We start from the raw sequence: 113,909 nt of genomic DNA on the forward strand, positions 1-113,909 counted from the left end.
GTTTTCGGCCATAATCTTCTGGTATTCCTTTTCAATCTGGTCATTTCTTGTGTTCAATTTGCTTATCAGTTCATTTGGTTTCTGAGCCTCGCTTTCCAGTTGCAAGATTCTACCTTTTAAGCTGGTATTTTCTTGCCAGATCTCTTCCATTTTCCTCAGAATCTCAGATTTGAACTCTTCCATAGCTTGTGAGGAGTTTTCCTTATTTGGGGAGGGTCTGGATGGTTGTTTGTTCTCCTCCTCTGTTTGCTCGGTTGTCTGGATTTTCTCTGTGTAGAAGCTGTCGAGTGTTAAAGACTTCTTTTTTTTGTTATTATTCTTTCTCTTCTGAATTTCCTGTAACTGATTAGCCATCATTAGCCCAGCAGCTTCTCAGGTTTATCCTCGCTCTCTGTGTCTGTCTGAGATCTATTGGCTCCTGAGGTCTGAGTTCTAGTTTTTTCCAAGGTCAAGCCCCCTGGTGGATTCCCTTGCTTGATCCTCTGCAGGAGGTTTCTTTACAAGTCTCAGGGCGCTGCTTCCACAGTCGTATACCCGTCTGCACTGGTTCCCCACTTAGGCTTTAGTTCCTGGCTGTGTTTGCCTCCACCCACGCCTCTGCTCAGCCGGCCCCCACGCCTCTGCTCAGCGGGCGCGCGCCCAGCGTCCACTCTCTGCTCCCGTGCGCTCAGATTTCGCGTGCGTTCTTGACTTAATGGGGTCCTAAGTCTTGCTGCTCTCAGGAAAAGGTCCCGGAGCTGCCGATGACTCGATGGGTGCCCCAAACTTGCTCTATTTCTTTTTAGCTGGGTTCGGAGCTATAGGTGAGTGTGGAGGGGGTGGGGGTGGGGCGGTTGCTCAGCTTGCGATTGAGTGAGAGCCCTTTTTAGCCTGGAACTGTCTCGATTCCACGTACCTTCCACGCTGTGCCCTGTTGTGGGGTTCCTCCGTTCGTCTGGACTTGTTTTTATGTCCCCTTGAGGAGTTTTGTGTGTTTCGGTCAGGAGAGGTTAAGAGCTGCTTCTTACTCTGCCGCCATCTTAACCCGGAACTCCCTGAAAAGAGAATTTTGCCTCCCTCCACTCACCCATTTGCCTACCCCATGTCTGTCTTCCATCTGTCCTCCACCATTACCACTGTCCTTGACCAGTGTGACACCTCCTTCCCTCATCCAGTCTCCTTTCTGCCTCCCTTCTTCCCCTGGAATTTGTGGTTGACCATGGGTATTTGAAACTATGGAAAGAAAAGCTGACAATAAGGAAGGAGTGGGGCTACTGTCATTAAAAATTATATAAGCTTTGATACTAAGAGTTTAGTCACTTTTCTGAGCTCTGAACTTGTGCTAAAGAATCTGTGTGGTGATAATATAGCAGCAATTTATCTATAACCCTGGAAATATTTTTTTTGTCACATTAAAATTGGCCTGCTTGCATCTCCATCTCAACCTGTCTTTGCACTGACAATCTCCCCATGTCAATAATTCCGTCTTCCATCTCACCTCTTGAAATCCCTGGTTTTCTTCAAAACAGCCTAAGGGATGGTTACCTTCTGAAGAATCCCTTCTAGTTCCCCTTGTTTATAGTATTTATTTTTGCCTGTTTTTTTTCTGTTATAATGTATGCTCATTGAGGGCTAGAAGTGTTCCCCTTTTGTCTTTGTATCCCCTAGAGTTAGTATAATACCTGTCACAAAGATGACACTTAATAAATATTGTTTTCTTGTTACAATAGAAAATTCTCAGGGCAATGTGAAATGTAAAATACACAGATATGGATCTTTATGAATCTTTAGTAAATGAAATATATTTCCAATGGAATGGAAATTCCTATTTTTTGTTGTCTTGTGTAATGTTGATGTGTCGCCTTGAATTAAACTGCCATTTTTGTAAGGTTTCTGATATTACAGAACAATAAAATACAGAAACAAATATAATTTTTGTTCCTGAATGGAACTTGAAAAATTTCTCATTAATTTACATGAAGTTGTATTTTTTTTTGTGACCTTGAAATGATTGCCTAATGTCATTTTGCAAGATAGCTTGTACATTGTAGTTTGATTGGTTTTAGTCTCTCAGCAAACTGCTTACTTGTAGGTGTCCTTGCTAGTTTCAAGATCTACTTTGCATTTTCCTGGGGAAGATTAGAAGTAGCCATCTGGTTAGCAATATTCTGATACAATCTTGCCTGTATGAGGTTTAAGTGTAAGAAAATACAATGAGGTAGAAAGTTAGGCAGACAGGATACAAAAACAAATATGTAAATCAGAAGTAGAAACCTTAAATTCTGAAATAGAAAAATTATCACTAAGAAAGTCTTTTTTTTTTTTTCCCAAGCAATTCGTCCAGGAATAATGATTGAAAAGATAGGAGTTTGCTGTCTCTAAAGCTCAGTTCATTCACCTTTTTGGACTTCTAGAGCCAGAAGCTGAAGTAATGGAGAGAGCTGGGGAAATAGAAACATGAGGAGCTGCTGCCAAAAGGAATGGACAAGAATTTGCCAGCAGCTGGAACTTCTGATGGCAGGGTGCTATGGTAGAAGCATGCACAATTTATGTTTGAGATGAGATCTACAGTGCTAAAATCTGATATTTTTTTCCTTTCCCTTCTCCCCCAACCTCTTAAGGGTTGAATATATTCATTTGGGACCTGATGCTTCTAAGTTCTTACCCTTGTATATTTAAAAGTTTATTTTGTTTCATAAACTTTAAGCACATGATAGATAAAGCAGTCAGCCAATCAGATTGCTAACTGGCCTGTGCTAAGGTTTTAATGCAGCTTTAGGGGAGGAGTATATGAGAATGACCCTGGAAGAGACATTTAAAATTGTTGTATCTGCCCAAGTGAGGTTTCTAGCTGATGATCTGGAGTTAAAGGAGAGAGTTATTGATTTATTTTAACAGCATCCTAGAGTAGAGAGAATACATTCACAGTACTTTCTCTGGGCATCAAGAGACAGGAACAAAGTGAGATGTTAACTGGCTCAATGAATGAGGCATTCACCATTACCCTATCCCTTGTTCAAAAGGAAACCACTTACAACAGAGAGGGAAGGGGAGCTATGGAAGTGGTTATAGAGAAAGTCATATCCTAAGTGAGGGAGTAGTTCATACCACAAAAAGAAAATGCTCTTTCCAGAATTACCAATGATCCCTTAAATGCCAAATTTAATAAGCTTTTCTCACATCCCATCTTTATCTTCTCTTTAGCCTTTAATACTGTCAATCACATTCTTTTTTTATACTTTTTTCTCTCTAGGTTCTTGTGATAAAATTCTCTTATCTGCCTGAATGCCCCTTTGCTTGCTATACATGGGAGTCCCCTAAGGTTCTATCCTGGGCTCTCTTCTCTTCTTCCTTTATATTATTTCACTTGGTGATCTCATTCATTTCCATGGATTCAACTATCACCTTTATGCAGATGATTCTCAATTCTACTTATCTAACCTTAACCTGTCTTTTCACCTTCAGAATTACATCTCCAGTTGCCTATTAGCCATCTCAAAAGGGATGTCCTGTAGACATTTTAAACACAACATGTCCAAAATTTAACTTATCTTTCCTCTAACATCATTCCTCCTTCTACAACTCCCTGTTATTGTCAAAGGTACCAAAACTCCTTCTTCCTGTCACCCAGGTTTGCAAACTAGTTGTCATCCAGATCTCCTTATTCTCATACCCCATACTCAACTTATTGCTAGACATTGTCTTCAAAAATTCTCCAGATTGACTTGTTTCCCAGATTGTTCACAGGGAATTAAAACAAGACAAAGATTTAAATAACTATGAATTGGGTTTATTTCTTTCCCAAGGGTCTGAGTTTAAAGACAATAAATCTTTAAGTAACTAATCAACTCTCAAGTATTTGGGACTACTAGCTAATGCATCTTTCCCAAGCTTCTGGGACTTTGGCTATCCCTTCTAACCCAAGTTTCAGTAAATTCACATACCCTCAGAGCAAGTGCCCCCACACACAAATGGGGAGGGGCACAAAGGGGAGGGAAGTGCTTCCATTGGGCTGCTTGAAGGAGGGGTGGGAGAAGTGAGGAATGTCCTCAGCAAGTGTAGAGATATGGGGAGAGGAGTGGCCTGAGTGCTTTGCTTCCCTTCAGCTCTGCCACTTGTGAGTTGCCCACCTTACCCTCGTGAGCTCCCATTAGGCTGCTGGGCAGAGGGGTGGGGGATAGGAAAAAAATGTCTTCAGGCATAGTGGAGAGGGGGAAGGGAACAGCTCTGCTCAAGTCTTTCTAGTAACAAACTGAACTCTGCGGGGAAGGGTGGTTGAGTGCTCATAGAGAGCACCCTGTTTGCCATCTTTGACACCCATGCCACACATTTACTGACACTACTCTAGTCCCTTCTCAATTCAGCTGCTAAAGTAATCCTCTTAAAGTGCAGGTCTGATCATGTCAGTCTCCCTTCCCAATAAACTCATTGCTCTTTATCAACTCTAAAATTAAATATAAAATCTTATTTGGCATTCATTATAACCTGTTCCCCTTCCTTTTCTAGTCTTACACCTTACAGCTGACAGACCTTAGCCCCACTTCCCTCAACACCTACTGAAACTAATAGCACCCCCCCCCCCCCATACCTATCCCAGAAACACCTGGCAGAACACCAGAACTTCCTGTACATGTACCTTCTTCATGGCTGAACACCATGCCTGGGAACCAACCCCACCCTCCAAGGACTGAGATTCCCCACCTTCTCAGCATCATACAATGAACTGAACCCAAGTAGCTCACCTTGCTCAGAGATAGCCAATAGCGGCAATCCAGGTTACCTCATTCCTGACAACCCCCTATTTCCTCCTACCCTATAAGAGGTTAAACCCATATCCACTTAGGTGGGGATTCAGCAGTCATCTTTATTGGCATCAATCTCCCTTCTGCCTTTCCTCCCCACCCCCACTCCATTGCTGCCTCTACTAGTGCCAGGATCCCCCTTGCTGCCCCTTTCTTCCAATAAAGCTTTGACATACCATCTCACTGCTCATTTGTCTCAAGGGTCAAACCACTGTCAGTTGGACTAACAATAGCCTGTTACCTCTTTATATTCTTTGATCCAGTGACACTAGCATCCTTACTGATTCTTTAAAAAGACACTCCCATCTTCCAGCTTTGGACATTTTTATTGGTTTTCTTGCATGTCTAGAATGCCCTCCCATCTCCACTTCCTGGCTTCCTTCATGTCCCAGTTAAAATATTTCCTTTTAACAGAAGCTTTTCCTGATCTTTCCTTAACTAGTTCCCTCCTCTGCTGATTATTTCCATTTTATCATATATATGCCTTATTTGTACTGTCAACCTGGAAAAATACAGAAGCACTAAAGTATTAAAAAGAACAAGTCTTTCATTAGGATAAGGGAGACAGAGTTCTTATGACTACCACACAGAGTCAAGCTCTGGGACTCTGGGCACAATGTCTCCAGGAAAATGCACCACGAATGGGAATGTCCTCCATGGGAATTTTTCCCATTGTGTGGAAGATATGGATGGCACCAGGGATGTTAAAATATAATCTAAATGATTGCGGGTACACTCACTGGGCTGTAGGAGAGACGGGGGAGATCAGAGATCACAGCTAAGCTGCTGCTAACTGACAAGAATGTCACCAACTGTCACCAGCTCACCACTAGGCCTGAGTATTTGGAACCAACATGCAAGGTAAAAGGTTTTAACAGGTTTAATTATGTTTAACTAAAATAAAGGTGGGATTGGGAATTCTACACTAAAACCTAATGGGCAAAACCACAGGGTAAGGGGGAGGACTTAACTTCTCTAATACTAATTGACCTAGGCCAGGCTGGGCATAAAAGAGCTGTTCTGGATTCTCTGGGGCCTGCTTCAAACCTGGTTCCAGCCAGGCTTGACCAGCACAGCTAAAGGGTCTGTAGGTAGCTTTGAGGGTTTCTCACGGTAATCCACAGATGATCTCAGGATGCCAAAAGCCAAGGTGGTCCAAAGTATCCAAGTAGAGAGGGTGTGCTTGAGATGCTGTCTACCAGATCCCAAACTCCTCCTTCCCTTGGTGCTGCTCTGTAGTTTTTGTCCCCTTGCTAGATGCCACCACCACACAGGATCCCAGGGAAAACAGGTTGCAGGGTGTCCTTAACTCTGAGATCTCCCAGGGCTAACAACAGTTTGTGCCAACCCCTAATGGAGTCTCTCTCAGAGCACAAGCACCTACTTCCTGCTCCTTCATTCCATCTTGGAATGCTCCAGTCCTTCCTGCTAGGTCAACCTTAATACTTAATTACTAACTAATCTTCCTCACAACAATTGAAACTAAGCAATTTAGGGGTTTTATACTTTAGGGAATATAACCAGAGAAACAACTGACTAGTTTCATAGGGGCTTGGGAAAGAAGTTGTAGCTTGAGACTTGAGTATCTGGGAGAGGCCCAAATACAATAAGAGAAACCAAGAAACCAAAAAGGGTCCTAAAGACTTAAGCATCTCTATCACTCCTATTAGGGATGCTTAATGGGTGCTTGATAGCTTATTCAATTTTTTTTTTAACCCTTACTTTCTGTTTTGGAGTCAATACTGTGTATTGGCTCCAAGGCAGAGTGGTAGGGGTAGGCAATGGGGGTTAAGTGACTTGCCCAGGGTCACACAGCTGGGAAGTGTCTGAAGCCAGATTTGAACCTAGGACCTCTTGTCTCTAGGCCTGGCTCTCAGTCCACTGAGCTACCAGCTGCCCAGATAGCTTATTGTTTAGTCTGGGACAAGGGTCAGTTTGGGAGTTCCTTGAAGGTAAGTTCTTGTGGGGCAAAGGAAAATTTTGGGTTTTATAAAATTTGTCAGCACATAGTTGTTTTCATGTTGTCTTTCTCCTAAGATTGAGCTTCTTGAGAGCAGGAACTGTCTTTTTCCACTTTTTTCCTGTTAGTGCTTAGCACGATGCCTGGCACATAGTAGGCACTTAATGCTTACTATCTGATGCAGGTCTGACCCTATCAGATCAACTCTATGGTCCCTTTTTTCCTCTAGGACTAAATATAAAATCCTATTTGTTTTTTAAAAGCTCTGTATATTCTGGTTCCTTTACACCTTTTCAGTTTTCTTACATCTTATTACTTTCCATGTATTCTAAAATCTATTGACACTAGCTAGCCTTCTTGCTATATATAGGATTCTACTCATATAGGATTCTACTTCCAACTCAGGACATTTTCACTGGTTGTTTCCCATTCCTGGAACTCTTCCTCTTCACACTTTTGCCTTATATCTTCCTTCACACATTAGCTAGTCCTACCTTTTTCAAGAAGCCTTTCCCTGGCCTTAATCTTAGTACTTTAGCTCTGAGATTATCTCCAGTTTACCCAGTATATATCTCCTTTATATAGAGTTGTTTTCATTGTATTCCCTATTAGTGTGAGTTCCCTGACAGCAGGAACTAAGTTTTGTTTTTGAGGTTGGTCTTTCTTTGTATCTCTAGTGCTCAGCACTGTGCTTAGCATATATAGTAGGCTCTTAGTTGCCTGACTTTTGACAAGTATTTTTTTAAAGGTCTATTATGGGGTAGGCCAGTAACAGGGAACCTTTTAGAGATGGAGTGCCAGGCTCTGCTCCCCATCTCACCCCCCAGACTGAGTGCTGTTACCTTCCCCCAGAGACCATATGCCATGCTCCCCTCCTCCCCCAGCACCCCCTTATGCCATGGGGAGGGAGGAAGTGCTCTATTGAGCTGCTGGGTGAAGTGAGGAATGTCTTCATATAGTATAGAGATGGGGAGAGGAGCAGCCTGAGTGCTTTGCTACCCTCCAGCTCTGCCACCTGTGAGTTTCCCATCTTTCTAGTAATAAACTCTGGGTGGGGAAGGCAGGCCATCTTTGGCAGTAGTGCCATAGGTTTGCCATCCCTAGGCTAGGCATTACATGCTACTGGGGGAACAATTCATATGCCTATAGATACCCCCTGCCCCTCAAATTGCAAGCAAAGTAAATACATGACAATTTGTGTCTGTGAGGTCATGATTTACTAGCAAATGGGTGGGGGAGGAGAACAAAGGAAGGTCTCCTCTAAACTGATACTTAACCTCAAAATCTTTGAAAGGTCCCTCAGTTAACCTTCCTTCTACTGATTGCACCACAACCAGTCTACCCTCAGGATCTCTGGAATGAAAGATTGCAAGCTCAATTAAAGGCAGGGGTATCAGGAAATGGCCTACTTACAATAGATATTAAAAGGGTACATGATACAAAGGGTAGCTAAGCATTTGATTAAGTCTAAATAGGGTACTTAGCATTTAAGACTGCCAGCCCCACCTAAGCTAGGATTATCCATTACTTTATGGTCTATTATTCAGTCTGAAATGGCTAAATCTGAGACCTCCCTCCAGACGAAATCTCAAGGACTGGGGCAAACTTTGGGTCTCCGTATTTCAAGTTGACAATTGACAAGTGCTTAGCGCGGTGCTTGGCATCATTATAGACACCATTGTGGATGCTTAATAAATGCTTATTTTAAAGAAAAAAAAGTGGGGTTGGGGAGGATAAACAGCATTATATGCTCTTGTTAGTATACCTCTCCTCAGAGAAAGTGCTGGCTGCCCGGTCAGAGAAGTAGGAAATTTAAAAGCGGGTATATCAAGGAAGATAGGTAGCAGTTTCATGGCAAGAGAAAAGAAGTAAAAAAAACCCGCACTCTAACCACTAGTCAGTCATCCACAAAACATACAGGTGGTGTATGGGTGTGGTGGGGGAAAGGGAAGGAGGCACGTACTTTTGGCAGCTGCAAAGGCTCCCCACCCCAAGGCAAAAGGCCATAAAGCCACATTGGTGACGCTTGGGCCCAAGGGCTGGAGCTAGGCAGTGTCCAAGGAGATGGGTGTCGGGAAGCCTCTCCAGGTCCGGCTGGAAGGGATAACCATCTCAAGAATCAATTTGCGAGAACAAAAGCTGTGCTGGACCCGAAAAAGTCCTTTCCTGGGGGCTAGGATATCCGGCACAGTCCTAGACTCCCCTCCTTTGCCATCCCCTCCGGTCCCTTCCCCAGTCCCGGAACTGTCCTCCATTTCTTCCGTGCAGCCAAAGAGGGCGCGAGGAACCCGGAGCGAGTCCAAGACAGCGAGCTGCAGGCGCTGTTGTTCCTTCTACACATGCGCAGACTGTAGTCCGACTTGGCCGGCTAGAAGGGAACCAAAGTGCGACCTCCCGCTGCTTTCCGGGTCTTCCCTTTTCCCCGGGTGTTCTCTTCCGGGTCATAGCTTGCTTCCGAGTGTGTCTAACAAGGCCTGTCTCCGTTTCCGTAGTTTTCAGTTCCACCCGTCCGCGGCCTCTTCTCGGACCTCCGCCCCCTCCTTTTGTGTGTTTCCAGCTTTCTCCTTTTCCACTTCTTTGCTCTCGAATCTCGTTACTTCTCGGAACAAGAAGGATTGGTGCTCTCCGCTGATCTCCCGGCAGATCAAGAGAACCTCTGTGGCTGGCACCGCGGCCCTACTGCCCCGGGTGGACCTGGGACCCCGCCCGCCGCCGCGTCCTCCACCGCCACAGTCACCTCAGTCTCATCTTATTCCACCTCCGCCGCCTCTCCCCCTGCTGCCGTCGTCTCGGCTTCGGCCCTCGAGGGTCCCGGGGCGATTGGTGACGGTGACAGTTCACTTCCCTGAGGACTACTGTGAGTGTCCGGGAAGGGCGGGCCCGGGCCCAGCCGCGCTGTTTCCCGGGCCGGTCTCGTGGGATTCTACGGCTTCAGGGACTTTCCGCCCCCCCCCCGTCTGGCTTGTCAGGCACCGTTGGCCTGAGCTTCTTCGCCATCTCTCTCTCTCCTCCTCCTGCGGGGTTAGAAAGCAAATGCAAGCACGTATTGTGGAAGGTTGAGGCAGTCAATGCTTGTTGTGGAGAGTTGCACTTTAAAATTGAGGGAAAGGTGGAGGGCTAGCTTGCAGTTTTTATGTTGTGTGTTTCTGTGCAAGATTTAGCCCAACTGTTATCTGCTCGCGCTAGGCGGACGGCTGGCAACTAATTAAGGATGCGGACCTCCCACTTATCTTACTTAGCACGAGAAATGGGATTCTTGTCCTAACCCAGTTGGTCGGCACTTCTCTTTTTTTGGGCCCTTTGCTAGAAGGGTGGGGCTTGTGTTTGATTGTTTTGCTTCTTTAATTTACTCTTTTCCCCCTCCTCCAATCGCTTCCATCCTTTTCTTTGTTTTTGAGAGTGTTATGGGCTAGAGTATTGAGTATAAAATGACTCAGTACTTTTGAGGCGTTTTGAGTATGAAGTGACTAAAGGGTTCTTTTACTCAGCAAAATGAAGGAAATCGAAACTTAAAGATCCCAGTGTAATGTCCTTACACCTAGTATTGTGAAACCACATTTTCCAAGTATTAGGCTTAAAACAGGGAAATAAATTCTTGTTCTAGATTTAGTTAAAAATTTTCATCGGTCATTTTACCTTTCTTCCCCCCCCCCAGTCGCCTTTCCTAACCACTCTAAAAGAAAAATGGAGTTGAAATTTGTGGATTGTTTTTATTTTAAGTTCTTTTGTTACGATTAGCTTGAGATGCCTTTTTTGAAGTTACTTATAGTAGACTAGAGTTGGATATTATTGCTCTATTGCCCTGGACTTGATGCTTCATTTGTTTCCCAAAGCTTGTCTGGAGGATCAGAGAGCTTTCCAGAATTTTCCTGTGTTTTCAAATGGGCTGCACTAATAATGCCTTCATTAAAATGCAATGGTGGCTATGGAATTAGTCAGCCATCTTGGAATTTTCTTGTACTTGGGATTGTCTGAAACTGGGTAATTAATTTTTTTAGTGTAACTTCAGTAACAGAACATCTCTTGAACCCTTTTCAGCTTTGAACTTCTGGACTGGTTTGAAGAGAGGTAAGATGAAGTTTGGGTCAGGTGGTTTGGTACAGAAAAAAGAACTCTGAATTTGGAGTCAGAGGGCCTTGATTCCACTTCTCTGGTCCATCGTTCAAATGAGGAAATTATATTACATTTATTGAAATTTATTATGCCAGGTACTTTGCCAAGCTCTTTTACCTCAAGAAACAAGAGGGGAGAACAACATATAAACATGTAAATAAAATCTAGAAAGTGATTTCTGTGGTGAAGAGGGTGCAGGTCTAATGAGAAAGGCAGTGTGTTAACAATAAAAGGAATTTCAGAGTGTATGGAAGGATAGAGAAGAATGGGACAGGGACACCATAAGGATAGGGTTGAGCATGGATAAGGGACTACGGAGTGATGATTAAGGAAGGAAGCTTGTATCTAGGAATCTTACATTCAATCTATTTTAAGAAGAGCCATTGGAGAATAGATTAGATAGTCACTAACTTCATAGGAAAATGCTGAAGATGATTTGTTTATATCATTTGCTGAGAAAGAACTGGAGGATGGGAGAATGGGATAGGATATGGGGATAGAGCTCAATTCCTGATACTGCCTAGCTATTCAGAGCAAGCCTTTGGGAGTGGGGGTGGGAAAGGGGTGTCTTGGAACCTAGATTGTTATAGAGGGGTGAAGCATATTTGGCAGTCAGGTCAGCTTTGCTCCAACACTGATGCTAATGTTGAGGCTCTTCTAGCTGTAAATCCAATAATGTAAGACTTTGCTGTAGGTCTATATAAGATGTTAGAGTGTTTTGTGATTGCTGACATGAGCTCTGAAGAAAAAACAAAGCATATCATGTATAGTTACATCTAAGATATGTGTACAAATTTAGTGGAGAGAAATTAAAAGACTTGCAGAATTCAAATCCATAGCATTTCTAGATAGATAAAGAGTGCTTTTGTTGCAACAGAATTGTCTGTGATGTATAATTCATTATCTCTGAATCCTTTCTGGTTGTTTACCATCAACCAGAAGTTTTATTTTATGGGACATATGTAACCTCAGTATTGATAATGGATAACAATGACTTGCAAGGGTGTACCTGTAGCCAGAATCTCTTGGAATTTCATCTAGTTTGCACCACCTATCCATTCTTTGCTGATGCAGCAGGGCACAAAAATTCTAGGGCTCAAGAGACAGCAGAGGTGAGTGTACTGAATCCTGACTATTAGAGTAAGAAACCAGGCTTCTCAGCTTTACTTCTCTTGGTTAAGCTAGATGACTAACTCCTTTTCTTGGAGTTAGTGCCGTGATGCTTCCTTTCTGCAATGGAAGTGGCCCAGGTACCTGGGATATAATGAGGATGAGACATTGCATTCCTTATAATAGAGTACTACATAGAACTGTGAACCTTGAACTATGCCTGATAACATAGTTTCATGGTATTGAAATATTGAGGGAAAAAAGATAAAAGTAGTTTATATGCATTATTAAGATATTGAGGGGAGCTTCTCATTTTCATAACCCATACTATATTGAATCCTTGATTTCATAGATTCTATAAGATTATAATTTACATTAGATATAGATATAAAAATAGATTGAATAAAGATTATTAATATTTCAAATGTTTATTCTAGATTTTATATGGTAAAATTCAGTTTTCTCAAATAATTTGAGCTAATGATTATATCATACAAATTTAAATCTGTTTAATATCATACTTTGGTATGTGATTCATCTAGATCAGTATTAATACTAAAATGGACTTCTGATCTCATAGTGGGTTCACTACAATGGTTCAGGTCATAGCTACACCTTATATATGTGATGCCTATTCATATTACTGTTAAATCCTTCACTAAGGATTTGGCCAGTATGTTAGAGATGTGCCTTTATGCTTTTTATGTTCTGTGGGTAGCATAGTGATTATCCTGCTATCCCTTACCTTCTACATCTCTGGGCAACCTACTTTTTTGATGTAATTTGGTAATTTAGGATTGAGACCCAATAATCAATAATGACTAAAGCATGCAAATTATATTTGGAAGACACTGGATATTTAGTTTAGCTGTCAAAGCATTTTTAAATTGACTATATCGGGCTATGTACCATAAGGTTTATGTATTATATAATAATGTTTTTTAAAAATCTGACTAGTGGACAGAAGAGAAAATTATAATATTTTCTTTTTGTATTAATCTAGGTAACAAAATACATGTTCACGTAAAGTGAACAAGAGCATGTTCCCAAACTCCTCAAACTTGGGTCGTCCACCCTTCCATCCAAAGTATCAACAGCCCAGTAACTTCTTCAAACTTCCCCTCAACCTATCCCCAACTCTTTCTCACCAGCAGATTGTTGATGCCCAGTTCAGCTGTCAAAATGTAGAGTAAGTATAATAGCTTTTTGATTTTGACCCCAAAACCTTTTGGGCTATGGTGTTGTTAAAAAGTGTTGCCTTATTTTGCCCTGGTCAGACCTTATTTGGAGTCTTATGTTCAGTTCTGGGAGCAACGTTTTGGCAAAGTCAATTTATAAGCTAAAGAAAACTAGGAGAAAGCAATCTGGGTTGAGATCATATGAGGATTCTTTGAAGGGATTGGGGATATTTAATCTGAAGAAGAAAGAGTTGAGAGAAAGAGATAACTGTCTTCCAGTATTTGAAGAAGCCATGGGTGAAAGTTAAAAAGAACCAGATTTAGGCTGGTTATAAGGGGAAAACTTCCAACAGGTAGAGCAATCTACAAGTAAAATGGTCTACTTTTGGAGGTAATGAGTCCCTTATTAGAGAGCTTGTATTAGCAAAGATTGGAAGACTACTTTTGGGGTATGTTGTAGAGAAGATTCTAATTTAATTATTATAAATTACACTAGATGGCCTCTGATATTCTGTTTAATTTTGAGATTCCATGGAATTAAGCAATAGATTTGTTTTTTCCTTTGGAATGTCTATTGTTCCTCTGAATTTTTTTCTTTAAAAGGAATATATGGGGGCAGCTGGGTAGCTCAGTGGATTGAGAGACAGGCCTAGAGACGGGAGGTCCTCAGTTCAAATCTGGCCTTAGAAAATAGCTAGCTGTGGGACCCTGGGCAACTTACTTCACCTTCATTGCCTAGCCCTTACCATTCTTCTGCCTGGGAACCAATACATAGCATTGATTCTAAGGTGGAAAATAAGAGTTTAAAAGAAAAAAAAAGGAATATATCATTCATCATTATCCTGTGAACATTTATTTCTTTTAAATAGTCTACCAAGAACTCTCTTAAGTGGGAACCTTTCACCTATCCCAACACAGTCGTTATCTTATGGAAATGGAAGTCCAATCCGAACATCAACTTCAACTTCTCCAGTATTCCGAGGAAGGAAGTAAGCAATTACTTAAAATTATTAAAAATAATTCTTCTGAAAGTTAATAAAGACCATCCATGGATAATGGTATTTCTAATTATTTTCCGAGTCTGTCAGTGAGTTGAGGACTAAATTTTGCATTGGCGACAGCCATCAGAACAAGTTAATTGGACAAAGGTATAAGAGGTAAAATGGTATAGAAATCTATATGGTTTAGAATCAGAGGATTAGATGAAAATATTGGTTTAGAATGGTAAATGGGCTGGATAGAGAAATAGTAGTATTTTACTATATCTAATACTTTGGCTTTGCTTAGAAACTTAGAATTTTTGTGTTGAGAGGAAGGGTTAGGCATTCTTTAGCCTATCCCTTTTCCATTCTCTACCTCCTCAGTTTTTTACAGCTAAGGAAACTGAGGCCCAGAGAAATTGAGTTTTGCTTGAGGTTCCACAATTAATTAGTTACATAGCTAGAACTAGAACTTAACTCTTGGTCAGTGTTTTGCCACTATATCATGCTGCTTTTAAAATTATTGGATATTGTACTTAATTAGTAGTCCTTGAGACATAAGTATAGTTCTAATTCTTTGGTTTATTATAATTTTTGTAGAATTAAGAAATTCCTCTGGTTGTCAAAAGGGAGATATTGTGGTAATCATGTTACATACCTGAGAATTTAATATTTCTTCTATTTCTAAAATAAAATCTAGAGTCTAGTGCAGTGATGGTGAAACTATGGCACATGCCAAAAGATGGCACGCAGAGTGCTCTGTCAGCATGTGACCTCCCCTCCCACCCTCCACTTTGTTACTAGAAATGTAAAGGGACTCAGTTGGAGCTATCGATGTGTCCTTCCCTCCTCCCCATACCTCATGACATTTTTTTCACATCTCCTGCCCCTTTGCACAGCACCTTAATGGGAGCACTTTCTCCCTCCCCTGTGTGGGGTAAAGGGGTAGGAGGCATTGCATGTAGTCTCCAAAAGGTTTGATCTAGTATAATCACTTCATTTTGCAAATGAAACACAGGCCCAGAAAGGCTAAGTTTCCTGTTGAAGATCACATTATAAGTTAGTGATTTTGGTTCATATAATTTGGGAGACCAGAAAAAGAAAATGATTTTTTAAAGAAATTAAAGCAATAATATATTGAAGTTATAGTTACACAAATCTTTAAAGTGATCTTGTCAATTTTATCTTTTTTCTAAATTAAATGTTTCTGGTTCATCTGACTATTCCTCAAATACATTGTTTGATTATTTGAAAGTAAGGCATGAAATTTATGTAACCAGTTGATAAAAATATAATAATTCATAAAAAGTTAGCTATAAACTTAAGCATAAAATTTTAAATATTGAATGGTTTTATGATAAAGGATTTTTTTCAAGTTTCTCAGTTTTATCAGATTTTCTCTTGAGAAGGAATTGTTAGACAGATACCCACACAGTTATACGTGCATGTGTGAACATGTAAGTTTTTGTCTATATAAACTCCAATGTATTATAAAAATATTCTTTGGACAGTATATCAGATTTTTTAAAAAGGTCATGGCTGGTACTTTAACAAGATTATTGTTATTTAACTCCTTGTAGATTTGTTATGTTCCTAGGTGGATAATTATGTTTTTCTCCATTTTTTTATGTAATACTTCTACGTTCATTATTAATACTCATTATCTTTAACTGTGGAATAGTGTTGTTCTCTATTGCAAATGAAAGTATACTCTTCTTACCTCTTACTTTTTTCATTTGGGATTTGACTCCATATAAAACATAATAATAACTATACTGAAAGTTTTAACAGTTGGACTTTAGTCTTTATTTTGTTTTTTTTTTTCTATTACATTTTTTATTTAAAATTTATTTAAAATTATAAATAAATAAAATAAAATAAAAATAAATTATATTGAATTTATTTTAAAAAATTTTCCATGATTCTGTGATTCATATGTTATATCACTCAAACCCATTTCCATATTATTTATTTTTGTAAAAGATTAATCCTTTGGGGGCAGCTGGGTAGCTTAGTGGAGATTGAGAGCCAGACCTAGAGACCGGAGGTGCTCGGTTCAAATCCGGCCTCAGACACTTCCCAGCTGTGTAACCCTGGGCAAGTCACTTGACCCCATTGCCCACCCTTACCACTCTTCTGCCTTGGAGCCAATACACAGAAGTAAAGGGTTTAAAAAAAAAAAAAGATTAATCCTTTAAAGCCAAAACACCAAATCACATATCCATATAAAGAAGTGATAAATCATGTTTTCTTCTGTATTTCTACTCCCACAGTTCTTTCTCTAGATGTGGATAGCATTCTTTCTCCTAAGTCCCACAGAATTGTCCTGGATCATTGCATTGCTATTAGTAGGGCTTTAGTCTTTAGTCTTTAAGCAGTTTATTAGTAGATATCAACATAGTAAATCTTAATGAGAATTTTTTTTTTTTTGCAGGAGATTAAGCAATGAACAAAATGTTTCCCTTGATGTTAAAAGGCAGCGGTTTCATTCACCTTATCACGATTCAACAGTAGCTAACCAAACAGTGCCTTTACCAGATGAAAGAAGATACTCAGCACCAGGATCAGTTACTCCACCATTGTTGCATGTGAATTATGCACCAGATTTAGTCAGATCTGTTCCACCCTTTCGAGAGGCACCATTTTTGGAACCTAGAGAAATTACACTTCCAGTGGCCAAAGATAAGGTAATATGGATGAGTATTTCAGTTTTGTCTTTCAGCAGTTTTTTCTTTGAACCTTTCCTTGAATAAAACCTTATGTGTACTAAATGTTTAATAAATGTCCATAATAATGTATTAGAAGAAATCTTCATGATATCAGAAAAATCAACTACTGTTCTATGAGAAGTAAATGTGTTTTTTGACATTTCTTCAAGTCTTTATGTGCCTTAAGGAAACAGGTTTTATAATTTTAGCTATTCTACTCTGAATGTCTTTGTACCTTTATAATTTTCTTGAGGTTCATAGATAGAAGATTAGAACTCAGAGTAAGTCATTCCCTAATCTATTTTTAATTATTTGAGCTTGAATCTTAGGTTTTAGACCTAAGAGAAGTTTAAAGTAGCTTTAATTGATTTTTGTAATATAAAGTCAGGGGCAGCTAGGTGGCTTAGGTGGATTGAGAGCTCAAGTCTGGAGATAAGTGGTCCTGGGTTCATATCTGGCCTCTAGTACTTATTAGCTGTGTGACCTGGGCAAGTCACTTGACTCCAGTTGCCTAGCCCAGCATGGGCAAACCTTTTAGAGATTGTGTGCCCAAACTGCACCTTCAAGCCACCTGTGATTTACCCCAGATAGCTTAGGGAGGAAATGCTTGCATTGGGCTGCTGGGCAGAGAGGCGGGGCACGTGAACATTGTCCCCAGGGGAATGGTGCAGACCCATGCAGGGACTCTTATGCCACATCTTTGCCAACACTGGCCTAGGCCTTACCACTCTTCTTCTGCTTTGGAATCAATACTCACTCAGTATTGATTCTAAGATGAAAGGTAAGGGTTTGAAAAAAAAAATTTTTATGAAGTTACCTAGTATTGGTTCCAAGTCAGAAAAGTGGTAAGGAATAGACAGTAAGGGTTCTGGGACTTGCTCAGGATCACACAGGTAGGAAGTATTAGAGGGAAGGTTTGAACTCAGGACCTCCTGACTCCAGGCCTGGATCTCAATCCACTTGAGCTACCTAGCAGCCTCTAAAGTTTCTTACTTTGGATGCAATTGTTTTATCAAAGGACTCATTCTGAGTGACAAAACTCAAATTGGGAAAAAAATGGGATTTATTTAAAATGTTATTTGCCAAATAACATTTTAGATGAAAAGGACCTATTTAAATTAGTATTCTTGGAAAATATCTCCATCAGCATGGAGGAATGTGTTATTTTTTAAGCATCCAAATTTAGAAGCATATGTACATGTTCCATATTCAGTTAAACTTTAAAAATACCAAGCAATCAGGAAGAAAATTCATTATATAAGTTTCTTTATTTCTTGGCCTGTTGTGGACTTACATTTAATTTTTATTTAGTTTTGAATGTGCCCCAGTTCTTAACTGAGATTCTTGAAATTATTGTGTCCTCTTCCCTCTCTGATTTCTCTGCTTGCCAGGAAAATTAGGACAAAAAAAAAGGGGGCAGCTGTGGGTAGCTCAGTGGATTGAGAGCCAGGCCTAGAGACAGGAGGTCCTAGGTTCAAATCTGGCCTCAGACACTTCCCAGCTGTGTGACCCTGGGCAAGTCACTTGACCCCCATTGCCTACCCTTACCATTCTTCTGCCTTAGAGCCAATACACAGTATTGACTTCAAGATGGAAGGTAAGGGTTTAAAAAAAAAAATTAGGACAAAAAACAATGAGAAAGAAACTCAAATTAGAAATGACAAATTTGAGATAGTATAAAAGGACTTCCTTTGTTCTTCCTTCTTGATATTTCTTCACCTTTTTAAGAGAAAGATTTTTAATGGTGATAAAGAAGTTGGTACATTGTATAAACTAGTTTTTTGCTTTGGTGGATGGTAAGTTGTTGTGAAGAGTATATTGTGTAACTCTAAATGCATTTTATTATATGAAATTGATTTGAATTTCTTTTTTATATAAGGTTTCTAATGTATAATTGTTATTTATAAGCCTTAGTTATGCATCCAAAGTAAACATTTTTTTGTATTGACCCTAAATTCAAGAACAAATAATTGATGTTAGTTATTTATATACTCTTAATAGCTTTTCTTTGACTTTTTAGCATAGAAGAAAATTCTCCTATACCCTAGACGTTAGAGATCGGGATATTTAACTGAAAAAGAGTGGGAAATGGGATAGCACAACTTTTCTCTGTCCTTTATTATCAGCATATCTAACAATCTAAGAATCAAGAACAATGAGATTTATTTTCTAATGTGTGATACCCCTAGGAACATAATTTCTTTACTACTTTTAGGATCCATTTTGTCTATAAAATAACTTCAAAAAAGGGTTAGTTCTAAGGTCAGTTCACTGATATCTTTGAATTTATTTCTTGATTATGAAACTTATTATTTCAATATAGCAATATATTAGTAAATACTTACCCTTACTTGCAAAATAGAGTTACTTCAATACTTTGGTGGATTCATTTTTTTCACTGATTTGTGCACTGTTTCCAAAATAATAGATTATAATTCCACTAGACTTTGAGAAGGTCACTTAACTTTTTTAGGTCTGGTTCCTCAACTATAAAATGAGAGAGTGGTTCTCAGTGATTTCCAAGGTTCCATTTAGCTCTAAATATATGAACTATAAATCCTTCATAGAAGATGTACCCTGTATGCTGGTATACCATTCTCCTTCTCTACATGAGTGGGCCATGTAATTTTCTGATCACACGTCTTCTGTAAAGTTTTTGCACTTCCCACATATCTTTTCATTGATCTTTGGCTTTTTTTGTAATTTTAATTCCTCTGAGATTATAGTATTTTGGTATTTATGGCTATATAAAATAAATGGGAAAATAATGTTAGACAAAGGTTGTTGGATTAGTATTCTGTTTGGAATCATTGAATTCACTGCCCTCTTTCTCAAATGCCATCCAGGCAGAACTCTTTCTGCTTGTTATTTCTGGGCCCAGGAGTTCCTTAATTCCATAATTTTATATTTTCCTGTGTATACATAGAAGTATGGTGGACATTCTTTAATGGTACTACATCTGTCATGTCTCTTGAAAAAAAATTGTGTTCTCTTATCACGTTGTTAATCACACTTCTAGTAATAGAAGATTATTTGACTTACTTTTACCTTATCAAAAATGTTATTTGCATTGACATAACAAAATCTCATTAATTAAGACATTTTTATTATTCTGAAATTAGAAAGAGATTTACAATTGCATGGTCTATAAAAATGGCTTTCATTAATGATGTGAGGTTGTAGGAAGATTTTTCAAACTTCTAAAATGAACAAATATTTTGTAGTTATTATCAGGGATTGTAGGGACCCATTTATAGTACTATCAATATAACAATTACAAGCAATTGTTTTTATTAAAATAGATTCCCCTCCTAAAGAGGAAATCATTGTTGATATAGTTTGTTATACATTTTAAAGTAATAAAATTTCATTTATTTAAATATATACTCAGTCCATCCAATGTTTAGTAAGTACCCATGTGCAGAACTCTGCATTAGTTACCAGAGATGATAAATTTATTGGTTAGATAGATATTCTCTTTTCTTTTTGAATTGAGAGTTTATTAGTAAGAGGATATTAGTTTTAGGCTCTAAGACACACAAAAATAATTATGATATACACTAATGTATAGTACATGTATTAGAGAATTACAGCATCAAGTGCAGTGTTAGGTCCAAGGGCAGATTCATGGAGGAAATGACTATTGAATTGAATTTTAAGCAGTGATTGAAAGAAGACAAAAGGATAAGTGGGAGGGAATACAAGAAAAGTATACTAAAAAAAAACTAAAAGCCTGTTGTCTAAAGTAGGCCAAATGAGCAACATTTTCTTATATTTTGATAAAATGGAAAAATTAAACATCATTTTCTACAGTGTTACATTATTTCAGACATCAGTACTATCTTAGCCTGTTAATTTGCTTATTAGTTTGCTTATTTGAGAAAGAAACAAGTTAATTCTCAAAAGGTTTTGTTTTCTTTGAAAATTTTTATCAGTATTTCCCATGTGTACATTGAATCTGATAGCAATGAGAAAACTGGAATAAATGCCAATTTATTTTGAAATTCATAATTGACTTAGAAAACCAGTTTCTTGAATTCCAATTTCTCTTATTCCTAGTTTGGATTTGTGGCCCCTTGCTGGATTCATAGAATCTTAAAGATGCAATATGTTAGAGATCAACAATTCTAACTCTCTAATTGAACTTCCAATCCTATGCTCTTTCTACAACAGTGCTAATTTGCATGGCTCACATCTGTACCTTTAAAGCTAGCAGGTAACATTCTGCAGAAAACTTGCTACTGTTTTTCATATAGTTTCAGATCTTGTTTGGCCTTCCCATCTGAAAAACACCTCTTTCCCTACCCCTTCCCCCAAATATATTTTACTCAGGAAACCATCTCAGAGCTGACAGATGGAGAATGTGTACTGAGAACAGCATGTAAAAGTTATCCCCTTCAGCTTTACACTTGTCAAGATATTCACAGATTTTCCAGAAGAATGCAAAAAAGTAGAAGCCTTAAAATATATTCACTGTTCCTTACAATGAAATATACTTGCTCTAGCAGTAGCTTTATTGCTAATTTTATTTTTAAATGGCTTTGGGAATAGTAAGTTGGACAGTGTATACTTAGATGAAAAATCAATTTTTAATTTTCCAAATTTTCTTTTTAAATGCATTTTCTCTTTTTGGGCATAAGTAACTCAACTGCAATGCAAAATTACTTGCTCCTATAATTAATTTTAAATGAAAAAAGGTAATTAGACTTTGATGAGAGCCCAAAAAGGTGTTCTGTATAATTCTTTTTGTACATGGAAGAATAGAGAAATTTTTAGAAATAAAAATAATGCTTAGAAATGAAAACTTATCTACCTAAATCATTAGCAATTAAAATTTTCTTTGGAAAAACATTGATACCCACATAGATAAGTATAATCTCTATCACCTAAGTACCTAACACTACTTGTTCACTTTGGAATTCTTATCATTCATTTAACTAGAAATATGAACTTTGAGCTATTTCTTGAAATATTTCTTTGCATCTGGCAACAGCACATGCATCTGTCTGAATTTTATCCCATCATAACTCACCACTTTCTATGTTTGCTTGATAACAAAGAATAAATAAAGCACCAAACCTAACAAAAACAATGAGGATTCCTAAGAGAACAGCTAGCTACTGAAGACGCTCTCTTTTCTTGCAAGTGATTCCCTTTAGCACTTTTTGGGAGGGGAGAATTATTCCTATTCATAGTGACCAAGATCGAAAAAGGAGGCAAGAAAAGGTAGAATTTTAGAATCCCCAAATAATTTAATTTTAATTCAATAAATATTTATTTATTAAGCACCTACAAGCACACTGGAGATACAAGGACAACAATGGAACCAGCCCTATCTTACATGAAGTCTTTATTTTGCTGATCTGTCATTGATAAATATAAAACAAAGGAAATAAAGGATGGAGAAAAAACTAATAATTGGGAGCAGTTAAATGGCTAAGTGGAAAAAGAGCCAGGTCTGGAGTTGAGAGGACCTGTATTCAAATCTAGACTCCTACATATTTCTAGCTGTATGACCTTAGGCAAGTCACTTAACTCCAATTGCCAAGCCCTTAACCTGCAGTTAAGACAGAAAGTAAGAATTTAAAGAAACAAACAAATTAAAAAAATACTGAGAGTATCCCAGAAATGTCTCTAGAGGATGTGGTACCTGAATGGAGCCTTGAAAGGAAGGTAAAAGATTCTAAGCAGCAAGGATAAGGATATAATACATTTCAGATATAGGGGGAATAGCTTGTTTAAGGAGATGGTATATTTGGTTTAGAAAAGAATTAATTTTGTTTGACTGGAATATAGGAGATCATTGTGAAATATGGCCAGAAAATTGGTAAGAGAAACTGTTGGAAGCCTTAAATTTCAGACTTAATTATTTGGATTTCATGTGAGTAACAATGGAGAGCCACTGTGCCTTAGGAACATTAGTTTGAGAGCTTTATGGAAGATGCGTTGGAGAGAAGAGAGTCTAGAAGCAAGGACATAAATTAGAAAGCTGTTATAGTAGTCCAAGTAAGTGATGATGAAGGCTTGAACTTGAATGTAGTTGCTATGTAAGTGACTGGAAGAGGATGGATTTGAGTGGTATTATGGAGAGAACTGATAAAATACTTGGCAACTGATAGGATGTGGAGATTGATGGAAAGGGAAGGGTAAAGGACAACTCTGAGGTAACTCTGGGGAGCAAGAAGCTGCTACTTTAAACAGAAATACATGAATTTGTAAGCGGGGTAGGCTTAGAGAGAAAGATAATTCTTTTTTTGGGAGTAAGGTGAGTTTGAGATGCCTGTGGATCATCCAGAAGGAGATGAATAACAAGCAGAAGATATTTAGTAAGTTCAGAAGAGAAGTTGTAAATATTATTCAATCTGTTTACAAAATCACTAGAATGTAGACTAGAAATGCTTATGCTACTTCCTACATAAATTAGAATGTGAACTCCTTTATAGCAGGGATTGTTTTTGCTCCTCTATATTGCCTGGCACTATGCCTGGTACATGATAAACAGCTTAATAAATAATTATTGAATGATTGATTGATCTCTTAAACCACCATGCACTTTTATTTTGCTGTTAAAGTGTTACCTAGGAGCCTATTCTTATTTTACATACTATTCTAATAACTTGAGCTTCAACCCTTGAGCACTTTGCAGGTAGGAGATTAATTATTAGCCCAGCTCCAAGTAATTCATGTTCCAAAACAGTGATCTCCAAAGTTAGGGGCAAGGCTTGACTTTAGGGGAGGGAGTATGATACTCATTAAAGGGAAGGAAACGGGCCACATTTCATATCTCTTGCCCCCTGAGACACAGCCTCAGACAAATCACTTCATCTCTTTGCCTTAAGTTTCTTTATCTGTATAGTGGGGATAATAATAGCACCTACCACCAGGGTTATTTGAAGATAAAATGAGATAATGGTAAAGAGCTTCATATGTGGCACATAGGAAGTGCTATATAGATGTTGGTTATTATTACTATTAACTGTAGTCATTTGTTGATTTGTCTCTAATTTGTCATCTTCATGTCACCCCCTTTAATATTCTCCTACACTTCCCTCTCCTACAACTGACCTCCCATGTGGCTTAACTGGTGTGAACCTCTCAGGGGGGTTATTATCTTACCAGAACCAGACTCTCAGCAGCTGCAAAGACAAAACTTCCTAACCTTTTCTCCTTCAGTTTACCCATACCCTGAACTCTCTTCCTCATTACCACAGAAACAAGCTTTGTGCTAAGATTTTTAAAAATAGAGTTTTCTTTCTTTCGCCTCTCTTTCTTATTTACCTTTTCATGTTTCTCTTGGTTTTTGTGGTTGGATATCAGACTTTCCATTTAGTCCTGGTCTTTTCTGTGCAAATACTTGGAAATCTTCTATCTTGTTGAATGCCCACACTTTCCCTTGGAAGTATATAGTCAGTTTTGATGGGTAGGTGATCCTTGCTTGTAGACCCAATTCTCTTGCCTTTCTGAATATCGTGTTCCAAGCCTTGCGGTCTCATAGTGTGGAGGCTGCCAGATCCTATGTGATCCTGATTGGTGCTCCTTGATATCTGAATTATTTCTTTCTGGCTTCTTGTAATATTTTTTTCTTTAACTTGGAAGCTCTTGAATTTGTAAATTATATTCCTGGGGGTTGTCTTTTGAGGGTTTAGTGTAGAGGGTGATCTATGGATCCTTTCAATGTCTATTTTGCCCTCTTGTTGAAGAACATCAAGGGCAGTTTACTTGGATAATTTCTTGTAATATGGTGTCCAGGTTTCTATTAATTTCTGTTTTTTCAGGAAGACCCATGATTCTCAAATTGTCTCTTCGAGATCTGTTTTCTTGATCTATTATCTTCTCATTGAGATATTTCATGTTTCCTTCTATTTTTTCAGTCTTTTGACTTTACTTTATTAATTCTTGCTGTCTTGTGAGATCATTGGCTTCTACTTGCCCAATTCTACCCTTTAAAGACTGGTTTTTGGCTATAATCTTTTGGTTTTCTTTTTCTGTCTGGTCTTTCTGGCTCTTCATGGCTTCCAGCTGGTCATTTCTGTTCTTCAGTTTGCTTATCATTTCATTTGATTTCTGAATTTCAATTTCTAATTGTGAAATTCTGCCTTTTAAACTGTTATTTTCTTTTTGAACTATTTCCCACTTTTCTTGCCAGATCTCTTCCATCTTTCTTACGATCTCAGATTTGAACTCTTCAAAAACTTGTGACCAATTTTCATTTTTTTGGGAAGGTTTGGATGTCTTTAATTGTTTGTCCTCCTAAGTTTTCTGTTTTTTTTTTTTTTTTCTGTGCAGAAGTTATCAAGTGTTAGAGCTTTTTTCTTGGTCTTTTTGGTGTTTATTTCTTGGGCCTTGCTTGGCATCATTATGCTTTCTCAGCCAGAAGTCTGATTCTCTTTGTATATAGCTGAGGAGCAATTTTTGCCTGAGTCTACTTTACAAGTCTCCTGGCTTCCATTGTCTCCTAGGCCTCTGCTATCTGGGGTCCCTCTCAGCCTCACTCCTGTACCCAAGGTCTACGCTCTCCAGCCTCCTGGGGTCTCTGGTCTAGCTGTTTTCAGGCTTAAGCCTCTGTGGTCCTAGTTGGCTGCCCAGAGCCTGGAGATTGGCCCATGCTTGCCCCTCCACCTGAGGTTTCCCCCTCGAGTCTCAGCACGCTGAGAGCTGCTTCCACTGTCCGCTGCCTCTCTCAGCCCCGCCCAGGGTCTGTGCTTTCCAGACTCTTGGGGGTCTCAAGTTTTGCTGCTCTCAGGGGCAAGATTCTAGTGGTGCCATTTAGCTGCCAAGGAGTTAGATTTTGCGCCTCCACTTGCCCTAACTCTGGTGCGCAGCCTCTTGACTCGTGTACTGTGGGTGGGGTGATCCTCTGGCGTTTTGATGGGAGCTATTTCCCCTCCTTATAACGTGGAAGTGCCAAATCCCATGTACCTTTGATACTGCACCCTGCTGTGGGGTACCTTCTTTCATCTGGATTTTTTTTTTTTTTTTTTTTTTTTTTGTCCTTTGGAGGTATGCTGGTTGGTTGGTAGTGAGGAGAGTAAAAGCACCCTGCTTCTACTCTGCAGCCATCTTACCCCGGAAGTCAAGCTTTGTGCTAAGAGGTAGAGAGATTTTTTTTTGGTGGGGGGAATTGTGGGGTGGCAGTTTGTATGAGTTGAATGGTAATTAAGGTCATAAAAGCCCCTCACTATTCATTTTTTGGGGGTAAAGATTGAATAGTGCAGGTATTAGCAGGCATGAATGGATTTCTATTTCATTACTTCTACCTCTGAACAGACTTCATATTTCTGTCTATAGCACTTCTAACTTTCTAGTCACTCAGGTTTACAACCTAGGTATTACACTTGACCCCTCGCTTTCACTTGGCCTACTCCCCAGGCCCCCCCATATCCAGTCAATTACCAAGTCTTGCCATTTCTACCTCCACAGCATAATCCATTGCTCTTCATACAGGGTCTCTTCACCCTAGTTCAGCATCTCAGCACCACTTACCTTTACTTGGACTATTTTCCTGGTTTCCTTGCTTCCAGGTTTATCCCTCTCCTATCTTCCACATTAATGCTGAAATGATTTCCTAGAGCATAGATCCGAACATGTCACTCTTTACTTATTAAATTATTGACTCTGTTGACTTTAGGATTTATCTCAAATTTTAATTTCCATTTTGTGTATTTTTGTAACAATTATTAATAAAGTAGGACTTATTTTGACAATCTGTTAACAGATTGATGATGACAGAACTCTAGGGGTTTTTTCTGGTCTGAGCTTAAATTTCTAGGATTAGATGAATCCATTTTATTTTTTTATTTTTTTCATTTAATAATTTTTATTTTTTTAGAAAAGCTAACATGGTTACATGATTCATGCTCTTACTTTCCCCTTCACCCCCCTAACTTCCCCCGACCTCCCATAGCTGATGCACATTTCCACTGGTTTTATAATGTGTTATTGATCAAGACCTATTTCCAAATTGTTGATAGTTGCATTGGAGTGGTAGTTTCGAGTCTACATACACAATCATGTCCGTCTCAACCCATGTGTTCAAGCAGTTGCTTTTCTTCTGTGTTTCCTCTCCTGCAGTTCTTCCTCTGAATGTGGGTAGTGTTCTTTACCATAAGTCCCTCAGAACTGTCCTGGGTCATTGCATTGCTGCTAGTACAGAAGTCCATTACATTCTATTTTATCACAGTGTATTGGTCTCTGTGTACAATGTTCTTCTGGCTCAGTTCCTTTCGTTCTGCATTTATTTTGTATCCTGCAACTTTGTTAAAGTTGTTGATTATTTCTACAAGCTTCTTAGTTGATTCTCTAGGATTTTTTAAATAGATCATCATATCATCTGCAAAGAGTGATAGCTTAGTCTCCTCCTTGCCTATTTTGATACCTTCAATTTCTTTTTCTTCTCTAATTACAACTGCTAGTGTTTCTAGTACAATGTTAAATAATAGAGGTGATAATGGGCATCCTTGTTTCACTCCTGATCTTATTGGGAAGGCTTCTAATTTATCCCCATTGCATATTATGCTTGTTGATGGTTTTAGATATATACTTTTTATTACTTTTAGGAAAGGTCCTTCTATTCCTATACTTTCCAGTGTTTTCAATAGGAATGGATATTGTATTTTGTTAAAGGCTTTTTCAATATCTATTGAGATAATCATGTGATTTTTGTTTGTTAGATTGTTGATATGGTCAATTATGTGGATGATTTTCCTATTGTTGAACCATCCTTGCATTCCTGGTATAAATCCCACCTGATCATGGTGGATAATCCTCTTGATCACTTGCTGGAGTCTCTTTGCTAGTATTCTATTTAAGATTTTTGCTTTTATGTCCATTAGGGAAATTGGTCTGTAGTTTTCTTTCTCTGTTTTTGATATACCTGGCTTTGAAATCAGTACCATATTTGTGTCATAAAAGGAATTTGGGCAGGACTCCTTCTTTGCTTATTATATGAAATAATTTGTATAGTATTGGGATTAGTTGTTCTTTGAATGTTTGATAGAATTCACTTGTGAATCCATTTGGCCCTGGTGATTTTTTTCTTAGGGACTTCTTTGATGGCTTGTTCAGTTTTTTTTTTTTCTGATATTATTCTGATATATCTGGCATTATTCAGGTATTCTATTTCTTCTGCTATTAATCTGGGCATTTAACATTTTTGTAAATATTCATCCATATCACCTAGATTGCTATATTTATTGCCATGTAATTGGGCAAAATAGTTTTTAATGATTGCCTTAATTTTCTCTTTCTTAGAGGTAAGGTCTCCCTTTTCATCTTTGATACTGTCAGTTTGATTTTCTTCTTTCCTTTTTTTTCATTAGATTGACTAATACTTTGTCTATTTTATCTGTTTTCTCAAAATACCAGCTTCTAGTCCTTTTTATTAATTCAATAATTGTTTTACTTTCAATTTTATTAATTTCTCCCTTGATTTTTAGTATTTCTAATTTAGTTTTTATCTGGGGATTTTTAATTTGCTAGCTTTCTAATTTTTTAAGTGGCATGCCCAATTCATTAATCTCTGCCCTCCCTATTAATATATGCATTCAAGTATATAAATTTCCCCCTGAGTACTGCCTTAGCTGCATCCCACAAGAGTTTGGTGGGATGTCTCATAATTGTCATTCTCTTTAATGAAATTGTTGATTGTTTCTATGATTTCTTCTTTGACTAACTGGTTTTGGAGAATCCTATTATTTAATTTCCAATTAGTTTTTGATTTACCTGTCCAGGTTCCCTTACTAATTATTATTTTTATTGCGTTATGATCTGAGAAGGTTACATTCATTATTTCTGCTTTTTTGCATTTGTTTGCAATGTTTCTGTGCCCTATTACACAGTCAATCTTTGTGAATGTACCATGTGCAGCTGAAAAGGTGGTGTATTCCTTTTTGTCCCTATTTATTTTTCTCCACATATCAATTAAATCTAATTTTTCTAGGATTTCATTCACTTCTCTTACCTCTTTCTTATTTATTTTTTGGTTTGATTTATCTAGATCTGAAAGAGGAATATTTAGATCTCCCTCTATTATGGTTTTACTATCTATTTCCTTCTTGAGCTCTGCCAGTTTCTCCTTTAGGAATTTGGATGCTATGCCATTTGTTGCATACATATTGAACACTGTTATATCCTAATTGTCTATACTGCCTTTTATCATTATGTAATTACCTTCCCTGTCTTTTTTAATCATATTTATTTTTGCTTTGGCTTTGTCAGAACTCATGATCGCCACTCCTGCCTTTTTCTCATTTGAAGATCAAAAGATTTTGCTCAAGCCCTTTACCTTAAACCTGTGTATGTCCACCCACCTCATATGTGTATCCTGTAGACAACATATGGTATGATTTTGGTTTCTAATCCACTATGCTGTTTGCTTCTGTTTTATGGGCGAGTTCATCCCATTCACATTCAGAATTATAATTATCATTTGTGTGTTCCCCAACATTTTGGTATCCTCTCCTAGTTCTACCCCTTCTTCTTACACTATTTCCTTTTAAACCAGTGGTTTGCTTTAAGCCAGTAACCTTTTTCCCCTCCCTTGATTAACTTCCCTTTCTACTCCCTCCCTTATTATTCCCCTCTTTTTTATTTTTAAGGCCTAATGAATTCCTTCCTCCTTCTTCTCCCCTCCCTTTTTTGACCTCCCCATTCCCCCGCCCCCTTGGTTTATCCCTTCTGATTTTCTCAGTAGGGTTAGATATAGTTCTATATCCCAATGGATATAGCTACTCTTCCCTCTCAGGGTTAATTCCACTGAGGGTAAGGTTTAAATATTACCTCTTAATGCTCTCTTCCTCTCCTTCTTATAATAGTATTCATTCCCTCCCCTTCCCATGCCTTCTTTGTGTGTAATATAATATCCTATTTTTCTTATTCATTCAAGTTTCTCTTGGTGTCCTCTACTATTCACCCCCCTCTTTCCCACCTGCCCCATATTATCTTAGACCATATAGTACTCCAACCTCTCCCTATGAATAATTCTTCTAATTACTATAATAGTGAAAACTATAGTAGTGATTAGAGTTCACTACAGAGAATTACACAATATTTCTCCACATAGGAATACAAATAATTAGATCTTATTGAAGCCCTTAAAGAGGCAAATTTAAAAAATAAGTTTTCTTTCTTTCCTCTCTGTTTCTTATTTACCTTTTCATGTTTCTCTTGATTTTTGTGTTTGGATATCGAACTTTCCATTTAGTCCTGGTCTTTTCTGTGCAAATACTTGGAAATCTTCTATCTTGTTGAATGCCCATACTTTCCAGTGGAAGTATATAGTCAGTTTTGATGGGTAGTTGATCCTTGGTTGTAGACCCAATTCTCTTGCCTTTCTGAATATCATATTCCAAGTCTTGTGGTCTTTTAGCATGATGGCTGCCAGATCCTGTGTGATCCTGATTGGTGCTCTTTGATATCTGAATTATTTCTTTCTGGCTTCTTGTAAAATATTTTCTTTTACTTGGAAGCTCTTGAATTTGGCTATTATATTCCTGGGGGTTGGCTTTTCAGGGTTTAGTGTAGAGGGTGATCTATGGATCCTTCCAATGTCTATATTGCCCTCTTGTTGTAGAACTTCAGGGCAATTTTGCTGAATAGTTACTTCTAATTGCTCAGTTCTAGCCTTTAGGGACTGGTTTTCGGTTATAATCTTTTGGTTTTCCTTTTCAATCTGGTCGTTTCTGGTCTTCAGTTACTTGCCTCACTTTCCAATTGAGAAATTAAGCCTTTTAAACTGTTATTTTCTTGCCTGATTTTGGTTTCCATTTTGCTTACCATTTCATTTTATTTTTAGGCATCTTTCTCCAATTGGGAGTTTCTGTCTTATAACCTGTTAATTTCCTTTTGAGCTATTTCCCACTTCTCTCGCCAAATCTCTTCCATCTTTCTCATCATCTCAGATTTGAACTCTTCAAGAGATTGTGACCAGTTTTCATTATTTTGGGAAGGTTTGGATGTTATTGCTTGTTTGTTCTCTGCTGTTTGCTCTGTTGTCTGGATTTTCTCTGTGTAAAAGTTGTCAAATGTTAAAGATTTCTTCTTGTTGATCTTTCTCTTCTGGGGTACCTGATTCTGGCTTGCCATTGTTAGCCCAGTGCCTTCTCAGCTTTTTCCTCACACTCAGGGTCTGTTTGCGCTCTCTAGGCTCCTGAGTCTAGTTGTTCTCAGGATCAAGCCCTCCTGGTGGTCCCCTTGCTTGATCCTCTGCTCGAAACTCCTTTAACAGTCTCAGGGTGCTGCTTCCACAGTTGTGCACCCGTCTGCACTCCCCACTCAAGGTCCAAGCCTGAGCTCAGGATTCTTGTTCCGCACCTGTGTCCACACCTTCACCTGCGGCTGCCCTCAATGTCTGCGTTCAAAGTCCGCAGGTTCTTTAGCCTCTTGGGGTCTTAAGTCTTGCTGCTCTCAGGAACAGACCCTGGTGACCCCAGATAGCTGCCAAGGACTTAATGGGTGCCCCAAATTTGCTCTAACTCTTGTGAGCTGGCTTTGGCCCTGTAGGTGGTGTGGAGGGAGGGAGGGGTTGCTCAGTTCGTGTTTTAGTGAGAGCTGTTTCACCCCTTTATAGCATGGAAATGCCCCGATTCCACATACCTTCAATGCTGAGCCCTGATGTGAGGTCCCTTTGTTCGTCTGGATTTGTTTTTCTGTCCCCTTGAGTAGTCCTATATGTTTCGGTTAGGAGAGATTGAACTGCTGCTTTTTACTCTGCCACCATCTTAACCTGGAACTGAATCCATTTTAATTCAATAAGCATTGAGAACCTACTATGTTGAAACCACAGTAATCAGGGGCTGGGGGTACAAATACAAAAGCAGAGCCATTTTTGTCCTCAAGTACTTGCTCCAGAAGAGAGACAATATATACACAACTATTTATAGTACATGGAAAACTGAGGAGGGAGAGAACAGTACTCAGTCAATCAAAGAAAGCTTCAGGGAGGATGTGGAAATTGAACTGAGCCTTAAAGAAGAAAGAGAACCTGAGGGGAATCCATTCTAGAAATAGGTGACAGCTACCTTGTGCAGGTACACAGATTGGAATATTGAGTTCAGGGAACAGCTTGAACCCATCCTGATTTATTTTTTGTAGTGTTTGACATAATTGATCACCTCTTTCTTGGCTATTCTCCCTTCTCCAGGTGTTTGTAACATTGTTCTCTTCTGGTTCTTTTTCTGTCTATTCAACCCTTCTCCTTGGTCTCCTTTCCTGGTTCTTTATTCCTGGCACATCTACTAACTGTGAATGTCCCCTAAAATTCTGACCTCAGCCTTCTTCTCTTCTTCCTTTAATATTAATAATAACAGCAACATTTTTCAATAACAATAATAGCTAATATATAGATAATGCCTGTTATTTACCCACCTGTTGTGTGTAAATTAGCTCATTTATTTTATATTATCTCATTTGATCCTCACAACAACCTTGGGAGATAAATGCTCTATACTATTTCATTTGACGATCTTATTGGTATCCATGGATTTAATTTTCATCTCTATGTAGATGATGGTCAGCTCTATATATTCAACCCTAATCTTTTCTTCTGAACTGCCCATTACCCAAGCCTGTGGTGTCACTTTCGACCACTCATTGTACTTTATCTCACATAGTCTGTGGTAGAATCTTGTTATTTTACTTCATAGCATCTCATATGGCATAGCCACCTCTTGCCTAGGCTTTTGCCATATCTTAACTGGTCTTCCCGTCTCAAATCTGTCTCTAGTCCATCCTCTGCCTATCTAACAAGGTAATTTTCCTAAAGAAATAAGTCTGATTCCTACTCAGTAATCTCCTTATTGCCTCCAGGGTCAAATATAAATTCTGTTTGCCATTTACAGTTCTTTATACCTTTCCAATCTTCTTTCTTTTTGCTCCCATTCATTTAGTCTATGATCAAGATACTGTAGCCGATAGCAGCTTGTGAATAGTACATCCTATTCCCTGTTTCTCCCTTTGTACTGGCTATTCCCTGCTTCTGGAATGTTCTGCCTCCTCATCCCCACCTCTTAGTTTCTTTTGCTTCCTTTAAGAATCAGATTATTCCCTACCTTCTGCAGTTGGCCTCACCTCTTAAACTCTCTCCACTCCCCAGCTACTTAGACCTTCTCCCTTATTATGCCTCCTGTCCACTCTGTATGTGACTTGTCTGTCTGTAGTTTTTTAGACGCCATCTCCTTTTGCCTTTCTTTATACTCACAGAGCTTAGAATCATGCCTGTCATGTAGTAATTGCTTAAGAATATTTGTTGACTGATTGACAGATAATTTGAAACTGAATGGAGTAGTCCAGTTGAAAATATAGAGATGTAGTGATGGGAAATAATGTTAAGTAAGGTGAACCAGAACCAGATTACCATTTAAATTATTTTAAAATTTTATAAATTTTATTTTAAAAAACTTAATGCAGTCAAGACATTCTTCCTCATGCATTTCTCAAATTACTGAAGCTGTCATTGAAGCGCCCATTTCTTTCTATATCCTCAGAGATGAAGAACAAGGAATTGACATCTTATGTAACCTGCTGTACTTTAAGATTAATGTTCAATCATTTCAGCCTTATTTTTCCTTCTTAAATAGGAATATTTTCTTTTGTCTTTTTATTGGGTTGTATTCTTCATCTTTTTAAACTACTATTCCAACCTTTTTCCAAATAATCCATATTTTATTGTACCATAATTCTAATTGAGGTCCTTGTTAATGCTAATTGCTCTCTATAGATCTTAACTATTAGAGTAGTTTCTCTTGTATTTTAAAAATATTTTCACTAACTTCTCCCTACTTTTTTAGAGATGTTTATCAGAGATCCTGCTTCTTGATTTAACACAGATATATAGGAATATTATACGTAAAATTGGGACAGGAAGAGATGTTAGTGTATAGCAGGGGACTGTCTTGCAGTGGATGTCTTAATAGCAAAGTGGAGATCAGGTTGTAGTAGGCTAGATACATAATTCTATATGTGTCCAGATGATTAGAATTTATTCTGTCGGTGGAAGCAGGATCTGAATTCTTACTTGGCTATTATTGGTGATGTGTATTTGTGTATTATTAACTTTGGCTATTGATTCCTAAGATGGAGGACACTTTAACTTTAAATTATTTAAATTATTTAATTTTTTATTTAATTTAAATGATTAAATTTAAATTTAATCATAATTAATATATAATTATTCATAATTAATATTTAATAACAAAATTAAACAGTTACATTTAAATAATAGATTAAATAAAGTATTTAAATTATTGATATATTTGAATTATTTAAATTAAATTATTGATATATTTGTCCTCTCTAAATGACTTCATATTTACTTTGTCTCTATTTTGTATTTACTTTTCTGTGTAAATATTTCCATCTAGGGAGAAGTAAGCTCCTTGAAGACAGGAACTATCTAGCTTTTACATTTGTATTTTCAGCACCTAGCTTAGTAGTACTCATAGGTGCTTAATAAATATCTGTTCAATTGAATCGAATTATGAACTTTTTATTGATTACATACCGAAAAAGTGACACATGCTTTACTAGTAAATTTATGTTAACATCTGCAGTCTTCTTTCAACCTTTTACCTTCCCCTTTTACTTCCCCTCTTAAGGAAGGAATTATAGTTTGTAAAGGGGCCCATTCTATTCATGCAAGTGAGAGAATGGTTATAGAGATAAATATATATACATTTCTTTGGGTTTTAAGAACAATAAATAGACTTTTTGAGAATAGTAAGATGAAGGCAGCTAAAATTTTATTGACAAAATTTGTTAACTAATAATTGAATAATAGATTTGTCAAAATTTTGATGAGGAGTTTTTTAAAAAATTTCTGAAACTACTGAATTTATAAAGTTTTTTTTGGGGGGGTATAAAGTTGAGTCAGCAGGTTTTGGACTTATTTCAAGTGTGTCAGCAGCAATCGTGTGATTTGAAGAAGAAAGAACTCTGTCGAACACAATTGCAGAGAGAAATTCAACTGATATTTCCACGTATGTTTTCTTTATGTATCCTTAATCAAGTATATATTTCAAATTTTAATACTATTTGATAATTAAATTATTTTATAATTTCATGGCTTTGCCTTTTTTTTTTTTTTTTTTTTTTTTTAGATAGCAGGCTCTTCTTGGTTGGATCCTCATTGAATGGGTTTGGTACAAGGAGCAGTGATGGTGATTTGTGCCTGGTTGTTAAGGAGGAGCCAGTAAGTAGCTAAAATTTTTTTTAAAATTTCTGTATCAAGGTCAGTCATACAAAAATATAAATTTTAACTAATTTATGCTATAATGATCTCATATTAATAACTTATTTTCTTGCTTGCATGTAACTTAAGAGAGTTGCAATAATTCTGTCTCTCTTAAGGCACATTTAGGAGGACTATATCAGGAGTTATAGAACTACCAATATTACATAAGATTTTGGGGTCAGAAAATGGTAGTTACTTTTGTGCATTTTCCTGAGACAGCTTCTGTTTTGAAAGGTCATTGAACAGTGCTATAATTTATAGGAAAGAAAAGAGCATTAGATAAAAAAATGTGCTTTTTCCTCCAAATTTAGACTTTTGAGTAATGGCATATTATAAATATTTATTTTCTTTGACACTCAAAAATACTTTCTCATTATTTGGGGGAATAAAAACATTTGAATAATGAGAATTTTCTCTCATAATTTCCATGATTCACCTGACAATAATGACGTCTGGTAACTGCAAGTCAGAAAAATGTCTTGTTTCAGAAAATAATTGATATTTCTTGAGTATTTAGAATTGTATAAAAAGTGAGAAAATACCTTTGGAATGTTTAAAAATGAGAGATTTGCAGAAAGCTCAATTAAGACCGCATTATCACACTGGGCAAGTCACTTAAACTTTTTGCCTAACCCTTATTATTCTTTTACCTTGGAATCAATATGCAGTATTGATTATAAGATGGAAGGTAAAGGTTTAAAAAAACATAAAAAAGAATGCATTACAAGCAGCTAGATGGCTCAGTGGATTGAGAGTCAGGCTTAGAGGCAGGAGGTTCTGGGTTCAAATGTGACCTCGGATACTTTACTTTATAGTTTTGATCCTGAGCAAGTCCCTTAAGTCCAGTTGCCTAGCCCTTACTGCTTTTCTACTTTGGTGATTCTAAGACAGAACAGTATGGGTTTAAAAAAAAAAGAATTACAATTCTTAGAATTGATATTACGTATTGGTTCCACTGAGGAAGGGGCTAGGTAATTGGGGTTAAGTGAATCTTTGAATCTCTTGGCCTGGCTCTCTATCCCATAGCTCTCTGTTCCCTGCTAACCTACCTCTTTAATAAAAAAAAAATTGATATGTTTTTCCTTATAAGTTTTGCCATAAGTTATTCTCTTTATTTTCTTTGCACAGACTAGTGTATCAGGCATCCTTTTAAGTAGAACATTCTCTTAACAAACATTCTTGTTGATCTACAATGCAATAATAATTGATGCTCTTTTTTTTTAAAACCCTCACCTTCCATCTTAGAATCAATACTATGTGTTGGTTTCAAGGTCGAAAGTAGTAAGGGCTAGGCAATGGGGGTTAAGTGACTTGCCCAGGGTCACACAGCTAGGAGGTGTCTGAGGTCACATTTGAACCCAGGATCTCTCATCGTTGGGCCTGGCTCTCAATCCACTGAACCATCCAACTGCCTCCAACTGATTTTTTAATGATAACCTAGAGGCACTATAACAGTGATGTTGAACCTATGGAATCGGTGCCAAAGATGGCATACCAAGGGTTCTTTGTGGGCATCTCTTCCTCCCCCCAACCCCCTTGCCTCCAGAGTTTGTTATTAGAAAGGCAGAGTGACTTGGGCAGAACTGCTCCTCTCCAAGAGCCTGATGACATTTTTTCACATACACCACCCCTCTGTCCAGCAGCCCAATGGGAGAATACAAGGGGTAAAGTGGGTGGCTCACAGGTGGCAGAACTGAGAGCAGAGTGCTTGGGCCACTCCCCTTCCCCTCTCCATGTGCCTGAGAACATTCCTCATTTCTACTGCCCCTCCACCCAGAAGCCCAATGGGAGAGCTTCCTCCCTCCCCGTTTGAGAAAGTTGGGGGGGGCATGACATGCATTTTCAGGGGTCTGGGGGGTTGGGCACTCAGTTTGGGTGGGGAAGTTGAATGGGGGAATCTGTCTCTAAAAGGTTCATCATCACTGCACCATTAGAATCTGAGATCTTTTCCTATATCACCAAGTAAGGATTGCATTAAAATCAATATGCTTTAATCATATTTTTTTTCTTGAAAGTTGGTAATCCATAGTATAACTCTGTTGACTAGAATTGTGGATTAAAGATGAATTCTCTAGTTGCAATAGATTGTGATTTTTAATTCCTGGAGGCATTTAAGGAAAACTTATTTACTCTTTAAGCTTTAACTTGTTATTAGTGTTTCTCATTGAATTTTATGGTCACTAATACATTAATAACTTAGACAATATACAGTAGTATTCTGTTTTGTTGGAGATATGGTTGCCTTTCATAATTTTATTAGGTGGAAGGAACTATATGATTGTTTTTCAGGGTACACCTTCAAATTCAAATTTAGATAGAAAATTTAAGATGTGATCTAGAAAATTTTCAGATTTAAAGGATTTAGGTATGTTTATAAAAACTTGAAAAATAAAAACTCACTTCTGTTACATTCTTTCTTTAAAAATTTATGCTCCCTTTAAAGACTAGGTATGGAGAATGAGAGGGTGTGGAAAAATGCATTTACAACTTTTCAATATTTATTTCAGGTAAATCAGAAGACTGAAGCAAGGCATATACTCAGCTTAGTCCAAAAACATTTCTGTACTAGACTTTGTAAGTCCCAGATGCTTTGAATTCATATAATGCCTAATATCTCCATGATGTTGTAAAGAATATGTATTCCAGTAAAGCTAATTCTATTTTTTCATTGAATTCCAACATAATTTTATATGTGAAAAGTGATGATACATTTAACATATGTATTTAACTCCTTGTACTCTGGGGGACATACCTATATATATTATATTTCTGATGTTAACAACAATAATACTGACCTGCATTTATAGGGCACTTTAAATTTTGTAATACAGTCTCTATATATATACTACATGTATTTCATTTGACAGTTACTATATTGTCTAGTAGAGGAGATAATATATACATAAAGAGCTATAAAAAATAGGTGACAAGATATCTCTCATGGTACACAGATGCTATAGTAGCTTACATGGTACAAATACATAACTGTAATTCCACCTAGGGTGATTAAGAAAGACCTAAGGCTTTATTTTGGGGATGGACTGTCTTCTCTTACTTTCTCTATACTTTCAAGTGGTGGCCATATCATCTATGGTTTTAATTGCCTCTGTGTAGACTACTTTGTGATTTTTCAGTTTAGCTAATCTTTCTCCTGAAGTCTAGTTCCATATCACTGACTACCCATTGGACATTTTGATCTGGATGTCTGGTTGAAGTTTCTGACTCAACATGTCAGAAACATGTCTCATATTTGAAACAGAATTTATCTTTGTCTTAAAACTCATTCACTTCCCAACATCCCCTATTTGAGTTGTGGTGCCACTCTTTACAACTCTTTACTCTCTCCCAGTCCATGGTCTCATTTAATTGCCAAGACTTCTTGATCCTATTTCCACAGCAGCTCTTTTATTCAGTTTCCTTCTCACACAGCTGTCAACCTAGTTCTGGCTCTCTTCACTTTCACCTTGATTATTGCAGTAGCTTTCTAATTGGTCATCTTGCCTCAGTTCTCTTCTCTATAAGCCCTTCCATTCTCCACACAGTGATTTTCCTAAAGCATGGATCTGACTGTTCTTATTAAACTCTTATGGCTTCATCTTCCCATTAGGATAAAATGCAAGCTCCTGTTTGGCATTTCAGAAGCTGGCCTCAGCTGCTTTTCCAGACTAATTATAAAGTTCTCACTGTTGTCTGTTTTTTAATCCAAACAAACTGTCTTTCTTGCTTTTTTCTGTACTCTACATTCTGTTACTATACCCTGGCTTTTCCCCATGCCTGGAATTCTACTCTTTCCTCACCTTTTGCTTTTGCAGTACTTAGTTTCTCTCAAGACTTATTGCAAGTGCAGCTTTCTTATTGAAACCTTTCGTGATTTCCTGAGCTGCCTTTCCTCTTAAAAATTACCTTGTGATAGCTGTTGTTTTGCTCATTAGAATTTACATTCCTTGGGGTCAGTCTGTTTTAGTTTTGGTTTTGTGTCTCTAGAACCTTGCATAGTCCCTGGAATGTAGTATTTGACTTTATAAATGTTTGTTGGTTGATTGATTGAGAAGGTAGTATTTGATTTGTTTTTAAAAATTAAAAACCATTGTGCAAGAAAGGGGTTGTAAAAATCAGGTTGTGGCTGCATTTTGTCCATGGGGCAGTAGTTTACAGACTCCTGCATTAGTAGGAGGGCTGGCCTTAGAGTCAGTATTCAGGTTCCCATCTCATTTCATCCACTTACTTGCATGACAATGGCAGCTGGGTAGCAAGGGTAGCTAGATAGCAAAATGTATAGAGTTCCCAGGTCTGAAGTTAGGAAGACTCATCTTCCTGAGTTCAGATCTGGCCTCAGACACTTACTGTGTGAACCCTAGGCAAGTCATTTATCCCTGTTTGCCTCACTTCCTCATTTGTAAAGTAAGCTGGAAAAGGAAACGGCAAACCACACTCCAGTATCTCTATCAAGAAAGCCCCAGATGGGATCGTGAACAGTTGGACACAATTAAAACAACTTAAAAACAAAAAACTTAGGTGACATTGGACAAATCATTTAAACTTTCTGGCCTCACTTTCCTTGAATGGTGAAAGGGTTGGACTAGATTGATAAATCAATAAGTGTTTATTAAGTGCCTACATACTTCTAAGGTCTTTTTCAGTTCTAAATTGTTTATCCCATTCAGTACCTGTTTTCTGCAAGGTATAGGGGCAGTGATATAGTCATGGATATTTTCTTCAGAACAATGTAAGCTCTTTGTGAGTAGGGATTGTTTAATGTTTCATATTTGCATCTCCATTAACTAAAATGATGTCTAGCATCTATTATATGTTTGCTTAAATGCTTTTTGATTAACACACCATAGACTCTTATTGCAAATTTTTAATCAGATGGAAAGAATACAAGCACTTATAATAAATAAGACAGGGACAAGTGAAATATGCACAAAGGCAAAGTGCCATGAGAAATTTTTAGAAAGGAGAAATACTTTTTGTTAGTGGGTGGGAATGAGAGTTTTTATGGATGAGATAATGTGAGAATTGGATCTCAAGAAGAGTATGAGGGAATGCAGTGTATAAGAGATGGTAATGGGGAGAAGGAGGAAGTCATTTGACCAAAGGGATAGAGACAGAAGAAATACAGAGGGAAATTATAATTTCTTTGGAATGTGGTCTTACATATAGAGGAGTAGTGTGAGATAATGCCACATAGGTAGGTCAAAGCCAAAGACAGTGACCTCCAGGCCCTGGAAAACTTGGGAGTAAAGGAAAACCTTTAAATTATTGGCTTGCTCACTGTATAATGGACATTGTAATGCTGAAATTATTCTAAAACCTCAGAATTTTCCCAGCAATATCTTGCTTTCTTAATCAGCTTCCACTCTACTATTTTTCATATTGTAGGAACTTTTCTTTCAATCAGAATTCTTTCAATCAGATATCTTGTTCTTTTTAAACTCTTCTGGTTCTCCTACTTCTCTGCTCCTTATCCAGCAATCAACAAGCATTTCAAAAGGGTCTGTTATGTTTTAGACACTGCTCATTAGGCTAGAGACACAAATGTTTCAGACACAATGTTTTCAATCCCTCTCCTTAGGTAGGCCACATTCTACTAAAGGTATGTAATATGGTCACAGATGATTAAATACAGGATGGACACATGCATATGCACACGCATGTGCTTGCTCACAATTTGGAGGATGACACTGAAAACCTGGGGAATAAGGGAAAGGTTTTTGAAAGAGTTGATACTCAGAACTAACTAAACCATGAAGAGTTTGTGAGGTGGGGAGTAAGTATAATCATCCTGAGAAAAGAGTGGGAAGGCAGATTGTGAAGGACTTTCTCTAGTACTGCAGAATCACCTGACTCTGAGTTCTTGGCTTCTATTTAATTCTCTTTTTTCTCCTTTTGCCATACACCACTTAAAATTAGACTATAACAATTATTAGACTTTAATTAATTAATTAATTAATTAATAGGATGAATTGAGTATATAGGATTATATATAATAGAATTAGTAGACTATAATAATTATAATAATTAAGTTCTAGGCTGTAAGTTTTGTGTAAGGAAATTAAACTATTGTTGCAATATAGAACGTGGAAATTTAAGCGTTGGAAAATAATATCTATAACAGACCAAGAGCTGGGTGGGACCTCAGGGACTTCTAGTCTAATTTTATTTTTTATAAATTTGGTCCAGCCTCTTTATTTTACAGATAAGTGAATGAGGCCCAGTTAATTTTGAAGGTGAAAAATACTGTACTATGAATTTCCTTAATGCACTTGAAAGAACTTAAAGGATGAAACTGAATATGGGAAAATAGTTTGCCTTTTCTCCCTGCTCAGTTTTCTTTGTACCAGTCTTATTTATGTACATACTATATCTCTCTAGTAGAATGTAAGCTTGAGAGCAGGGATAATTTTCATAGTTTCTGTATCACAGTTGGCTAGCATAATGGCTTGCACATAACAGGCATTTAATAAGTGCATATTGAATTTAATTAGAAATTCGAGTTTTTGATTAAATTCTTTTTGAAATCTGTCATTGTTTTCTATTTAATTTTGCTTTAATGTAACTAAATAAAGGCTGACAAAATATCAATTTGCACTGCCCATTTTGTAGAATTGGGCATTTTTGTTTAGAAAGTTTTTTTGGGAGGGGGTAATAATTTCTTTTCAGAATAAACATGGATTTAATGTTAATTTTTTTGGAATTGAATGGCACTGTTTCAACTCAATTCTCCCTGATTCTCAGCTGAATTTTTATTTAGCTATTTTGGAAATGGCATTAATCCAGTGAAAATTATTTAATTCATGTGGTTTAAAAAAAAATGCTTTTGAAATACAGACTCTCAGGGTAGACTGGTTGTCTTAGAATTGGTGCTACTGATTGCTATTTGATTGGTGTGACTTACTGTTGTTTAATAAATGAGGGTTCTACTGTTAATTCAGCTAACATTCATTAAATGTTTATTATGTGCTAGGCACTGTTAACCTCTAACAGAACAAATGCAGATAAAAGAAAAGGTAGTCCTTGCCCTCAAAAAATCTTGCATTGTCTTGGCTGAAGATAGTTCATAAAAATCAGCTGAAAGGCAGGTGAAGATACAGATGAAAGATTAGGCAAAAGTTGTTTCAGAGACAAGAGTCCTAAACGGAATAAACTCTGCTGTCTTTCGTATAACCTGTTTGTTCACTCTCTCTTTCTTACTTTCATCTGTAAAATGAGTGTGTTGAACTAAATCTCTTTAGGCCTTTTCTAGTTTTGAGAGTTAATATGATGAAATTTACCAAATATTGTGGATATACGTGTATATCACTTGGCCTTGGCAGCCAGATGCTTGAATAATTACTACTTCTCTTTTAGAATGAAGTTAGAAGAAGTTAGTGAGCATGGTAGAGGGATATTATATGAGTAAAACCATTTCACAATGAAATAACACTTGAGTAAGTTTTTCCTTAGTCATGTTAGGGTGATCATTACACATAGAGTCAAAATGCTTAGTGGAATGAACAGGTATCTGATATCTCATATCCGATATAAAGAAAGTACAAAAAAGAGTTTTCAGGCAAAGTGCTAATTGACTTCTGAGGAAGGAGCTGTTGCTATCATCTAGGATTGTGGTTTGGTCCCCTTAACTTTCAGGATTCCTTTTAGAATTAGTCATTTAGAAAATAAGGTTTCAGCATAGAAAATAATTGAATTGTATGCAAGGAAATTCTAGTACTAAGAACTATAATAAGGTTTTAAAAATATTCACTATTTTTTTCTTACTTCTTCAGCAGGCTACATTGAGAGACCTCAGCTGATTCGAGCAAAAGTGCCAATTGTGAAATTCAGGGATAAAGTCAGGCAAGTAGTTAGTAAACATTGTCTTTTCATTTGTTTTAAGTCATTTGTGGATGTCTTGCTACATTGTAATTTTTATTTACTATTGGTGAGTAGCTTTGTCTTATGAGTTTTCAGAATTTCCTTTTATTGAATCATGTACTTCTTTTTATGGAATATCTGAATACAGAGTACAGTATTTTTGTTTCTAGGATGTTGTGTTCTTCTCATCAGTGTTTTATGAATTAGATAACTTTTATCAATTTGAAAAAATGTCCACATAAACTAAATTCATATTTTGACTTGTTAAATGATCTAGAACCTTTGAAATATCCAGCATTACATCGCATATTTTTATTAAGAACAGAAATTTGAAGAGAAAAATTTTAGTTTACAAATATAAGCATCCTTTCCTAACTGAATGTATTTACATAAGTTGTAAATGCAGGTCTAGGTTGAAAATCCAGAATGATATACTGAATTTTGGGTTATGTGATGCCTTTCACTAAAAAGCTTTATTTTCTAGAATTATTTAGCCTTTTCTAGTAATAAGTAGTCTCTTTATGTGATTTACTAGACTATGACACTAAGAAGGTAAAGTTGTAGGTATGAATTTGCCTCCTGTACTATATACCTAGTCCCAGTTCTATCTTTGGTTACGTGCTATAGTCACAATAAAATTTAGTAAGACTAAAAAAAAGATGGATCATTGCAAATTCATTATCACTAATGAAAATAGAAGTCCAAAAGCATCTTCTTAATTCTTGTATACAGAAGGAAGTTTATTAGTTGGTACCAGGAAATTCTTTGGAGAGGTTTTTTGAGAATATTTCAGTGCTTATAATGTGCTGATTGGTATGAATTATGACTTCATTAAGATTATTTTTTTCCTTCCATGATGTCCACACACAGTTTTCAGTGTTGGAGGGAAAAAAATGAAAAAAAAAATTAATTTTCATCTGCAGTATTTAAGTAGGATAGGAGGCCAAAAGTTGAATTTTATATTTTGGAGCATATATATATATATATCCTATACTTTTTGAAATTATGCTTTGTTTTTTGCTACCATGGGATTGATTGAGTTTTCATAGCTAGTATATGTACTTTTGTATCTTATTGCAAAGTATGAGATGAAATTATTGCTAAGTGAAAATAAATAAAAGATTGTAAGCCATGGTTATGTAGCATAAAAACATTAAGAATAGTAAGAAGCTATCTTGGAATATAACTGCCTTTTATGTCAAAATGGAACTTTTATTTGCTTTGATTTAACTCATACTTTGCCCACTCCTTACATATTTCATATATAATAGTTTGTTGACACTGCAGGATTTAGTCATTTAATCTTGGATCATGATAAGGAATACATTTAATGAAACCATTTCAATCATCTTCATAAGTAGCCATGCCTAAATGGTACAGAAGTGTTCAGAATTGGTTTCTGTTTTCTATTTTGAGTTTGACACCCCTGCTTTAATAGACCAGATTCCGTCATTGGAAGAGTTTCGTCTTGGATCAGACTTAAAGCATTAATATTTTATGCCTTAATTTTTAGGATATCATCAGTATACTATTTAATAGACTGCCACAGTAATTATTTATTAATACTATTGGCCTAAAAAAGTTAGTACACTTATGAAGTGTAGTACCAGGAAAGCAGGATTTAACTAGTTTATGAACCATGATTACTTTTCTTATCGGCTTCTTAGAAATCAAGTTTTTTGGGGGGCTGGGGCAGTGAAGTAGGGTGGGGTTAAAGTAATCTTCAAGATTGTGATTAACTCGAGTCCAGCTTATTGTGTCATTCAAGAGTAAGCTAACTTTCAAACAGTTTAGATTAAATGTATTTGTAATTTAACATATTCTCTTACCTGAAAATGAAGCCTATAGATAGCCTTAGATAATAAAAGATAATAAAATTAAAGAAAGTTAATCATCATTACGTTGTGTCACAATACTAAAGTAGTTAAGTAATATTTCAAGAGTTCCATATGGTATATAATATATGAAACACAATGAGATTATTTACTCAGAAATTATTTAATGCAAATCATAAAATCCTTGGTCTAATATTAGTTTACATGGAAAAAAGCTGCAAGATTTTAAAACTACTTTAGAGTACAGCTTTCTAGTTGTGACCTATAATCCCACAATTCCCAGCAGATACTCATTTGGAGATGATTTTTATTTAAATTCAGACTAAATCTTACTGTTGTGGAAAATATTGTTACAAAAAAAACCTATAATAGCTAGATTTGTAACTCAATTTATTTCTCCTAAGAATGATTAATTATGAAAAATATTAAATCTCAGCATTAATACTTACTTTGGAGTTATTTAGATTTGAAAAACTAAATATTTTATAAAGAACTTGACATTGAATAATAAAGATAATTAAACTTGTTTTAGTAAATATTTGACCTTAAAATATTAATTTCAATCATAAAGAAGGAGTTCTTAAACTAAGGTACACAGAAAACACTCTGTTCCCAGGAGTTTGTGGTTAGATTTCAGGGGGTCCATGAACCGGTTTGGAGAGAAAATATATATCTTTTTTTCTTATAAACTTCCAACTGAAATTTAGCATTTCTTTCAATTATAAATGTAGTTGACAAATACTATTCTGAGAAAAAGGGGTTTATGATACAAAAATATTTTGAAAAAAAAAAAAACAACACTAAACAGGTTTTTAGTCACTCCCATGAAAACTTTATTATAGAGAGGAAGGTTCTAAGTTCATATCTAGCCTCAGACAGTTCCTATCTGTGTGACCCTGGGCAAGTCATTTAACCCCCATTGTCTAACTCTTACTGCTCTTCTGCCTTGGAACCATACACAGTATTTATTGTAAGGTGGAAGATAAGGATTAAAAAAAAAGAATTATAGTTCTTTGTCCATTAATTCTTATTCATTTTCCACATATGGTATGTTAGTGTGTACTATTCTTCTAGTTATGTTTTATTTGCATTATTTTGTAAGTCCTTCAATTTTTCTCTATCCTTCATATTTGTTACTCTGGATTTTTCAATAATATTCCATTATATCAATGCACTACTGTTTAGGAGGCTGTTTTCATATTTTTGTACTTATATATAATCCTTTTGGAGCATTCATTGAAAAGCTTGCTCTTATTTATTTTTTATAATCTTTAAACATATATTCCCAACAATGAAATGATTGAATGCCAAGGTACAATTATTCTTGTGATTTTTGTATTATCAGAATCTTTTAAAAAAGATTCTACCAGTTTACAGCTTCATCAATAATGAATGAACATTCCTGTTACTCTCTAACTTGCCACCATTAATTTTCATTGGTTTTAATTGCTTTTTGGCAGTCTTATGAGTGAGAATCTTAGATTTGTTTTAATTCTCTTTTTGATTATTAGTTAACCTGAGCATTTTTAAAGAAGTTATTAATAACATGTTTCTTCCTTTGAAAATGATCTGATCATATCTTTTAACCATTTAGTGAGTCCATTGAAATAATAACCAATATAATCAAATTTTAGTCAAGCAATAAAATGCATTATAAACCAACTTCCTTTATGTGAGTTTCACCTGTTAAGATTTTTGTAAAATATTTGTATTCTTAATAATGATGACTCATTTCTGTAACTGAGATTTTTAAACACTTTATTTACAACCACCTTGTGAAGAAGATAATGCAAATATTACTTTCCTGATTTCACAGATGGGGAAAGTAAAACTTAGAGAAGTAAATGATTGACTCACGTCACGAAGCTAGGAAGTGCTAGGCCTAGAGCCCAGTCTGTGCCCTCTGGACTTTGTGAAGTGTTCCATGTCCTTCCTCCCTCCCCCCCAACTATGCCATACTACTTTCACTGTAATAGAGAAGGTAGAAATGTCAGTTAAAAATTTAAAAACTGATGTGTCCAATTTTTATTGTTTCCTTATCTTTGATCTTAAAATTATAGCTCTAGGAACTTTGTTTTCCTACTCTTTTACATTGTTAAGTATTAACTTAGTCACTAGGGAGTTAATATTTTAAAGTTGTAATTTTGATTTTTTGATTATCTTTTTTCCCCTTTAGTTGTGTGGAGTTTGACTTGAATGTAAACAATATTGTGGGAATAAGAAACACATTCCTCCTCAGAACCTATGCATATCGTAAGTTTTTCTCATTTTATTTCTAGCTATTTACAAATTTGTTTTTCTTTAATCTTTAAAATCTAAATAATCCCGAGCAAAAGTTTTTCTGATAAATTCTGATATATACGTATTCTAGAAAACATAATTTATTTGGTTATATATTTTATCCTGTATTATCATTTTCCTATTTGCATATTAGTTTGCTATTCTGAAATTGTTTGCTTCAAAAGTTTAGGTAGACAAAGCAAATATTTTATTAGACTGATTTTCTAAGGGGGTATATTGTTAAATTTGAGAATCAGTTGTAGGATATGTTTATAAGTACAGTTTTTAAGTTTAGGTGACAGTGCATGATGAAATATGAAATTTCCTATCAGACTGCAATTAAAAGTTACTTAAACATTCAAAGTAATTTCATCATTTTTTTCTTTCACTATTTTTAAGTCTTAATTTTGCTTACAGTTGAAAGTCGAGTTCGTCCCTTAGTACTGGTGGTTAAGAAGTGGGCAAGTCACCATGAGATAAATGATGCCAGTCGTGGCACGTTAAACAGCTATAGTCTTGTATTGATGGTTTTGCACTATTTACAAAGTAAGTACAATGGGCTTTTCCCCCTCTAGTTTGTTGAAACTAAAATGCAGTTAAACTTCATCATGTTGTCCTCTGCATTGACTTTGAGAACACATTAGAGACATTTTGCAAGGCTCCATTTAAAGTCAACAAAAATATTTTACTTATCTTATATTGCAGTGAATTTATTGCAAAAAATAACTTTGGAAAACATAAGGAAGTTTGACTGTGTTTTTATTCGTTCACAGTTTTTCTCACTAGTAGCCTCTTTTGCATTAGCGGCACTGTTACATGTTAGAAAGAATTTTTTCCCAGTGTATCTGTTGTGGATTCATTACCTTGAGGCAAATGAATGCTCAGGAGGCCCATTAAATATGCTCAAGCTCCAGTCATCTTAGTTCTTTTCATGGTAGGCAAGAGCTAGATAATGTTTCTGTGAACCTACTGAGGAATTTTACCCCAAGAAAGGTTAGAAGTCATTAATGTTCTTTGATTCAGTTGTTGGCTGAGATCTCTTTTGGGGCTCTAATGTTCTATGATCTTGTGAGTATCATTAGGCTAATTTATTTTAAGGCTTTGGGTGAGATCAAAAAGAAAAGTCCAGTTATCCTGCTTCTTGTTTTTTGGGTGATTCTGACACAAATCATTACTTTTGGCTCAGTTACAGCAGAAACAACATCTGGCTAAAGTGACAAGTAATAACATGAGTGTGCTTTACATTATTAGTCTAATGAAAATTTTAACTTGTTTTGAAAACTTTTTAAAGTAGGTTAGTCTGATGAACAGATAAAGATGGGAACTTTTACTTTAGCATGACTACACCCAGCCTTAGAAACAGTTAGCACTTAAGCTAGCCTTAGGAATATTTTCATTTGGTAATAATAATTTTTGTTTGGTCATTTGGATACAGTACTTATTTCACTTCTGTTCTTTATTGTTGTGCCTTACTTTTTTCCATCTTAAAAACCCTTACCTTCACTCTTAAGAGTCAGTACTGTGTATTGTTTCCAAGGCAGAAGAGTGGTAAGGATTAGGCAATCAGAGTTAAATGACTTGCCCAGGGTTGCATGTACCTTCCTTTTGAAGAACAGAGTAGTTTAAAGCTAAGTTTAGTCTGTTCTTGTGTTTATTGATTAGGCTAATTTGAGCTAAGGTGAATTACTGGTGTGTTGAATGAGAAAAAAACTGAATAAAATTATTTTACATATGTCCTTTTTAAAAAAAATTAGAAATGCCTACTGCATTTATATATTCTTTTGTACTTAAAAAAGGAAAGATGTTTGTGTCTTCATTTAACCTTTTGGGGCTAAGATGGTTAGTCTTTTAATTTTTAAAAATCTTTTCCATTTAACTTGGTAAAATGTATTAGTTAAATTCCTGCATTGAATGGGAGATTGGACTAATTGACATCCAAAGTCCTTTGTCCCATGAGACTAGCTCTAAATTCTATTCTTCTCTGATGTTTTAGGACTATTTTAGTAGAAACTTTTATAAATATTGAGTTGTTGAATTTAAATTTGATTTGAGAGGTGGTAGAAAGTGATTGTAGGAGAAAATATGAAGAAAAGTTTCATGAATGTGTTCTAACAATAGTGTACAGAAGACACTTAAAATTTGGGGATGTGTGCCTTAACTCATCTTTCATACTAGAGTGTAAGCTCCCTGAGGGCAGGATTATTTTTGTATCTCTCATCATGCCTACCTTTATATCTTGCTTATTACCAAGAAAGCACTCAGCAAATTGTTGGATGAATGAGAGAGAAATGATGAGAGAGAGAGGTAGGTAAGGGAGTTAGTTGAAAAGCTGTTTCAGTAGTAGAAGTATGAAATGATGAAGACTAGGACAATAATGGTGACTGTAGAAATGAAGATGAAGAAATTAATTTGAGATGTTGCAGAAGAAACTCCAGTGGCAATAATGGAGAAGTCTGAATAAGGTTCTGAGTTTTGTGGGAAGGGTATCATAATTAGTGGAGTACTGGATATTCAAAGTTTATGTGCTCTGCAGGCATCTGAATGATACAAAGAAATAGATCATAGCTCAAAATGAAAATTTGGTGGGATTTAATCTCTATAGAGTTTTGATAATAGACAAATTCTCCATAGTGAGTATTGATTAAAAAAAAAGTAGGGGATTAAGAATTGAGCCATGGCAGATCCACATATTAAAGGTAGAGAAGAAGAGGTGTCACCAAACAAAACAGAAAGAATCGTTAGGTGTAGGAGAAATCAGAAAGGCATCTTAGAAACCATGATGTATATAAAGGAGATCAATGGCAAATGTAGAATGAGAACTGAGAAGAAACCATTGAATTTAATAGACATTTATGTCATTTGACATTAAAGAGAGATTTAAGAATGGAGAGATTTTAGAAACCTAGCCATTTATGGCACTCTTCTTTACATATAACCAAAACATTCATAAGATTTAAGTGACTTTTTAGTGAACTATTTGATATTTGTTAGCATTGATGATTTTACTTCATTAGATGGGAAAAGATATTTCTGATTATGCATTATGAATATACTGTTATAATTCCATAATCAATTTAGAGATTTAGAAATGTATTTCTGATATTAAGTTTAAATATGTGTTAGATTAAATACCAAATCAAATGTGTGATCCCAAATTCAATAATCCATGAATATCTAAAGTGATGGGTAGTTTATTGATTAACAAATTGGTCTATTCACTTCACTTGACCTAAAAACATTTTGGATTTGGTTACCATTGGTCAGATTTCCACCATTTAACAAAAGTTCTTTTTGAAAATTCTTAGAATATCACCCTGATTTGTGAGGCATACTTTTCCCCTCTCCCACCAGGTAATCAATTATTTACTACAGGTAGTCTTTATTTTAGCAAGTTAGAGTCCTAGAAAGTCCAGGTTATGATTAGCTGATTTTGGAAGGTATTTTGCTGCCTGTTAGTAATTTCCATTATAGTGACTTTGGAAGTTTGGAATTAGTTGTGTCAGTGAAAGTCTTAAAAAGATAGTCACTAGCTTTCTTCTTTCAAATTGAATTATAAACATAATTTTTTTTTCTCTTGGTATGTATCAATTATGCTGTTAAAGAAAAATACTGGGAAACAATCTTCTGAGCCAAACTAACTTTATTGTTAGATGTATATCACAGAGTTACTGTCTAGACAAGTTGGTTTGAGATTCTAAGCCCTGTAGCTGACCTACTTTATGTAAGAGTCAGATTACACAAACTTCCCTCAGAATTGTGGTTGGTCAGCTATATCTTTCTTTTCAGGGGGATAACCACAATATCATCTTCTAGAAGGTCTCACCTTCAAGGTCAGTTTTTTTTCCTTCTTATAGGTATGCATATTACTTAGCCACTTGTTCTGCATATAGTAAAAATAAAAGTGGCCAAAGTTCTTCTATAGTTTCAAAGACAAATGAGATTCTTTAGCCTCAGGAAATCTGGATATATTCCTGGACACTAAAGGCATGTGCAAACTTCTTAGCAAAGGTATTTTGCAAGGCACAAAGAGAATTTCCCTTAGCTTTACTCACAATATAATTATCGATTACTGATTCAAATATAGTTACTCAATAAATTAGTAACTACAATTGTTCTTTATTATTCTATTATAATTATAACTTATCATTATAATGCTGGTTCTCTAATAGGATTCCAGGAAGAGGATATAAAAGTTCTCTTTAGGCATAAAACAATGAATATAAACTGATTAAAATGGCTTAATTATCTTTTATAATATTTTGGTATTATAAAGTGTTCCCCCAAAGCTAAGGCATTTTCCGTCATTCCAAATCTCCCCCACTGCCTCAGCTGACGTTAAAGATTGTATTTGGTGAAACTCTTTTAATCAGGTCTTCTTTAAGGTAGCACTGCTTCTGGTAACTTTGAGATTAGAAAAAATAATAGCCAATGTAGAGTGATTTGTCTAGGCACTAGATGTGTAGATTTCATTTGTTTAAGGAACTCTTGGATGAGGAAACTCCATATGTAGATGGGGGACTGTACTAAAGTCTTCTGGCTTAGTTGTCTAGAGCCAGTGGCTTCAAATACACTGCTCCCTTAACTTCTCAGTGGGCCAGAACCAAATTAAAATGTAATTGGGAAATGCTTAAGAGTAAAAATAAAATACTACATAGCTGAGGTGAATCTGTTTTTTTTTTTTTTTTTAATTATATGCAGCCTTCAGATTCCTTTTCTATTTGAGCCTGATACCACTGACCTAGAGCACTGAGGTTAAGTGAGCTGCCTAATAGTCAGTATATTTCAGAGGTGGGGCCTGAACCAAACTTTCTGGCTTTAAAGTCAGCTCTTTATATGCACTCCAGCTGCCTCTCAATTGAGTTAGATGTATGTGACTCTTTAGATGTATGTGACTCTTAATAACCCTGGGGGGGGTTTGTGTCTGAGATACTGGTTTGCCATTTCCCTCCTCATCTCATTTTCTGGATGAGGAAACTGAGGCAAACAGGGTCAAGTGACTTTCCCAGGGTCGCAAAGCTAAAAAGTGTCTTGAGGCCAAATTTCAGAAAGATGAGTCTTCCTCACTCCAAGTCCAGCCCTCTATCTACTGCTCTGCTTAGTTGTCCTACATCTTATAATAGCCAACAATAACAATGATGACAGTATTAAAAATAATAGCTAGAATTTATGTAGCGCTTTAAAGATTGCAAAGTAACTTGCTCAGATTACACAGCTAATTGTGAGGTTGGAGTTGAACTCAGGTCTTTGAAAAGTAGCTCAAAACTTTTGTTTCAACTTTTTTTCAGAATATTCCTGTTCTGTTCTCTGGAAATGGAACCCTATTCCCATATGCTCTGTTTTCAGAGTTGTGTTGTTATTACATCACAGTCATTTCTCATTAACCATCCATTTCCTCCAAGTCTTTGAACCCTTATTTGTAGCCATCACCACCACAACAAACGAACAAGTAAGGAAATCCTTTAATTGAGGCTGATTAAATACTGTCTTTAAAGCTAATGCTTTACTTTTATGTGCAAATTAAACCAACCTCAATTAGAGAAAGCTGTGAGGTTACAGAAACTACTTCCTCTGTGTGGAAACTGACTTGGGGCCAACAGTATTGTTTTATTGTATAGTAGAAAAAATGTCACTGAAAGTCTTGTATGCCTATTAGTGGGAATTTGGATTGGTGGTTAGAATATAGGTTGTCTCCAACTTTGTCATTTGATAGCTTGTCTGTCTATATAATACTCTGGAAATACAAAGAAAGGCAAATGACAGTCCTGGCAGAGATAACATGAAAACAACAGTGTACAAACAACCTATACACAGGAAATTTTGAGATAATAGAGGGAAGACACTATCAATAAGGGAAATAATTAATACCTTTAAATTGTTTAACTTTTGTGGTTCAGTTTCTTTGTGAAATGAGGAATTGGACTAAATAATCTCTGTAAGATCTTTTAGCTCTAAATTTCTAAGCAGCAACTTTGAATACAAAAAAGAGATTCAAACTAAAATATTCCTTGTAATTATTTTAAGCAATTTGACAGGGTGCAATAGAAGCATATGATTTAAGATAACTGTCCCCATCAGCCTGTTGGGATCCAAACCACAGGATCAGGAAAAGCCAAGACAGTCTTTTGACTTAAAATTTAAGATGAAAAGTTAGTTGATAATGGGAAAGTTAAGAATATACCAAAATGTAGCTCAAATATTTCTTTAAATACTGTTCTAAGGTGATTATTTAAATTCTAGCAATGTTTAATAGTGTTTTAAGCAAAATTATGTTTTTATGTAGTGTGGAAAATTAATGGACATAAATCTGTGGGGACTTGAGCATAGAGCTCTATCTGAATCTTGGGAATGTGCCCTCCTTGCATTTCTGACCCAACCACTATCCTGAAACCTTGCAAGTTCAGCCTTTTTCAGAGAAGAAAGGTTGAATTTGCAAATGTAGTTATAAAGTGACAGCAGATGTCAGAACCAGATTCCTTTTATTATGTATGCTAGTTAACTTGGAAATGTTAGGTATTTTTGGAAGTATTTAGCTCTTTTTAGGCTACTACTAAAGAGCTATTAATAAATTACTACAGCAGTGCACTAAATGCAACCACCTTACCCCCATTATGGTTTAATAGGTAAATTACTATGTAGTACCCAACTAAAAATAATTAAAATATTGTTAAAAAATGTGGGCTTTATGGGGGCAGCTGGGTAGCTCAGTGGAGTGAGAATCAGGCCAAGAGACAGGAGGTCCTAGGTTCAAACCCGGCCTCAGCCACTTCCCAGCTGTGTGACCCTGGGCAAGTCACTTGACCCCCATTGCCCACCCTTACCACTCTTCCACCTATGAGACAATACACCGAAGTACAAGGGTTAAAAAAAAATGTGGGCTTTAATACTAGAAAGTGGTGGTGATTAAATAGTTGTAAGAAATTCATTTTTCTAAAATGTATTATCTTATTTACAGAAAAATATTTTGGGCTTAAAGGACTGTCATGAACTGAACAGATGACTTGGAGTCAGGAGTCCAGAGTTTTTGTTCCTCTTGTGACATTGATTTTGTGAACCTGAGCAAATTAATGAGCTTCTCTTTAACTGTTTTCCTCCTATAAAATGGAATTATATATACTCTTAGCTGGTAGGTTCTGAAAACACATGAGATAACAGGAAATAAAAATATTTTGGATTTTAATTTGTCAGAATCCTCAGAGATGATAATGGACATTTTATGTCATAGCAAAGAAATTTTTTATGGCTCATGTAATAAAATGGCCCACAGAAGTGGAAGGAGATATATAGTGTCCAAATGTCAGATGTGATGATAGAAGAGGACTAATTTTTATGGGATTCATTGCCCTTCATATATAAACACACACACACACACTCTCTCTCTCTCTCTCTCTCTCTCTCTCTCTCTCTCTCTCTCTCTCTCTCTCCCTGGGGTTTTGGTTAATATCTAGTCAGAGACATTCTTGATTTTTAAAGAATTTCTATTCATCTTATACATATATATATATATATAGTTTATATATGTGTATAACTCTTGGTCTGTCCTTGGAAGAAGTCTATGCCTTAAAAAATTTAATTCTTTAAATTTCTCCTTTTTAGTTGATATATTATTAATAAAATTTAATTTTAACAGTATAGAAAAGATTCATATACAGATATAGGTTATTTTCCAGTAAGATTTCTTGAATTATATTATTTTTTCAATAGTATAACCATAATTTTTAGGTATGGTTTTTATTTTTGTTTTTTGGTACTAATGTACAAACTTTTAGAACTGAAGTGAATGGGCTTGAGTTTATTTGTAGGGCCCTCTAGAATCTTGAGCATTTTGCATGCCTCCCACCCTTCAAAAAACAAAAACAAAAAACAGACATGCCCTTATTTCTGTTATGCTAAGGAAATTAGAAATTAGTTGACAAAATTGGAAAATAATTTTTTTTTCTGCTAGTTTTTCCCAGTCATGTATTCTGAACACATTTGGTCTTTGCTTGCTAAATTTATCCCATGAAAATGAGAAAGGACTTTCAAATTCTCATATTTTCACAAATCCACAAAATATGAATATAGGGAAACTAAAGTCAAACATCTTCTGCAGTATACTAGAGAATTTTATATATATTATTCCATCACAGGTAAATTTCTTTTCTAGGAGTTGTTTTTTAAGAGAAATATTGCCCAAAGCCAGATTAAAACAATGGATCAGCAACATTTACAAAGTTATATTATGATTATTTGGTTTTGCGTTGATAAAGAGCTATGTTATATATAACTGAGAATTGGAATATTGTATTCCCTAGTTTATATGAAATTTATTGATATCAAGGAAATCTTGAAAATTCAAAAACTTTGACTTTAGAGTGCTTAAATATTTAATTTGTCAGTTGTTTTGTCTTGGGAATACTGGGTGCCAGCCTTTCACAAGGATGTGACATTAGTTTCAGTGCTTCTGATGAGGATGAAGTTGGGTAAAGCTGCTGAAGATTGACTTTAAAATGTAATGCTATCTTGGAAGGAAATTCTATTTAGTTATTATAGCTCATTTTTGGTAAATGTCTTTTTTTACCTTCCTCTAACACTGTCTTTAAAATTTGTTATTGAAGTTAATAATTTTTAAGATGATTTTTCAATGGATAATTTATACTTTTAGCATAATTTTTGTTGTGCTAATTTTGGTTTTATTCTGTAGCACCAGTTAAATATCAAGAGGCAATATCATTCAGGAACTTGGGTTGTATACATTTAAAATTATTTTTGGTGGCATAATGGTGCATATGGTTGATTTTAGAAATTCATACAGAATTTGTAATATACTACACTGTAGCACTCTTAAAGTTTTTTTATGCCTTATTTTGACCAATATACATGTATCCTTTCAAATTTTTAGAAGAAAAGAAATCTACTCATAATGAGTTGGTATTCTAAGACAAGTTACATTTACTTATGGAATTACTTATTCTTTGAATAAGAAATAACCTTTTAATAAGTAAATATTTAGTTGCCGTTGGAGGTGACTTTCAAATTGAAATTTAAAAACCCAAATTAATTTCACAAAATATATGTAAAGGGGGCACCTAGGTGGCTCAGTATATTGAGAACCACGCCTAGAGACTGGAGGTCCTGAGTTCAAATTTGGCCTCAGACACTTCCCAGCTGTGTGACCCTGGGCAAGTCACATAACCCCATTGCCTAGCCCTTACCACACTTCTGCCTTAGTACCAATACACAGTATTGATTCTCAGACAGAAGGTAAGAATTAAAAAAAATATGAAAACTGGTGAATTTTAGCATAAACAATTACAATAGACTTTATCAGTCTCACACCTTTGGTGTAGATGACAAAATCTTGCTTTTTTAATGTAATTATGTGAATCACAGAAGCTTTAAACTTTTTTTTTTATAGCCCTACCTGAACCCATCCTTCCATCCCTCCAAAAAAATTACCCAGTAAGTGTTTCTTATAAATTATTATGATTCATAGAATGTCAAATGTATATAAAAACTAATTATATACAGGGTAAGTGTGAATATAAAAGTTATAATATTTACCTTTTAAGTAAAGTAGATTGTAATATAGAGGCTGTTGAAATGACTAACTAGAACACTTTAAAACATGATTCCATGTGGAAACATTTTTGGCAGATTCTCATAATTCTGTATTTTTTTATTGGCCCGACAAATTTTCTAGTAAATCAGTAGTAGAGTTATCAACGTGATGCATAAAATGATCAATAATAGAGTATTTAAACATAATTGATAAAGACCCCTCTTTAGCCCTATCCTTTACTTTATCCAAGTTTTCTTTGTATTAATTTTGAATATAGTTTTTCAGTATAATATGCTAATCATTCAAATTTTTATTTTTTCAGTTCTAATATAGTTGTAATTTGATGAAAGCAAGAAAAAAGTTATGATGTAGAAAAACTGAATGGTTACTCATAGCCTTCATTTAATCACACTACTTTATAGTTTAGAAGAAATAAATATTTCATACTTGTATATATTGTATTGAGAGTTTTCATTGGACTTAATTGGAAACTCTTTAGGAATGAGGAACATATATCTCCTGAAATCCTTTAAATAGACATTAAATAATTAGGAATAAAAAGAAGTTAATCTGTTCATTTTCTACATGCATCTTCTTTTTACTCCTTTTCCTCCATTTCCCCCCCCCCCCCATACCTTCTTTCCTTCTAATTTTATAGCCTCATTCTTTTTTTTTTTTTTTTTTTTTTTTTTTTTTTTGTAATCCTATGCTGTTCTTTATTTGATTGGTCATGGTATTAGGTCATATATGTTCAACAAGTACTTGGGAAAGCTACAACTAAAATTTTCATATATCACATGCAGTTAGGTGTCTCATGCATAGAGAATTTTGCCTGGAGATGTCAGGTCCTGGATTCAAATATGGGCTTAGGCTGTCTTAGCTGTGTGACTCTGGGCAAATCACTTAACCCCAATTTCCTATGCCTTCCCACTCACTCTTCTGCCTTAGAACCAATACTTAGTATCATTTACAAGACAATAAGGATTTTAAAAAAACATGTTGATTAGAAGAGCTTTTTCCTAACTAATAGTACATTTAATATGGCCGTACTTTTAGTGATATACTTCTAGCAAGATGAAATTTTAGGTTGCATGATTTACATTTTATTGGTATTGCACTGACCCTGTTTATAGGTAATAATTTATGATAAAACATACTTTTATTTTGAGATTAAATTTTACTGTTTGTTTATAAATGTAGTCATCTTGTTCAGAAGTAATACTTTTTAAGTTTCCTGTTTATTATAACTTCAGGGCTGAAATGCTTTTGGTTTGAGTTATAATATTAAAGAAATAATTTGATATGTGACATTTCTTCAGAATGTTTAAAACAAAGTGTAGTAAATTTTCTATTTTCTCACAGTGTATAAAAGTTTTCAGAGACTCGGAATGTGTTGAAATGCACCTCATTTTTGCATATAATTTGAGCTTTCTTGGTAATTCAGAATGCCCTTCAAGTTCTTGCTATTCTTTTGGGTCATTGTGAATAGCAGTTATTGTCATGGTCATGTATCCATGTGAGTATTTGTTGATAGAGTTTAGATTAATAGTTGTACAATGGGAGAGGGTTCACTACTTCAGTTCACACTGTGAGATCATTTGCTGTAATCAAGTGCTTGATGACCTAAAGTAACAAGTTACATTTCATAGGTATTTATTTGTAGTATTTTAGTGAGGTTCTTGGGGAACTCTACTAAGAGACTCTTCTTCCTTAGTAACATATGCCTTAAAGTTTCATCTTAAGTTAGGAAGAGTACCTCTAAAAAAGTTGTTTGTCATATTTGCCTATTTATTTGAAACATTTTCTCACAGTTTTGACAGTTTGATTGCTTTTTGATATTTCTTCATATGGCTGACACTTAATGAGTATAACTCAAATACATTGCAGTAGTTAAACATAGGACCGCAAGTCTAGAAACCAAGGTTCTAAACTGTGTGGAGTGGAATTCTGGGAAGGCTCATTCCCCAATGAATCACTCTAATGAGCAGACAGGTGACTTGATAAAATGCTAGCAGAGCTCATATGGCTTTATTTAGGGGTGGGAGGGCAGTGGGGATGCTATCTCCTCTTTCCCACCATCTGAGTGTTACATAATAACATTTGTATGTTATATTTCTTTATCTTGTTCTATTCTCCTTAAGTTTTCCCAACGCTTCCCAGCCTATGGGAACATTCCTTAAGTTTGCAGTATTCTCAGTTAAGTTAAAATTTAGACCTTCAAGGTTTTTCAGATTGCAGCATTTCTCAGGCTGCAACATTTAGGACATGTAGTCAAGATTATAACTTGTAAGTTTTGAGATTTCTCTCATGGGAATTAGGACACCCAGACTTCTTCCCATGGGAAAAAAAAGAAGGGGAGGGTCTCTTAGCCACATTTGAAAAGAGTATATTAAAGGCTTATATTTATGTATTAATATATATGTGAAGCTGCTTGGGGAGGGGGATTTCTCTATTCTGCATAAGGAGAGATTGATATCTCCCTAGTGAAGGGCACCTAACTTTCACTAATTTTCTATAGGAAGTTGCCAGTCTATGATTACTAATACTAAGTGTATATACTCAGTGTATATTAGGGAATAATTTCATCCCATACAATCCTACCAATTTTCACTTCAAAGTTTGCATTATTCTCCCTCTCAAGGGCCTTTTTTCCCAAAGAGCCAAAGCATTGTGTCTGTTTCAGCATCCTTCTTATTCTCATCTTTCATTTTCTGCTTTCTTAAAATCGTCATATTAGGAACCCTCTGGTCAGGGTGGGGTTTTTGAACTACAACATGCATATTTTTTACAGTTCTCTGAATCAGAATATTAAGACAGGGTACCAAACAAGGTATAAATATAAGAATACAGACAATAATAATTATGGCTGGAACAACCTATATCCAACATCTATCAAACATTGAATCCCACTACTTACTCCATAGAGCAGTATTTACCCCTGAATTTCTCTTTGATTCTTCTGAGAGAGAACACTTAGCTCTCTAAGTGCTCTTGTGACAGATCCAACTGGGGATGTATTATTAGGTATATAGATGTACAGCAAGATCTTCCTATCATAACACAAACTCCTCTTTCTGTTCCAGGTTGCTTGCAGAATCTGGGGGCGGGGGGAGCAGGGTCCTCCTAACAAAAATTCTTTTGCAAAGCAAACATTTTGTGAAATAAATTCTTCTACCTCAGTTTCTATAGGAGATACAGAAATTCCTGGGTCATAATCTTTAGTATAAAGTTTAGCTTCTCATAACTACTTCTACTCATTTCTATGGAAAATCAATTACAGATTATAAAATAATCACTTAATCAATTCTAACTTCTTCTACTAGACAGCTTGCTTATTTGAAAAATGGAAACTTTACATCTTACAATTTGTATCCTGCACTGATCATCGGAATTTGTCACAAAAGAAAGGCAGGGAAAATGATCTTTAACTGTCCTTTATAGTTCTTTCAAGGACACAGAATGAGTAAGTAGGTGAATACTGTCTGACTTCATGTAAAGGTCAGAGCTATCGTTGGTGCATACCATTTTTACTCAGGGACCATCAGAATCCGGTGTGCCTTACCAAGTCAGAGGGATCCTATCTCAGTTTCAGACTGAGAGTGTCCTCTCGACTTCCTATCAGGATTTTCACTTGTCCTTTGAATATCTTCTTCTCAACAGTATCAATGATGGATCAGTTATCAGACAATCATACTTGAATTCCAAGTTCACAGTAATATTAGGTTTGATTCCCATAACCCTTTTGTCTTAACTGGCAAAAATCCTACTCCTTACATTTGAGAGAAAATATTTTCTCTTAGTGTTCCAATCTCATTCTTTTCCCATAATTTCAAACAAGTTTCCTACTTACTTGCTTACTTACTCTAACAGTTTCAAAAATTCTTACTTCAAATTTATCTAAAATACATGCTCTTCTCTTTTAACTTCTTCATACAGTAAATGCCAATTCTGTATCTCTTTATTCTATACCTTAGTTGTGTTTGCCTTACCATGGTCTTCAAAAGACTTTCTCTTACTGTATCCACTTAAACTTCCTCAATCTCTAAACATTCACTTTTCCCCCTCAAGACTTCTGCTTCAAGCAGAATCACATTCATTATTCCTCTTCTTATGCCTTCACATGCCTACATACATTGGTCCTATAACAAGGCTGTCTTCTGGCTCTCATAAAGAGACACCCTGTATTCTATTAAAGTCTCCATGCATAAAATATCTTATGTCTTTCATATGCTTATGCCACAGTTCTTCTCTCACCTTTTTTTTTTAAAGATCTTTATTTGATTAATTCATTTAGAACATTTTTCCATGGTTATAGGATTCATGTTCTATCCCTCCCCTCTTCCCACCCTCTCCCATAGCTGATGCACAATTCTACTGGGTTTTACAAAATGTGTCATTGATCAAGAGCTATTTCTATATTATTGATATTTTCACTAGGGTGCTCATTTTGAGTCAATATCCCAAATTATATCCCCATCCTCCCATATGATCAGGCAGTTGTTTATCTTCTGTGCTTCTACTCCCACAGTTCTTCCTCTGAATGTGAATAGCATTCTTTCTCATAGGTTCTTCATAGTTGTTCAGGATCATTGCATTGCTGCTAGTAGAGAAGTCCATTACATACGATTTTTACCACAGTGTATCTATCTCTGGGTATAAGGTTCTCTTGGTTCTGCTCCTTTCACTCTGCATCAATTCCTGGAGGTCATTCCAGTTCACATGGAATTCCTCCAGTTCATTATTCCTTTCAGCACAATAGTATTCCATCACCAACAGATACCACAATTTTTTCAGCCATTCCCCAATTGAAGAGCATACCCTTGTTTTCCAGTTTTTTGCCACCACAAAGAGTGAGGCTATAAATATTTTTGCACAAGTCTTTTTCCTTATTATCTCTTTGGAGTATAACCCCAGCAGTGGTATGGATGGATCAAAGGGCAGCCTTGCCTCTCTCTTACCTTCTTTGGCTTACTTTTGCCATCACTCAACTTAATTTTGACTAGGTATTCTGTCACCTGCTATTAGTGGCTCAGAAGAGCCCTGATTATCATTCTTCTTATCAGTTGCATCATTCACATACATAATTTACATTTCATATCTTTACATATTGTTTTATCCAAATTCACCTCAGAAATTAGTTTTCTTCATAGTACAAATTAAATCCTTTGTGTTTACCCAAAATTTACATTCTACAGGCAAATAGATTACATTTAAATTCATACTTACATTTAGTAATAATATTGTTTTTTAACCCAAGGCAGATATTTTGACAACAGTTCACATATCCCAACAAATGTTTACAAATTCAGAAATGCTTTTTGTAATATTCCAAACTCTTAATACATTTCAAATTTCCAATATTCATTACTGTTTCACATTCTCTTTTGTCATCCAAAATTTAGGTCATACAGAATCTTCACCATATTACATTACATCTTCTTACAAGCTGGTACTAAATTCTTATACACTTTACACCAGTGATGGGCATACTTTTTAAAGAGGGGGCCAAAGGAAATGCTTATCTGTCAGTCTGTTTCTAAGGCCACTCTTTCGAAGTTTCATTGTATTGTATTCTACTCATTGTATTTGTCAGATTAGGAATAATGTCCCACTGCCTGGATAGAACATTTCAGGGGGCCATAGTTTGCCCATCACTGCTTTACACTCATTTTATTAAACCTTTAAGCAGCCAGCACAGCAGTTATCAGGAGTTTGCTTCTCATCTGCTTCTTTAAAGTAAAAATCTCCTTCTGCATCAGGCTGATTATTAATTACATTCAGTCAATTCTTAAATTCTGTTTAACAAACATTTTAGGTATGTCCAAACATTCAGATCTCTAACCATTGTTCATTTCTAATCTCAGTGAGAACTAACAGTTCTCTCATCGTTAAGTCCAGAATCAATCTTACCTGGAATCTTATGCAACTGATCGACAATTTTCAACACTGAATCACTTCCAGTCATTTCATGCAATTCCATAAGATACGTTTCATAATCATTTGCGATTTTTCAAAATTGTATACATCAGTCTTAAAAATTAATAAAATCCAATCAAATTGTGGGATCAAACTTCCCTTCTCTTGTTCTAATCTCCCCTTTTACCTCACCTTGGTGGTTAGCCGAAAAAGGGGACAAGGAAAGATATTGAACAGATCTTTTTGCCTTTGTTCTCTATTAAAAGTTGAGGGCAAAGTTTCTTTTTCTCTTACTCTTAAAGTTCAAGAGGTCTAAAAATTCACATTTCTTTTTTAATCTCTCAAACACATTCTCTGGTCTGTTTGCTCTCCCATTTCCCCTGAATGATGAGGGACAGAGAAACAGATTTGTCTCAAAATCATTTTGAGGTTTCTTTTCCTAACTCTCCTTTTTGTACACACATGACAATACAGGGTCACAAACAACAAAAACAGATAACAAACAGTTAACATAAACTTTGAAAGCATGCTTCATCAATGATCCTGAAAACAGGAGTCCCAATAGCCCCATTCAGCTGTTCTCTCACGTTAGTTGTGTCTTCAGGCATAGGAGTACAGCCTCTTGTCTCTCAATGCTTTGTCCTTATCTTCAGTGAGGCCAAAAGAAGACATTTGGTCCATGGTGACTGAGTTTCCACTATCAGCTTGGTAAACTGTTTTCTAAGCTCTTTTATTTTATTAATTTTTATTTTTTGAAAAATTTTATTTAATTGCTTTAGAATATTTTTCCATGGTTACATGATTCATGTTCTTTCCCTTCCCTTTCTCCCCTCTCCCTTCAATAGCCAACAAGTAATTCCACTGGGTTTTACATATGTCATTGATCAAGACCTATTTCCATATTATCAATATTTGCATTAGGGTGATTGCTTAGAGTCTACATTCCCAATCATGTCCCCATTGACCCATGTGATCAAGCAGTTGTTTTTCTTCTGTGTTTCTGCTCCCACAGTTCTTTCTCTGGATGTGGATAGTGTTCTTTCTCAGAAGTCCCTCAGAATTGTCCTGGATTATTGTATTGCTGCTAGTAGAGAAGTCGCATTACAATTGATTTTGCTGCAGTGTATCCATCTCTGTGTGTAAGGTTCTTCTGGTTCTGCTCCTTTCACTCTGCATCAATTCCTGGGAGGTTCCAGTTCACATGGAATTCCTCCAGTTCATTATTCCTTTCAGCATAATGGTATTCCATCACCAATAGATACCACAGTTTGTTCAGTCATTCCCCAGTCGAAGGACATCCCCTCTTTTTCCAATTTTTTGCCACCACAAAGAGTGTGACTGTAAATATTTTTGTACAAGTCTTTTTCCTTATTATCTCTTTGGGGTATAACCCCAGCAGTTGTATGGCTGGATCTAAAGGCAGACAGTCTTTTAAAGCCCCTTTGAGCTCCAAATTGCCATCCAGAATGGCTGGATCAATTCTGTTATGGATGAAATCCTATAACCATGTTTTCATGGGTTGCAAGCTGGCAGTTGCCAGTATAGAACACAGAACCTGGCAGAGGACCCAGGCCGGGTGCCAGTTGAAGTGAGGGCATAAAAAAAGGGGTTTACTTCTGGCTCTGATCTTCAGGGTTAGCGGAGGAAAAGGGTGATCTGGGTGGTTCTGGGTAGATTCTCTAGGTAGGTGGTTCTGGGTAGATTCTCTAGGAAACAACCACCATACCTAGCCATTTCAACAGCTCACTGGCAGACCCAACAACCCTTATTATTATAAACAAGTGACAAATTTTACCATCAAGACATCAATCACCATCTGGCCCAGGGCTTGGTAGCCCTGGGTCAGCAACCAAAAGTATCAGAGTTGAGATTGCCCTCAAGGCATTCTTATACTACTACGCCTAAGAAGACCTTTCTGTATTTCCTAAAGTAGTTTAGTGAAATTATTTATTCAAGATCTTAGCTTACCTCACCCACTTTCCAATTCCCCTTTACCTGATCCAAATTATTACCTATAAATCCATTTAACCTCAAGGTTAAAGATCTTTGAAGTCATTGCCAAAGGCCAAGTAACATCAGCAGTCAGATCAGACTATTAGATCCAGTTGGCAAACTTTATTAAACAGTTAGGTTCAGGAGGTGCCAGCCTCCTTCTGGTGACTACACCAACTGTCCAATAGAATTGTTTCCATCTCCCAGGGGCAGAGGCACAGAATCCTTATCTTAAAGGGGTCTTGGCTTTACTAGTGAGAAAGTTTCATCTGCCTGTCATTCAGCTTAGGTGTAGGACCCCCGTTACACATACCAACTTCTATTCATGCCTAACGGCCCCTTGGGCTGGCCTAAACCATCCACCACTCTTCCCCCTGCATTGCAGCAAGCTCCCTTGCATTACAGTTCACAACTCCACCAGCAATGTATTAATGTCCCAATTTTGCCACATCCACTCCAACATTTATTACTTTCCTTTGCTGTCATTTTGGCCAATTTCCTTGGTGTAAGGTGGTACCTCAGAGTTGTTTTGATTTGCATTTCTCTAATTATAAGAGATTTAGATGTGTTCTAAACTCTTGATTCATTCTCCCCACCTTCAGCCTAGGAAGGAGGATGCCATGAGATACGCAAATCCCAGTCAGTATCTAAGCACTTGCTAATCCTAGCAACATCTTGGATGTAAAATGAATCTTATTCTAAGAATCAGTATTCTTGATGAGTCCATATCTTGGCACAAGGTGCTCAGATAGAATTCTGGTCACTGACTGAGTAAGTTGGCTGGCTTCTGCCAAGTCTTCTGACTTCAGCAAGTTCTTTGGCACTTGATTTAGTAATTCCATATAAACTAATTCTTTCCCTTTGCTAGAAATCAGGCCTCTCTCTTTTAGCATCTTCAAAGCCTGGTTGAATACATGTAATTCACAGGTATGGGCTGACTTGGCCTCTGGAGGGTGGCCTCTATCCATTAGACCCTCTTCTCTTTCCTTAGTTACAGCATATTTATTCCTTCCTTTTTCATCTAAGACTCTTGAGGATCCATCTATCAATAAGTTCACTTTCCCAGGTAGAGGAGACTCTTGCAAATTCTTCCTCACTTTAGTCTGGTCCATCACTTCCATCTCTATTTCCTTTTGCTCTTCATGATTTTCTTTCCCACAAAAAACTTTTTTTTTTCCCACAGTTTCTTTCCCACAAAAAACTTTTTTTTCCCCAGTTTCCCACAAAAACTTTTCAAGGTCCAAATTGTAATTTGATATCAGAACTAGTTCATCTTTCTCTAACAAGATGGCCTCATACTTCAGTATCCTTGAGCCTTCAGTCTCTGTGAGAGAGAGAATCTCCTGCTCTCTCTCTTGTTTAGAACAGTTCTCTTTCAAGTGGTCTATTTTTCCATAGCTATATCACATATCGCCTCTGGAAGCCTTCCAAATCGTTTACTCCATCCTTTCTCCTCTCTGAGAGCCCTAATGAAGGTTTTGGCTCTGTTTCTATTTTCTTCTTCTCTCCTGGTATATACTAGCTGGGCTTGCTGGAAAAATTCAAGAAGTTTCATTATCCATTCTTCTATCTTATTAAGTTTCTTCCATATATTTGGCCACAAATTTATGACAAAGTAGCTCTTTAAGAGATTTTGTCCACCAGGCTCAGTCAGGTCTAGTCCAGAATATTTACTAATTGCCTTTCTTAATATATATATATAAACTCAGTTGGAGTCTCATCTTTTCTCTGTTTTGTCTCATAAATCTTATACATATTCTGACTTTGAGGAACTGCTATCCTTATCCCTTGGATAATCATCTTTCGAAGATATTTGTTTGATGGGCAGGTTCATTGTTATGTCCCAGTGGGGATCTCTTATAGGGTATTTTGCCTTGCCATTGGGACTTCTTTCCTCCTCTCGGTGTTCCCAGTCCCACACTCCTCTAATCTGGTCTCTTTCTTCTTCAGTGAATAATTGCTTCAAAATTGCCATCATCTCTGGCCATGAATATAAATTTGGTCCTAAAAATTCATCAACTTGATCAGCAACACCCACAGGTTCTTCTAACAGAACTTTCATGTCTCTTTTAAAGTTCCAAACCTCAGAGGCTCTGAGAGGGGTGCTAACATATCCTAGCCTCTGTCCTATTGATACTTCTCTGAGTGGATACTGCTTAGCATGTCCTCCAAAAGAGAAATTCATCTTTTCCTCTAATAACCTTTTAACTTCTCTATTCACCTTTTCAGAGAGGTCTGGCAGATGAGTAGCTGCTGCTTCTGCTGCTGTTTGGAGTTTTGGCAGTGGGAGAGCTGATGGAACTATAGGTGCCACAGGAGGCACTGGTATTGGTTCTGCCTCTATTTGGGGTGCCAGTGTTGGCACAGGGGGCATAGGAAGAGAATAAGTGGCACTTGGGGAGCAGGAGGAATCAGAGAGACTAATGGATCTCAAGTCTTCTTTATCTCTTCCTGTGATTCCTTTTCCTTCTTTGCTACAGTAATTGTTACAGCCAATGCTCTGTTTCTTTCTGCTCTTTCTTTTATCACCAAAGTTTCTACATCTGGCTGCCATAATGCAGCATATGCTATCTCCATATCATTTTTAAATTTTCTCTTATTAACAGTTGTATTTAGGTTCTCACAAACTATATAATCACTGGATCCAAATTTTGGCCATAGGGTATGGATCTGTGTGTCAATCTCTAGACCTCCCTACTTGAAAACAGCAAAATTCAATGAGCATTCCTGGATCAAGGTGCTCATATTGAAGGGAATTTTTTCAAGCTTTCAATTTAGCCCCTAAAGGACTATCCCCAGGAATTGGGTTTACTTCTCGCCTGTGTAGATCAATGTCTACTGTGGACTTCTTCCTCTGGGCTGATGCTTTCTGCCCCATGTTTCTGTCTTCAGATTTCTAATCTTGCTTTCTTTTCAGGCACAGCTTAATTTGGCAATCTGCCTAAGACTGCTCTGTACCTTGCCGTTTCTCTTGCGACTTGTCTTCAATTTTCGACTTGTCTTCAAAAAGGGTTTTTACTTTTCATTTGTCTGGCTCCCTGGCTACCTCTATTTGCTTATTACTTAGGACCTCTTCCCAAGCATCTTAGAACGAATAGGCTCTGTGTTTATAACAAAGCTTACCTCTGCGGCACCTCCTACCTTGCTGATTAATTCAGATTCAGTTATTTGCTGCTCTATCAGCTCAGATCAGTATTCCTCTCTGCATCACAACCCCACTAATCAACTCGGGTGCAGCTTTAAGCTATCTTGTACCTTTACAGGAAACTGGGGACTACTTCAGTTTTCTACCCTGAAAACTTCTCTTCAGCGCAACCATACACAGGCCTCTGACAAGATCTCCAGCTCAGATAACCTAATCATACTTGCTGAATCTTTCTACCTGGCATTCGAAGCTGAAGGATTTTCCCCTTTGGAAGCACAACTTTATTCCCTTATCCCACCTAGCTTTATCATTCCAGTTTCAGCTTCAAACTTCCTTAATTAGAAATTTCCTTTCTCCTTTTTCCATCTCTTTCTTTGAAGCTCCATATACACATACAAGCCCTTTGTCCAGTTCTCAGCTGTTCCCCTTGAGGAGAATAAGAACTGTGATAATAAGGACACTCACTCTCTTTGCTTGGTCTTAAAAAGCCTCCTGGACTCTGCCAGTCAGCTATTCAAGTCCATTGTGTGTCCATTCACACACAAGCTTAGAGAGAGAGAACACTTCCCTTTCCCCAGGTTGGCTGTTCATACTCATGCAAAATGAACTGTCTTCACATTAGGGTCTCTTCTCTTGCAGCTGTCATTCCCTGTCTGCTCTCTTGCCCAGATGGTTAAACTGAGGCACTACTGTTGTTCAAGAATCCTGGGTGGGCTCCCATCTGTGTGGAGTGGAATTCTGGGGATGCTCTTTCCCCCTTGACTCATTTTAATGAGCAGGCAGGAGACTTGATAAGATGCTGGCAGAGCTCATGTGGCTTTATTCAGGGGTGGAGGTGGGTAATGGGGGGATAGAGTGAGGGAGCTCTATCTGGAGAGGCATCTCAGAAGTAGTGTCGGGGGGTTGGGGGGGAGAGACAGAGAGATATAGACCAATGTCTGGAGAGACCTCTCAGAAACAGTAGACCTTGATGCTCAAATCTACTCAGAATTTTTAGGGATCCAATATAGTGCTGTCTCCTTTTTCCCACCATCTGAGTGTTACATAATGCATTTGTATGTTATATTTCTTTATCTTGTTCTATCTTCCTTAAGTTTTCCCAGTGCTTCCAAGCCTATGGGAACATTCCTTAAGTTTGAAATTTTCTCAGTTGAAATTTAGGCCTGTCTAAGGTTTTTCAGGTTGTAAGGTTTCTCAGGCTACAACATTTATTATATGTAGTCAAGATTATAACTTGTAAGTTTTGAGATTTCTCCCATGGGAATTAGGATACCCAAACGTCCTCCCATGGGGAAAAAAAAGAACGGGGAGGGGGAAGGGTGTCTCTTAGCCACATTTGAAAAGAGTATATTAAAGGCTTATATTTATGTATTAATATATATGTGAAGCTGCTTGGGGAGGGGGATTTCTCTACTATTCATAAGGAGAGTTTGATATTCTTAGTGAAGGGCACTTAACTTTCACTAATTCCATAGGAAGTTGCCAATCTATGATTACTAATACTAATCAGTGTATATTGGGGAATAATGCACAATTTCATACCATTCATAAACTTACCTATATGCTATTTGTTAACTTTGTGCCCTTAAGTTTGTGCATTGTCTTCTAGGTCTTATTTCCCTCCTATGTAAAAGAGAAATTTAGACTAATTGGAACAAGATGTCCTCAACTTTGTATGCTGGATAAAACGTGTACTGGGTATAACAAAGTTTAATTGTGGAGGAGAAAAAGCATGTAGTTTATGACATGCAGTAGAATATACCAGTAATTCCATTTAGTCTATATGTTAAAAACAAAGTCCTTTTTTCCCCCCTCAAGAAATATTATAAAAATTATTGTCTGCTATAGAAATGGACTAATTTGTATGAGAAAGTAGCTATTGTATAACATATCTGTTTCTTAGAATTCGTTATAATTGATTCAGAAGTTGTCATCTATTGGCCCAGTTCTTGTAAAACTCTTATTATAATAACATCTATTAAATTGGGGTGTTACATGTATAGCATTTGCTGTTATCTGGGTATATTTCAGTTTATTCTTAAAGAACTATATCTCACTTTAATATAAAATTTGGCCTTACAAACCAAATAGAGTAGCTTTTCCACTTTGCAGAAAAGTTCAAAGTGGAATTCCTTTAAATGTCTTCTTTTTCATTTATAAATTATTGATTTTCTTTTAAAAATTCAATTTAGATAGTACTTTTTTTTTAAACCCTTGTACTTCGGTGTATTGTCTCATAGGTGGAAGATTGGTAAGGGTGGGCAATGGGGGTCAAGTGACTTGCCCAGGGTCACACAGCTGGGAAGTGGCTGAGGCCGGGTTTGAACCTAGGACCTCCTGTCTCTAGGCCTGACTCTCACTCCACTGAGCTACCCAGCTGCCCTAGATAGTACTTTTTAATAACACTGTTACATACATTTTTTCTGAATTTGCCATATATTTTTCTCAGAAATAATTGGGCATTATTTATTCTTTTATTCTTGTAATTTATAGTAAGATGTGAAATATTCACCAAAAACATAATTGGCACACTCACTAAATCTATAAGAGAAATGGCAGTAAACTGTAAAGTGTCAAATGTGACAGTGTAGCAGTTTTGTACTTCTTTACATCATCTTCACATTGTTCTGAAAATTTAGTGCTACAATGAAAAAGCAATTTGTTAATAGGAAAGCAAATTAAATCAGTGAAAAGATTATGCATACAAATATTTAGATGACTAATGCAATTTTTTAGTGTCTTAATACCCTTTGTTAGTTAATAAGATATCTAGTATTTTTTTAACTTTGGAATGATTCTAGAATTTCCCTTATTGCTATAATATTAGCAATTAGCTTCATAGAAAGTCATTTGTGCTGATATAAAATGAAAGTAAGATGTCATAGAAATTTGTAGACATTATAGACAACAAAATAATAAAGACTAGCATTTATATAAAAGTCATTAGTGAAATCCCATGCAAGTTCAAAAGCCTTATCTTCCTTGAATTCTGTTATGTTTGACACTCATGAAAAATTTCCTCCCCCATGAAATTTTCTCAAGGGACTCACTCCCAAAATAAAAATAGTTCACATTTGTGGAGTACTCTTAAAGTTAGCAAATTGCTTTGCATACAATGGCACTATATAATATTGTCTCCATTTTATAGATGAAGAAACCAAGGCTCAGAGAGAGGTTGACTGACTATTTTTAAGTAGTGACATGTATTGGAAACAATATTCTGACCTGGGTCTTTTCTGTTTGCAGATGTAGCACTCTTTTTACCATATTTCATTTAATTTCAACAATTAGATTGGTTAGCAATTAGATAAAGCTAATCTTGAGAAAATAATATTGGAGTATTCCATGAATTTCCTCATCTCTTGCCTGGGCTGTCACAGGAGCCTTCCATTCGGTGTTCCTACCCAATGTCTCTTCTGTCTCCATGCATCATTTGACTGCCAACAAGGCTTTTCTAAAGCCCAGAATTGGACATTCTTTGTCATTTAAAGTTCTTTACAACTTTTCCTTTTCCTTCTTTGCCAACGTTCTTGCATCTTATTTCTCCTCCATTGTCTCTGCAATCCATCTACACAAGTCTGTTTTTAGTCCTTTGAATATACCACTACATATCCTGTCTCTTGTCTTCTCAATTGAGAGAACATGCATTCCTTATGAGCAGGGACAGTTTATACCTTTTTTTTTTTTGTATCTTAAGTGCCTGGTATTGTAAGCTCTTAATAAATTTTTCATAACTGATGGACTGGCAAAAGTATTGTAAATATTATAAGATTATTTGTGGATACTTTTAGTTTGCAAATACAAATAAAATGAACTCAACAAGCATGTAATGCTTTTGATGAAAAACTCAGGCCCACCTAAGCTATGCAGTTGATTTAAATATGAATTTTAAATATTTTTTAATGTTCAAAGTTATTTTAAAAAATTAACAAAAACACATTTTAAGTAATTAATACTTAACTAGAAAAAAATCTCTGACAAGCTTTTTAAATAACTTTGATGATTATAGATGTCATAAATATTGTATAGCAAAGATTAATTTTTAAATGAAACATAATATATAGTATTTTTTTGATAGAGTGTCATAGTAAAGCATCATGCATTGGGGGCAGCAGGGTAGCTCAGTGGATTGAGAGCCAGGCCTAGAGACGGGAGGTCCTAGGTTCAAATCTGACCTCTGACACTTCACAGCTGTGTGACCCTGGGCAAGTCACTTGACCCCCATTGTCTACCCTTACCTCTCTTCTGCCTTGGAGCCACACAGTATTGACTCCAAGACGGAAGGTAAGGGTTTAAAAAAAATAAATAAATAAAAGCATCATGTATTTCAAAGGATTATCTAATCTACTCTGGTCCTCTGTTGTCTCTATATTAGACAAATACTTCTAAAAAAACGAATTGTCTTTTTAATAAACATTAACTTAGATCATATTACTAAGCTTAGAAGGTACCTAATTACTCAAATAGCAAACTTTTAGGCTATAACTATTTATTTTTACAAAAATGTTAGGATCTGTTGAAAGGCTTTTTATTTTAATTTTTTTGGGGGGTGTGGGTTAAGTACAATTATTAGAAGTATGGGAATATAATTAGGTTGCATTATGGAAAGGGATTTATGCTGTTACAAAACAGGAGAAAATAAATATATTTTAAATGGTCTTAGTTATATAGTAATAAAAAATTTAAAGGCAATAACGTTAAATTTCTTAAGTGGATATGTAGAAACCTTTCAAAATTGCTAGTTGTTATATCATTTAGCATGGAAGTTTTCAGGGAGAAAAACAAAGACTAATTCATTTTAGATTCAGGAATTACTGAGCAAATTGTTCATTGACCTTCAATTGGGTTGGGTTTTCATGTTCATAGTGTAAAAGGTGACCTTGTTTGAGCACGACATGAAATGATTTATTCAGTATGTGGAAGAAAGAGTCTATGAAGAAAACCAGGGCTTCCTGGCCATGGAGAAGAAGTCATTTTTCTCTGATTCTCACAATTTCTTCTACTTTTCCAAAAAGAAAAAAAGAATTATGCACAAGAAATAAAGCAACTTCAGAATTTAGTTGTTTCAGGTAGGCAAAGACTGGTATAAAATTCTTCTACCAGGGGCAGCTGGGTAGCTCAGTGGAATGAGAGTCAGGCCTAGAGACAGGAGGTCCTAGGTTCAAACCCGGCCTCAGCCACTTCCCAACTGTGTGTTAAAGCAGGTTTGGGGCACCCATTAAGTCATTGGCAGCTCCAGGGCCTGCTGCTGAGAGCAAGACTTAGGACCCCAAGAGGCTAAAGAGAACACGGACTTTGAAAACAGACCTTGAGTGCTGGCGCGAAAGTAGGCACGGCCAAGGATCTTAAGTGCAGGCTTGGACCTCTAGTGGGGACTCTGTGCAGATGGGTGCATAGCTGTGGAAGCAGTGCCCTGACACTGTTGAAGGAGCCTCAGGCAGAGGGGCAGGTGGGGGGATCACCAGGACGGTTGACCCCGAGAACAACGAGACCTAAGACCTCGGGAGCCTAGAGAGCGCAGACAGACCCTGAGTGTGAGGATAAAGCTGAGAAGGCTTAGGGCTAACAATGGCAAGCCAAAATCGGGAACCCCAGAAGAGAAAGATCATCAAGAAGAAATCTTTAACACTCGACAACTTTTTCACAGAGAAAATCCAGACAACAGAGCAAACAGCAGAGGAGAACAAACAAGTAATCATATCCAAACCTTCCCAAAATAATGAAAACTAGTCACAAGCCATTGAAGGGTTCAAATCTGAGATGATGAGAAAGATGGAAGAGATCTGGCAAGAAAATAACAGTTTAAAAGGCAGAATTTTGCAATTGGAAAGTGAGACTCAGAAATCAAATGAACTGATAAACAAATTGAACACCAGAAATGACGAGATTGAAAAGGAAAACCAAAAAAGATTATAGCCGAAAACCAGTCCCTAAAGGCTAGAATTGAGCAATTAGAAGCTACTGATGTCTCAAGACAGCAAGAACAAATAAAACAAAGTCAAAAGACTGATAAAAATAGAAGGAAACATGAAATATCTCAATGAGAAAGTGACAGACCAAGAAAACAGGTCTGAAAGAGACAATCTGAGAATCATTGGACTTCCTGAAAAAGCAGAAATTAATAGAAATTTGGACTCCATACTAAAAGAAATTATTCAGCAAAATTGCCCTGAAGTCCTACAACAAGAGGGCAATATATACATTGAAAGGATCCATAGATCACCCTCTACACTAGACCCTGAAAAGACAACCCCCAGGAATATAACAGCCAAATTCAAGAGCTTCCAAGTAAAAGAAAAAATCTTACAAGAAGCCAGAAAGAGACAATTCAAATATCAAGGAGCACCAATCAGGATCACACAGGATCTGGCAGCATCCACACTAAAAGACTACAAGGCTTGGAAAATGATATTCAGAAAGGCAAGAGAACTGGTTCTTCAACCACAGATCACCTACCCATCCAAACTAACTATACACTTCCAGGGGAATGTTTGGGCATATAAGATAGAAGATTTCCAAGTATTTGCACAGAAAAGACCAGGACTAAATGGAAAGTTTGATATCCAACCACAAAAATCAAGAGAAACATGAAAAGGTAAATAAACAGGGGAAAGAAAGAAAACTCATTTTTTAAATTTGCCTCTTTAAGGGCTTCAATAAGATCTAATTATCTGTATTCGTATGTGGAGAAATATTATGTATAATTCTCTGTAGTGAACTGTATTCACTATTATAATATTCACTATTATAGTAATCAGAAGAATAATTCATAGGGAGAGGGTGGAATACTAAATGGTCTAAGATGATATGGGGGATGGGAAAGAGGGGGGTGAATAGTAGGGGACACCAAGAGAAACTTGCAATTGTATAAAAAAATCAAGCCATTCCCCAATTGATAAATGGGCAAAAGACATGAATAGGCAATTTTCAGGTAAAGAAATCAAAAGTATCAATAAGCACATGAGAAAGTGTTCTAAATCCCTAATAATTAGAGAAATGCAAATCAAAACAACTCTGAGGTATCACCTCACACCTAGCAGATTAGCTAAAATCAAAGAAGGGGAGAGTAATGAATGTTGGAGGGGATGTGGCAAAATTGGGACATTAATGCATTGCTGGTGGAGTTGTCAACTGATCCAACCATTCTGGCTGGCAATTTGGAACTATGCTCAAAGGGCTATAAAAGAATGCCTGCCCTTTGATCCAGCCATACCGTTGTTGGGTTTGTAACCCAAAGAGATCATAGATAAACAGACTTGTACCAAAATATTTATAGCTGTGCTTTTTGTGGTGGCAAAAAACTGGAAAAGTAGGGTATGTCCTTCAATTGGGGAATGGCTGAACAAATTGTGGTACATGCTGGTGATGGAATACTGTTGTGCTCAAAGGAATAATAAATTGGAGGAATTCCATGTGAACTGGAAAGACCTCCAGGAATTCATGCAGAGTGAAAGGAGGAGAGCCAGAAGAACATTGTACACAGAGACCAATACACTGTGGTAAAATAGAATGTAATGGACTTCTGTACTAGCAGCAGTGCAATGACCCAGGACAATTCTGAGGTATTTATGGTAAAGAAAACTACCCACATTCAGAGGAAGGACTGCAGGAGAGGAAACATATAAGAAAGGCAACTGCTTGAATGTATGGGTCGGGGTGGACATGATTGGGGATGTGGACTCGAAATTACCACACCAATGCAACCACCAACAATTTGGAAATAGGTCTTGATCAAGGACACATGGCAAAACCAGTGGAAATGTGCGCCGGCCATGGGTGGGGGGAGTGCGGGGGGTGAAGGGGAAAGTAGGAGCATGAATCATGTAACCATGTTAAAAATGAATATTAATAAATGTTAAAAAAAATAAAAACCAAGGAAAACTGTAATTGGGAATGTTTAAATAAAAATGCAGTACAATTTAGGTAATCTTAATTCATGGTTTTCTGATTTAATATTTGGCTTACAGAGGATCTTATCTTAGTTTGAAACCACTGGTCTGAGGTACCAAAATCCATAATGATGGAACAACAGAGAAGGCTGGTTCCTAATACACTCACTGTACTCTCTTCCTCACCTGCTACTTCATTTTGTCCTGAAAGGCTTGAAATAGAACTCAGTTCAGCAATCATACCCTTACCTTCTTCCTTCTTACACACCCACCCACCCACTTAAAGGCAAGATCTTTCTCTGGCTGGCATTGTGGCAATACTTTTTGTGCTTCTACAGTATTCAGTTTTAGTCTCTGAATTATAAGTACCTAGAGAACTGGGATAAGATCCCAGTGTAGGTATATATTGTATCTATAGGGCCGAAAGTGAGAAGACTGGCATCTACCTGGGATTAGTTCTAACACTATGTCTATGCCCCTGGTCTATCTCTTTTCCCACACTCTCCCATCCCCCTTAATTTGATCCAGTGAAATGTGAAAAGCCCAACATGGGAGGACCAAAGAACGCTTTGAGGAGACAGGCATCAGGAAACTGCCGTCAAGGGGGAAGGGTAGCCAGTTTGTGGGATTAAAAGGGAAAAAGCCTGAAATTACCAGAGATCTAAGGAAGAAGAAAACTCACTTAAATTACCTTCAGCATAGATAGATAGACTATTAAAGAAGATATTAACAAAAGGATAGATGGTGTCCAGATCTTCTAAATGAGTCAAGACACTAGTGAATAAATATTACAAGACAGGAAAATGAATCAAAACCTGATGAAGCATGGAACCCTGTGAATTCCAAGTGGAGCATGGAGCCATAGCTGGGTGTTTGGAATATTTTAAGAGAAATAAGAATTGTGAAAACAGAATTTATACTTTTGCACAACAGAAATAATTGACAGAGTAGAAAAATTGGAATCCACTCTGGTAAACTTCCCCAAAGAAACAAAGAGAACAGTGAATTGGGAATTCTGATATACAGAAGTGAAGGGTGGTCTGAAGGAATAGAAACAAGACACGAAGGCAGGAAGAAAAAAAACTGAGGAGATCAAGGGGAATTTAAACCACTGTCAAGATTATCAAAAGTAGAAGAATGCGGCACAAAGAAGAAAGGACCATAGGATCATAGACATAAAGCTAGAAGGACTAATAATGATCATAGAATAAAGTCCTCTCATTTTCCAGATGGAGGAACTGAGGCCAAGGAAAGTAAGTTTTCTAAGATGATAAAAAAATAATTAGCAGAACTGGGATTTTAACCTAGATCCTCTTGATTCCCAGCCCAACACTCTTTTCACTGTACTGTATGTAAGTTGAAGCTTAGAAAATGAAAAGAAACCCTGAATTCCTAGATATAAATGGTATGAAACTCTTGCATAAAGGGTGAATCAATCTTCTGAAGAAGCCAGGCTATATGTATCACAGAACATAAGGAGGATCTAATCTCCAGCTGTTTGCAGGCAAAGATACTATTAATGCTTCTAGAGATGAGATTAGTCACATTGTTAATGATTTCTTGTCAAGCAGTTGTGGAAATATCCATTTATAGATCCGACATGGCCAGTAAGGAGTTGTGTTCTTTGTCTTAAGCATGCATCCTAACTATAGTAGCCTATAACCACTACTCTTTTAAAAATATATTAGTGATAAGCTGAACTGAATCTCCAGAAGAAACCTGGAAAGTAGTTATAGTGATGTCAGAGTTCAAGATAGAAAAATGAAGACCTTAGAAAACAGTATTTTTATCATTTCTTTCAAGCAAAGTTTTTTACTTTGAAAAAGAAAGGGTATTAAAAACTTTTTTTAAACCCTTACTTTAAACCTTAGAATCAATATTTATGTTTTGGTTCCAAGGCAGAAGAGTGATATGGGGTAGGCAATGGGGGTTAAATGATTTACCCAAGTTGGGAAATATCTGAGGCCAGAATTGAACCTAGGACCTCCTGTCTCTAGGATGGCTCTCAATCCACTGAACTACCCAGCTGCTCCCAAGAAAGGATACTAAAAATGAAGAGATGATGCAGAAGGAGTAAGTAAAAGTGGGATTTGAATCATGGTATTAATACTTTAATGATGTCCTGAGACAGAATACATTGTGATTGCAATGAATGTTTACTTAGAGACTTGTCTTTCTCATCAAAAGATTTTAAATTGAAAATGGATGTGATAGAAGAATGCTCAGATATATCTGTTATGGTGGATGTTGTGATGGACAATAGTACAGACAAATGTTTGATTATATCTTGGAAGGGATATTTATAATTTCAGATAATGTATGTTCCAAAGCACCACGATATGTCATAATAGAACTGGAAATGAAACATAGCAACCAGTCAGCAAGCATTTATTAAATGCCTAATATGTGCCAGCCACTTTGTTAAGCATTAAAAATTATAAGTACAAAATTGGAAGTATCTTTACTATTAAAGAGCTCACATTTTATTAGAGAAGAAAGTATGTACATATATGTATATGTGTGCATATAAGTACACACACAAAATGAACTTGGTTTTTAGGGAAGGAAAGTACTACCATTTGGAGAGCAGGTTAGCTTTTGGTAAGGCTGCTTTATCATGTGAGATGGGTGAAGGAGGAGATTGTGGCAGAAGGCATTTGAATAATAGAACATGAGGAAATGGGAGAAGAGGAAGTCATGGTGAATGGCCTTGTTTTTTCTGTAAAATATGAAGCAAAGTTCTTATCTGAGAGTAGGTGGAGGAGGGACTCATGAGAAGTTGGAGGACGGATGAAAAGGTTTGGAAGAGCTGCTGTGGAGAGAGGAGAACAATGAGTTGATGGGAGAGGTGTGTTATTACCTAGCAGCAGTGAGGAGACCGTGTAACATAAATTTGTATTGGGTCCAGTCAAAATGGTTACATGATGTTCAGCAGTACTACATGTATAGGAGTGAAAGTGGCAAATGATCTAAAAATGAGGGTTGGCTTGATATAATTAGCAAAATGATATGGGATCCAAAAGAGAACACTGTAGAGTTTAATTGGCTTATTAGGGGTTCAAGAAGGGGAAAAGAAGAGAGTGAGAGAGTGATTAGTAAAAGGGAGAAAGCTTGAGAGAATTGAGGGGTTGGGAATTTGGAAGTTATTGTATAGAGTAGACAAAGGAATAGGGATTTGTAAGGGAATGCATAGTGTGAGGTGAAAAGCCAGTAGACTAATGATTGGATAAGGAGATTTTGGAATTCTTGAACAGCAAGAAGGTACTTTTGTGAGTGTTGGCAAAAATCAAGGGAATGACTATCTTTGTGTATGGTTAAAGTGAGGTGGAGGAAGTAGATCACAGGAAGTGAATTGGTTTTAAAGTAATTGATTGGTTAAAGAGTTTGAGGGAGAATCAATATATATGTGAAGTCCTCTAAGGAGGGAAGGAAGGAGGAGGAGAAAAAAAATTGTGAGTCAAGAGTTGAACTCATTGAGAAAGAAAAGGGAGTGTCTTGGGGGTGGTTGTAGAGAACAGCTACCAGGATTTTAATTGACAAGTAATATAAATAGATATGAACTTCAAAGAAAGAGAGGTTAGGGAGTAATAAAGGAAGGCATAGAACCTGGAAATAGCAGGGGGAGCAGAGTATTCAGACCCCTCTGCCTTGAACAGTTAGCCAAGAAGAACAAATGAAGGTGCAGCTAGTAATGAATATGATGGCAAAAGAGAACTTGATCCTCCAAATCAAATCTACATATACTCTGATATTTGCCAACTTAAAAGTTGTAAAGGATAAGAATGGGGGAAAGTATGACTCAGGAAGAAATAATGAGATTACATGGAAGCTTCACTCTTCTGTATCTTGGACACTTTGAAAAAATAATTGGTCTGCACTAGATTATAACAAGTGCCAAATAACACTGTAAAAAGTAGATTATATCTTAATAAATAGGAAAGACTTGTTACTGATATGGTCATTATCTCTGAATCAGCAGTTTATGTGCAGTTAGATTATCAACTCAGCTAAAATCAAAATAAGCAAAAAAGAAGAATGAGAAAAAGATTGTATACAATGATTTAATCCTAAATTTGAAGAAGAAATAAAAATGGAAAGTCTACAATAGAAATGACAACATCAATTATAAAATAATTTCTTCTAGAAGTTTAACTAATGTAAATTAATTGTCACAGCAAGGAAACTAAACTAAAAGACACCCAGAAGGTGCCTCGTTCAAGAAATGCCTCCTTTATTTACCAAATGGAAAAAGGTGGCTTCCAAAGGCAACATTGGGATAGAATATAAACTTTTGTGTTTAATGTTTAAAAGAAGTGATGACAGATGATTTCATGAGAAGCAATGGATTATAAAACCAGTTTAGAGAAAGTTCTGCAAGATAGACATCTAAGCAAAGTCATCCCCAGGTCAATTCAGGAGTAGAAATGGAAAGTTAACTACCAGCAGAAGAAAAATAAAGAATATTTTCAAAAACCACTTGAAACAAAATTTTTTTCTCCATCAAATACAGTTGTACCACCACACTAGGAACCTAACATGACATGCCAGGCTTCTTAAAGAGTTAGAATGGCGTTAAGAATAACAAAGAAAAGTAGTTAAATTGAATCAAGAAAATGTTGAGACAATTCATCCTGAAGATGATAAAATTGGGGAGCTGTTCAGATACTAAAAGACCAGCGAAAACATTTTAGATCTTAATAAATACCATAAAAAGAGAAGATTTCTAACTGCCAACTTCAGTTTAAAATCCTTATGGGTCCCAAATTGAGAGCACATTCAATATGGTATTAGCAGTAATAGTAATAGGTAGCATTCATACAGCTCTTTAAGATTTAAATATTTTTCTATTTAAATATAAAAGCAATTTTTAGCATTTGTTTTTAAAATTTTTGAGTTTTAATTTCTCTCCCTCTCTCGCCTCCCTACCTTATTGAGAAGACTAGCAATTTTATGTAGGTTGTATGCAGTCATGCAAAACATTTCCATGCTAGTTATGCTATGACAGAAAACACAGGCCAAAAAAATTTTACTTTTATTAATATTTTATTTTTTAGAAAAAAATTGTCCATGGCTGCATGATTCATGTTTTTATTTTCCCCTTCAACCCCCCCCCCCCCATAGCCGACACGCATTTCCACTGGTTTTATTTATTTTATTTATTTTTTATTATTATTTTTTAAAACCCTTACCTTCCATCTTGGAGTCAATATTGTGTATTGGTTCCAAGGGAGAAGGAGTGGTAAGGGTAGGCAGTGGGGGTCAAGTGACTTGCCCAGGGTCACACAGCTAGGAAGTGGCTGACGCCAGATTTGAACCTAGGACTGACTCTCAATCCACTGAGCTACCCAAATGCCCCCTCCACTGGTTTTAACATCTATCAAGACCTATTTCCATATTATTGATAGTTGCATTGGTGTGATCGTTTCTAGTCCACATCCAATAATGTCCGCATCAACCTGTGTGTTCAAGCAAAAAAACCCTTAAGAAAATTAAAAGTGAAAAAGCATGCTTCAGTCTGCATTTAGATTCCATCAGTTCTTTCTTTCAAGGGTGGATAACTTTCATAGTCCTTCAGAATTGTCTTAGATCAGTGTATTGCTGAGAATAGCTAAGTTATTCACAGTTGATCATCATACAATATTGCTGTTACTGTATATGATATTCTGGGTTTTGCTCACTTCCCTTTGCATCAATTCATGTAAGTCTTTCCAGGTTTTTCTGAAAGCATCCTACTACTCATTTCTTTTAGCGCAATAGTGTTCCATCATAATTATATATCACAACTTGTTCAGCCATTCCCCAATTGATGAGTATTTCCTAAATTTCCTATTCTTTGCTACCACAAAAGGTAGCTTTTTAAGGTTTGCAAAGCATTTAGCAAATATCACATTTTAGTTTCACAACAACTTTGTGAAGTTGGTGCTATTACTACTGTCATCTCTGTTTTACAGATGAGGAAACTGAGTCAGAAGCTGCTTTTCCCAGGGTAATACAGCTAGTAAGGGTCTAAGCTGGACTTGAACTCAGATCTTCTGGTTTCCAAGTCCAATATTCTTAAGCACCTGCACAAACTACTTTCCATTAGGGAACAAGCAAGTCTTCACAAATGATAATCAACAGTGGATCCCTTTAAGGGATAAGATAAGATCAAAATGGATATAGGACCTAGGCATAAAGGGAGGTGATATAAGCAAATTAGAAGAACAGGGAACATTATTGCCTACCAGACTTATGGATAGGAGAAGAATTTATAAATAAAGACAAAAAGAATATGAAAAAGGGGCAGCTGGGTAGCTCAGTGGAGTGAGAGTCAGGCCTAGAGACAGGAGGTCCTAGGTTCAAACCCGGCCTCAGCCACTTCCCAGCTGTGTGACCCTGGGCAAGTCACTTGACCCCCATTGCCCACCCTTACCACTCTTCCACCTATGAGACAATACACTGAAGTACAAGGGTTTAAAAAAAAAAAGAATATGAAATGTATAGTTTCTAAGATCTAAAATATATGAGAACTTTGCCACTTTTATAAGAATATGAGCCATTTCTCAATTGATAAATGCTGAGAAGATATGAATTAATTTTGAATGAAGAAACCAGATCTATGTATAGCCATATGAAAAAATGCTCCAAATTATTGATTAAGAGAAATGCTAATCAAAACTCTAAGATATCATTTCACACCTATCAGACTGGCTAAAATGATAAAAGGGCAAAGTGATAAATGTTGGAGGGGATGTGGAATAATGGAGACATTAATACACAATTGGTAGAACTGTAAATTAATCCATCCATTTTGGAGACCAATCTGGAATTATGCCCAAAGAGTTATAAAACTGTATACTCTTTAACCCAGTAATACTATTATTAGGTCTGTTTTCTAAGGTGATCACGGAAAAAGAGAAAGAACTTATATGTTCTAGAACAGTGATGGGCAAACTTTTTAAAGAGGGGGCCAAAGGAAAGGAAATACTCATCTGTCAGTCTGTTTCTAAGGCAACTCTTTCAAAGTTTCATTGTATTGTATCCTACTCATTGTATTTGTCAGATTTGGAATAATGTTGCCCAGTGGGATAGAACATTTCAGGGGGCTGCATCTGGCCTGAGGGCTGTAGTTTGCCCATCACTGTTCTAGAATATAGTATCTCTCCAATGGCAAAGAACTGGAAATTGAGGGGATATCTATCAGCAAAGGAATGGCAAAATAAATTGTGGCATAGGATTGTGATGGAACTACTGCTCCATAAGAAATGATGAGGTTAATTTTTTTAGAAAATGGAAAAGACCTATATGAAATTATGAAGAGCTAAATGAACTAGAAGAACCAAGAAACACTATTATATACAGCAACTTAAATATTGATTGAAGAATAATTTGTGTATATCCTTTTCCAATAGAAATAACAGATAAATTGAAACAAGACAGTTTTATTTATACTTTTTGATGATGTGGGGAGGAGAGGAAGGGAAGATACCTGCAAACTTTAATGTAACAAGTAAATAAAAATGGTAGTGGGAGAAGAATGTGCATAGGAGGCAAAAAAAGGACAACAAAAATTGCTTGCCTCAGATATGTTTAGAGGACTCAGAATCAGGAAGGGATATACCCACTGCTTGGTTGATATAAGAGAACTATACTACTTAACTTCCATTTTGCATCATTCTTTTCTGTTATGCTCTTCAGGGCAGGAAAGGTTAGAATAGATATGATTAAGAGATGGATAATATAAGTAAGTATATAGTTTTAAATGATTTTCTTACCTGACTCAGAAGGATCATTTGCCACCTTATAGAAATGACAAGTCATTCTTTTTTAATTTAATTTAAATTTTTTATGAATATATTAGTCACTTTATTTTTTTGCTCTTATTTTTAAAAATTTATTTAGTTAATTAATTTAGAATATTTGACAGGTCATTATTGCAGGCGTATCTTTGTATTATCATTTTGCAGAAAATAGGCCCATAATATTTGAATGTAGTATTCTTTGAGGAACCCTTGAGAAAAAGATAAAAGAGTGGATTCAGAAACTACTGGTGACTTTTTCTTTAACTGGTAAAGTTCTAGAAAGAATACTCTGTAACTTAGTGACCCTTTCTTGATTTTATATACTCTTATAGCTATAAAAACACAGAATATTTCTGAGAGCTCATGCAATAAGAACCCTGAACCAATTTATACAAGGTCATATGGTATTTAGAAAGATCAAAGATTATAGTTCTCAATTTCTTATCTTGTAATTTCTTAATTTGTCTTAAATGTCTTTTGTTTAAGTCTTGTATTCAAATCTAATAGTACCATATTTATTGATACACAAATGGACTCAAATTTAAAAGCATCAGTTTTAAGTGGATTGTACCTGTTATTTCATTGGTATAGAAAATTCTCAATGAGGAAATTTCTTCTACCAGTACAGATCTGTGCCTACTCCTATGTTTATATAGACTTAAAGATTTACCCTGAGAGATAAACAACTTGCCCAGGGTCACATAGTATGTCAGAGATAGAACCTCAAACTCATGAGTTTCTTACTCTGAGATTAGCTCTTTTGTAATAATGGATAGAGCACTGGATATGTTGTGTGACCCTGGACAAGTCACTTCACTTTTGCTTCAGTTTTTTCACTTATAAAATGGGAATAAGAATAACACCTAACTTTTAGGGTTGAGGGGGTCAAATGAGAAAAATATTTATAACACTTCTCGCAAAGTCCCTGTTAACAGTTGATGCTTAATAAATGTTTGTTTCCTTCCTTATTTCCCATTTTCTTTCCTTCCTTTGATCTCATGACTGATACGGAATTTTGTTCTTGATCAAAATATCAATTTCTTATTAGTTAGAAAGACTTGACAGTGCTATAGATTTTTATAGGTTTTTATCTAACCAAATCAAGAATTAGAACATTAATTTTTCATGAACTTCCTAGGCTGTACTAATGACTGCCAAAACCTTGAGGAAATACTGAACTGGAAATTTGCCTCCTCAAATCTCCAAATTCCATGTTGTTTGAGGCAGGAAAGTGATAACAAATAAGATACTTAAGTTAATATATCACCTGTGTTTTCTCCATTATACTCTAGATGAGGTTATATGAAGTCCGTGACTTAAATGTTTTACAAATTGCTATATATTTTTTCCTTTTCATTTTCACAGGAATCCTTTAGTTCTTCTATGCAGCTGCACCTTGTACATCAAGCTCCATGTTCCATTCCTCCCTACCTCTCAAAGAATGGGTCAGCTCTTGGGGACCTGTTACTAGGCTTTCTCAAATATTATGCAACAGAATTTGAGTAAGTAATACTTTATATTTATTGACCCTTTTATAATTGAATGTTATAAATTTGTTCTGAATATATTTCATTACAAAAATTGATTCAGAAATGAGTGCTTTATAAAGCAATATTGAATTTTATCTAATTTTCATTTCCATGACATACTTTAATACAAATGAAATAAATCTGTGATCCTGCAGTAGATGAGAAAATTTTTTTCACTTAGCCTAGTTCTTTTTTTATTTTTGTTTTTACTAGCTGCCTTTTTAAGGGCTAGTGGAGGAGAGTTGAGGTGATGCTTTTACTCTTATGAAATTAAAAGAGACACAAAAACTTGGATATTTTCAGTAGTGGCAGCTATCCCAGCCATAACAACTTTGATTTGCTTAAAAAAGTGAATTTCATATGTAACAGCAACAACAAATATTTACAAATTTTAAAAAAGTATAACTGATTTCATTAAAAAATAGTTTTATTATATAGAATTCTGGGGTGCAGTCCCTTAGCAGCATCAAAAGACAATGATATTTCAGTACACATAAAAATGGGTTAATTGGAGAAGTATTCTATTGTGGAAAGGGAATTCCCTTACCTTTGTTTTAGATCATTAATCAGTGACCTGGAGGTCATTTATCATTGAGATGTACAGGCATAGACAGGCCCTCAGAGAAAGGAAGTTGAAACCAACAAGAGGGGACACAGATCCCAAAGGCACTGCTCCCCCCCCCTCCCCCCCCCCGTGGTGCCAGGCATATTAAGGAACTATGATTGGTTCCTGAGATGTGACATGAGAGAGAGCTAGTGGGTGGAGAAAATTGCTTATAAGTCGAGACCAAGGTGCTCTTGTGCTCTTTTGGCTGGAGATTGGACCTGAAGGAACCCTTGTTGTCGGTGAGCTTCAATCCATCAGAACAGCGCATAGAATGGTAGGCTAGGCAATTCCCTACCTCCTTCCTACATTTCCTTCTCTTTATTATCACTACTTTGATGTAATAAAACTACTAGCAGCTTCATAATTTAATTTTAACTATTATATTTTTGACATAAAAAATCCTAGAATGAGAAGGGAAAAAGAATACTTCCTCTAGTAATAATACTAAGAACTTCTTAGATATTTATTGTGTAAAAAAGGAATTCTTTAATTTCTTTAATTTAATCTGGGACCTGGAGGTCCTCTTACCATAGAGATTTGTAGGGATTTACCAGCCCACAGTGACAGGAAGGTAGGACTGGGGTGCCCCCTGCTGAGCCAGCTTCAGTTGCAGGCTGTCAGTTGCTGATGGTTGGGGAATGAGTTGCTGACACTTAGGGCTGGCAGTTGTGGGGAAGTTGGCTGCTGGGTATGAGTTGGTTGTGGGTGGTTGGTTGCTGGCAGTGTGAGTTGGAGTTTAGTTGCTGGTATATAAAGGTGGGTCTGAGCTTACTGAGAGGGGAGGGCTTTTGGCTTTATCCTTTAAAAGTTTTTTGCCTCTGGGATCTCTAGAGAGCAGGAGGTTTGTCTCATAGGCAAGGATTGCTTTTAGTTGGTTAGTGATAGTTGGGCTTCTATAGAAAACTGATTGAAGGAGTGAGTGAGTGGTGGCTATCCATTATTTTAGGGAGTTAGGTAGTTAGTGAATCATTTATAAAGTAGGTTAGATTAGGCCTGGGTTGTGCCAAGCAGAAGAAACTGTCCTCAGAAGACAGATAGGTAGTATTAGGAATTTTAGATGTATTTATAGGGTATAAGATTAGTAATCTCTCTTTCCTCTTTTTTATCTTTCCTTCCTTTAATATATTTTACTATCCCTATTTTAATTAAACTAAATTGTTAATTGTTAAAAGCTGCTAGAAGTTTTCTTTTCTTTGGCTTAAAGGGACAATATTAATTTACAATTCTATATTCTCATTAAAACTTAAACTATCATTATTATTTTAAAAATGAAACTTAAATTATTAAAAGCTTTTCTCTTATTTTGTCAGAACCCCTATTTTTAACCCTTATAATTGTCTTCTAAAACTATTATAGAAGGAGTGTTTAGTTCTGTGCAGAAAAACTATGAATATCCTATTGCCTGCTGGGCTCTGATTTGTTTGACGTAAACAAATTTGTGTATGTGGAATTGACACAGAAGGAAGAGATTTATAGAGAAAAGATAGTAATAATTAATTTACATAATTCAAGTATAGTGTTAATGGTGAAGCTTGTATGTAGAGGGGTGCGTGAGTGTATTCCATGGTTTTGTTCTTATTCAAAAATAATGCCTTACTGTTATTGGGTGTCATCTTCATATATGAAAACCTTCATTCTTTTTCAGAACTTCCACTCAAAATTTACTGGTTAATTATATATTATATACAGTAATTATAGGATATTAGCTAGAGGTTTCTATTTGGCAAATACTCTTTAGCTGAGATAGAGTAGTTGGCTAAATGTGCCTTAGATCCAGTCTGTTTTGTTGAACAATTTGATAGATTTAGGAAGACACAGTCGAAAGACACGGTCTACATTTCAAATTCCAAAGATGTAAATATATCATGTCTCATGTTTTTAGTGATTTCAATAAGGCTAAGGTGTACAAAAACATTTTAAAGGAAATCAGGAAATGGAATTAATGTATATCTTGTATCATTGTAGCCATTTTGCTACATCCTGAAGAATTTTTTTTTTAAGATTTTTTTTTTTAAACCCTTGTACTTCGGTGTATTGTCTCATAGGTGGAAGATTGGTAAGGGTGGGCAATGGGGGTCAAGTGACTTGCCCAGGGTCACACAGCTGGGAAATGGCTGAGGCCGGGTTTGAACCTAGGACCTCCTGTCTCTAGGCCTGTGAAGAATTTTAATGTATATATTTGATGGAGTCAAATAAGCAGTTCTCCTAATGCCTGAAAGAAAGAACGGTAGCAATATGAATAGGAATAAAAGCAAATTTTCTGTCTTATCTGCCCCCCACACACACAGAAAATATCTGTAAATAGGACCTCTATAATTGAGGGCATCCTTGATGAAGGTATGTGTAAATAAAAGGCAGGCTTTCATAAGTAGTAATCTGCAGCAGTCTTCAGACTTTTAAAATCAGATGCCTTCTAATAAGTCCTTGCAAGAGTTAATTAGTGGTAGTAGAGAGGAGCCAAATATTGGAGAGAGAATTGACAGAGCCTCAGTTTGTTAATTTCTTAAATGAAGGGATTTGATTAGAGTATATTGATTAAATATTTTAGTTTATTTTCTAAAACCATGTTTTCTTGGGTTGCCATACGCTGTCAAGTAAAGAGGTTATTTGGGGATGTTAGTTTTTAAGCCTTTTTTTATTTCTGGAAATTTATTTACTTTGATTAAAATTCCTTGAAAATGATGATTATCTGTCAGGGTCTGACATACCTTCATTTCCATACTATTTTTAGGCATTAGCAGCTTTTTTTTTCTTTCTTTTAAAAAATTGGTTATTTTAAACCTCATTTTCTTTTAAAATTGAATTGCATTTGATCCAGTAATACCACTACTGGGTCTGTATCCCAAAGAGATTACAAAAAAAAAATGGGAAAGGGCCTATTTGTGCAAAAATATTTATAGCTGCTCTTTTTGTGGTGGCAAAGAATTGGAAACTAAAGGGACACCCCTCAATTGGGGAATGGCTGAACAAATTGTGGTATATAATGGTGATGGAATACTATTGTGCTATGAGAAATGATGAACAGAATAATTTTAAAAAGAGCTGGAAAGAGCTATGTGAACTGATGCAGAATGATATAAGCAGAACCAGAAGAACATTGTACACAGTAACTGCAATATTGTGGAATGATCAAATGTGATAGACTTTGTTACTAACAGCAGTAGAATGATTCAGAACAATTCCGAGGACTCAGTGAAAAAAAAATGCTGTCCACCTCCAGAGAAAGAACTCTTGGAGTAGAAATGCAAATGAAAACATATGCATTATCACTTGTTTATTTGGGTATGTGTTTTGGGGTTTTGGTTCTATAAGATTATTAACTTATAAAAATGAATAATTTGGAAATGTTTTGCATGATAATTCATGTATAACCCAAATTGAATTGCTTGTTAGCTCCAGGAGAGAGGGGAAGGTCGAAGGGAGGGAGACAGCATGGATCACATAACTTTGGAAAACTTATGTGGAAATTTGTTATTAAAATTAAAAATAAAAATTAATTAAAAATGTGTTGCAAATTCTTTTCCTTCCTTCTACTCTTCCCCACTCACTGAGAAGTAAAGGAAAGCAAAGTGATGTCAATTAGACATGTGAAATCATGTAAAACATATCCATATTAGCTATGTCATAAAAAATTATAAGGAGAAAATTAATACTTCAGTTATTACTCAAAGTTTATCATTTCTCTCTGTAGTTGGATAACTTTTTTAAAAATCATGAGTCTATTGTAATTATCTTGGATTATTATCTTAAGCCTTTCCCAGTTAATCATTACAATATTGCTGTCACTGTATACAGTGTTCTCTTAGTTCTGCTCATTTCACTGAAACTATTTTGCTCATTATTTGTAGGGCAATAGCATTTTATCACAATCATATACCATAACTTGTTCTGTCATTCCCCAGTTGGTAGGCATCCCTTCAGCTTCCAATTCTTTGCTACTACAGAAAGAGCTAAATATATTTGTACATATTGGTCATTTTAGTTTTTCTTTGATTCTTTTGGGTACAGACCTAGTAGTGGTATTGTTGAGTCAACGAGTATACAGTTTTATGGCCCTTTGACTGTGTGTGTGTGTGTGTGTGTGTGTGTGTGTGTGTGTGTGTGTGTTTGTGTGTGTGTATCATATCACCCCAATAGAATCCCAAACAAATTAATATGAAAAATCATATACTTTCATCTGAATTCCAATTCCAACAGTTCTTTCTTTGGCAATGGATAGCATTCTTTTGTAAGTCCCTCAGATTTGTCCTAGATCATTGTTTTGCTAAGTATCACAGTTGATCATTCCACAAATATATTACTGTTATTATTTTCTCCTGGTTCTACTTATTTCCCTGTAGGTCCTTCCAGTTCTTTCTGAAATCATCCTGTTCATCATTTCTTATAGCACAGTAGTATTTTATCACCATATACCACAATTTGTTTGGCCATTCCCCAGTTGATGGATATCTCTTCAGTTTCCAATTCTTTGCCACCACAAAAAGAGCAGCTATAAATATTTTTGAACAAGTAGTTCTTTTCCACTTTTTTATTATTTGTCCTTTTAGCAAAATATAGTTTCACTGATTATCTCTTTTAATTAGGTCTATTTTTGCTTTGGCTTTGGTTGAGATCATGATTGCTACCCCTGCTTTTTTTTTTTTTTTTTTCAGTCAAAGCATAATAACTTTTGCTTCATCTCTTCAACTCCATGTATCTTTCTGTTTCAAGTGTGCCTTTTGTATTCAACATATTGTTGGATTCTGTTTTTGATCCTTTATGCTCTGCTTTTGTTTTTTTAGGTGAGCTTATTCAATTCACATTCATAGTTATGATTACTGTGTATTTGCTTCCATTCTATTTTCTTCTGCTTGTTGTTCTTTCTCTTTTTTATTCTGTCCTCCTTCAAACGTTTGTTTTGCTACTAACCACCGTTTCCCTTAATCTTCTCTCCCTTTTATAATCCCCCTTTCCCATATCTGTTACCCTTTCTCCTCCTGTTTCCTGGTGTGTGTATATATTTTTCTCTCTGAAGCGATTCCAGTGAGAACAAGGTTCAAGCATTGCCTGCCATAAGCCATTACATTTTCTCCATCTCTGTAAAAACTCTTCTTTGCATGCCTCTTTTATGTGAGAAAAATTTCCCCATTCTTCTCCCTTCCTCCTTCTCCCAGTGTATCTCTCTTTCTCCTTAATGTTTTTAAGTCATCCCAACATAACTGACTTATACTCTTGCCTTCTTTCTATGTAGACTCCTTATGCAACTGCCCTAATACTAATAAGGTTGTTAGGAGTTACATGTATCTTCTTCTCATATAGGAATATAAACAGTTTAACTTTATTGAATCTTTTCTCATTATTCTTTCATGTTTACAATTTTATGCTTTTCTTGAGACTTATGTTTGAAAGTGCTTCATTTCATTAAATTAGCATTCTTTTCTCCCCAAAGGATTATACTTAGTTTTGCTGGGCTGATTCTTGGTTGTAATCCCAGCTCCTTTGACTTCTGGTTTATCGTATTTCAACCTCTCCTCTTTTTTTAAAGTTGAAACTGCTAAATATTTTGTTATCCTGACTGTGATTCTGAAATATTTTAATTGTGGAGGCATGGAGGGAGGGAGACAACATGAATCTTTAAAAAATTTTTTGAATTGTTTCTTTCTGGCATTTCCAATAATTTCTCCTTTTCCTTGGAGTTTTGGAATTTGGCTAATTAAATTTAATATTCCTGAGAGTTTTCATTTGTGGATATCTTATAGGAGCTGATCAATGGATTCTTTTAATTTCTATTTTATAACCTGGATCTAAGATCAGTTTTCTTGTTTAAATTTTTGAAATTTGATGTCTAGGTCCCTTTTTTGATCATGGATTTTCAGTTAGTCCAATAAATCTTAAATTATTTCTCCAGCTATTTTCCAGGTTGTTTTTCTGTTGAGATATTTCCAATTTTCTTCTGTTTTTTTCATTCTTTTGACTTTTTTATTGTTTTCTGAAACAGATTGTTATCTGTTTTCTGATCCTCATGGAATTATTAGCTTTCACTTGCCTGATTCTAATTTTTAAGGAATTAATTTTTTCATTGAGCTTTTGTATCTTCTTTTTCCATTTGGCCAGTTCTGTTTCTTTAAGATATTATTTTCTTCAGTATTTTTTGTGCCTCTTTTACCAAGTTGTTCATTCTCTTTTCATAATTTATTTCTTTTGCAATTTTTCCTGTATCACTTTTATTTCTTTTAGTCTTCAAGGAATTCTTTTCAGGCTTTGATTTTTGTTGTAGATATTTTTACATCATTTTATTTTATTTTATGAAATCTTACCAATGAGGTAGAAACTGCTAGAACTTCTACTTTGCTGGCATACTCTTTGAGAGCTCATAATCATTTCCCATGTCACTATGAAGCATCAGGTGTGAGGAAGAGAATGTTTCCACTTAGAAATAAATTTTGACCCAATTAACAAGTTATTTTTCTTCTTTTTAAGCTGGAACAGCCAAATGATTTCAGTTCGTGAAGCCAAAGCCATTCCAAGACCTGATGGTATTGAGTGGAGAAATAAATTCATCTGTGTAGAAGGTAATTTTTTATCTCCTTATTTAACTAGGTGTTATTACATGAATTTATATGAACATTTAATTTGTGATTACATTTATTTTTGATGAATTTAATGTTTTAGGCCAGTTCTTCCTTTTCTTTCAGAGTTCCCTGATGATGATATATAATATTTTATTGCATAAAAGTTTTGGACCTCTGATTTAAAAAATATAGGCAACTCTCGCGGTTACGAAACTCTGTTTATCAACCTACTTTGCATCTAGTCTCTGAGTACTGTAAAAATGTTATAGGCGAACACCCAAATAAAGGACAAACAACTAGAAAACAAACCTTCAAAATTCTTTCTAGCTACTTTTTATAGATGTTATCAAAGTATCTTCAGTGGTAAATGAAGTGAAACTCAAAGATGAACTTCCCTTCAGGGCTAGGTGCAAGGAACACTAAAGAGACTCTTATTTATGGAAACTAAACTATTTATTTAAAATATATATAAGGGAAAAAAGATTTCTAATTCTAAGGGATTCAAACTCCACCCAAAATGAACTCCTAGGTCTCTCAAGGAACCGCTTCTCCTGTGATTCACAGGCTATGCTAATCCTCCCTGATCTAACTAACCAAATTTATACTATTCTAAATAAACCTAACTTCTATAACTCTTAACTTTTCCTTTAAGTTATAAAGATAACCAAGGCTAGCTGGTTGAGTCTCCACAAGAATCAAGTTAGGACTCTGAGCCTTAACAGACTCTGAGTCCAAACTAAAGACTAGGTTTTGTTTGGTCTTTTCAGAGTTTAACCAATCTATAAACAGTAACAGATAAATGAATAGTGTTTCCCAAATTGGAAAAGAAAACACTCCACTCCTTCAAGTCTTTCACCGAAACAGAGATAGAGAGAGGCAAAGACGTTACCTTCTCTATCCCTGAGAGAGAAAGAAAGCAGCGTGTGGCTCTGTCAACTGCCAGAAGCCCACTCCTGGAATGCAGGAGAATCTAGAGAATGTAACTGTCATAGAAATAATGGTTATAACTGCCAACAGTTGAAATGAACACTCTCTCTCAGCTCTATTTTAAACACCAATTCTTCCTCAGGCCAGCTTCTCTACTTCTTATCTTTAAACTAATAAAACAATACTTATTTTCTAAGGTCATCCTTAATAGTTTCCCCACTTCGAGCATATGGAGAGAAAAAAGATCTCTCCCGTATGCTCGGTATTCTGTGTAATTCTAAAGCTATACCTAATATTATATTTCCTTAAAAAATAGTCTTAATTAGTATGCTTATCCTATTCTTATTGCTACACCTATCTATGCTAACCTGTACTAAGGATATAAATTAAAGAAAAGAAAATTTCAATGAAAACACATAATCAGTGAAAACTTAGTTGCACAAATGCAAGTGCAAAACATACAATTACAGAAATTCAAAATGCAAACTTTTGAAAAACATTTGAAACAATAAAATACAATTACAAAAAACAATTTAACTTGTGTCTTACAAAAAATAAAGTCTAAAATAATAACTATGCAAAACTCATGCAAACTACATTTTACAAATCCTATTTGAATAATTCAAACAGAACTCTTTATTATGCTAAGACCTTATCCTATTGCTAATACAGAACCAAAATTAATTACATTAAAACTCAAAATCAACTTACTATACTAATAAAATCAATACTTTGTAAGTTTAACTATATACACATCTATAGAAGTATACAGATATATAAAATTTCTACACCTGTGTATATGTTATGTGCAAACTATTTACATGTTACAGAAGGAAAATAAACTTCCCCCCTTAAGATAGTCTAAGAAAACCTTAAAGATTTTCTTTCAAAAGATATGTATGTTTTCTTGATGTTATTTCTTTGGAACATATAAAGTGTGCCTGTGAGATAAGATCTTATTAATTTAATGTGTACAATTATTATTTTTACCAGGGTGATTTATCTTTATTAATTCATTTCTATAAATATTCATCACCTGGTTATGTTGTTGTAGAGTTTGTAAGAAATGTGTCCTATGTGTGTATGTTATTGTTTTGTTGTGAATACTTACTAAATCTTTAAAGTCATCTTCTCTGTTATTGTGTTCTGTCTTCATGTTGTTACTATGTAGTGTTTGCTTGCAACTATAGTGAAAGTGTTTAATGTTAGAATGGTGCAAAAATCTTACAGTTCATGTCCATAATCAGCCTGTGTTCCTCTTCTTTGTGATGATTTTTTTCTGCAATGTCTTTGTTACAGTTCAGTTGACCTTTCAGCTGTCATCTTCTCTGTTTCTTCTATGTTGTCTTCTCCTTTGTCTTGATCTTGCTCTTTGTCTCTAAGTTAGTCTTCTTCTTCTTGAATCATTTCTTCTTCTGATATCTTTTTGACTGCAGCCGTGTTGTCTGATGAAATCTCTTCTGCTGCTTGTGTTTCTATTTTTAGGGTTAAATGGGGTTCTGTGCTATTTTCTGGAGAATGGACAGGTATTACAGGAGCTAACACTCTAGGGTCAAGAAAACTCAACACTTGTTCCCGTTCCTCATTCTCTAATTCTTCATTGATTTCTCCTGTACTGATTTCCCATGTTTTTAAAATATCTTTATCATTTTCATTAGTTATTATTTCATTGTCCATAGTTCCTAGTCCATTTTTTCCATATACTATATTTTTAACTGCACAGTCATTGGCACACCTTCATAATGAAGTTGTACCTTTTTGCATATTGTGTTTTTTGGAGATTTCCACCAGCTATTTGGGAATATTTTGGACGATCACCTGTTTTGATATATTCTTGCGTGGTATTCAGGTCTGAGGCTTGTTGTGAATTATGGTAGTATCCAGTATCAAAATAATTTGGGTAGTTTGGTCTCCCATACTGGAATGCATGATTAAATCTGTTGTTAAGCCTATAATTTTTATATCCATTTTGCCTGAATCCATTAAAGTGATTAAATCTATTGCCTCAGTTTCCCCTGAAATTTTGTCCAAAGAATTGTCCCCTAAATCTGCAATCTCTCAGTCTGTCACAAAGGAAACATCTTGGGGTTTGTCTGTATTGCCTAGGGTTGTAGTTATTTCTGGGTTGTCTATAAGTTCTTAGTACAGCTACTGTTTTTTCCTGCACTTCATTGGAATCTTAGTTTTTGTTTAAGCTCTCTGATTTCTTTGATTAAGTTACCGATTATATCATTTTTCTCTTCTGATTGCCTATCTTTTTCATTTTCGAAAACATAGTTAGCAATTCTCCGAATTTCATCAAGACCCATATCAAACCAATTTGGACAGTTACTCCAAAAATAATTTCTGATCACAGGGCATGCATTTTTCACAAACTGCCTGCAAATGTGATTTACATTTTCATCTGTTAAAATATCCAACCCAATCCATTTTTCTGCACAGTTAATAATGCTGTCAAGGAAAGTGGAGGGAGTCTCTCCCACTTTCCCGCTTTAGGTGCTTAAATTTAGACCAGGTTCCTGGATGTCTGGAATTTTGTCTCATAGTTTTCAATTATTGCTTCCCTGGCTGTAGTTAAATTTCTGTACCCTGCAACAGAGTTAATATCATCCTTATCGTAGTACCCAGGCTATTGAAAGGTTAAGTGAATTACCCAGAGCTACACAGTTGTGAAGAACTAGTCAAAGATGAATTGTTTTAGTTGGGGGAAAAGACATTACTAACTGTCTGTAATCTTTCACTTTTTAGAGCAGCAGTATCTAGTCAGTTATAGATATTCCTGGTCAGTTATAGATATTGTTGGTATGAAATATAAGGTACTTATGTCCCTTATTTAAGTATAAGGTGCTTTATATAAGTACCTAAATATATTGCCTATTACTTTTTAGGCTATTTAGATATAAAAATATATAACTATTTTACCTTAATTATTTTAGGTATAAGATACTCAAGAACCCTGCTAAATTAGATCATGATTACTTGTTACAATTTCAAATTCCCTTAAAAGCCTGTCAGTTGTGTAAACATTGGATAATCATACTTTTGTTCTTGTAGTTTCATTGATAACTAACTTCATTTTTTGAGTTATTAAGAAAGGGAGTTTGATAGTATGGAAGCATGGTATGAGAATAGTACTGGTCCTGGATGAAGACAATCTTAGCTTAATATCCGGCTCTACTGCTCACTAGCTCTTTGACTTGAGACAGGTCACTTACATTCTTTTTGATTTGGTTTTCTCATCTGTGAAATAGAGGGGAGTAGTAGATAACCCCTTAAATCCTTTCAGACTCTGAACCTGTGATCTTTAAAATCTTAAAATATCAAAGATGATATTACTTTAACAATACCTTCCTTAAAAGACTATTGTAGGGGGCAGTTAGGTGGCTCAGTGGCTTGAGAGCCAGGCTAAGAGATGGGATGTCCTGGGTTCAAATGTGCCCTCAGACTTCCTAACTGTGTGACCTTGGGCAAGTTACTTGATCCCCATTGCCTAGCCCTTATCATTCTTCTGCCTTGGAACCAATACACAATATTGATTCTAAGACAGAAAGTAAAGGTTAAAAAAAAAAAAAGACTATTGTAAAGATCATATATGATACTTTTTAACCGTGTTGGTGAACCTATGGCATGTATGCTAGAGGGTGGGGCTGCTCCCTTCTCCCTTTCATACACACCTGAGGACATTTCTTACATGACCCATCCTCTGTCCAGCAGCCCTATGGAAGCACTTCCTCCCTCCCCTGTCTAGGGTAAAGGGGTGGCTCATATGTGATTTGAGGGTGCAGTTTGGGCACTTGGTCTCTAAAAGGCTCACCATCACTGCTCTCTAATAAAGTGCTACATGAATATAAGCTATACTCTCCATGAAACCATGCATAGATTGGTGCTATGTGGTTGTAATTCCTAAATTAGTGAACATTAGCTCACTGTAGAAATTGATCTTTATTTAAAGGAATTTGAATGTTATATTCTGTTCAAATAATTTGTATAAAGTTAAATGTTTTTCATATCTTTTTGACAATAGAAGAGAATTTTAGAACAAATATAAAGGACAGTACTTAAAAGATATCACAGGAATCATGACAGTGGATTAAGTATAGGGTTTAAATAAGGAAGATGTAGTTTCTAATTTCTGTCTGCCACTTACTAGCAAAGTGACTCTAAATCATTTGATAATCATAGTAACAGTAACCTATAGATTTTTATACATGAATTTGAAGTTTATAGAAAGAATTGTGTAGATTATCTATCTTGATTGGAAAGTGCTATAGTTATCTTGATTTTATAGATGAGAAAACTGAGGTTTAAATAAATGTTTGGTGATTTGTTATAGACATAGCTTTTCTTTACTCTAGTTCCTCTCAGCTAAGCTGTAGATATTCTCAAACTAGGTATTCTCTAACTGGTAATAAATTCTTCATGTATTTGTGCATTGAAAAGGTAAGTTGCCTACACACATGCTAATTTCTTGATCTACATAGGTATTTATAGTTAAAAATCTATGCAGTCATATCATTTCTCCTATTGTAATAAAAATAAAAATAATTATGCATATTTTATTCTTGGAATCTAAGTAAAAGATAGTATAATTTCTTGTCTTATCTTACCAAGACAGATTAGGGGGCAATAATAAAATACCCATTTGAAATTTGATAGGTAAGTCCTTACCCCATGCTTTGTGGGAATTATATAGCATTGGTTTCTTTCCTGACCCTATCCCCAGTTAAGTAGAACTACTTAAAGGTTCTAGAATAAAGCTGGGAAGTCAAGTAATGCTGAGGAAGTAGCTGTAAGTACCTGGCTTTTTGGCTTCTAGGGCAAAGATAACACCCTCGATTGTATGAGAGGTGTAGGCTGGATGCTCTGAGGAGCTCTCTGTACCTTCTGCCTGTCCATCTGACCAAGAGCTTAATTAGCTTCATGATGTTTTTTAGGTGCCTTCAAATGATAGGCAAGTGTTTCTTTCTAAAATGCCAGTCTTTTTTCATTAATTTATAGGAACTACAAGTAGTATGAATTTAGTCTAGACTTGCTAAAAGAAATGAAAAGTTATATAATTAAAAATTATCAATAAAGAAGTTATAAGTCAGAATAATTTAAGGAGTGATACCTAGCATACTGCTATTTATGTTCAGTGGTTGATTACTACATGTTTGTAGATAATATTAAACATTTTGCTAAAGGGTTACAAAACAACTAAAGTACAAAATGACCATACATTTTATTCTTAAGTATTGGTTACTTTAAACTGCTAAACATGATGAAGTTTGATCTGGTATAGCAAACCAAATTTTTCCATTAAAAATAATACTATAGTACAAAGTAGCTTTCTCTCTCAAGTAATAGCCTTTCTAAGCTATGAAATACAAGAGCAGTGTTTTAAATTATTATATTTATGGACTATTGTATTTATTTCCATTTCTAACATAACCTAGGCATATATAATGCCACATTAATTTAAATTTTTTTTTTAATAAATTGTATATTTTTGTACATATGACATATATGTCATATATATTTGTATATATGACATTAAAATAGACTCATACTTTACTGAAATTGTGGTATTACTATTCACTAAATTTTAGTACTCAATAGTCTGTCTTTGTCCCTAAAGTCGTAAAAATAAGCATCAGAAAAACTTAAAACAGTTCAGTGATATATTTAGTTTGAAGCCACAGTTGGAGTATATCTTTTACTATACATTTGTAAAATAAAATACATTTTGAGTTTTCGTGGAGATTTTTCTCTACCTTTGGTAATATTTTGCTGTTCACTTGAATTAAACAAGTGTTTATCCATTTTCTTGCTTCATTTTGAGAATAAATTAGTGTTAGTTGCCAATATTCTTAAATGTTTAAATATGGGTAATTAAAAGTCAGCTTCCATTGAAGAAACATAATACTCAAGAGAGTACTGGTGCATGCCTCCTTCATCATCTCCTAAATGACTATTTATGTTAGTGCTACCATAGTATTTCATTTGGAGTTTGGCCTTATCCATATCCGTGTCAGCATATGCATGTCCATCTTTCTCAGTCTTCCTAGCTTTCTCCCTATCAAATTTTTTCCTTTGGAGGAAGCAGGCTCTACCAAAAACATATGCCTCTATCTCAGAACTAGAAAAGGGTATTTGACAGTTGTGCCTAGGTGTCAGCTGGGTGCTAATCCTTAATTGTAAAAAACATACTCACACGTCTGTACCTTTTGTGGTTTCTTACCTTGTATCCTCTTGTCTCCCTGCCATTTCCTAGGAGTTATACTATTTCTTGTTTTCCCAGTGTCAACAAGATGTATCTACCATAATCATACTTCTTTTCTTTGCAGAATCTCAGGGTTGGAAAGAGAACTCAGACATCATCTAGTTCAAAGCATACTTGAATAGGAATCTCCCTGTGTAGTATGCCTGGCAAATGGTCATTTAACATCTATTTGATGAACTTTTGTTTTAAGGAAACCACTACCTCTTAAGGCAGCCCATTTTGCTTTTTGGATTGCTCTTAATTATTAGGAAGCTTTTTCCTTCCTTAGATTTGAAGTCTCCTTTTCTTCTTTTTCTATTTATTGCCATTGGATAGCCCTTTTCCACATAACACTATTTTCAGGTCTTTTATCATCCATATCTTCTTCCATTATATTTGCTGTATTTTATTGATTTTTTTTTAAAACAATATTGTGCCCCAAACTGAACATAATATTTATTCCACATGTAGTCTGACCTGACAGGGCTCTCACCTTCCTCATTCTGAAACCTAAAATTATATCAGCTTGTCAGTTTGTAATGGAAGAGTATAGGGTGAGGGTCTTTTGGCTAGGTAACAGTTCACATGAAAAAAAAGCCTGATTATTCATTACAATATAGAAATTTACAATTATCTGTATTAAATTTTGTTTTATTATATTTTATCTATCCTAACCATCAGTATTATTTTTGAACTTGTCTCTTTTCTGCATTGTATAGTGATTTCCCTCCAGCTTTCACCCATTTGCAATTTTTTTGTAAATTTTAGGTATGCCATAAATTTGCAAAAATTAGGTATGCCATCTATCCTTATCCAAATAATTGATGAAACTATTGACTAGCCTAGCTCCAAAGACAGGTTCCTGGGGGCACTGTATTAGAAGCCTCCTTCCAAATTGTCATTGCCATAAATCATTTCTCTTTGAATACATTTAACTATTTGCTATTAACCTAGTTATAGAGTCATCTAATCCAAATCTATCCATCATGTGTAGAAGGTTACTGTGAGAATTATAATAAAACTCAGCTCTGTTATTATCAATAATCTTCATTTGAGGTCCATGCCATCTGCTTTTACTATCTTCTACGGATCACTGAATAACAGGTTTTACCACTTTTTCCAGATTCTTAAAGCCGTTATCTACTATAGAGTTTTTTATTGTTTTAAAACTCTAGTAATCTGTCTTTGAAAAATAAATTTAGGTTGTTTGTGATGAATCCATACGGATGAGGGGCCTGGCTTATAGTGATTATTGATTTTTCTCTAATTGCTTCAAAACTATCTCTTTTTTAGTAATGTGTCATTGAATTTTGCCAAGAATCGAAGTTCTTGCCAAGTTCATTGTATTATAGTTTGAAGAATCTACCCTCTTCCCATCATCATTTCTTGGAGCAAAATAACCTGCCTTCTCCTTTAAGGTTGGACCCTCTTATGGAAAGACTCACTCTCTCACTACCTATTTCCAGAGCTTCAGTGGTCCTTACTCTGCCTTTCCTTCTCTGTGTCATTTTTTTAGCCTTTCAGCCTCCTGATAGAATCAGGATTCCTTTTGGCCTCTTCAAATTCTTTCTTTCTTGTTTACTTCTTGAAGCACTTCTTTGATTTTTTTTAAGGAACATTCCATTCTCTCTAAAATCTGAAGATTTGAGTTTCTTTCTCTCTTTTCTGGTAGAGAAAACAAGTATATTCACTTAATCCTGTTTGTCTCTATTTCCTCATCTATAAAATGAACTGGAGAAGGAAATGGCAAACAACTCCAGCGTGTTGGCCAAGAAAATCCCCAAATGGGGTCACAAAGAACAGGACATTACTGAAAACAAATGAAAAAAAAATTGAGAAATGGATGTTTGAAGTGAACAGAAGGGGAAATGTTTTAGAAGATGTGTTTCAGTGGTTCCATGATCTCATCTGTACAAATTATGAGCCATTTAGATCTTTTCACCCTATGTGATTCTTGTTCTTATTAAGGGCTTGAAAGGTCTTGCCCTGCTTCCTTTAATATTTTGTGGATAGGATATCAGTGAAATGCATATTATCTCTGTTATTTCTTCACTTTTACTTTATAACTGTGCTACTGAATTTCTGATAATATTTGTTCTTGGTTAGTTTACTTCTCTCCTGCAAATCCATAATGTAATAGTGTATTTTTATCCATTGTGGACCTTTTCAGGACTCTTTAGGTGACTTGTAATTTGGAACTCATGTTTAAAAGAACCTTGGATCTAAATCCTGGCACAAGTATGTACTAGATTAATGACTCTGGAAAAACTATTTAACTTCCCTGAACTTCAGTTTCCTTGTTTATAAGCTAGGTATAATAACAGTGCCTCCCTTTTTTTTTTTTTTTTTTTTTTTTTTAACCCATAACTTCTTTGTATTGGCTTCTTGGTGGAAGAGTGAGTGGTAAGGGTGGGCAATGGGAGTCAAGTGACTTGCCCAGGATCACACAGCTGGGAAGTGTCTGAGGCTGGATTTGAACCTAGGACCTCCCATCTCTAGGCCTGGCTCTCAATCCACTGAACTACCCAGCTGCCCCCAGTGCCTCCTTCTTGAGGATGTTGCAGGCACTTGGTGTTTTGTAAAAAATGCTTTGCAAATCTAGTTATAAATTATTTTTATTTAGTAATTTTAAGCCATATAGAACATTGCTGTTAAAAAGATTGGCTTTTGTGGCATCAAGCAATTTGGAAACCATTGAAAACACTACATGTTTGCCAAATGCAGTTCAGCTTGTTCTCTTTTTATTTCAGGCCTATCCTTTTGACAGCTGTTACCCTTTCTCCACTCTCTCCTATGCCTTTCTGCCTTTCCCTCCCAATACCCCTTTCTCCCCCCCCCCCCCCCCCATTGCATTTTGTAATCTGGGTAATATATTTTGAGGAGTATTAGAAGTTGTAAGTCTAAACATCATTGTTCTTTATTAAAATGCAAATGGAGCTAAGCTTTCTAGTATATACTGTCTTTCATTATCCTATCCCTTACTCTTGTTAGTCCATACTAAGTTGTGCCTCTTTTTAGTACCAAAACTAATGCTCATGCATTATTCCAATGGAGATCCCACGGTAGTCAGAGAAGTAATCTTATTCAGCCTGTAGTTTTTGGATCTGAGCCACTAATTTGGGTCATTAGTTTGGATATTTTTTTATATCTCAAGAGTAAAACTTTAGACTTTTGTTTCTGAATCTCACTCTCCTTTCCCCAGAAAATCAATTGAACCTCTCTCACTACAGCTCAGTAGTCTTTTGTAATTGGTTCTCTTCTACCCAGAATTATTGTTCTACATTTGTATTACTCAACCCTTACTTCTTTCATCTCTTTCCTCACTTTAATCTGATTTCTATTTTGTTGAAAAACATCAGGCCTATCCAGGGTAAACTTCAATATCTGTTCTCAGAATCTCTCGTCTCTAGCTCTCCTGTTATCTTTTTATTTAAGGAAATTGTTTTCTCTCCACCTGTCTGAGTTTAACATTGCTACCTGTGCTCTTAATTTCATACTTTTTTCACTTTCTGTGTTCCCTTAATTATCTCTTTAGTTCCTTAGAACTCAACCAGCCAACCTCTGTAACCTCTATTTTTCTTATTTAATTCTTTAATATCTGAAGGTATATTTGTTTATTCTCTCCCCATTAGGATGTTATCCTTTACATCATCATTTTTCTCTGGGTGTTTAAATCTGTTAATTTTTTTGTGTTTTTCTGGGCGCTTGTGTTTATATTTTAAAGTTTTTTCTTAGTTCTGGTATTTTCATCAGAAATATTTGAGGGGCAGCAGGTGGCTCAGTTGATAAAGAGCCAGGCCTGGAGATGAGAAGTCCTGGGTTTAATTGTAGCCTCAGATACTTCCTAGTAGTATGACTGTGGGCAAGTCACTTAACCCCAGTTGCCTACCCTTGTAATAAGGAATAAGGTAAGGTAGAGAAATTTAGAAAAGTATATTTGAAAATGCAAGCTTGAGTTGAACATTCTCAGGGCTTTTGGAATGTGGCAGAAAGGGCACAGAGCTTGTGAACTCTGGGACAGTTGGGAGGTTTGCCACTGGTGGAGGAGCTTGTGCCCTGATCTCACTGGAGAAACCCCACTTGAGGAACTACAAAATAGGTCTGGATCAGCAGCTTTGGAGGGTGGACCTCCAGGTCTGTGACAGCCTATTGGAGTGACCCAGTGGAGTTAGTGGACTGTACCAACATCCTGGACCCTGGGACAGCAGAGAACATCGTTGGAGCAAGTAGTGCTATCCCCAAACCCTATCAAGCTTGTATTTAGTCTAGTATAGTGTAGTGTAAGTTTTATCTTTCCTGCCCTGATTTCCTGGACCACCTAAACTCCTGTATCTTCCCACCTATAGTAGTTAAGAGTAGTTTGCCCCATTCCCACTTGCCCTACCTTATTTAATTATTAAAATATAATTAATGAAAAATTATTAAAATTTAAAAAATTTATGTTGCTTCCTACTGTCTCATTATAACCTGAAAGTACTCTCACAAATATTTAAGTAGTTTCCCTGGCTAAGTTGAGTGTTTAACTGTCATATCAAATATTCCAGACTCCCCCATTCCCCTGTTTCATCCTTTACTACCCTTAGGCCATGGTACCAATACTTAATATTGGTTCTAAGACAGAAGGTAAGTGTTTTTAAAAAATACATGAAAAAGTCCTCTTCCATTAAAGATCCATTTTTCTCTTGTAGGCTTATACTTAGCTCTGCAAAGAACATTGTTTTCTATGTAAACCTATATATTTTTTGCTTTTTGGAACATTATATAACTATTTGCATCCTTTTTTTCTTTGATATTGAGAGTTCTGAGTTTTATCTATGACATATGTAGGACTTTTCCTTTTGAGATTCCTTTTAGGAGATGATAGTTGGAGTCTACCTGTCTTTACTTTGCTGTCTTGTTCCAGTAGAGCTGAAAAAATTTCATTTATGATTTCTTGAAATAGGGCATTTTAGGGTTGTTTTTTCTCCTTGTTTTCATGAAGTTCCGTGATTCTTAAATGATTTTTCCTTGATCTGTTTTCTAAGTCAGTTGTTTTTGTTATCAGATATCTTAACATTTCTTCCATTTTTTTAATCTTATGATTTTGTTCTAATATTGCTTACCATCTCATGGAATTAATGGTTTCTCTTGAGACCATTCTTATTTTCAGGGATTCCATTTGTGGAGGAAATTTTACCATTTTTATTTTTCTTCTATTTCTTTCATCTTATTCTTTCATTTTTTTATCTTTTACTTTCTTCTAAATATTCATGTAGTCATTAATGTAAAAAATTTTTTTTGCTGTTGAGTTTCTACTTACACTTGTTATGTAGTTATTCACTCCAACCAGATTTTGTTTCTCTTTTTTTCTGACTTCTAACTTAAAACAGTTTGCTCTTCCCCTACTCACAACTTCAACTGCCATGTCAGTGGTTATGATTTCTAAATCTGTTTTTTCTTCACACTTAAGCTTTGGCCTTCTAAATTCAACTTCCTACTGAACTTTTCTACTTTATTTTTTGAGTAGATATCATATACATAAAAATATGAACATTAAAATTTCCTGTGAGCAATAGTTTTAACAAATTCCTACTATGTGCATTTAACATTCCAGAACCATTTGATGGAACAAATACAGCCAGAGCTGTGCATGAAAAGCAGAAATTTGACATGATCAAAGATGAATTTCTAAAGGTAAGGTATTGCTTTAGAATTGAAGATATTATTTTCTTAGATTTTTGGTGAGTTCCAGAATAAATAGCTAAATGGTAATTGGAAGAGAACCAAACATTTAATATGACACTACTCGTTATCATCTCTTAAAGTAAAGTGTACTCTGGTTCTTAATACTGTAAAAACATTGATTACTTGGAATCAAATAGATATGTCCAAAGAAATGTGGGCCATTGCAAAATTTCATTTTATGCTCAGGAAAACATCCACTGCAGTTTCTAAGGAGCTAGAAATGTTAAGGCTTCCCATTGATTTCTGGGAGTTTTAGGATAGATATCTGACTTTAAAGGAATGCATTTCTTCTACCTCTTTGTGTGTGAACCACCCCAATTAAGCAAGTAAAAAGGCAGAACAGGCAGCTTTCATTTATTCTCTTTTGCCCCATACACTAATTTCTTTTGCCAGGAGTCTTTCTCTTCTTCCTAATGTCATTGTATTAAAGCCTGATGTGTGGTATAGTTGAGGAATTAAAAAAACAAACACAAAACAGAAATTTCAGTTTCATTTCAATTCAACAAGCCTTTGCTAACTTTATATATATGGGCAAAATATTGCTGCAGGAATAAAAAGACTAAACTAGCTAAACTGTGAGGCCCTTTAGGAGTTGTTAAATGTATGTATGGCCAGCAGCAGCATTATTTTTACAGTGGATGATGTATCAGAAAACTTCAGCTGAGGCACTAACTGTGCTTGTAAAATGTGGGACCTTGAACGAATCACTTCACTTTTCTGAGACTCATTTTCCCCATTAAAAAATCAAGTACTTTGGGGCAGCTGGGTAGCTCAGTAGATTGAGAGCCAGGCCTAGAGATGGGAGGTCCTAGGTTCAAATTCGGCCTCAGACACTTCCCAGCTGTGTGGCCCTGGCCAAGTCACTTGACCTCCATTGCCCACCCTTACCACTCTTCTACCTAGGAGCCAATACACAGAAGTTAAGGGTTTAAAAAAAATGTAAAAAAAAAAAATTAAGTACTTTAACTTTTCCCAGTAAATGGCACCTTCCTTTTTAGCAAAGAAGTAGAATTAAACAAAATAGACTTAATATAGGCTGCCTCTATGATAAGCCTCTGTCTCATTCTACCTCTTCAGTGTATAAACCTCTCTACCAAGAGGGAGGGGGAAGTAGTTTTTAAAAACAATCATGCTTTCAAGACTGACCATTAGTTTCTTCTGTTTCATGCCCAGCCTCTACTTAACAAGCCTCTTATTTATTGTGTGAATTAAATGAAATAATTGTATTTGAGAGGTGGCATAAAACACATGTTCTTTCATTTCTAAACAAATGTACTTTCTTTAAAGTCCTGTGTGACTCCTCCTCATTGAAGAATAGAGGTCACCCTGAGCTCTCAAAAGCTGTGCCAGCAGAGAGAGAGAGAGATAGCCCTGGCATTTTCTAGCAAGTTGGAAAGACCTGAGTATCAACTAAACTAGCTAATGTGGGAAAATTGACCCCTGCTTTCTGAAGCCTTGGCTGCTGAGACAGAAGTTGAGGTTCACAGGTATTCTTCAAGCAGCATGTAAACATTTTCTTATCAAGCCTAACTTGTAATAGTTAATTGATTTTTATCATTTGATAGATAGCTTTTTGTACAGATAATGCCACTAATCGTTTAATAATTAAATTCAGAACAAAGCAGAGAGAACTTCAGCCTTTGCCAAGTACCTAATTTTGAGTAAACCCAAAAGGGACCTCCTTTGTAAAATGGGTGCTGTTGACTCCTTTGGGAATAATGCTCATGAGCTCTAAGTTACATATGGGGTTTACCTGGTTCTCTTCCTTGTTGGAAAAGTGAAATTATATAGTTAGTGAAGTGAAGAATTATGAAAAAGAATGTTATCTTTTAATGGTTGAACCAAAATGAGTGTAATAATCTAAATCACATTACTTGTTTGTTTGAAGTTAATGAATTGAAACAAAGCAAATGTAGATGTTTAAGAATGCTTTTTTTCTCTCTCTCCCAGTCATGGCACAGATTGAAAAGCAAGAGAGACTTGAACAGTATACTACCTTTAAGAGCTACTATGCAGAAAAGATAACTGGCTTCTAATCAATTCCTAATCACTTCTGAGAAATAAAGGACATTATTAACACCTCAATGCATTTTGTTCCCTCCATCCTGTTTTTTTTTAATTAAATGTTTTCTTTTTCAGATTTTGTTAAAAATATTTGTATAAAAGATTGCATATTTTATTATGGCATTTGCTACTATAAACCTTAGCTTAAAAATGCATTTCTAAAAATAAATACATTATTGACTTATGGTAGAGGTTATTGTGCCATAAGTTTCAGGACTCAAAATTAACTAGATTTGTGAAACTGGTTGGAGCAATTAAAAGAACTTCAAAAGGATTAAAATATAATTGAACCAAATTAACACAGAAGAGATTTGTCAAATTTATGGGAAAGGTGTGATCAATATCTTCAAAGTATAACAACATTCAGTTGCTATTCCTTTGTCCAGATCTACACTAGCAAAACGAAAGTTGAAGCAAAAAAAGTTACCAGAACTTTTTGTTTAACTTTCTAGGGTTGATGATGGGACCTTAGGATTTGACCGTTTTAGCACAGGACAGGAAAGTTCATTTGGGTTACTATTAATTTTGCTTGTTGAAACAATAATACATTTTGCACTGTATTGCACCATAGTCCTGTGAACATTAATTCATTCTGGGTTGTTCCCAGATTGGTGTAGTCAAATGTCGACATACTGGAATATCTCCCAGTGTTTCTAATAGCTCAATATAGTGAGCTCTTATCCTCTACTCAGAATTTTTCAATGTTTATTTTCCCTGTGACATGAAACAACAGAGACAATTATCAGTTAAGATTATATCCTAGTTGTAGTATCAGGATTTTTCTGAATACTAAATCATAGGAATAATAATCTAAACTGCAATTTTTAGACAGCAAGCTTCTATAAAATATTTTAAATGATCCATCACAAAATGAATATATGTAGATGTTTAAAATTTATAAAGAGTATATCAAGGATCTTTTTTTTTTTAAGTATTTCCTTTCCACATGAAGAAAGTAGTGGTGACTGCTAAAATAGCTGCTAAAATAAGCCAAGGTTTTTTGTTTTAATTTTGTGTAAATATTTGTAAATTGGTCAGCTATTATTGTAAATTGAAATATAAAAAGTAATTAAAATTTTTAACTTTTTAAAAATGGCTGTATGAAAATTTTTTCAGACCTGCTATATAGCACAGTAGCCTGTAATTTGTTATTTGTTATTGCAGAACAATTCATATGTCTAAACTATTGCTTTTCATTAATTTCAGGAAGGGTGCACATTTTTATTTTTCTTTTAAGTTTAATATTTTGTATGGTATCAAGTGGAATAAAGTTTATATATGGAAAGTATTAGTTTTTTCCTATGAATTTGTTAATTGCACATCTCCTAAATAGTTTCTCTTATTAAATGGCCAGGAAGAGAGGTGGCGAAAGACAAAAAATTTCTCATGTGTTTTTTCTCTCAAAAGCATATACCTGACTCAAGAAAATGAAATGAATCTAAAGACCTACATATAATGCTGTAAGATTACTCTCTGACCTATCAATAATATTCTTAGTTTTTTCAATTAATTTCAGTAGATATTTTTTTAAGCATCCAGTATATGCAAGGAGCTTATGCAAATGCTATGATCTTTTGATGTTTAAGTAAGACAGTTCCTGTCTTTGTATTTAAAGAGACTTCAGCATCATGGTTTGTTTGTTTTTTTCTAAGTCCTTTTCTCCTGTCTTAGATTCTTAGTATCAGTTCCAAGGAAGAAGAGCAGTAAGGAAGGGCTAGGCAAGTGGGGTTAAATTGACCTGTCCAGGGTCACATAGCTGAGAAATATCTGAGGTCAGATTTGAACCCATGTCTTCCTGACTCCAGGCCTGGCTCTCTATCCACTAACCACTAACTGTTTGTCTCCCATCGTTTTTATTAGGTAAATTTAATCATATTATTATACTTGACTGTTTAAATAACACAAAACTTAGATATTTAGTTGTTGTGGTTTTTTTGCCACCTAAATATGTCCTCAAGATGAAAGTTAACTCTTAATACAAAGTATTAATTTATCTAGTACTATTAGGAATGAATATGGTTTTTTCCATTAATAAGTTTACTCACTTTACTGAAACTGTAATCTTCAAGCAGCAAAACTTAATATAAACCATTTTTTTTTAAACCCTTAATTTCGGTGTATTGTCTCATAGGTGGAAGAGTGGTAAGGGTGGGCAATGGGGGTCAAGTGACTTGCCCAGGGTCACACAGCTGGGAAGTGGCTGAGGCCGGGTTTGAACCTAGGACCTCCTGTCTCTAGGCCTGACTCTCACTCCACTGAGCTACTAAACCATTTTTAATAGATTGATTTATTGATGCATTTTTTTTTTAAACCCTTACCTTCCGTCTTGGAGTCAATACTGTTTCCCATTGATGGGACACACTCCTTCCTGACCTCCTTTTGGAGTCTCTAGTTTCCTTCAGTGCTTGTCTCAAACACTAGCTTCTATATGAAACCACTTCCTCCCACGATGCCAGGGAAAAATAGTCCAAGGTGTTGGGGCTTAGCTAGGAATGAGTAGTAATAGAATAGCACAGGGAACTGGATTGCTGAGGATGGTGTTGTTGAATTGATTATCCAAAGGATTGCAGGAGGGAAATAGTAAGAGAATGTAGCAAGTGTAGGGTTGTTGGCATGGGACAGAACTGAGAAGTTGGTCTTAGGGAGGACAAAGAATAGAGTTAAGTTTGTAAGGTAGCAGTGAAAACTAGAATAATAAAATATCATGAATAGGATAAAGGAATTTCATAGGGTATGACCATGGAGGCAGAACTCATGAGTGAAAGCAAGATCAAGGATATGACATCTCTAGCTGAGGTGGGATAGAGGAATAGATCATGAGAAATAGAATGAAGAACTGGGAATTTCATGTACTTTGTGTGTATATATGTGTGTGTGTGTAAAAATATATATACACACATACTTTATACATATCTTGTATGTATACATTATATACATAAAGTGTATTTACATATACTTTGAAATCATCTTGAATGATAATAGGAATTAGAGTGGAAAGATGGGATCAGACATTGAATTCATTGAGAAAGGGAAGAAAATGACCTCGGGGCGGGTAAATTTGGATCATAAATTTAGATCCAATGAACCTTGAAGGCGAGATTACTGAGTGATGGTGGTAATGGGAGACTTTGAAAGTGCCAATGAGAATAGAAGAAAGGATTGAGTAGTATTCTGAGAATAAATAAAAGTGAAACTGGCTCTAGAAAGGCTATTCAGGGATACTTGTGTTTTTATCTTGTTAGAAATTTGGAGCATTTTTTAATAATGTTTGATTATTTACTTGTTTATCTTCAGAAAACTGTTCGTGTCTTTTGGCTATTTTATCCATTGAGGAATGGTTTTTGTCATATGTTTTTGTTTATTTTATATATATATACATATATATATGATCACATTTATTTGACATTTTAAGCAATATTAGAACTACTTCACAATTTCTTAGTTGATTTTGCCCATGTAAATTTATTAAAATTTTGTTTAATTAAAATTGTTAGTTTATCACCTCACTTCCTTGTAAGAATTCCACTCTTTCCTCCTACAGATATGAAATATATCTCCTTCTAGTCATTCATCTGACTTTTTTGATGTTGTGACTTTTTAAACACATTTAGTTTTCATATTTATTTAAAACTTATTTTGATATACATTTTAAAGAATTGGTTTAAACTGAATCTCTTTCAAACTACTATATTCCCATAAATTCTTGTAGAATAAAGGAATTCCTTCACCCTCCCCCAGTAGTTTGTTTATCACATACTTTCCTACTTATCATTCTAATCAATCATTTTGTATGTTCTTTATTTTGTCATTATGCAATGCATTGAAGTCCCTGGTTGGGATTGATTTTGCTTCTCTGTCTTGCCACATTTCATTATTGGAATTAGCAGCACTCTCTTTGCTTCTACTTCTTATCTTTTGAAAGCTTATTCCAGATATAGTTTTTCACCCCAATTGCCTACCTCTTACCACTCTTCTGTCTTGGAACTGATACTTAGTGTTGATTCTAAGACAGAAGGTAAGGATTTTTTAAAAAAGAATTCATTTTTCATCAAATGAGATAATGCATGTAAAATAGTTTGAAAGATCTTCATTAGTATGAATTGTCTTCCTATTGTCCAACACAACTTTATATATATATATATATATATTTGCCTGAGGGTATGTGGAATTTAATGTGGAATAAAGTGCATGGGCTATGAAACACCTGTTTTCACAGGTTTACTTTACATTTTTATGCCAGTGTTTTGAAATAGTTGAGGTTGCTAGAAGTCTCATAACCTGATAAATACCTGTCGTAGACCTCATCTATAATCTCTATTAATCTGAGCTTGATAAACATGAGTAGTTCTAATCTAACCTCATTCTCAGTTCTTATCTGTGTATCTCCAGAAAAATCACTACAGAATTATCTACCCAATGTGTAATGACTAGAGGAATAGTCTTTTTTTTTTTATTGATTAATTAAGAAAATTTTTCCATGGTTACATGATTCGTGTTCTTTCCCTCTCCTTCTCCCACCCTCCTCCCATAGTCAATACGCAATTCCGCTGGGTTTGACATGTGTCATTGATCATGTACTTTTTCTCATCACTTTTTCCTGGCCTACATATCTTTGGTGATGTTATATCACTTTTAAAAATAAAAATCATCATTGGTAGTATGCTACAGTATAGAAAATGATCATAGATCTTTCCATTTTACTTTTTGGTTCATGTGCAATTATGATGATCGGATCATTGGGTTCAATTAGTTGAAATCCATATAGCATCAATGGTGGAATCTTGGTGTTAAAGGATGAACTTTTGGATTGATAAATGGCTTGTTAAATAAATAGCTATGCATTGTTAACACTGCATAGTTAAATATACTCCATCTCAGCCATGTCCTATTCAGAATCACAAAATTTGGATTCAGTGGAGGTCTTGTTTCTTCTATAGCATAATAGACAAGAAATCTTCCATCCTCAGCTTGAATTGCTATGATAGGAAACCTGCCACTGCCTGTCTTTTGAACAGCTCTAATTACCAAAGTTTTCCTTTATATCAAAGTAAAATTTGCCTCTCTATGACTTCCTTGGACATCTTAATTTTTCCCTCTAGGCTAGAGCAGAAAAAAATTATCCTGCTTTTATATAATAGCTCTTCACATGGAAAATAAATATCACTCTCCTCTCCAACTCTCCAAATCTTGTCTTCTTTGGAATAACCACTTGCAAATTCCTTCAACTATTCTTCATGTGGCATATGTGTAAATAAATTAGCTCCAGCCCATTAATAGTCAAAATTCTATTCAACCTAGGTGTGCTAATGATGTCACCCTAACCTCCCTTAGTGGAGAGGGGAGAGGAGTTACCCACACGTGACAATAAGTAACAAATCAAGAATAAGGGACTGCCCTTTGGGCAGTCCAAATCAATGTAGAAACTGCCATTTGTCCATTTGAATTAGAGGTGGACCACAGGAAGTGATGAAAGACACGATCTCTTTAAGTAAGTTAATGAACTTCCTGTGGGGGCAGTTGCCATCTCGAACTGGAAGAAGAAGCATCTCCTGAGACCACAGACAGATTATGCTCTATATTGTCACGTGGGTAAGTTAGGCTGACTTCCTTGGCCTAGCTGGGCCAATTCTAAACTCTGCCTATCTGGCTGTTGGGCCCTGTGGCTTACAGCTTCATTTATTAAGCTTTATAACCTTCTTCTCTCTCCGTCCAGGCCTTTGGCCTGGACTAGCCTCTCTCCTTTTCTCTTTACTCCTACTTTTTACCTACCAGACTGTAAATAAACTCTTCAACCCGATGCTGACTTGGGTCTGATTTAATTACGGAATCAACCTGAATTGTTGATTCCTGGCGGCCACATATTTAATATATATCTATAAATACCTAAAATTTCCTTCTTACAATGTGGATAGTATTCTTTCTCATAAGTGCCTCAGAATTGTCCTGGATTATTGCATTGCTGCCAGTAGAGAAGTCCATTACAATCTATTGTGCCACAGTGTTATCAGTCTCTGTGTATAAGGTTCTCCTGGTTCTGCTCCTTTCACTCTGCATCAATTCCTAGAGGTCATTCCAGTTCACATGGAATTCCTCCAGTTTATTATTCCTTTTAACACAATAGAATTTCATCACCAACAGACACCACAATTTGTTCAGCTATTCCTCAATCAAAGGGCACACTCTTTCATTTTCCAGTTTTTTTGCCTGGTGTGTATTTTCTAGAAAAAAGAATAAGACCTAGAAAGGCAGATTTACATCTGGAAAGGCCCTTACCAATACCTACTCCAAACCCCTCATTTTGTATATGAGGAAAGTGAGGCTTAGGGAGAGTATGACTGGATCAAGAACATAGAGATATTCTAAATTCATAACTCTTTCATACCACTCTCACTCCTCTTATTGAGATTATTTTATTTAGGTTTCTTAGAGTGGGGAAGAGGAATAGATTCATAAAACTTTTGTGAAGATAATCCTTTAATTAATTTTATTAATGTTAATTGTATAATTAATGTACTTAATTATATGTGGAAGGATTGCTGTGTATAATATATTTAATGAATATAATTACTTTTAATTAATTAAAGTGATGCTTTTTTTTTCACTTTTTCAAACATGTTTATTTATCAGTAGGAAAGCTTAATTCAAAAAAGCAAACTATAAAATACATTGCATTGACTAAAAGTATATTGCTGTATCCACAAGTCTTAATGGCATCTCAAAGAAATGACAGCAACTATCTAAACTTTTTAATGGTTTTTTTCATTATTTTGAACACTTCTTTATTTTGTTGCCTATACTTTAAACTATGCCTGAGAGATTATTCTTGTGTAGAGATTCTTTAAATGACCTATTTATTTCTGGGATTGGCAAACTAAAATAAAAGGCGGAGGAATGAAATAAATGCACATAAATGTTGTTTCCAGATTTTGGTTTCAAACAACAAGGAAAGTAGGAGGTAATTAAGTGACTCAGTGGATAGA

The 113,909-nt window shown here is 35.7% G+C and overlaps 1 protein-coding gene across 1 annotated transcript; it reads left to right on the forward strand.

The window, feature by feature from the left end:
• Positions 1-9,147: 9,147 nt before the first annotated feature.
• Positions 9,148-106,950, forward strand: TENT2 (terminal nucleotidyltransferase 2). The gene is made up of 15 exons (XM_044663291.1): positions 9,148-9,598; positions 12,968-13,153; positions 14,012-14,131; positions 16,557-16,809; positions 34,688-34,802; positions 34,923-35,014; positions 37,564-37,630; positions 42,823-42,892; positions 46,922-46,998; positions 47,443-47,571; positions 56,420-56,463; positions 84,652-84,788; positions 91,882-91,973; positions 104,735-104,814; positions 106,816-106,950. The coding sequence occupies exons 2-15, from the start codon at positions 13,005-13,007 to the stop codon at positions 106,888-106,890; spliced, it is 1,500 nt and encodes a 499-aa protein (XP_044519226.1). The 5' UTR covers positions 9,148-9,598; positions 12,968-13,004; the 3' UTR covers positions 106,891-106,950.
• The last annotated feature ends 6,959 nt before the right edge of the window (positions 106,951-113,909 follow it).

Source organism: Gracilinanus agilis, chromosome 1 (genome assembly GCF_016433145.1).
Source record: "Gracilinanus agilis isolate LMUSP501 chromosome 1, AgileGrace, whole genome shotgun sequence".
Classification (NCBI taxonomy): Eukaryota; Metazoa; Chordata; class Mammalia; order Didelphimorphia; family Didelphidae; genus Gracilinanus; species Gracilinanus agilis.

Bases quoted from the DNA above. Each gene is read 5' to 3' on its own strand.
- TENT2 (XM_044663291.1), top strand. From the start codon at position 13,005: ATGTTCCCAAACTCCTCAAACTTGGGTCGTCCACCCTTCCATCCAAAG. The intron at 13,154-14,011 runs GTAAGTATAATA...TCTTTTAAATAG, and splicing joins TTCAGCTGTCAAAATGTAGA to TCTACCAAGAACTCTCTTAA. The intron at 91,974-104,734 runs GTAATTTTTTAT...TTAACATTCCAG, and splicing joins TAAATTCATCTGTGTAGAAG to AACCATTTGATGGAACAAAT.